We start from the raw sequence: 144179 nt of genomic DNA, 5'->3' as shown, positions 1-144179 counted from the left end.
CCCTTAGTTTGTTCTAATGTATGTGGGCATCTTGAGGATACGTGCCCTGGCTACCCACAAGTCCAACAAACAATAGGGTCCCTAGTAGGGTAAAATTTAGGGGGAAATTTAAGGCCAAATGCTATTTTTTGGAGGCTTTCTTAGTTGGCAGGCTAAATTTTTAGGCTTGAAAACTTAAAAAAAGCCCATATATACAAAAACTTGCATATTTGGCCCAAAATTTGCCCAAAAACAACTTTAAAATAAGGTTTTGTCATAACATTTGTCCAATTTTTTTTAACTCTTTACCATTGATTAGCTAAACATTCGCCCACCTATCTACAAACTAAAAATCATGGGGGTCCCTTAATGGTCCCTAATGGATGGCACTTCTTACCCATAGCCTTGTCCTAACATCGTGATCAGTATAGGTCTCTAATCCATAAAGATTGGGTGCCCTTCATCATAATAGATGAAGGGGTTGTCATCCTTAGCTAGTTCCTCAATGAAGTGGACAAGGGCATTACCAAGTAGATGTGTGATGATGGGGGGGGGGGGGGGGGGGGGTCTAGGTATTCCTGAATAATAAATTTTTTCAAAGACCTCTCTTTGAGAATTAATTAGCTTTTTGAGAGGGTCCTCAACTTGAGAGGTACCTTATCACATATTATTATATACTTTTATATGGATGGTTCTAGAGATCTATACTTTTTCTCTACAAAAATATGGATTTTGATAATTTAAAAAAAAAGCCAAATGTTTCAATTTTAGGTGATCATTATGATTTTGGGACTCAAAAATGACCCTACTTTTTGCTCGACTTGTTTAGGGATCCATATTTTTAACCAAAAAAGAGAAAATTTACCTTAAAAAGTGGGGGTGGACTAGGATAATTGGCACCTTGATTATAGTGCTGATATGTAAAATTAGGACCAGGAAGCCTTTGTGGGGCTTTCTAGCATGCAACTTCATGTCCAAAATGTTTTCAATTTATGTACATCCTGGGTGTTATGGAGCATTTTGAAGGGAGAAGGTCTCCATGATAGCGCATGCACTGCATGTTTTGGTGATATTGTTTTGAGATTTTTAGGGACTTTGCCATCTTAAATAACTCTTGATGTTTCTTTTTGACATCAACAATTAATTCCAACATCTCTTTATTCTCTATCTATGTTTGTCCTATGTGGCTTTCTAGAGGGAAGCCCATTGCTTGTTTATCCCTACTGCACTCTTTGTATAGATCATCCATGCAAATGGCCTTGTCAAGGATATCATTGACGATGGACCAATTTAGCTTAGTATTTTTAGCTAAGGTCTCATAAATCCTTTTATCATAGATACCCTTGGTGAAGGCTTCTGTGACTGCCTTGGGTGTTGGTCTCTGTGCTAAGGGATGTGTTTGAACAAGATCCTAACCTTAAAGATGTAATCTCTCACATTCTCCCATTGTTGTTCTACATTCATCAACGGAACAATAAGGTTATTTAGACCTATGAGCCAAGTGCACCCTTTTTCACCTAGGCAAAGCCCAAATTCTTGAACTTGCTTGGCATCACCCACATGGTTATTTTCCTCATAGACTTTCTCAAATTGTTCTACGAAACTATAAGGGTCGTCACTAGCTTGATATTTTTCTAATTGTTTGGCCACTAAAGGGATTTTAGCTTGGCCTCTATGGGTCAACGTGCTTCCTATCCCAATCAAGATGGTTTGTGCAATATGCATTCCGACCTAGAGCATATTTGATGGGTCAAATAGTCTTTGTTGCACTAGATTAGAGAGAGAGTCTTGTGATGAGCCAATTGCTCGTGTGTTGTATTGATGCTAGTTGAGGGCAAGCGTTCCCTGTCCCTTCAATTCTATTAGCTTTTGTTATTATGCTTTCAGAGTCACACTTGAAACATCAAAGCTTGTAGCTTGTTGGAAGTTTGTGGCATTGGGGTGTTTTTTGTCACGTGGCTTGGTGTGGTCAAGGTTGCGGGGGCAGCATTTGAATAGTGCCCTTGGCCGTCTTGGCTTTAGGTACCCATATCCATGTGTTACCCTCGTAATAACCTTGCGCTTGCAAAAAGATCTTGGGGACCCATCGTTGCTTGACCATTCGTTGATGCCTATAGTTCCTACTCTACCTCCTAGGTTTTGAATACGAGTTCCTAGCCTTGCGAGGTCATGATTGTGATGGTGGCCCTTAATGTTTAGGCATCCATTTGAACTATGGTGCATGGGCCTTGGCTTTAATTTCAGCGGTTTGTTGGGTTTGAGGTTTGGTAGGTTGTGACAAGTTACAACTCCCCTCCTTAAGTTTGGTGGTGGGTTTCTCTACCAGTGGCTTTGCAAGCTTTGATGGAGCCGTGCTACCCTTGCTAAAAGTGGTGACTATTCGTACATTGTAAATAGCAAGGTGAATATGCTATGAGTCATAGTCAACATTGCAAAGTGTCTGCTTTTTAAATGTACGTGTTCTAACAATGATTCCGTACTTACATCCTTCTCATTTGGCAACACATAAGAGATCATTGGTATGCTTTCAGACTCGATAGAGACTGCAACCCTGTTGCACTTTCCCATAAGTGCATATGATCGACCCCCAAATGGGCTGAGTTTGGCATTAGTGGGCTATAACTGTGGTTTGCAATTTGAGTCCAATGATCCTGAATCAAGATATTAAAGTCAACACCCTCTTCAATCAATGCATCAATGGCATCCAAATCAACCATTAACTTCTGTAGCCATACTACCTCACATGCTGCAATAGTAGCACCTCTATACTCAGCCTCTGTACTCGACAAAGCAACTGTAGATTGTTTTTTGCTGCTCCAAGCAATTGCTGCACTACCAAGAGAGAACATGTATCTGCTGGTAGATCTTCTATCAGACATACTACCAACCCAATCTGCATCTATGTATCCAAACACCTGTACATCTGTACCTGCCTCATAGAAAAGTCCATAATGTAATGTGGACTTCACATATCTCAATATGCGTCTGACTGCATCCAAATGTGGCTTTCTAGGTACTTGCATAAACTAACTCACAAGACCAACAACGTAGCTCAAGTATGGTCTTGTAATGGTCATGTAGATCAAACTCCCCATTATCCTCCTGAACATAGTAGGGTCTTCTATCTCATCCCCAATATCAGTACTCAACTTTACATTCTACTCCAATGGGACTGAAAGTGGTTTGCATGCTGTCATACCATACTTGGACAACATATCCAAGCCATACTGTCTTTGGGACAGCCATATACCATCATCACATTTGATCACCTCAATGCCAAGGAAGTACCTTAGATCACCTAAATCCTTCATCTCAAACTTCTTCTTAAAAAAATCCTTGACTTTAGCAATCCCACTATCACTATCACCTGTAATAATCAAGTCATCCACATAGATGACTATGATGGCCAAACCTGCATCTCCCTTTCTCACATAAAGTGAGTGATCAACATCAGAAACATAAAAGCCAATATTGACAAGATACTCTCTAATCTTGTCAGACCATGCTTTAGGTACTTGCTTGAGCCCATAGAGCACCTTCTTCAACTTGCACACATACGTGGGATGCTCTAAATCTTCATAACCTCCTGGTTGATCCATATACACTTCTTCCTACAAATCACCATGCAAGAAAGCATTCTTCACATCCATTTGCTGCAACCTCCAACCTTTGGCTGTTGCCAAAGCAATCACACATCTGACAGTTGCTCCTAGCAACTGGACTGAAGGTTTCATCATAATCTATGCCATATGTTTGGGCATAGCCTTTTGCAACCAGACTAGCTTTGTACCTACTAATAGAACCATCTACATTGTGTTTAATCTTATAAACCCACTTACATCCAATAGCTTTCTTGCCCTTCAGCAATGATACTAGATCCCAAGTCTTATAGGCCTCTAATGTGGCCATCTCCTCATCCATTGCTGCATCCCAATGAGTATGACCAACAGCATCCTAAAAACAAGTGGGCTCAACATCCTCAACTAGTTTCACCATATAAGCATAATGGTGAGATGCATAACCTTCAAAACCAAATCTTTTAACAGGGTATCTAACCCTACTAGATCTGCGTACCACCGGATCACTCAATGGAGCCTTTACATTACTATGAGCTCTCTGTACACCTGGTGTCTTGACAGAAGGAATACCAAGCTCATCATCTAAGATCTCTAAGCCACTGGAGTCTCCATCAGGATTTGCATCAATGCCATCTGACACTTTATTCTTTCCTTTGTCTTTACCTATAGTGCTACTAGATGCACCTGAAGATGTAGAGGTACTCCTTAGTCTCCCAGACCAAGGACTACCAGATGAAGTATCTGGTCCACTAAGAGTCCGCGATTCTTGCTTTTCACCTTGCACATGAGTGTCATGATCATCATCATCATCTAGTGCATCACCACTAAATGCATACCAACTGCTCATTTCATCAAAGATGACATCCCTGCTTACTCTGAACTTACATGTGACAGGGTTATAACAGTGATACCCTTTCTGCTCTAAAGAGTATCCAATAAAGGCACACTTTTCAGCCTTTGGATCCGGTTTCTTCCGCAACTCATCTGGCACATGAACATATGCAATGCAGCCAAACATTTTCAAGTGTGAGACATCAGGCTTCTTACCTGTAAAACATTCTTTGGGGGTCATATCATGAACTCCAGCTATGGGAGTTCTGTTCATAATATAAATAGTAGTATGAATAGCCTCAGACAAAAAATGCTAAGGCATATTCTTTTCAGCAATCAAGGCACGTGTAACTTCTGCAATATGCCTGTTTTTTCTTTCTACAACCCCATTTTGTTGTGGGGTATACCTGCATGTGAACTGTCTCTTTATCCCATGAGACCTCAGAAAATCACTGAACTCATTCGAGAGGTACTCTCCCCCTCCATTTGACCTCAAGCATTTTACTTTCAAGCCTATTTCTCTTTCAACTGCAACCTTGAAAGTTCTAAAGTGCTCAAACGCTTCACTCTTTTCCTTCATAAAATATATCCACAGCTTTCTAGAACAATCATCAATGAATATGACAGAGTATGAACTGCCTCCAAGAGATACATTTTGTGTAGGCCCCCAAATGTCTGTGTACTTGTCATCAAGGATATTTCTGCTTACATCTCTGTCATGTGAAAAGGGTTGTCTTGCCTGCTTACCAAACTAACATGCTTCGCATACCTTATGAAATTTTGCAACTCTAAATGTAGGCAAACCTGTAACTAACCCTTTGGACTGCATTAATTTCAGCCTTTGTACATTTGCATGTCCAATGTGTTTGTGCCAAATTTCAATGTCTGCAACAACACCTTTTCCTTTAGCATACATAGCAGCATTCATAGTAGGAATTCCAGCATCCAGAGTAAACATACGTCCAACTCTACTTCCCTTTGCAACTAACCTGCACTTGTCAATGAAGTCTTCTACAAAGCAGCCCTTTGCATTAGATCTGACTTGCAGCCCTTGCTCTACCATTTGACCGACTAACACCAAGTTCTTTGTAATAGATGACACATGTAATACATCTGAAAGACTCTTTGTCTTACCATCATGCAAGAACAAAGGAACTTTTCCAATGTGTGAAATTGGGTGGCATGAATCATCACCCGTCTGCAATAACCTGCATTTTGCAAATCCTGCATCTCTCCAAACCATTCTGCATGGCTGGTCCTATGATTGGATGCACCTGAATCAACATACCGAACATCATCATGTGTTCCCTTTCCTGTAACAGCATTCAGCATATACTGCATAACAAACAGACGTTCATTTTTTTCTTCATTCTGTCATGAAGATGATGCATAGTTTCCTTGCTGCAACTTACCACTACGAATATCATCGTTCTTAGCATAACATTGGGCTGCAATATGACCTATTTTGCCACAGTAGTGACACACAATACCAGAGTCATCTCAACAAGACTTGCGTATCACTAGATCACTCAAAGGAGTCTTCACATTACTGTGTTCTCTTTGTACATTTGGTATTGTGACTAAAGGAATACTAAGCTCATCATCTAAACTCTCTAAGCCATTATATTCTCCATCAAGAATTGCATGACTACTAGATGCATCATTACCATCTGACACTTCCTTTTCACATTGTCATTACAAGTTGCAACACTAAATGATGCACCTGAAGATGTTGGCTTTCTCCTTAGTCTCCTAGTGACTATTGATCTACTACTAGACAATGTCTTTGGTTCACTAAGATTTTGTGATTTGTACTTTTCTATCTGCACATGGCTATCATGATCATCGATAACATTGCCATGCATCTTTACTAGATGCATACCAACTACTCATCACTGTTAACCTCAATTTGAGATGGCAAAAAAATGAAGGAAAAAGTGGAAAAAGGATGGAAAAATAGCAAAGGCGTAGAGGCGGCCTAAAGCTAAGCTGAGGCAAAAAGTGCAATTTTAAATGAAAGGCGCATCAAAAAACTCTAAAAACTATTGTAAAAGAGCGCCAGGCTCCCTCCAGTGCCATTTGTAAAAGAATAGACCGGGTATAGGCTTAGGGCATGAAGCAAGAAGAGGGATTTAAAAAAAGAGACCTTGCCACAATGGCCGGTCATGTAAAAAGGGATGGGTGCTCATGGGATTTTAGGGTTTTGTATATAAAGTTGAAAAGTGAATGAGAAGCTCATTCTTGGGTGTGTGGCTAACAAGAGTCCTCTCTTCTTCTCTTCTTCTCTTCACCTCGCTTGTGTGTGTGCTCTTGAGAGAGGGAGTGTGAGAGTGTGAGGGAGTGAGTGAGTGCATGGGAGTGAGGGATCAAGAGGGTGAAGCTCGTTACCATCTCCTCGCTTGTTACTACTAGCATGACCCATACCATGACCTCTTGAAGAGGATCTACCACATGTTCTTCCTAAACTTGAGTAAAATACTTGGACCTATTCACTAGTTCTTTTAGATGCTTCACCTTGCATGTTGATCTTTTTAGTGATTCTCAATGATTGGATTTTCACTATTCTTAGCTGTTATGACACAATTGAGTATCAACAGCAAGACTTGTTCAACCTTTCATGAAATGTGTATAACAATAAACCATGTAATATTTTTTAATGAATGATTAATAATACATACAATTTGTAATCTGTTTGGAGATAAACCTTGTATTTACCTCTTGATAAACACCTCATACTTACATATTTGAAATCTATAACATATGTACCAGAGAATGGTTGACATAGATGAAATTATAGTATGCCCCCTAGAATTATTGTCCATGACCTTGTGGAGCTAAAACAAGGCCCAAAATGACCTGAGATGGCTAAAATGGGAAAGCCCTAATGGGATAATCTATAGAATATACATTGTTTTTCTTATACACCAAATGTCATAGCAATGTTAGATTTTTGCTCTACTCTACTTTTGGTGCCTTCAGAGGCACTATCCAAGGAAAAGAGAGAGAATGGGTGAGCTTCTTACCAATTTCTTGCTTGGTTGAATGTTTGCTCATTCTTCTTCAATTTAATCTTCAAAAATAACCTTTGTTAGTGGCATTGCTCTAATAGCACGCCTTGGATTTCATGATAGGAGGACTTTCTTGAGCTACTGCATTGAATGCACACAATACACACAAGAGGTAGCTCACTCAAGAGCACAAGAAGAGAGATGGATGCCAAAAAAATTTCTTGTTGATTTTTCTTTCTTATTTCTCACATAATACAATGTATACAAAGTATAGATAAGATATAATATTTAAAAAAGTGGCCTACCAAGTCAAATAATGCGTAGTTGACTATACTAATCGACTAGTGCTATAATCATGCTAGTTGTAGGTAGGTGTAATAAACCAAATATAATAATTAGTATTAAGTTAGTAGCCATGTGAGGTTCATCATGACTGTCAATGTGCTAAGTGAAGATATGCAGACCCATCTAACTAAATGATCCATCATCAATATCCACATGTGTTTTCCATCGCAACACACTTGTGTTGTGGTACTCACAAAAGAGAGGGATTAATATACTAGTTTAACAAGAAAAAAGAACTCACAAAATGAAACCTACTTTTTGTGCCATCTCAACACAATTGTGTTGTGGTACCTACAAAAGAGGGGGATTATGACTAATTTAACAAGAAAAAAGAACTCATGAAATGCAACCTACTTATTGACACACATGAATCACTTTAAAAGTCAAAGGATAAAATACTTGAAAATCTTCTTGGTCACTCATCACCAAGATTCAGATTAGAGACCCTTAACTCCACACTAGTAGAGACTCTTAACTACACACAACCTAGCCATATCCTCTCTCTCATTAGTGCACTCTCTTCCTATATGGAGTAGGTTGAGAGTCACTATGGAGTGAAAGGGGATGGCTATGGATAGCCAATAGTCTCTCCACTCAATTCTAACTTAATTAGTGTACAAATGTTAAGCATGATGGCATACTTGTGTGGCCATGATGCACCCCAATGGGCATATGCTCTCGTTTGATGAGGGCTCTTTTTCTCTTGCTACTACCCTTTTGTCTTCCTTTATTTTATCAGTTTGTGTGCACCTCTTCCTCACTTTCTGTCCACTCCATAGATGATATTGATGGTGATGGTGATGATACCATTTTGGTCTGAGGAAGAAGAGACAATGAAGATGATGATGGAGATAGTGACAAAGACATTGCGACATGTGATGATAGTGTTGATGGTGCAAGAGAAGGCAATGATGGTAATGGTATGATGAAGATGATGGTAAAAAAAATAGAGAAGATGGCGGTGAGATGATGATGGTGAAATGCCAAACCGAATCAGGCTCGGTGGTCTAAGAGAAGACAACAATGATGTAGGTGATGATGAAGATGATGGTAGGGACGAAGAAGAGGGCGACCATGATGATTAATGATGAAGAAGATGGTGGAGACAAAGAGGAAGACAATGATGACGTTGGCAGTATTGCAGGCATTGCAAGTTGCTGCTTGACCAAAATTACACTATGTGGTGAAGGAGGACACGAGGATGATGAAGATGATGGAGGCAATGATGAAGATGAAGATGATGAAGGTGGCATGGTGCAATATCACATGTTGGCGGCATCACACAGTGGTCATGGGGTCGCAGGTCATAGAGCTGAGACTATAGCAACAAGGTGGTAGCAAGGGCTATAGGTTGCACGGTTGGAGAAGAAGATGATACTAATGATTGTGGTGCTATAGGTTGTAGACTATATGTCATTGCTAGTTTGAGTAACAAGTGAACGTAAAGGTGATGAAGGTGATGATGAAGACAATTGTGGAGATGATGACAAGGATGACGATGAAGATGCAACAATAGGTGACCCTAATGGCGATCAGTAATAGGGCAAATAAGAGCATATAATAAAGATGGAAAAATAAAGCATGCTTTCTAAACATCATTCAAGTTACTTTTTAAAAAAATGCATTTATTATTATTGTTGAATTAATAGAGACACCCCTTTGACACCCCCACTCTCTCTCCTCCATGGTCCCACACACCCAAGTGCGCTTTTCCTCTTTTGTTTGATAAGACACCCATTTTTCATGCTGTAGGCCAACATACACCAAGCCTAATATTCAATACAAATATTTCTCTTCATACAACATCTCATGTAGTTCTCTCTTCAGTTTCTCTCTTTTACCAATCCAGAAAAACTACTCACTCTAAGTCCTAAAAGGGAAAAGTAAAAGAGAAATATGAGTATGCATGTTACACTTGCAACCTTTCCATATCATGTTCACATGCAAACCAAAGTTAAACAAATAAGCCTACCTAGTTTTTGCATGCATTTCGGAGTTGATGCTTACACACCCTCCTATTCTACAATAAAAATAGAAAACTTGTGCAACTCATGTTCAACGTGCCCTTGGTCTCGGAAATGGAACCAAAATGTTGGGTAGTACACATTCAACAATGGGAACCTTGGATACTCTCTTATTCCTTCAAGAGGCTTAAACATGAAGCATGTTGTTAGGCTAGCTCTCACCTAGCCACTCACACAAGCAACAAACTTGTGTTTCGCTTATAGTGAGCTCAAGAGGTGATACACCAAGCATGATGCATATGCATAGCAAGCTCCACTATTCAAGTAGCACTCCCTTCATCTATCAACCCTTTATGGCATCCACATGCATGGGAGAAGAAAATGGCATGTGAGAGCTTGGAGAGGAGAGAAAGAGCTTCACAACCTAGTCCCTCACTCACACTCTCTCTTTCTCACTCCCTCACACACTTTCTCACACAACGAGAACCAAGAAGGTAAAAGTAAAGTTGGGACACACAAGAAAAACCATTTTCATTAGTTTTCAACCTTTTTATACATGATTTTTAGGGTTAGGGATTCCTCTTAACTACCCTTGGGTATCCCACCCATCTTTTGACCATAGATGGTCTTCCTCATGCACCTAACCAATGTTTCCATGCTATTGCTTTGAATAAAATTACAATTTGCATGGATCTTGATATATCAAATTATTTCTTCCAATGAAAACATAAAAAAACTTTCCAAATTTTTTTATGGCTTGCCTATTCTTCTCTTTTTTCAAATTTTGTGGACAAAAAATGGTTAATAAAAATGACTTTTCCATGGTAAAAGGTTGACATAAAGGTTTGACAAGGTTTTGAAATGCTTTCCCCACTACAAGTGTCAAAGGCTATCAAATCTTTGCATTTTTTTCAAAAATTTAATAGAAAGAGAAAAGAGAAAGAGCTAGAGATTGATGATTGGAGCTAGAGAAAGAAAGGGAAACCTTGGCGGCCCTAAAGCTCGAAATTTCAAAGCAAGAGGCTAACCGGCAAAGGGAGGTCAAGGCATTACAAGACCAGCTGGAGGCAAAGAAGAAGGAGGCCCAAGACAATGAGAACCGCCTACGACAGAGGCTGGAGGATGAAGAACAGGACCTGGTGGCCGAGCAACAGAGTTTAAAGTTGTTGGTGCAGCAGTATACCAACCTAGAGCAAAGAACGGCCAGTCTAGAGGGATACGTCCTATTGGCAACTCAAGAAGGTGAACCGAGCGAGCAGGGGGACGCCATGGCAAAGCTTCAGTATGAGCTCGAGGAGAAAAATAGGCTAGAAAGAGAGATAGAATTCCTGGCATAGGACCGGTCCCCAACCCTTGCAACGGAAGTGCAAGACCAACAACAGGAAGTACAAAGGCTACAGGGGGCGTTGGAAGCTACCAATGAAGACACTGAGGTCCTCATGGACATGGCCTTCATGCAACGGAGAATGCACCTTGCAGAAATCTAGAGCCATGAGCAGCTCGCACAGGAGAGGTTAGAACGAATCAATGAGGCAGAGCATAAATTCAGTATCGCAACTCAAGCGAAGGAAATCACCGAAGCGCAGCTGGCTCGAAAGTCTAGGGAGTAGCATCAACTCTGGGCTTTAACAAATGAACAACAACAGATGATGACCACACTGGCGAGTGCGATGGAAGAGAAAAGAAAAAAGATGGATGAAAGGGCCAATGCTTGGGAAGCAAATAACTTTGACAGAATCAGGAAATTAACGGAACGCATGGCGGTGGCAGAGTGCGAGCAAGTGCTTGCCCAATCTAGAGCTAAAGCAGCCAATGTATGCACCCATGCACAAAGGCAAGCCTTCCTCAACACCGTGCTACACGTCACCCAAGCACAAGGCGATGATTCAGTGGAGAGGGTGAGAAGAAAACTGGAATTGACTACCCAGGCGCTCAAGTGTGGTCTTCAGGAACTGGAGCTCCCTGCCAGCACGGGACTCACTAAGGAACAACAATTCAGTTACCTGCGCAGTGCCGACCTCTCCATTGTTGAGCTCAAGGACCTGGGATTCGAAGAGCAGAAGCCGCCCGCACCACCATCGCAAACAATCCCAGCCGTGGCCGAACAAGATGCCGAGGAAGGCCTGGATTCGGACCAAGAGGCCGACGAAGAACTACACAAAGCACCCAGCCCCCCTCTACCAGACCTCCCACCAGACGAGATTGAAAATGCCCACATGTCGAAGCGCATTGTGGTAGCCACCAGAAGGAGATAGGAGTTGGCAGAGGATGCACAACGTAGAGCCCGCCATCACTGCCAAGACAATTCTCTGACGAACCAGTACCACTACGAAGGGACCCCAACCCCATTGATTGGCCACAGGAATTGGTCATCTGGCATGACCAGGAGTTTTACACGAGGCCTTTTGAGATGTCCTTCTCCTACCCATGCTCGCTGGACCGGGCGCTGCCGCTCAGTATCCTATCCAAAATCAAGGAGCTAGCCAATGACCTAGCGAACCGTTGGGTGGAAGAAAGGAGTCTAATTATGACCCAGTGGAGGCAGGAGCCTGCAGACTACTAGAGCAGGACAAGGTGAACCTGATTCCCAAATCTATCCAAGGCTATGAGACACAACCAAAGTGGCGGCGGAGGATTCGGGACACCAATTTTGATGCCTGGACAGCCTTCTGCAGCTCACTCCCCGAGGAGCGAAATGACCCCTCCCACATGCCCTACCATTGCCAGCATGGAGTGGACTATGATCGTGCCATTCACGGGGATTTTGACTTTCCTAAAATATATAATGTAAATGCCCAAACTCACGAGGAATGCTTAGTCTTTAGACAGCAGGATATTCTTCCATCCATCACCTGCTTCCTTGCGGATTTCTCCTCCTGCCCGGATCCTGCCTTCCTAACCACCTGCAACTATCTTAGGTTGCTCAAATTCCTATTACTACAAAAGCCTACCGCTGAAGAAGCTCACCTTCCCCCCCTCTTTTTTGACATCAACCTAGGCATCAATAGTAGAGCCATGACTCAATTAATGATGAGGGCATCCCTCCTCCCCTTCTTTTGCTTGGAGCTCTTAGAAAACAACCTAGGCATCGATAGTAGAGCCATGACTCGATTAATGATGAGGGCATCCCTCCTCCCCTCCTTTTGTTTGGAGCTCTTAGAAAACATGAATGACACCCGCTTCACAAGGTGTAACCACTCATTTTTGTCATCCACCCCTCTGAAGGCCCGAGCTGCAATTAAAGAATATCTCCAAAGCCATGCCTTTCTATCCCAATGCCTGCGACCTCCCCACGCTTCAACTGACGGTGATCGACACTAGCCAAACGCCTTCCCATTAAAAAAAAAAAGCACACACTTTGCTCATGACACCTAGGGATCACCCCTAGCCCCTCTCCCCACTCCACGCTTAGGGCACATCAAGGGCAAGACTTTCAAACCTATCACCCTAAGCTCTGCACTGCACTACAACTCCAACAACGCACGAACTGGGTCCTCAAGTGTGAGACATTACCAAGGTCTTGCCCAAGGTTAGACCCACCTCCCAGTTCCACTGCACATGCACGTACGCCTCACCGTGAGACAGATACCCCCTTAGGGAGTGCACAGCTTTCTCTTGCAGGCTGTTCGTAACTTAGTCGAGCCGCCATTGGCTACATCTAGGCACCATGTGTTCTTCAACTAATAATAGAGCCCCGGTTTTGGCAGTCATCACCAACGACAAATTCCAGCTGTGTAAACAAGGCCAAGCATCTTCATGCAGATCAACACAAGCCGGAACCTCTCCAAATCACTAGGAACCAACACCCCACCATCCCTCATCACAGTGCCGCCTTTTCGACAATGGTCATCTACCCGCCATTTCCACTTAGCACCATCCCAACTACCCTGCTGCTCCCCACCCCAGTGCCATGGGACTGACACTCCGCTAGGAGAGGGGTAATGTTTACCGCATCACAGAGGAACGAAAAATGGAGCAGAAGTGCGGGAGAAATGGAAGAAGGAGACAACCAAGAAGGCATAGGACAAAGAAAGGAAAAGGCGTCTTGGATGGAGGTCAGACTCTGAAAATCTGAACGACGGTGTCGCCTCGAGAAAAGAAGAGAGTAAAAGCGCGCCATTAAATATGAAGGCGCTCCCGAATCCTTGTAAAAAGAGCGTCGGGCTCACTCTCGTTCCAATTGTATGCATTAGTGGGAACGGGATAAGTTAGAATGGTGGGAAATAGGAAAAGAGGGCCTCCGGCCATGTAAAAAGTGGGGATGACCGCCCAAAAAGTAGGCCATGTATATAAAGTTCAAAAGTGAATGAGAAGTTCATTCTTGGGTGTGGCTAAAGCTTCTTCTTCTTCTTCTCTTGCTTCTTACCTTCTTTCTTGTGCTTGAGTGAGGGATTGAGGGAGTGTGAGGGAGTGAGGGAGTGAGGGTGTGTGAGTGAAGGATCGTGGAGAAGAAGCTCCCCATCTTCTCTCTTCATCTTCCCTTCTCTTCTTCTCTCCTCTCATCTCGCGCGGCTATGGAGGATGGAGCTTGACGGAGAGGGATTGAGGTTGCTTGAGCTTGCCACAAGGATCGTGGAGCTATCGGAGTGTGAGAGAGAGGAGGGAACTCAATCGAGCATCAAGGTAAGCTCACTACACCCACAAGGTAGGCATTGCGTGTCAGCTATGTGAGAGGTAGCCATGGCCGCTCGGCTTGAAACGCTTGATCAATAAGCGGTCCGTAGGTCTCGGGGTAGAGCTCCATAGCTCCCCTACATCAAATGCCATAGGAAACTCTCATGAGAGAGATAAGTTAAGGAGCGAGTCTATAGTAAGAGCTTTTGTAAGGAAATATAAGGAAGGATTTCTATAAGTGTAAGAATAAGAAAAGGATCAAAGATTACAATGAAGATGATAGAAAAAAGAAAAAGAAGAGCAATGTAAAGATAGAGGAGATTAATGCATGCAATAGTGATGATGGAGATGTTTTGTATATATCCTCTTTTGGGGATGCATTCTTGGATTCCATCAATAATGAGATGACATAAAATTGGCTTTTGCATTTTGGATCATCATTCCATGCCACATCCACAAAGAGAGTGGTTTAGTACTTATATATTGTCTCAACTTCGATGCTGGGACCTAATGAAATACTAATTGTTTTAAGTGCTTCTTTAAAAATTAAGTTAAAAAATTATCGTGAATTATAGTTAGAAGTATATCTTCTTCATAAAACTATGATTGGTGTTAAATTACTAAACTGCTAGTAGCAAAATATGTTAAATATTATCAAGAACTAATAAGTTATGGTTGAACAAGTAAATTTAACTTACTTAGTCGGTATAAAATTATAGTTAACCAATAATATTCTTTAAAATTGTCATAAATAAAATAATTAATAAGTAAATTAGATTAAAAGTTAAAAATTAATTTCCCTTAATATATTACCTTAATTAGTTTAAAAATATCAAGAAATTTAACTTTTAATCTTATAAATTTATCGATAAATAGCCTATGAAGATCTTGGAAATATATTTAATACCTTTGGGTTTTCATCATCATCAAGAAGGTTCTCATTGTAAAGATTTATTGAGTTGTTTGGGTTCTCCACTGATGGGGCTGCTTCAATGTGTCTTCATACACCATGCCCTCAATGTCAAGCCTCTTTTGCACCTCTAATAACTCTTCTTCTCTGCATGGCGGGTAGCCCCTTCTTCTCATATTCCACAATCTCATTGATACATGTGTGTAGGGCCACGGAGCTATGTTGAAAATTCTCCCCCTCAACATCTAGAGCTACTAGTGGGCATGGTTCATAACTTATAAAATCCTTATCAATCTAGCCCCATGTTGCTAGGATGGTTAAGCAATAATCTTCTCTGAGATAAAAAAGATGTTGAATGTCAATACATATATTTTTTTAATTAATAATGTAAGTAGGAATGTAGTGATACAATCCAAGGGGCCTTCTTCAATCTCTGTACTCAATTCTATCTCATCTTCATCTATCTTTGTAATGTTTTGACTCTTGATCACAACATGATGAAATCCTTACACCAACTAGTTCTCAACATCCTCTTGAAACATCTTTGCCTTCTCTTCAATCTCCTTATTCATATATGCAACATCGTCATCCTTGCTCTCTTGCCCTTTCTTTGAAGTTTCTTTGAAGAGGAATCCTCTATATATTGGAGAAACACAAGAAAACCTATGTCTTTGTGAATCAAAATGCACTATTTCTTATCCCTATGAAAAAAACAGTTTATTTCATGCCTTCTAAGCTCTTTCTCAGTAAGATAATACCTGGTAATCAAAGTCGTCCCCTAGGAGCATTGGTTGCTTGTATCACATAATTAAAATGAATATAATTATCAATTAAGGAAGACCCTACGTGTCTAGAATAGAACTATTTGTACTCCTTAAGCTTCTCATCAAGATCACTTAGTAACTCTTGCAAATCAAAAGGGACATTGAGCATCTCCCTAATGACATAAATTTGGATGTGTTTCATGTCTTCTATAGGAAATCAAAAGGCCACAATTATCCTCAATCTTCTCTTGCTCCATTCCATCTAAGGAAAGCTTTCTCTTTGACATCCTTAAACACTCCAAAAATAAAAATTATGAAAGTATACCCCTTATTAGAAAAAAAATTTGAATAACTAGATTGTATGCCTGAAACCTAACCCCTGACATGTAAAACATGAGTTTAGTAAAAGGCACCAGATAGCAACACAACTTAATTCACATTTCATATGATAGCAACCCAGTAGAACGGCATTTAACGATGGACTGAACCGGCCCAACCATCCACTCCTTTTATCTTGCAAATATTGCAATCAACAATGTGCATAACCATCTAAATGGTTGTTTATATAAATGTCAATAGGTCTTAAGCTTGCCAACTCAATAGAGATGACTCTGCCCACAATAGCAAGGTGCTTACATACTTATGGTGTGGTGACCACCTTGAATGAGGACATAGTAAACAAGGTGATAGATTCCCTAGTAAGTCATTAACATGCTTAGGGTTCATGTTCATTCTACATGCTATGAGATTAAGAAGATATAGCATAGAATAAACACATCTTTTTTGAGTGGTTTATTATTACAATAACAAGGACCATTGAACTTTGTAGAAACTAAGGTTCTAAAGTCCAAGAAGTCCATAATTTTTTACAATAAAGAGGCTCAATAGACCCTACCTCTAAGGTGAACCAATAATTGAAGCCCATACCTATGCAACTAAAAGACAACTAAGATACTAAAACTCTGGTGACCTAGAATTCAACATAAACAAGATTATTAGAATCAAAGAAGAATATGTGCAAAGACATAAAGTTAACCAATCAAGAGATTCAAAACATGGCTGATTGCTAAGCTATTGTCACATGAAACATGGACCAAAATCAAACTTTTTGTTAGAATCCGATAGTCTGACATAAGAAACATGATTTTATAAGCTATAGGAGTTAGAAAAGTTGTTAAGTTAATGTTCCATATGATACATTCATAAGCACTTTGATAGACCTATTGATGGAAGGAAACACAATAATAATTGAAGAAATGGTGTAGAGGTTGAAAATTTTGTATTCTATTTATTCTGAGAGTAAAACCGAGTTGGTTTATCCACTTACAATGTTTGATTTGATTGTATATGGTTGCCTTTGCCTTGGATAACCTATTCCAATTTGATAGAGATAGAAAAGATTACAAATGAAAATGGTTGATGACTATAAGATCCTACAATTAAAAGAATCCTAAAAAATTGTTTAATAATAGAACCATTTTTCTCAAAATTAGAGTCAACAAGGATGTCTCTCATACAAAAAGGGGATGCTTACTTTTATGTAATATCTCCACGTTATTACAAATTAGTTGGTTAGTTCGAAAGTTAGTTAGTCAATTGATAAGTTAGTAAGTTTATTAACTAAAGACTAACTAAGGTAATAACTAACTAACTAATATTAATAATTAAATATTTTTATATATATTTAAAAAAACCAAGAGTCGTAAATCCGATATTTTTCTCATATTGAAAAGGACCATAGCCACCCTTCTCACAAAAGTTACAACGTGAACGAGACTTATGAGCCATATTAATCACTAGTATTAACGTGTATAGTTTGGATGGTCCAAAAATGATTTTGGGCAAAACTAACATATTCTAGATATTTTAGATATTATCCTAAAAAGATATGGAGATTCCTAGAACTAGATGTCCTTTAAAAGAAAAGACAAGTGATGTTTTAGTTAGTTTTGGATATTTTATAAAAAGAAAAAAAATAAAGAGAGGGATTTGCGAAATCGCGCACATTGCAATCGCAGTCTATAGGCAGTAGACAGCATTTCGAATGGGGAGAAAAAGAAGGAAAGATCTGAAAGCTTTCTAATCAAGTGTCTTGGAGTTTTGCCCCCCTTTCGGAGTCAATGGAACCATCAGATTTATGATTTGAGCATCAGATCACTGATTTTTCCAAGATCCCCTCCACAAAGAGCTCCACTTCTCAGTCACAATCCTTCTTCTCTAATTCACTATAAATATGAGGCATGGGAAGGCAAAAAAAAAACACAAGGAGACCCCGAGCAGCTGTGAGAGAGAGGTAGAGAGAAGGATACCCCTCCAAGAGATTATGAGAAGGAGCCTGTGTGTGTGTGTGTGTGTGTGTGTGTGTGTGTGTGTGTGTGTGTGTGTGTGTGTGTGTGTGTGTGAGAGAGGAGAGTTATCTCAAGAGGCAGTGAGGGAGAGATTTAGCTCAATTTTCCCCTATCTCAATCTTCGACTAAGCATCTTCTCCTATGCTCTCCTATCTCGAATCTATTCTACCATCCCTATTTCTCAAACTATTCGTGGTCGATGGCTCCAAAGCGACGAAGTGGAAAGACCATGGGAACCACCACAACTGATCAAGCAACGGGTATTGCCAAAGATACTGGAGTGTCCGAGGTTGTCGGCATTGCCACTACCAATGGAACATCGAGTGTGACTAATGCAAGCCCGAGTAAATACAAAATTCCTAGTGCCATCATGCTGCCAAACCAAGTTATTCGTTACTAGATTATTCTTTTGCTACATAAAATATTAGCTTCCATATTTTTCACTTACATGAATTGATAACTTCATCTAGAAAGCATACTAGTACAAGCATAAATGATTACTCATTATGAATTGCAACTAGATCAATTGAGATTCTAAATCGTAGAATCATGATTGAAATAATTGTCAAAGGTTATTGTACATATGTCTTTATGCGCATTCGATATAGTTATGGTCAAATGCGACAAGGATAAGAGTTGACTAATGCTTGTTATAAAAATTTATTATCTATTTAAGAGTCCTATAAGTCATCTCGTTGAGTTATTGGCTCAATATATTTCTTTAAGGAATTTCACTTACGTTGGGTAAGATAGGCCAAATGGAAAATCCATGCCTTGCTTAACATGTTATAAGAGATGTACTCAACACTTCTTTATGGGAAAGAGAATCCTCATTAGAATGTAAGGTTACCTTAGGATAAGGTATACCTTGGATATGCAAAGCTCTGAATTGCATGATGGTGTGATTGTCATTGCATCATTTGATATACGTTTGAAAGGACTGTTTGTGTTTGCTAAAATTTAGATCTCTGATTGAAATTATGGACAAACAAAATAAAAGGAAGGATTGCACTAGGCTACCCCCAAGCTAGTGGCAAGACCCTACTCCAAGGGGGTCATGGTTATTGCTATGAGAGGCTTCGACCGGCTCCGTAGGCGAATGGTTTGTCAGTAGGGATAGTCTCGACTAATAGGAAATGTGGGTGCCAGAGGGGGCTCTGGCTATAAATCTTGCATTGTTCCTAGAATCTGACAAGCCCCTTCGTGACCCGGGATGGGATCCTGGAACCCTAAATACTAGTTACAAGGGTGGAATCTTGGTGGGCAGAATACCCTCGTGGAATTTTGTGCATCTTCCGCTGGGTCGGAAAGATATGGAATTTGTGATGCCATGTGATTTGGACCAATCACTTCTGTTGGACATAAGGGATATATAATTTCTCTTGTATGGGCGGGAGACAAAGATTAATGTGAAGATAAGTTAAGGAATTTGTTTGAACTTGTTTGGCTTGCTGTGTTTTTGTGTTTGTACTATAAGTTACATGAACGAACCCTGTTTCCTAAAAGGCTTAATTAATGAAGCAGACTTTAAGTGTCACACATAAAATGTGGTAGGACCTAATTAGAAAACTAAAGCTAATGAGGGAAGTGGGTGGGCGGAATCCCCGACGGGTCTGACCTACGGCAGGGTAGTCCTAGAGAACTAGGAGGCTTCTCACAAGGTTTTACCGTCTTTGACCTTAGAAATTGTTAGGATAGAATCCTGATTCATGTAGTTTTAGGGGACCGGAATGGGACTATGCCCTATGGGCAGAGAGTTCGAGTAGCGCATCCCTCTCATTTCCCATTCTCTTTGAACCAAGTGTGGTATGGGTCAGCTTCGACTTGGGTATCTCTGCGTAAAGTAGAATGTCTAGGACCCAACACTAGAATGCTATCAAGAGACCTTGGCCACTAGGAGCCCAGATTTCAGGTCGATCCTAGTGGGTTTAACCGTGAACATTCCATTGCGAGGCGGATTTGGGAAACCCTAGGTGACAAACCGCAGAACATTCCATGGGAGTGCCGGGTAGCAACACTTAGATTCGTTTCCTATTGGACCGCTAAAACATGCTTGGACAGGGCACATTACATTTTATGCTTTTTAAAAAGCTATTTTTAGCACATGAGAATTATTCGTAGGCTTAGAGAAAATGATTAATGAGCCCATGCTCTATCAAATACCATATTAATAAATAATTACAATGCTAACTTATAATTTAAATCTAGCCCCTCCAATAAGGAATCATTTTCCTCTTCTTGTTGCTATTGAAATACAGCAAGAGCAAACTAGCTAGATCAACCACCTCTTTTGGAATAACTTCATACTCCAAAGAAAAATCTTCAACAATCAGGTAGACTTGCATACATTAATCTACATTGTTGTATAAAACATGAGTCAGTTGCCTTTCTTTCAAGCCACTATCTTTGATGGAAAAAAGGTCGCATGGTTTGGGCTCTATTGTGTGGAACACGGATTTAGTGGTTGGGTTCATGGTTTTCACCATATCATTTTGCATCTCATACGTTCTTTTACGGGTCACTATGCTTGATGGAAAAACAATCACAATTTGAGTCATTTGTCCGTAGGGCTTATTTAGTTTCTTGTTGATAACTGGTTTTCTTATCATGTTGTTGCAATTTGTTTTGTTGTACATGTCTTTTTTTGCATATCATGCATTTTCATTTGGGTCATTGTCTTTGATGGAAAAAAAATCATAATGGTGCTTAATTTGGGCTCTATCATGTGAAAACGAATTTAGTGATATGGCTCTTTATTTAACTTGGCTATTTTTGTTTTTTATATGTTTTGTGTTTAGTTTGCTTGTTGATAATTGGTTTTCTTTTCATGTTGTTGTAGTTTGTTTTTGTTGAGGTATGGCTAGAACTAAGGCTACTGCAAGAAAGCAAAAGGTTGATCCTAGGAACATTGCTGAGAAGATCCATTGGTCCTCTAAGCCATCGAAGCCACCAAAGAAGCATAAAATGAGATTTTCACAAGGTATAAGATGTCTTAGGAAAATCAAGAAGGCAATGAAAGCTCTTAATAATACAATTGCATAGTTGCCAACATGCTTGATACGGTGAGGCAGGTTTTAGTGTATATTGCTTCTTGCCTGGTGATATAGGCAAGAAAATGATGTTTTTTTTTGGACTCGGAATGTGTGCAAATCTTTAAGGATAAGAGGAGAGAAGTGAATGATTCCATCCTTCTTGCTAGATTGAGGTATAATATATCTAAATTTGTTTGTTCTTAAGAATGATATTTTTCTATCAATAAAATTTGTTTCATATACTCACTATTTTATTACTTTTACTAGGTGTATGACATATGAACTCCCTTTTGATATACAACAAAGGGCCGAGATCCTTGATCATTCAATCTTTTACTACATGAGGCTAAGTGAGCTTGAAGTAAATGCATTTGACCATTGGTTCAATAGAATTGATTTTGATAGCTTAGAATTTGTTATGATTCCATATCATGAAAAGTAAGATGTTTGGTATTTTTTCTACTTTCAAAAGAATTTATTATACTAAATTATTAACCTATGATTACTTTTAGATCTCATTGGAGCCTAATTGCTATAGGTTATGTAGATAAGTAGTGTTTTTAAAGCAATTCTTTGAAAGGAGTACATGGAAATGTGAAGATGTAAGTTGAAATTTTCCAAGGCCCCCTAATCATTTGAACTTTTATCTATTGGAAGTACTCTAAATTATATTTATTTATTATGTAGAGCTACTAAAAGATTGATTGAAGTTCTATTAAAAAAAGCCTCCTATGCCTTCTGGTCTACTTACACAAATGGAGTATAGAAAAATTGTGATAAGCTTTTTATCAAATACATTAAGATACTTGATTCCATAAACTACCACAAAAGTTATTTAATTTTACTTTGTGTTGTTATTTGTAGAGCCCTCATTAAGATGATAGTCATTCGTGTGGTTGGAGGGTGATTGTAAATGCTAGAAGATTAGTCAAGTTTATTTATCTTAATGATGACAAATTTATCAAGATAATGTAGATATGTTTACTTTTAAGATAGTGTTTCACTCAAAAGAGAGTGCATTGCAAAATAGCGCTAAACTAACATTTACTTCTTTAACATATGTGATAGTTTCTAAATATTATTACAATAGTGAGCATGTTTGGTATGTACGAACAAAGATTTTCAAGTACATACTTGTCAAATGCACCCAATAAAAACAATAGTCAAGGAGGCCACATATAAGGAGGGGATAGAGGAGGAGGTAGAGACTATGAAAGTAGAGAAGGATATACCCTCAACACCTAAGACAACCAAAGTATCAAAGGAGGACAAAATAACTCGTAAAAATGATATTCCTCACAAAAAGAAATAGTCTTTATGTATTGTCTTATACAACCTCATGTATATAGATAATGAAGAAAGCAAATGCAAATTTACTGCAATATTTGAGCTTGTATTTATATTGAAAGTAAAGAGACATTTTCTTCAATATCCTTGCACTATATCTTTCTCTCTCTTCACTTTGATATCTACAAAAAATTTAGCATATATATTTACCATTCAAGAAGTGGAATCATATATATATATATATATGACTTGATGTACAAACTTACTCGTTTGTTGTTAAGCTTGAATGCAAATGAAAATAGCCATTCGATATCTTCATTATGTAAATCTAGCCTCTTGATGTAGTGTACATAATGATCTAACCTTTACTATTGTAATTATATCCTCATTGAGCCAAATATCAATATCCAGTATAGGATCTTTTCTAAAATTATCAAGATTCTAATCCAAAGGAACTAGACTACTACCAACATAATGTCATCTAATGTAATAAAAGCTAAGACTAAAATTTTAAGTAGCAAGTGTGTATTTGCAAGTAATAGAGTCTTGATCTATCTTACGAGATATCTTGCCTTCTATCCTTGTATCCCATCCCTCATCAACAAATTGTAGAACATGATCATATGCTAGTCTTTTAATTGACAGCATGGCCTTTGATCCCTATCTCAACATTGGAAAAGAAATCAATAAATACAACAATAGGCATAAACAAAGTATTAATTCTTAGCTTACTTAAGGTATTAGATTTCAATATTTTTTGTATCTTAGAAAAGATTTTACATCTATAGCTCTCACAAGACCACTCAAGGCTTGAAAATCAAGAAAAGGAAGTGGGGATATTGCTCCCCATTGGCCATTATACATAGGGATAAAATAAGAACATTCATTAAAAAATATTCCATTTTCTACGAGCAATGTTTTTCTCCTGCCTTTGTAAATTTCTTCTCCAATCAAACTATGCATGACATCAAGAATATCAATAATAGACTTGATGGGTTGCCATTCCTCAAGATTAGAATGATAGACATCTATAAATAAAAATAAAATTTGTCACAATAAAACATAATACCAAGTTACATAAAACAAAAACATTAAAAGTAAAATGATTAAAATTTGGTCTAAGAAATGGAAGACTTGAAGCTCTAGGTGTCCCAAATGCAACTCTCTATGCATAAATAAATGTTGTACTAAAATCTCTTTTATGCTTTTGTTGTTTGCTCCAAGTCTAAAATCTTTGATCCTACCCTTCCAAGCAGAGATGAAGGAGCTCTCACATCTCTATCGTTTTCTTCATTTTTTTACTTGTTGTTTGCTCGAAGTCTGAAATCTTTGATCTTACCCTTTCAAGTAGAGATGAAGGAGCTCTCATATCTTTACATTTTCCTTCGTTTTTCTTGTTGCATATGATAATCTAGCTACCTTTGCTAATAATGATAGGAATCCATCTTCTATCTATTTGGAATGAATTAAACATAGATATGGATGTGATTTCAGAGATTAAGTGCCTTGTTTAAGGTCAAATTTCTATATCTATATCAAAGAGAGAGGAGAGAGAGAAACAAGCAACCACCAAGGGAGGAAAGAGACGAGAACAGCAAAACAAGGAAGGGAAAAAAAAGAACACTAATCTTTTTGGTCATTTGAATTTAGTTTCAATTGTCATCATCAAACAATCCCAGATATGTCATTAATACAAACTAGCCAAGACCTTATGGATTAATGTAAAGGTGGTTGTAATCACAATTATGAGATAATTAAAAAATAGATATTCATAATAAAAATTCATAGTAATAATATATCCATGTTATTTATAAAATTAAAAATTTTATTAAAAATAAAACTTCCGTTACGGAGGCTTTACTCTCATTGGTCTAGAGCACTCTCTCTCAACATCCAAAAAGGTATTTTCCAAACCTCAAAACTCCCCTAATGGTAGAAAGGCAAGGCCCATGAGGAGGTCCAAAGGGAGATTAGGAACTCCAGGGACTCAATGAATAAGGAGCCTAGTTTAGCACAAGATTATAATAGCAAGATGTGATAGAGAAGAGCAGATGGAGAGCTTCTCCACCACGGTCCCTCACCTTCACACACTCACTCCCTCACACTCTCACACTCCCTCTCTCAAGCACAAGCACAAGTACAAGCAAGTGGAGAAGAAGAGAGCTACTTTTTCCACACACCAAGAATTAGCTTCTCATTTGCTTTTTGAGTTTATATATAAGCCCTAAATCCCTTGGGCATCCATCCCCTTTTTTACATAACCGGGCATCTTACCAAGGTCCTCCTTTTCTATTCCCTTCCCTTTATCTTATTCCTTCTCCTATGCATGTCTAGATTTTACAATTTGCACAGGATGGAGCCTGGAACTCTTTTACAAAATTTTAGGGGCGTCTTTCATTTAAACTTGCACCTTTTGTCTTTTGCATTTTTCTAAGTTTGCTTTTGTGCCTTTTTCCTTTTCTCCTTCTTGTTGACTTCATTGGGTCTGCATTTCAGAATTTTCTTGGATTTGTTTTTTCTTTCCTTTTTCTCTTGTCTTGCACTAGGGTTAACATTACCCCCTTCCTAGTTGAGTGACAGTTCCATGGCACTTGCGGTTCTTTGTTGATAAGGGGTCGATGAGTTGAAGGGTGATCGCTTGGGTCAATGATGGGGCATTGTGGGGATTGGCCATGGAAGAGGAGCTTATCGAATGATTGAGGTGGTGGAGGTCAACGAGGCCTCTGAGGTCGATGGTGTCAAGATTGTGGGAGAGAAGGAAGGAGTCTCGCTTGAAGCTTTCTTGCTTGCACAATGGGGGAAGACACACAAGGGTGGAGGCTGAAAACAGTTTTCCTCTTCTTAGTTGTGTAAGCCAAAAGAACTCCAGTACAAAGAAATAGAAGAACCCTCTATATGGGTCTCAAACCAAACTCAACTAACTAAGGTGGCATACTAACTGAGCCACGAACTAGAGTAGATAAGGATAGCTATCATGTAGCTATTATTCAGGGGCGATGTACCAACCGCATCTGCAACTGACAAGTCGGTGACATAAATACACAACAGTCACCCTGGCGTATCACGAGTGGAGCTCGATATCTCAACACTCCCCCTCGAGCTCAATCCCAATTCCTGCACACCAAGCAGGTCTCTGAACTTGCGCAGCTTCTCTGCGCCCAATGCCTTCGTGAATATGTCAGCTACCTGATCCTCTGTGCTGACATAAACTAGATCAATAAGACCTAGTAAAACCCTCTCTCGCACATAGTGATAATGCACCTCAATGTGCTTTGTTCTAGCATGATAGACTGGGTTATTTGCCAAGTGTATACTACTCATGTTGTCACAATAAATGACAACTGGCCCATCTGTAGACTGATGCATATCATAAAGTAGCTTATGCAACCAAGCTACCTCACATGCAGCCATTGCTGCACCCCTGTACTCAGCCTCTGTGCTCGACAAGGCAACTGTAGGCTGTTTCTTGCTGCTCCAAGTGACTGCAGCACTCCCAAAAGAGAATACATATCCACTGGTAGATCGTCTATCAGAAATACTACCAGCCCAATCAGCATCAGTGTATCCATGCAACTGTATCTGAACCCCAGTCTCATAAAATAGTCCATACTGCAATGTGGACTTCACATACCTGAGTATGCGTCTAGCCGCATCCAAATGTGGTTTCCTTGGAGCCTGCATAAACTGACTTACCAATCCAACAGCATAGCTCAAATCTGGCCTGGTAATAGTCATATAAATCAAACTTCCTACTATGCGTCTGTACATAGTAGGGTCTTCTAGAAGTTCACCTGCATCTGTGCTCAGCTTCACATTTTGCTCCAAAGGAACTGAAATAGGCTTACAGCCTGTCATCCCATATTTGGACAGCATGTCCAATCCATACTGCCTCTGCAAGAGCTGTATCCCACTTGGTGATCTAATCACCTCAATGCCCAAGAAATAACGCAGCTCTCCCAAGTCCTTCATCTCAAACTTCTGCTTCAATAGCATTTTCACATGAAGGATATCTTCATCACTGTCACCTGTCATAATCAAATCATCAACATAAATGACAAGCAGCATAATACCTTTCTCTGTTTTTCTCACATAAAGTGAGAAATCTGCCTTGGAAATCTGAAAGCCAATAGTGACAAGATACTGTCCTATCTTGTCAGACCATGCTCTAGGTGCTTGCTTCAAGCCATACAAGGCTTTCTTCAACCTGCAAACAAACTCAGGATGAACAGCATGCACATAACCTGGTGGCTGCTCCATATAGACCTCTTCTTGCAAATCACCATGCAAGAAGGCATTCTTTACATCCATCTGATATAAAGACCATCCCTTTGATGCAGCCATAGCAATGACTGCTCTTACGGTTGCCATCCTTGCAACCGGACTAAATGTTTCTTCATAGTCAATGCCATATGTTTGTGCATACCCCTTGACTACTAATCTTGCCTTGTATCTGTTCACAGAACCATCAGCATTGTGCTTCACCTTATAAACCCACTTACAGCCAATTGCATTCTTACCTTTAGGCAAAGGTACTAACTCCCATGTAGCATTTGCTTCCAAGGCATCCATTTCTTCATCCATGGCTTTCTCCCATTTTTCTTTTCCCATGGCTTGCTCAAAAGATGTGGGTTCTGGTTCCTGTATCACTTTGACCATATATGCATAGTGAATGGCTGTAAATCCATCATATTTCAACCTATCCACAGGATACCTAGCTCTTGTAGACCTGCGCAAAGTAGGTTCACTCCCAGGTGCTCTCAAAACATCCCTGGTCTTCCTTACTCCAGGTGTAACAATAGAAGGAATACCCAACTCATCATCAATGCTCTGTTCTGAGCCACTGGATTCACCATCCACATAAGAGTGACCTGCATTCACATCAAACATGGGCTGATCAACCTTCTCTTTTCCTTTTCGTGATACCTGCATACCACTATCTGCATTGCTTTGAGAAGATTCTCCTGATCTCAATCTGCCTGTCCATGGCGAAGAATGTGAACCACTGCTAGAGGACGCTCCAGGTCCACTAATATTTTGTGACTGCTGCTGTGAATTCTGTGTAGCATTACCATTTTGTGCATCTTCATCATCAATCACATTTACTGGTTTATACCAGCTACTCATCTCATCAAAAACAACATCTCTGCTCACTGTAAACTTACGAGTAGAAGGGTTATAGCATCTATACCCTTTTTGCTGCAGAGAGTAACCAATAAAGATGCACTTCTCAGCTTTTGGATCCAACTTGGATCTCAGCTCATCTGGCACATGTACATAGGCAATGCAACCAAAAATTTTCAAATGAGAAATATCTGGTTTCCTACCAGTATACCTCTCCTCTGGAGTCATTCCATGTATTGCTGCAGTGGGAGTCCTGTTCATTATGTAGACTGCTGTAGCAACTGCTTCAGCCCAATAAAAATCTGGCAAGTCTTTTTCATTGAGCATGGCACGAGATACCTCTCCAATATGCATGTTTTTCCTTTCTGCAATTCCATTTTGTTGTGGGGTATAACTGCATGAATATTGCTGCTTTATGCCATGCTCCTGCAAGAACTTTGCAAACTCATTTGAGAGGTACTCTCCCCCTCCATCTGACCTTAGGCATTTTATCTGCAAGCCTGTTTCTTTTTCAACCATAGCTTTAAGAGTTTTGAAATGCCCAAAAACTTCACTTTTCTTTTTCATAAAATACACCCAAACTTTTCTGCTATAGTCATCAATAAAACTGACAAAATAATGACAGCCTCCAAGAGATGCAGCTTTAGTAGTCCACACATCAGAGTGGATTAATTCCAATGGCTTCTTACTCTCTTGAACATGTCTAGGAAATGGTTTCCTTGCCTGTTTTCCAAACTGACAGGCTTCACATACCTTATGCATTTCTGCAACCTTGAATTTGGGCAATCCTGCAACAATATTTTGGGCCTGCATTGATTTAAGTCGCTGTACATTAACATGACCAATGCGTTTATGCCAGATATCAATATCTGCAACTACACCGGTCCCATGTGCAAACATTGCTGCACTCAATTCAGACATGTCTGCATCCAATGTAAACATTCTGCCCTTCTTCTTTCCTTTTGCTATCAAGCGACCTTTATTTTTCATATCCTCAACAAAGCATCCATGAGGATTAAATCTGACCTGCAAGCCCTGTTCAACCATTTGACCAACAGAAACCAGATTCTTGGTGATATTCGGGACATGAAATACATCGGACAGGTATTTCTTTTTCCCATCCTGCATAGACAATGGAATTTTTCCAATCTGCACAATAGGATGTGCAGTATCATCACCAGTCTCCACAAATCCTGGTTTTTTCATTTTCCTTGCATCCTCCATCCATTCTGCATGACCTGTCATGTGGTTTGATGCACCTGAGTCAACATACCATACATCATTGCTTTCTTCTGCACTTGTCATAGAATTGTTCATGTGCTGCACCATGAACAAATGCTCATTTCTGTCATCACCCTGTCTACTAGAAGATGCATAATTCCCTTGTTGCAGTTTTCCATTCATGATGTCATTCTGCTTTTTATAGCAGTCTTTAGCCATATGACCCATTTTACCACAGTAGTAGCATTCAACATTACTGTTTGCATTTTGGCCTCTTTGCCATCCACCACGACCTCTTTGGCTCCCCCTGCCTCTAGAGTTACCACGTCCTCCTCCATAGGACTGGTTTTCTTGAGTTTGCTGCATATTCTGATTTCTGCCACGGCCTCCAAATCGGCCTCCTCTACCTCTGCCTCTACCTCTTCCAGCATTTGAGTAGAAGACAGCTTCTTTTGAAGTTCCTCCTGAAGAAGATGCACCACCATTTCTCTGTTCCTCAGAAATTAGAAGAGCAATCAACTCCTCAAAATCAGGAAATCTTTCACGAACTGAAATGGATGTCCGAAACTGTGCATAATCCTTTCCTAGACCATTCAAGGTCACGGAAACTAAATCATCATCTTCCACTGGCGACCCAATGGAAGCAAGTGCATCTGCAATCTTCTTCACCTTCATGTGGTAGTCGTTGATGCTCATACTTTCTCTTTGCACATTATGCAACTCTTGCTTGAGCTGCATTTTCCTGGCTTGCGTATTTGTGCTATACATTTTTGACAAAGTATCCCATGCCTCCTTTGGCGTACTTGCATCCTGAATGTGCACAATCATAGAGTCTGAAATACTGATAGACAGCCAATACATAACTTTCCTGGCTCTCTCATGCCATGTTTTAAATGCCTGCATTTGTTGTTGATTAGGAACATCAGGAAGAACTGGTTCTTCTTCATTTCCTGCAACAAATTCCCAATATCCTTTTCCCATAAGGAAATTCGTCATTCTAAACTTCCATGCCTGGAAGTTGTTCTTGTCAAGCTTTTCAGTGACAATCTGTGAAAGAGAATCAGACGCCATTACAGAATACTGCAAGAAATTCTGTCACTGCAAAAAACACAGCTTCACCCTCACAAGGGCAAATCTGCAAAACTGGCGAAGGTGGTATTTGACCACACAGTCACTTCCTAGTGACGATTTTGCATAAACAGGAACCAAGGATGATTCTGAAACTCCCAATGTCTCTGCGCACAAGCATACGATGCAATTTCTACAGTAACTTTTCACCGACCTGTAGAACAGTGGTCGCACAGCATAAAACTGAGCCTTTTCTTGAGTGCGTGCAGAAAACTTCCGTCTGCAAAACAGGCCCCGAAATGGCCTCAAATTAAAAAAACAAGGTCGCCAAGGGCTAAAGCCCTTGCCCGCATCATATACTGCCCTCTTGCTTCACCGCGAAGGGCGTCTCAACCTGAGACAATGCACTCCTGCAATTTCCGGCTGTGCTACCTGCAGAGATCTGCTCCCAAAACAGAAAATGAAAGCAACACTGCTCCTCTTACCAGACCACCGCGAGCTTGGCTTGCTTTCTTGAGCTCCTTACCACGAACAAGGCTCTGATACCATGTCAAGATTGTGGGAGAGAAGGAAGGAGTCTCGCTTGAAGCTTTCTTGCTTGCACAATGGGGGAAGACACACAAGGGTGGAGGCTGAAAACAGTTTTCCTCTTCTTAGTTGTGTAAGCCAAAAGAACTCCAGTACAAAGAAATAGAAGAACCCTCTATATGGGTCTCAAACCAAACTCAACTAACTAAGGTGGCATACTAACTGAGCCACGAACTAGAGTAGATAAGGATAGCTATCATGTAGCTATTATTCAGGGGCGGTGTACCAACCGCATCTGCAACTGACAAGTCGGTGACATAAATACACAACGGTCACCCTGGCGTATCACGAGTGGAGCTCGATATCTCAACAGATGGTTGGTCACCTTGGTTCTATATCTGAAAGGAAAAGAAAAGTGTGTTGCCTAGGCGGTGTGTCGACCTTATTGTGTAGTGTAATGTTCTCGTGCTAGTGGAACTAGGAGCTGGGTCGAAACCACATGCAAGCCTAGGTATTGTCCCACTCTTGAGGACCTAGTCCTCATGCATAAGGGTGGTGTTATGGGTGAAGCTTAGGGATACATGCCTAACCATAGGCGAGTGTGACCTCTCTAGGTATGTCCTTCCCTTGATGTGCCCTAAGCGTGAAGTGGGGGATCAAGAAAAATGGGCTAGGGGCCTAGGGACAGAACCGCCCACCGATCGAGGTCACCTGGTGTACCTAACTTGAGGACCCCTAGGTGCAATGATTGTGGTGCTCATGTGGTGAGTTTCCTACTTTCTCTTGTGATTCTTTCCTTTGTTTTCTTACTCTTTTCTTTTCTTTTCTCTTTAAAAAAAAGGGAGCGAAGAACTAATCTTTGTCATCATGGTCATGATAAGAAGTTGGGGGCCTAAGGAACTTTTTAAGGAAGGCTTTTCCGTGCATATATCCCTTTAGGTTCATTCTAACTTGGAGAGGACTTGTGGACAAAAATGGGTGGTTGCATCGAGTGAAGCAGTTAAGAGGGCCATGCAAAAAGATGGTAATAGAGCAGCTCACATCATCAACCTTGGTGGCATTTACATTGTACATCTTCGAGAAATCATATCTATCATGGATTTTAGGGTTGAAGTCCACCCCTATCCTTCTTGGATATGGCATATATGTGGGGTCATTTCTCTCGAAGGGTAGTGTGTTGTAAAACTACATCCATGCATCCACGTTGCCATACCAAATTCTCCTTCTCCATTTGGTTCGGACTTGTAGCCTTTCACTATCCTGGGCACCTCCATGACTTTGTTTTCCTAGTAATCGGGTGCTTTCATTCCCCACTATGTCAAATTCTTCTCCCTCTTCTAGTTCCACCTATTGTCGAGCCTTTCTCCCACTCTTATCACCTCCTCTACCACTTTGGTCGATAGCACTCTACATAGGGTGGAGGGGAAGTTGCTGCATTTTTTTCGTGGAGAGGGAGGTTGAGATACTAGTTCCTCGTCTGGCTATTCCATTTCAAATTCTAGTCTTGCTTTTGGAAGTGGCCTCTACATTTAATCATTGCTCCTGAGCTCTTGTGGTTCTCCTTCCTTGAAGCCTAGTAGGTCCATCTCTTCGATCGTTAGCCCTGCCCTTAGCAAATAATCTCTTTGATCTTGTCAACTTAGGCTGCTCCCTTTTCCTTGTGGTTGAGCACATAGCCCATGCCTTATGGCTTTGTGGGTAGCTTTTTCTTTAGTGATTCAATGACCTCCTTCCTCCTTTGACTATGTGATATCCAATATAGTGCTGAGGAAGGCACATTGTTGGGCTTCTAGTCTCGTATGTGTGACCTCTACCCTACTCTCTGCTAACATTCCATTCCCTTCTGCAAGGGTCAAGCAACTTGCCAGGTCTTTCTCTCTTCATCACCCATTCATCGGCTTTATGTTTCATCTCCTCCATGCTTTTATTCTAGCTTTGTGTGCTAGGGCCACTATGGTCGGTTCTTACTCTTTCCACTTTTTTGTTATTGTCTCTGTCTCCTTCTTCAAGTATTCGATCTCTCTTTCTAATCTTCCTTACTCTTACATTTCCATCATCAATCTACCAGTCATTTCCTCCATTTGTTTTTTATGCTTCTCTCCTTTTAGAACTTTCGCTACTTCTTCTGCTACGAGTCAACCCATGGCTTCTTGGATTTTGTTCATTTTCCCTGTCACTTCTTCATTCTACACTATGAGGAGTTTGTATTGCCTTTGCAGGCTAATTAGCTCTTGATGCTCTTCCTCAAGCCCTTTTCACCACTTATCTAAATCCTCTCCTTTATCCTTGAGCTTTGCTTTTATCTCACTTATTTCTCTATGGTAGCTTGCCACTTGGCGTGTTTTCTCGAGTTGGTAGGCTACTAGTGTCTCCTTTTGGGCCTCCAACTCAACTACTACTATCTGGGTGGTATGTTGTTTGGCCCTTGGGAACTAGTTCTTGGGCGTTCTTCTCTAAGAGGGATCATGGCAACCAAATCCTCCTCCCTGGAGAGCTACTCTACTAACATGTGGATGCCCTTGGCTATGTCCTCATCTTCTTTCCTTCTAAGCTCCTCAGCCTCTTCATTTGTCTTTCTCTTTCTCTCCTCTTCGGCCTTCTTGGACTCCTTTTGCGCCTTGAGGAAGTCCGCTCTTTATTTCTTCCTTGTCTCTGCCTTCTTTTGGAGAGTCATCTCCTTCTTCTTCTTAGCCCCTCCTTGGCTGGATTGTTCATTGTGCTCTTCTTTCTCACTCATAGTTCTCTTGTTGGATTGTTCTTGCTCATGGAAAGGAGACCTGTCGGGTGTCTCCCTAACATGTTCTTCACTTCACACCTCTCCTACTGCCTCCTGGATTATGGCCATCAATGCCCCGCCAAATATTATGGTTGAGGCCTTAGAGGATGACTTCTTCCTTGCCTTGGAGGTCGGAGACTCTCCTCTTGCTAGTCTTCCACTTGTGGCCAGTGATTTGTTTAAATCATCTTTTGCATGAAGCCATTCAAGTTCACTTCGTCCAAGGATTTGGTTGCAATGCTTCCCAGCATAGGTATGTTGATCTGATTCATTAGTGCATTGCACCTATGACTAGAGAACAAGGCATGCACCATCTTTACTTGTAGGTGGACTTCCGAATCTGAGATGTCGGCGAGGCTAATGCCGTTGTTGGTGTGGACTAGAATCTTGTTCATTCCCAACATCTTATGCACATCCCTTTTGGGCCATCTCTCAACCTTATTGTATTGGCCCAACACTCTCTCCACTAATTCAGGGTTCAGCTCGGCAGGTTTCTCTTCTTGTTGCACTATTACAGTGCCGCGGTTCTTGTTGAACATTCGAAGGAATTTTGCGTACTTTTCATAATCCATGACTTGCCCAATGTACTTGTGCAAATTTCATTGCTTCATTATCAGTTTTACATCATGTTCTTCCATGGCTACATCCTCCAAGTTTAGGACATGCTGCCTAAACCTGAACTAGTTAAAGGCCCTTGTCTCTATTGACAAGTCGTACTTAGCTTATTCCTCTTCTGAGAATGGAAGTTTTTTGCTTTTCTCCTAACCTGCCATTGTGTGTCCCTGTCATAAGACCACAGCTCACCATTAGTTTTCTTAAATGATTTCTTGCAGGAAGATGAGTAGAGAATGATTGTGTGCTTATAGGAACATGAAATGCTTAAGTACAGAAAGAGAATTTTTCTTCAAGCAATCTTCACAATCCAATAAAAATCCATAAAATTTTTCTTAAAGTATGTTTTTCCACCTTACCCCCTTCTCCCTTAGAAATGAGAAGAAGCCTTCCTAGGATTAGAGGAGGTGAAGGGTTAAGGGCAATCAATGCACATTCATGATGTTTGACTTGTGCATAAACCAATTATAGAAGTGCAGGTTGTATTCCAAGTGGGTGTGGAAGGTCAAATGTTGATGCATTTTATGTAGGTCAGGACATCCGTTAGAAAGTCACAAGAGGCGATTCGGCTATCAATATGTAATTCCTCCTCATTCAAGACACAATTGAGGTAGGGATGGGAGAGCTCGTGGTTATCTAGAGTCCCGACTACGAGTGATGCCTAAGACTCTGATTAAGGTAGGAGCCGTGTAAGTTGGATCGTACTCTAAGGTTTTGATTGCACATCTTTGCTTGGTGTTGGTCATGATGCGGCAGCCCTTTTGTTCCCATTGGATTCAGAGAGCATACCATTTACACAAGAAGATAGACTCGGTGTTGATTAGGGCCTTTAACACTTCAATTTCCTAGGTTGTGGTAGAGTGCACGTGTCATAATATGTGATGAGTCGTTGTTTGCGTGCTTGCTCGCGAGAGATCTCGTTGTCAATTAATTCTTCAACTACCACGGGAGCCTTAACGAATATGAATTTAGATTCCTCTCAAGAGCAAGGTATTGTACACAGTTCAATTGCTACAGACTCATCTAAGAGACCTAATTCTAATCGGTCATAGCTTTTATCAAGCATGGTGAATGTAGCATTTAAGCATCAAATGCAAATAAATAAGTCAACCCCCGTATTCTTAGCCAAGTCTGAGGCCAAGTTAAGGATAGATCGCCACTCGTAAGAGGGTTTAAGACCGATAGCATGTTGGGATAGAGAGTTCAGTAGAGCTAATGGATGCAACTTCTATGGAGTTGGCAGGGTTAGTTTCAATTCCCGAGCAATGGGCATGGTTTGCAATTTTGTCGTTGTGCTACTAGATGCTTGTGAGGCTCTTGAAACACTACCAGTGCTAGGTTGAGGCAGTTTGGAGGCAGCAAGTTGAGTGTTTGATGGATAGACTTGTCGAGGCTTTGCAAGCATAGTGGGTTTGGGCTCTATGGGCTTCGCTCCTTGAGTCTTTTGTGGCTTCAGCTCCTTAACTATTGTGCTAGCCTATTTAGACAAGTTTGAGGGTTGTGCTTGAGCAGTTCCCTTGCTAGTCTTGGATTTAGGCACCTACATCCAGGTATTGCCCTCATAATAGTCATATGCTTGTAATGGGGTTTTGGGAACCTGTCATGGCTTAACTATGTCTCGATGCCTATATTGCATTTTTTACCTCCTAGGTCTTAAGTATGAGTTTCTAGTATTGTGGGATCGTGCCTGCGAATTCTAGGTGGCGGTCATAGGTGCTCAGGTACTCATTTGAATTTGGGCTCATTGGCTTTGATTTCCCTCTCAATCATGCATTGGCATTGAGGCTTGGTGGGTTGTGACAAGTCATGACCCCCCTCCTTAGACTTGGTTGTAGGTTTCTCTATCGATGGCTTTGTGGGTTTTGGTGTGGCTGTGTTGCCCTTGCTAAAAGCTATCACTATGCATACATTGCCAACAGTAAGGTGAATGCGCTATGATTTGTAATTAACATTGCAATGTGTTTGCTTCCTAAATTCCCGTCCTAACAGCGATTCCTTATCGACATCCTTTGTGTTGGTGGGCAACACATAAAAGACCATGGGTATGCTCTCAGACTTGATAGAGACTACAACTTTGCACTCCCAAAAGCACGTATGATTGACCCCCAAATGGGCTGAGTTTAGTATTCGTGGGTTGTAGTTATGGTTGATCAATTTGAGTCCAATGATAGTGAGTTAGGATATTAAAATCGTCTCCCTCATTGATCAAGGTATCGAAGGTATGCGTTTGTGGGGCAATGATTGTTATGCATAAGTAAGCAAGTGCAACTACATCCTCATCTTCATCCTCAATCTGTGTAATCATTGCAACTCGTACATTCACAAGAGACTCTAACATCACAGGCTCATGTGATGGATGTGCAAGAGGGTAATACTTCTTTATGCAACTACCATTGAAGAAGCCTATGCCCTTGCCATCCAGGGTTTTGAACTTAACATTGCCATTTCAGCTGATGGTGTGAACTTTGAAAGGCCCTAATCCCCTAAACTTCATCTTCTGTTTATGGCCTTTCACTGAGTATAAAAACACTAGGTTGCCCTGGTGGTCGAAGTCTCGCTACTTGACATGCTTGTCAAACCAACTCTTACGTCGTGTCTTTTCACAAATCAACGCGTGGATTGCTAGAAGTCAAGTCTTTGATTGGCGTTCTAGTTGAACTAGGCGTTCCATTTCATCCATACCTCTTTTCCATCCCATCTCCCTTGGATGGCCACTCTCAAGCTAGGGACAAAGAATTGTATTGGTAGAGTGGCTTCAGTTCCATAGGTTAGCTTAATGGGAGTCTATCCCATAGTCGTTTTATAGGCTGTTTGATAGCCTCATAAAGTTGCCATAAGCTTGTTGTCCCAGTCCTCGGGGAAGTTTCTATATGTATGCCCTCTACATCACGTGCGTTCAAGGCCTATTTATAAATATCCTTATCTATGAGTTTTTCATGAATAAAATATAACCCTTTTCTATTCAATCTGTAAATAATCCCTTTATATTACACACTTCTATATGTAAAAAATGTATAAAAGTGGTATTTTAAAGATACCTTATTTTGAACGCACGTGATGCACACATATATTCATAAGTAACTTACCTGAGCAGTCACTGTGAGAAGTAGATACTACCTTGGTCAGGACATTCACTAAGATCTTATTTGTAGACTCAGCCTAGCCATTAGCTTAAGGGTAGTAGGGTGCAGATTTCCTATGGATGATTCGGAAGGTAGACAAGAGGTGGACAATCACTTCGTTGATGAAGTGCGTACCTTGATCACTCAGCCAAATCATGAGATTGATTTCTCCCACAGAAACTTGGCCATGTTCCAAGCATCGTTTTTCCTCATGGCTCATGATTCTACCCACTTTGTGAGGTATTTTATGGCGACTATGATGTACTTTTCCTATGAGAGTATTGTGTTACAAGACTAATCGGCCCAATGAAGTCAATCCCCCATTTTTCGAATGTCTATCTTGCGATGATTGGGGTGAGCTCCATCTTGTCCTTGCAAACTGGGTGCAGCACCTTGAGTGCTATCGTATCTCCGTTGAAGTGTTAGTTTGTAATTCTGTCATGTGCCTCCACAAGTATATAATGCATTTCATGTTCACACACACATCGTCATAGCAAGCCATCTTGTCCTAACCTATAGAGTTGACCACCAGCTATCAACTGATAGGGTTGTATCTTGAGGATAAGTTGCCTAAGTCGAGCCTTCTCGATAGGTCTTTTGAGTAGTCCATACTCTAATACTTGGACTATGTCATCTGCCTAGTATGGCATTAAGTCGGCTCTAAATAGGTCCTTTTTGCTAGACAAGTTGAAGAGATGCGCATTTGGTAGGTCATCTACTATGCATGCCCTATCCACCAGTGGCTTCCCCCGTGGGTATGCGAGACATGTGATCAGCCCCATGTACTACTACTTTCCTTTGCGTACCACCATGAAGAAGTCAAATTCTAAAAACAAAAGTAACCATCGAGTAATGTGTCATATAGCATAAGGTTTATCTACAAGATAAAGCAATGCTTGTTGGTCAACAAAGAAGGTGAAAGGTGTTGCCAGAAGATAATGTCAGAATTTCTTTACAACAAAGACCATAGCCAAACCCTCTCTCTTGGTTTAGGGAATAGTTCATCTCAATATTTTTGAGCTATCTACTCTAGCAAAACTCACAGGATGGTCTAAGTTGTGTTCTACAAGCTAACACAAAACAGCTCCCACGATAAACTTTGAGGCGTCAATATGCACATGGAAGGTGATGGTCCAGTTCGGGGCTTGTAGAATGGGTGCAATTGTCAAAGCCTTTTTCAATTCTTTGTATACGCATTGGCATTCCTTCATCCATTTGAATATTATCAATAGTTTGTAGAGTGGTCTAGCAATTGACACATAGTTTAACACGAAGCGCCGATAGTATCCCTTATGTCCTACTCTTCGCACCTAGCAAGATCACTACTCTATCACCTTTCTTAAATTTTGTGAGCCGCTTTGGTATATCTTGCAGTTTTTTCTGATCCTTAGCATTAGGCTCCCTAGGTTGCCTCTTTCTTTCCTCCTTCACCCGTCTACGCCTTAGGTGTGGACTGGTAGCTCCCCCTTGGTGTATTTGATCTTGGGTGGTCAGGGGATCTAAGGATCGCTATTTGAGCTTACTTTCGACTCAAAGTCGATGACGCGGAGTCAAACTCTCGATCTTCGTTGGAAGAGGAAGTTTCTCCTGGTGGTCATAGCTTTGAGGGTGATTCCATCCTACACGTAGCGGTGCTGCACTTGGTTGGGTGAGCCATGCCCATTCATAGTCGATTGCTCTTGTGTGCTCTAACAGTGTGCGATCACACTCCGTCCACATCATTCCTCTCTCGATTCTAAAAGTACTCTCTTCCTGCAGCTTGGAGACTACTCATATTTTCTCAATCTCATGTCCATCCGTATTGTCATACTCTATCGTATTAATCTGTTTCTTGCTCTCTTCACTAGAGGAACAACAGTCCTCGTGCTCGTCATCCAAACTATTCTCATCTCACTTCTAGTACATTAGGTTCAGATCATGTACTTGGCTCACATTTCTAGTTGGGTTCGTCCATGAGATCCTTGAGGGGTTTCGCATTAGCAGCTAGGTTGCCACCTAGCTTGTCCGTCAAGTACTCTAAGATCTCATGGAGCTCTCGCTTGTCGATTGGGATGTGGAATGTAATAGGGTTGGGTCAGCTACAAAAGCTTCTAGCCATCATTCATAAAGGTGTTGAGGGCTCATTTGTGGGCTTATCGGCTACCTTAGCGGCATGCTTGTATTCCTCCTTGTTGTTTGAGAATGGTAGATTGATTGTGGCTAGTATGTGCTTCCAATCCCAATCATCCTTAGGGCAAGGAATATGCCCATAAGATTTTCTAACTTGAGCACCACCCTTTAGCATAGTGGAGATAGTATCCAGGTCAACTAGTGTGGTCTTCCGGGTATCCATCTCTACCCTTACTGCCTTCGTTCGATTGCCCAAGAAGATCATACCATTGCCCCAATATTCTATGACTTGCGCATTTTGCATCCAGGGTCAACCTAGTAGGATATCGTAGTCTATCCCCTTCATGATGACGAAATCCACTGAAAATTGGATTTTGGCGATCTTCAACAATCAATTCTTCAACTCCTTGAATGGTTTAATTTCATCCCATCGGCTAGTGTGACATTGAACCTAGAGTTCTTGATAGGTGGGTTACCCCAAGCCTGGAGCATTACAAGGCTAAGTACATTGACTCCTACCCCTGTGTCAATGATTCCTTTCCTTGTAGCATCTCCTAGTGCCACGGACAAGACCTCATGCATTTCAGTGCCTTCCCAAAAGGCATTAACAAGTACGAACTTGGGTACTGAGTGCAGCATCAAGCTCGATATCTGAGTCACTACATCAAGGTCATGCAGGTTAGTTGCCCCCTGCTTGATTGGTCCTTCTACCCACTACTTCAACTCTTGCCACAACATTGGGTGTTGCCTAAGTAGGTCTCCTAAGTGCAAAGTCACAGGGGTTGACACTAGTGTCATAAGAAGGTTGCCAATTTCCTACTTCCCTCCTAACTCCATGCTTCTTGGTCAATGGTCTTGGCTAGTTTGTTGGCCCATGGCGTCTAAGCTTTGTCTATGCGGTACTGATTGTGGCACAGATGCGTCTTAACTTCAGGTCGAGTCGATTAGACTAGTGTGCTCACACTAGAGAGCTCATCAATTTCATCTTCTACTATGGGCTATGTGTTCTTTAAGTGCTCTTGGGCTTCCCTCACCCACTCCTTGACCTTATCTATGGCTTCAAGCTGGCGCCTTGGGTTAGGATACTCCCCAACCTTAGCACTCCCTTTTTTTGTAATCTTCGGAGTGGATTTTTTTGCCTCTGTATCTGTGACTCTTTTTCTTGTGGGTAGTGTCATGGCACTCTCCATCTTGAGCATGACCTTTATCTCAGTTCTCTTCTTCCTTCATCTATGGCTCTTTTTTCCTATTGAGGCTACGTCTAGGTTACTAAGGCCTGGCAGTGATATGTCAGCTTGCTTTGGCCTAGGTCATAACATGCAACAAGATGGGCATAGCCTCTCCATTGAGTGTTTCGACTCCGAACAACCCCAATTGCACTAATGGAACGACTGCCTAGAGGATGGTTTCCTTCTAGGGAAATAGATGAATAGATGGGTGATTCCACACTCTGGACGTATCTGAAGTTAGCCTTCTCTCTATTACCTTGCTCCTTCTCAAGGCAACATGAAGAAATGTGTCATGGATGACTGCAAGTCCAAGATTGGATTGGAGCTCTTGGTTTTCCCTCCTAGGCCTTTACCTAACGCCATCACCGACACTAATCGATAGTCCATGAGAATGGGGTTGCCCTCTTCGTGTCGTACGAGATGTAAGGGTTTACATATGCCTCCTCATCATTTGGTTCCTCCACGCAATGGACCGCAACATCACTTTTGCAGGTCCAGGTGGCCTAGGGATGCTTGTGGGATTAATCTCCATTCCAGGGATGACCAACTTCACGTCATTAGGCATTGGGAGAGCCAAGGGGGCTCCCCTTCCAAGGAAGTTTGGTAGCATGTTCCCTAGGTATAGCTAGTTGTATGATTGCAAATATGGAAGCCTCCTTGGTAGCATGCAATGCATAGCGTCATGGCCGAACCTCCTGCAATTAGTGCAAAAGGTCAGGACTTAGGGTCTTGACATTCTGCTGGAAGGTGATTTCTGCCACAATGCACACACTGGACATGTGGGTGTGTGGGTCTCCTCACCATCTTCCTGTAGCCTTGCTAGCTCCATCTTCATCTCTGCTACTAGCTCTTGTCTTGGGTCAACGCTTTTCACTTTATCTTGGATGCCCAAAGAGCTAATCATTCACTAGATATCATGGTTCTCTTTGAGAATATGGAGTTGGTGTCATCTCGGTTCAAGTTCCTAGATCTTCTCTCTTTGAGTTGGTTATCCACTCATATGGCCTCTTCAAAGACCCTAGCTAGTGTATCTCTCGGCAAGCTTGAGTTGCCTGCCAAGGCCTTGTAGAGTTCCTCGCTATGAATTCCATTCACAAAGACTGTGGAGGCCACTCTCTCAGTGGGTGGCTCGTTGGTCAGGATTCTCTTAAAGAGACTCCATACGTGGGTAGCATAATCCTTGATGTCCTCCTTATCCTTGTGCTTGATGTTCATCAGCCTTACTATGAGATTCTCGAAATACCTAGCCTCAAAGAATCTCTTGATGAATAGATTCTTGAGGTTACTAAAATTGTTGTGCTCTGCCGTGTCTAAGCTGGTGTACCATGTCCTACCCTTATCAACTAGGCAAAGGGTGAAAGCTTGTGAGTGTTGGGTAAGGTCTGTGAGGCTGTTAGCCTCGCAGACTTGCTCAAATTGCTCTATGAAAATATATGGTTCATTGCTCGGCTGGTATTTTTCTAGCTCCTTTGTGATTGTAAGGATTTTCAACTAGCTCTTGGAGCCCTAGGTGACTCCTAACCCTACAAGCAATGAGGTTGCTAAGGCTACTGCACTTTGCCTTGCTGACATTGTCTATGAGCCGCTTCTTAAGAAGCTCGTTTAGCATCAAATCTCCTCTAGCACTCTCTCCCTTTCCACATTAGGTCCCATATGATTCATATTGGCTAGAGCTAAAATACGCTAGACTTCTCGCATCTCAATGTCTCGCATCTCAATGTCTTGCTGCAACATTCTAGTTCGCTCCTCATAGTTGTAAGCTGCTATCTTCTATAGTACTAGCCACACTAATCTCCTCCTCCTCAAGGTCTGCTACGATGTCTTCCGATGGCCTACCGTGGTGGTCCATCCTGGTTTGTAAGTCATATTTGTTCACTTTATGTTGGATGTCGACTAGGAAATATCCCAAGTCGAGCTCATCATTCTCGTGGTTGTGGAGCTAGGTGGTAGAAGAGGGAAAGGGCTTACTTCACCCAATCTCCCCCACATTTGTGTCGGTTACCCCGACCACCACCACAACCATCCAAAGAACTATGCCCTAGGTGGATGCCAACAACATCATGGCCTCAATCTAGTTCCTGGTGGACAGGGCACAAGAGACAACCCAAGATGTAAGCACAACAATCCTAGTGGCTAGAATTAAGAGAATGACGGCTACGGATATCAAGTAGTGACAAGACCCCAAGAGATAAAATATAGAGGCCTCCACCCCTTCCATCCCTCAAGGGTTGCAAGACCAGGAACGCACAAGAATGGCACCCAAGAGACGAGTTACAAGGAGCACAAGTGCTGAAGTTGCAAACGGAGCTAGGAACATATCCAATGCAAGCAGAGACATGAATACCACCAACCCTCCAGCAACTATAGCTCATATCCAAGTTGTGCCAAGATTTAGATTCTTCTCACACATCTTAAATTCTTAAATAGAGGTAGAATTGCATGTATTTGCCATTAAAAGGCTTAGGATGGGTTGATCTTCTACCCTTAATAGGTAGCCATGATTAATAAAGGTCAAGCATTTAAAGGATCTAGAAGAAATTTGTTAAATTGACCTTGTGAAGCCCTAACTCAAGGGGAGAGTGAACTTTAGGGTAGTTGATTTATGCTAAGCATGTTTCTTGGAACTGTTGAAATGGTTTTAACGAAGGTTGATCTTGCTAAGGATGGATCATGTCTATGGCTTCTTGCTCCACTAGGCTGTCAATGAGGTTGATTAAGTCGGGCAATGTTGCACCTCCAATGGTGTCAGTCCATTGAGGCCTCTAGCATTCTGCATTGGCTCTCTCTTGGTCCTACTAGTTGGGGTTCTCGATCATTTGTCTAGGTCTAAGGGTCGTCTCTTATTACTGGGTTCGTTCTGCTTGTTATGTTTGAGTGTGTTCCTTCTTATTACAAATAGCCCTCAACTTACATTCACTCAAGGTGTGCATGATGATCCTTTCGTGCACAATGCAAAATCAAGCTTTCAGCTTTCAAGTGCACTTCCAATTATGAACAATGTGGGGTGCAAATGCAGGGTGATGAATGCTGATTGCAGTACTCTCTCTCCCCTCGTTTGCCAAATATGGCTCTAAGCATTATTGTTGGCTGCTCTTATGGGTTCTCTCTAGGGCCTCTACTGCACCCCTTAGCTTAGTTAGGGTGTAATTGGGGTATTGGGGTCAATTTGGGGCTCTAAATGGGCGGATGGCCAGCAGGTTCACTAGCCATCACTTTTAGGTTATTACGTCATACTTTTCATAGTTAGGAGGCGCTATGAGCCATCAGATGCGTCTAGAAGGCTGTCGAAAGGTTTCTCTACTGCGAGACGTGCTCTATCATGCCCACGATGCACTGGATCTGGCAAATTTTCTTATTAGCTTTTGGTCTGATTTGCAAGCATCTGATTATCAGAATCGAACCATCCGATTTCAATTGGTCTCATTATCTGATTCTAACATGTCCGATTTTGAGAGGCCTGAGTGTCTGATTCTTGATTGTCCAATTGCTGATGATCTGATTATCCAATTATCCGATTGTCCAATTGTTGGAATCAAACGAGCTACATCTCTAATCAAAGGGCAAGGTGGTGTTCGAGTGGTCTAATTTTCAAAATCGGACCCATTTGATTATCCGGAATCGGATGTCCAAGCTTGATTCTGGGAATCAGACCCTGTCAAGCGTGATCAATTATGATATTCATGATTCCAAATGAGGTGAAAATCAAATTGCAAGCAATGATTCTAGGCATGCCAAGCCATACAAACTTCTGGAATGTAAGAATAGACAAGGGGCAAGGTTTCTATATACTTGACACAGCTGGAAGGCACCCATACAACGCGACAATCGATCGGTGCTTTGGCCTGGAACTCTCTCTCTCTCTCTCTCTCTCTCTCTCTCTCTCTCTCTCTCTCTCTCTCTCTCTCTCTCTCTCTCTCTCTCTCTCTCTCTCTCTCTCTCTCTCTCTCTCTCTCTCTCTCTCTCTCTCTCTCTCTCTCTCTCTCTCTCTCTCTCTCTCTCTCTCTCTCTCTCTCTCTCTCTCTCTCTCTCTCTCTCTCTCTCTCACCGACTCTATTTGGGCTATACATTAATGAGATAGCAAAGTTTATTCAACAGCGAGCCGGTGGAGGTATAGATCTCAGTGGAGCCACAGTTCATATCTTACTATATGCAGATGACATTGTGTTGGTCTCAGACTCAGCTCAGGGATTACAGCAGCATTTATTAGCATTGGATGATTTTTGCATACAGAGAGGCATGACAGTGAACCTTGGTAAAACCAAGGTTCTTATATTCCATACATCAACTCAGATACGCAGACAGAGTATTTTCATGGCAGCAGGAGGGAGTATTGAGGTCACTGGATCATATGTATATTTGGGAGTCAACTTTACAGCAGCTTCAGAGACTTTCTCGATGACACAGGCAGCTCGTGATCGCCTCACTAGAGGATACTCAGCATTGGCTCTTATGGAGCGACAGTGTCATCAGGCACATTTCCAGGAGCCCCACACCAAGGGGTGGCTCTTTGATACTCTAGTCACTCCAGCACTGATGTATGGAGCAGCTATATGGGGGCCAGGCCTTGCTGATTATGTATGGACATTGATGGAGAGACCTCAGGTGATCATGATATCTAGATTGATTCGTAGCAAGGCCTCAGTCCCACATGACATTGTGCGAGCAGAGCTTGCCACACCGCCCATGCTAGTCGAGGCATTATTTCAGACAGTCTGCTTCCTACACAGATTTCAGGATATGGACAGAGATCGCATTGCATATAGAGCATATATGGCATCTCAGGAGGGATGGCTCGAGGGGGGGATACCACATCATGGTATGCACAGACTAGAGCTTGGTTTGACAAACATGGGCTGGACATTGATAGACTCCCACCTCTTCTATATGATACTCAGGCTCCCACTTACACCCTCTCTCTCTCTGAGAGGAACAAAGTCATCAGACACGAGATATGGCATATTTATATACAGAGGACATGGGTCAGCCCTGCACAGCCACTGCCATCGAAGATGGCACATTATTATACACAGTTCTTGAGTATATCAGCGCAGGGATTCATAGAGATTCCGAGATATATGCAGATCTATATGCCACATCGATTGAGAGTTCTTATTGGACAGCTCACTGTATCATCACATCAGCTTATGATTGAGAGTGGCAGAGCCAGTGGCATCCCACGGGAGGAGAGGATATGCCCCCTTTGCAGATCAGAGGTGGAGAGTGAGGAGCATTTTGTTCTCAGATGCCCGGCATACTCAGAGTTGAGATCTAGATACACATTGAGCAGCTCACTTCAGGGATGTATGACTGATATGGATCAGAGATCATTTGGTCGTTTTCTGGGAGAGGCATGGCACATCAGAGAGCAGAGCACACAGCGGGTCCCAGTCAAAGAGGGGCCCACCCAGTCGACTATTACACAGTTCTTTCAGACAGACAGAGTGAGAGCTATTGTACCAGCCTCCAGCCAGACCTCCGGGCTCATACTACAGCAGGTTGAGGACCAGCGTACCCAACGCCGCACGAGGATCTGTGGGTTTCGGACCCCATACCCACATCGATAGGAGATCCGGAGGATTCTTGATCTACATCGACAGCAGACTGAGATCCGACGACACTCGACACATTGGATCTCAGATCTCCAGTTTGCTCTTTCTCCACTGCCGATGTACCACATCCTGCATCCAGGAGGGATCACCTGCTATTAGCGACTTCGACAACTGCTACTACATCCCAGGATAGTATATCTCCCTGCATCTGTTACATATACACATCGCACCACTTTATCACAGCCGACAGTTGTTCCCTTATCACAGCCGACATTTGTTCCCCTTTTGTAGCCATTATCTAGAGTACCAGAGCTACATACGCACATACACATACACGACACTTATCACACTCACAGCACCGTATTTTCAGTTTCCAGTTTTTAGCTTTTCATTCAGCACTTTTATTTTGGATAGCTGGACCTCATCAGTTGTATCACAGTTTGTCTCATAGGCCAGTTTTGGTCTTTAGAAGACGTTAATATAACTTTCTTTCTTTTCTTTCTTTCTCTCTGTCATTTACACTATTGAGAGTGAAATTGATTCATCACCCCCTCTTCCTTGGATTTTAACCCCTCGTTCTAGTGCCCAAGTGTTGCCTCATTCGTCCTCTTGCCTTGTCAATGGATTTCAACCCCTTTTTTCTTTTGTTTTTTCCTTGTTTTAGGCTTGTTTACAACAGCAACCCTAAAGCAATTCACTTCGATTTCTTGGTCCTATCCTACTCTAAATGCAACAAAAATCAAAGCTTAAGTACTGAAATAATTTATCCTACTTGCCTAATCATTAAAAACTCAAAATACTTACTTGCTTCAAAGATTAAACTCCCAAATCTCCTACCTACATCAAGCACTGCTTCAAGGATGAAACCCTACTTTGATGCTCCATTTTAAGCGCACAAGTGCTCAAGCTTGAATCCATTGGTCCCAGAAATAGAACCAAAATGAAGTGGGAGCTCACGCTTGACTACCAAGACCCATAGACCGCTTATTGTTTCAAGCGTTTCAAGCAAGCTCTAATGGCTACCTCTCACCTAGCTAAAGCGCCTTGACCCTATAAGTGTAGTGTGCTTACCTTGATGCCCAAATGAGTAGCCTCCTCCCTCAAGCACTCTGGTAGCTCCACAATCCATGATGCGGGCTCAAGTAAGCTCACCATCAATCTCCATCCACCATAGCTATGCACGCAAGATAAGAGAAGAGAAGATAAGAGAAGAAGAGAGGAGAAGATAGAGAGCTTCTCCACTAGGGTCCCTCTCCCTCACATACTCACTCCCTCACACTCTCACACTCCCTCTCTCAAGAACAAGCACAAGTACAAGCAAGAGGAGAAGAAGAGAGCTACTTTTGCCACACACCAAGAATTAGCTTCTCATTCACTTTTTGAGTTTATATGCAAGCCCTAAATCCCTTGAACACCCATCCCCTTTTTTACATGATTGGGCATCTTGCCAAGATCCTCCTTTACTATTTCCTTCCCTTTACCTTATCCATTCTCTTGTGCCCGTCTAGATTTTACCATTTGCACAAGAGGGAGCCTGGAGCTCTTTTACAAAATTTTAGAGGTGTCTTTTGCCTTTTCTCCTTCTTGTAGACTTTATTGGGTCCACATTTTGAAATTTTCTTGGATTTTTTTTTCTTTCCTTTTTTTCTTGTCATGCACTGGGGTTAACAAGATGCAAGAGGAAGTGTCCATCAATATGGACCCTTATAGAATGCTCAGCCACACCCTTTGTCAACATTGCCAATCATCATTAGATGCCTTTAAAAATTGATCTTGCGATTGAGAAAATGGCTCAATCCAACTCTCAAACTCAACAGACCTTGGAACACCTCACTACTCTTGTAGCCCAACTAGCCACATGACCTCAACACAAGATAAGGTGAACGAGTGTCCAAGTGCAAATCACGATGATCTCCACCATTGGAATTGCTTCATGGTCCACATGGTATTCTTGGAGATAAGGATATTCCCCCTCCTTCCACATTTGAGATTGGAAAGCCCTCCCACAGTCGGGATGAGCCTCTCTTGAGCTCTCCTATCATCCATGTAGCCAATCTCCCTGTGAGACTCTTGCCCCACACTGATGGCAAAGCCTCACCTACTCTCCCTACTATGAATCCTAATGGGACTTACTTTGCTCAGCTCCATCATGGACAGCATGGTATTAATGGCTAGTATGGAAACAATGGGCAACATGTATTCAATGCACAACATGGCATATATGGATAGCATAGTATGTATGGGCAGCATGGTCTACATGGATAGCAAGGCTATCATTAGCAATAGCAATGCCATAATGAGCTCTGTGTGACAAGATCATTCTAACCAAGTGCAATGGGCAATCACAATCCACATTGGATTTGGAAGAATGGACCTCCGAACTAGAGTCCTACTTCAATATCTATCCACACACTGATGATCAAAAAAATCACTTTGCCTCTCTCCATCTAAGAGGGATTTTCCCAAACATGGTGGCACTACATTAGCTATGAGAATCATCAGTTCATTGATAGGAATATATTAAGATGCATATGGTTCAAGTCTTTGTGTTCCCAGTGAAAAAGTAGCAGTTGGCAAGACAATGGTGTCAACTTTTGACCAACATAATCTCACCGTCTAAGAGTATACAAATCAATTCATGAACTTGACCATGTATGTTGAGAGTGTTAGTGATGATGCAAAATTACACGAGTACATCTGGCTCAAAATCCTTCCACCTTTTTTGATGCAATTTAATTGGCTAGAAGATATGCAAGGAAGTACTATAAAAATGAGAATTTTCAACATGGTTGTGAACAACCCCACATCCCATTGAGGTCAAGCCCCTATGGGGGTGTTTTTAGAGGTAACCCCATTCCTAATAGTAGCCCCAAAATACCTACTTACCTCCCATTCCATGATTAAAGAAAAAGAGGACACTTTTGAGACAACACTTGACTCTAATAGTGAGGGTAAATATGTTGAAAATAGACCATGCACTGCATTAGCCACCACCAAGAATGATTCAAGTGGTCAAAATTCATCTCCTCAAATGTTTTCAAGGAGCGAAAAGAAAAAGGCCTATGTTTGAAATGTGATGATAAGTACGTGACAAACCATGCCTCAAAATGCCCCTACAAGATATCAAAAGGTCAAAGTTCATAGCATGTATGTCATGGAAGATTGGAACAATGATGAGGAGGAACTACATGCCGAAAATGAGAAGTATGCATAGGCCTTAGACTATGAGCTATTCTATGATCCGGAGGATGGATTTCCCTTTGATCCAAGTGGTTGTCTATCCCATGATCTTGGTTTGATTACCCCCATTACACTATAACCAATTACCACTTCCCTTTGCTCCATCTCTATGGATGCATGGACTAACTCTAGGAGCCCATCACTTTGTGCATTCAAGGGGCAGCATTAATAGAAAGCATGTATTTATCATTGTGGATAGTGGTAATACACACAATTCTGTCCATAATCAGCCATTGACCAATTGAAATGTACCCCTATGGAATTACAGTATTCCCTGAAAGTTCAAGTAGCAAAGGGTGAAGAAGAAATACGCACACATGTATGCTCCAAGGTTTCCCTATGCTTGGTTGAAAATAATGTGGCACCAGTTGATCTAATTTCATTAGACATGGTTCCCATTGATGTTGTTCTAGGTTGTGATTCTGAAACACTTGGGTAAAATTGATATGGACTTCTTTGAGCTCTCTACATAGAGTTTATAATGTACAGACAACTCATCCACTTAGAGGGGGTTCATAATAATGTTGAATTTTAGCTAATTACAGCCAACAACTCAAAAGGGAGTCTAAGAAATGCTCACAATCTTTGTCTTGCACTTATAATGATGAATACAATATCATGATGCTTTCCTCTTTCAGTTAGTGTCATCTTTTTCATTGTCACTCTCATACACAAGATTGTCTTTATGAGTCCAAGCTTCTATCTTGGAACCTAATTCACTTGTGTAACAGTTATCTACTCTTTAGTCTATGTCAATATGAATCTAGCCTTCATCTTCTATCCACCATAGCTCCTGCCATGCTCTAGATCTGACATTCTTTATAGTCTTGCTAGTTAAGAAAAGAGATACCTCTTTTCACATGTGCATTGAGTACATGGGTTTGAATAAGATTACTCACAAGAACTAGTATCCTATCCCATGAATTGATGACTTGTTGGATGGGTTGAAAGAGGCATGGTATTTCACTATGATTGATTTGCACTCTAGCTACCATCAGATATGCATGCGGGAGGGTGATGAGATCAAAACATCTTTTAGGACTTATCATGGGCTTTATCCTTTTTCTAGTGATCCCTTTGGATTGACTAATACCCCCACCACATTTCAAAGCCTCATGAATAAAATCTTGCATCCCTTCATGTTCAAGTTTGTGCTTGTATTCTTTGATGGCATTCTCGTTTACAACAAATCACAAGAGAAGCACTTAACATGTTAGAAGGGTGTTTGATGTCTTGAGGGAGCATAGGCTATTTACTAAGGAAAGTAAGTGTATCTTCATGAAAGGTGTAATGTGTTAACACCATCCAACACTACCTCATTACGTGGTTTCCTTGGTCATCCCTTCTCATTTTATAGATGCTTTATCAAATATTATGCCACAATTACAGCCCCTTTAATTGATCAATTAAAGAAGAAACCATTCTTTTGGGATGCTATTACTTATCATAGCTTTAACCGATTGAAGGAAATGCTTACTTCATCCCCCATCTTCCTATGCCTTGACTTCTCAAAAGAGTTTACCACTCAGTGTGATGCTAGTGGCTAAGATATTGGTGCTATCTTGCTACAAGAGCATGGTGTGATTCCTTTTTGAGAGCTTAAGCTTGATGAAAAGGAGATGCAAATGAATGTTTATGACCAAGATATGTTGGCAATCCTTCATGTTGTTAAGAAATGGTGCCATTACCTATATGGTAGCAATTTTGAGTGAAGAGTGGCCATTGATTCCTCTAGTACTTCATGACTCAGTGTACTTTGACTCCTAAGTAGAGGCAATAGATGATAACTTTGCAAAATTATGATTTTGGCATCTTTCACACTAGGAGTAAAGATAATATAGTGGTTGATTCATTATCACAAATGTGGGCATGTAGAGTATCTTCCATTTTAGAGTTGCATAGTGATTGAATTGAGGAGCTTTAGGAGGCCTATTTGCTAAATGATGACTTCAACTACATATTTCAAAATGGGATAATGGATGAAAACTACTAATATCAACTCAAAAATGTACTATTTAATTCCATGCCAAGATTTTCATCCCCCAGATCTCTCCCTTCACACGAAAGATCATGGAAGAGATGCACTATTGCCCCAATGCTGCTCATTTGGTGTTTTCAAGACATATGATCACATTGCCAAGAGCTTTCACTAGAAGGACCTATGGAGGGATTTCAAGGTTTTGTGGCTAGTTGAGTTCTATGCCAACAAAATAAGGATAGCACACTTAGACATGTTGGTATTTTATAGTCCTTGCCTATTCGTGAAGGAAAATGGACACATATCACTATGGATTTCATTACTGGCCTCCCATAACCAAGAAAGGATGGAACAGTATATATGTGGTAGTTGATTGCCTCACTAAGGCTACCCACTTTATCACAACTAAGACCTACTAGTACACTACATCTCAAGTAGCCGCTCAGTTTATTGAGCATATATTTAAGTTGCATGGGTTATCGCAAGTCATAGTGCATGTTTGGGATGCCAACTTTATGAGCAACTTTTGGTAGGTAATTTTCATATTTATGGGCACCAAGCTTGCTCCATCCACTACATACCACCCACAAACGGATGGTCAAACCAAAAGGGTAAATAAATGGCTTGAGTCCTACCTATGGTACTTTTTCCATGATGCATAACACCGTTGGGACTTGTGGATAGCTACACCTTGTAACTCGAGATACCTCCATCAGTATAGAGTTGGTGGGATGGGGTTCTATACCCCATCCTCGAGACTAGTTCAGTGAATTTGCATATAAAAACTCTACCACTTTAGCATTGGGGTTTCTCCTTTTGAGGCACTATGTGGATATAACGTTCCCCTCCCTAGAGTCTTTTTCAATGACAAGATCAACCCCTAGAGTAAAGAGGAGCTAGAGCGTATGCAAGCCTTGCTTCAGAATGCAAAGGAAATATTCAAAAGGCACAAGATCACATGAAGCTTTATGCTTATGAGAAAATAAGACATTTGGAATTCCAAGAGAGAGAGCTGGCTCTCTTGAAAGTGCCTAAGTCCCGTTACTCCCCTCTCAAGAAGGATGGCAGTAACAAGGTTGCCCATCATTTCTATAGCCCCATCTACTAGATCCTCAATTGAGTTGGAAACTTAGCTTACCAATTAGATCTTCCCTCCGTCACCAATATTTAGAATGTGTTTCATGTCAGCCACAACTGAAGCCCTTCATTGGCACCTCATTGGACTATGTGGAAGAGCTACCTCCCATAAATGAAGAAGGCAATCATCCAATATATGACTGAGGCAATCATTGGGCAGCAAGATAAATACTTGAGATCTCAAGCCATCAAGGAATACCTCATCAAATGGCAAGGCCTCCCCCTATAAAAGAAGCCTCTTAGTACCCAGCCACCATCATAGAAGAGTTTCATCACCTCTTCAAGAGGCCCAACAAGCTGAAGACTAGATGGATATACCTATTTTGAACCCACACTACCTACAAATTGCACATTGCTTTAGAATAGTTTTGTACATGTATTAAGTAAAGCCATGTGCTTCTTCCTACATGGGCTGAAAGTGCTCATCATAAGCTTTGCTTTAACATGCGACACATCCCATTTGGAGCATCCCATCAAAAGTTATGACATATTTACCTCAACGGGCCTATGGTGGACAGCATGATGTCCATAGTCTTCACCTAATCTTCTCATTGTAATGCAGATCAAAGTAGTACTCTATATCCCACTCCCTAGCCATTCTAACAAGTCCCTCCAGGTGTCTTCTGTATGACTAGAGAATGAAAGGTGTAAGAGACCCGGTTTAGGAGATCCACCTAAAATCAAGAATTGACTCTTCACCTCCTTCTTTAGCTTCAATAGCTTCCTTCCTCTTTCTCCCCTCTTTCATGTCTTTCTCTCTCCTCTACTAGTATTTTTGTCTCTTTTTCTTCCTCTCTTCTTCTCATTCTCCTCTCTCCTCTGAGTGCCTCATTCATTACACGTGAAGAAATAGATCCTATTTATCATGCTTTACCTTCTTAACCAAGTTTGATAGTTTATGCCATTAATGACCTATTCTTCAAAATAATTTTATTTATTATTGATAATATAATCTCCTTTGACCCTCCAAAAATACAAACATAATTAACACCCCAACCTTATTTGAACTTAGCTAACTTGAATCATGGTCTTCCAAGAAGCATATGGTAAGATTTTCCAAGCTCTATCATTCTTAGAACTACAAACTAACGTTGAACCTTAAACCTAAAATCTTCATTTTGTTGATTCTTCATGATCCCTAACATTTATAATATTCTTTGATTAGCCATCTTGACCCGAAAGCAAGTAGCAATTATCATTTCTTACTAGCCAAATATGTTTAGGAAGCATATTTACCCCTAATCTTCCATCCAAAAAACCATCATTATATTCTTGTCTTGCATATTCCACATGAATAGTGGGGACTTGATAATCCACCACTTCCTTCTAAGTAGCTTGACAATCAAGAACTTCTTTAAAGTGCAGAGATTTCCCTCCAAGAACATCGTATTGCTTTTTGCTAATCTTTAGGAGAAGTTTCTTCTTGAATCTTGGAATCGGGTCTAGTATTTATCAAAGTTAATTGCAAAGAACACCTTGCCAAAGTCTATAATAACTCATCAAAGTCTCATTCTTGCATATTTCCTAAACCTATATATGTAGGCTAATGAATACATTGATCATGATACGAGCCTTCTTGCCATCCCAAATCATCAAAATCTTCAAGTAAGTAGTTGCCTTCTTGCTTCCTTCTACAACTTATTGACTTATTTGGAAGCCATTTTCCTAAATTTTTCTTTTTTTTTCCAATCCATTTTCTTTTGAGCTTTACTTCTAGTTTTACTACTAGTGCTAGGGGCTCATCAGGGCATACTTTCACAATGTAATAAAAACAATCATATTGCACACACTCCAACATGTTCTTATGATCCATATTCTTGATCACTTTCACGGTATCCCCCAGAGTTTAATGTTTCTGAAATCTTCCCAAGACAGTAATATTAAGTGCATCATGTGTATTAAAACTAGCCATGCCATAACTACTAAATCAATGCATAGCCTTAGCCTATAGTATTGCTGCAAATTTTTGTTTATTAACATGATTCACTATACATTTGACCAAATCCAATGGCTATTCATCTTGTTTCAAAAACTGAGCCACATGACAATCAGGATCCTCCTTGCATCATCCTAAAAATTCATGTGCCCCAACTTTGGGCTTTTGCGATGGTGGCTAAGACATCTTCATTGTTTTAGTTTCAATGCCCAAAGTATTAAATACCAATTTTCTTTGAGTAGAGGGCTAAAGTGACTACTTGCTATCACAAGGATGCCATGAATTCTTTTTTCTAAACTCATCGGGAGTCGTCTAAACATCAAGCGAGTTCACAAGCAACATCTTCTCTTGATACACTTGTGGATGGCACATTCTTTGAGAGGGAAGCAATGGTGGGATGCAAGGTAGAATATATATATATATATATACATAGAGAGAGAGAGAGGAACACAAGAGAGTTATGTCAGTGCAAAATGAATGGTACCCTTATTCTTTCTTATAAAATATAGCATGTCCCCTACTTAAGCCTTGTGCTTTTGGCAAGCAAGCTCCTTGCTTCCAAATGATAGGTTGCCCCTCCACTTAATCAAGCCATGTACTTGCATACATCAAAACCATATATCAAGATCTCTTCCCAACCATCCAAATCTAAGCTATTTTTCTTCAATTCGAGCCACTAATAAATGCCCAATCAATGCCAAAATGGGCTATTATAGCCCCAAATCAAGCCTCAATGGCTCAAGCACTTGCTTGGCTTAGATCTAGATCTCCATGATGAGAATAGTACCTCTATCAATGTGTTGGCAACAAGAATCAATGTCAAAGAAAGAAACTTGGATCCTTGACCTTCATGAGACAAAGCTTCACTCCTCACTCCAAACACGAGGTCCCATGAACATTGAATGCCACTCTCATACTAGTTGAGAGGAAAGTAATGGTGGGATAAGAGGTAGAAGATATGGGGAGAGACAGAGACAGAGAGATTTTTGTGGGTACAAAATGAATGGTGCCCTTATTCTTTGTTATCTTCACTTATATATGATTGTACAAGGTGTATGTATACAAGGGATGCCTACTCAACTAGAGACCATTGGCCTTTATCACAATACTACTAGGCCTCCTTCCAACAACCTCCCTTCAACCTCACCTTCAGCATTTCCGCCTGGTAGGAAATGTTGAGTCTCCCTCCTTGAATACTCTCTTTGTTCTCATGATCAAGCCCTTGTAACAATCTAAATCCTCTATTGAGGGTATTTTCCAAATATAAATGCTACCCAACACATGTTCTTAAGACTTCATAATTGCCATCATTGTCTTGCCCTTTTATAGACTCCTCAGCATGTTTTATTTCTTCCAAACCTCATGTCTAAATCATGGGCATATTACACCATGAACTAAGAAAGATTTCCAAAATATATTGGCCTATGCTAACATACAACACAAACAAGAACAACAAGCAACACAAAAACTACCTAAATATACATAAAGATTCATAGTTTAGCCCATAGATTTCCTGAACAAGAAAGCAACAATAAACAACACATAAACTTTAGGAAAATAGTATAGAAATGTAGGTAACATCATGTATAGTAGAGAAAATGCATTGTCCTAATCATTTTTCTTATCTTATAATCTAGAAACCACACATCATGATCAGTTGCATAAGGAAAACCACCTTTTTGCTCAAATATATGGGCTAATTTACACCTAACATGCATTATTAGAAAGATTAAGAACATATAGTGGTAATCAGAGCCCTAAAAATATTCACAATACAAAGTGTAGGTGATATTGTCGAAGATAAATGTTATTTTCCTCAATGAAGTATCTTCATCATGTGGAAATGTAGCTAAAATACCTCAGCATTTATTTCTTATGGCACTCTCAATGATAGCTCTAATCTATCTATGATGTGGGTTTCGAGGGAGGTGCATATTGTGCCACTACTTGCCACTACTCTATCCAAGGAGATAGCCTCTATAGTTGAAGCTTCTCTATGATATATCCCCTAGATGTCTATCAACAATGGTGGCTTATCCCATACAACCCTCTGACTAAAGTGCACCTAAGTATGGAAGCCTCAATAGCTGCTCTATGCCTTTGAAGCTCCAAAATGGAAAAATCTTAGACACATATGGTCCTCAAATGGCTTAGTTGTTTACAAAGGCCTAAACCCTCTAGAAACTAACAATGGTATATGCCTCAAATATCATAATATACCATACCCCAACAAATCTAGTGTTCATATATCTCTCTGTATCTTTATCACAAAGTTGGCATGTGGTTCTATGTTTTCATACCCTCTAATTGGCATGTCTCAATCCAGAGAGAGAGAGAGAAAGAAAGAAAGAAAGTTATATTAATGTCTTCTAAAGACCAAAACTGGCCTATCAGACAAACTGTGATATAACTGATGAGGTCCAGCTATCCAAAATAAAAGTGCTGAATGAAAAGCTAAAAACTGAAAACTGAAAATACCGTGATATGAGTGTGATAAGTGTCGTGTATGTGTATGTGCGTATGTAGCTCTGGTACTCCAGATAATGGCTACAAAAGGGGAACAAATGTCGGCTGTGATAGGGGAACAACTGTCGGCTGTGATAAAGTGGTGTGATGTGTATATGTAACAGATGCAGGGAGATATACTATCCTGGGATGTAGTAGCAGTCGTCGAAGTCGCTAATAGCAGGTGATCCCTCTTGGATGCACGATGTGGTACATCGGCGGTGGAGAAAGAGCAAACTGGAGATCTGAGATCCAATGTGTCGAGTGTCGTCGGATCTCAGTCTGCTGTCGATGTAGATCAAGAATCCTCCGGATCTCCTGTCGGTGTGGTTGTGGGGTTCGAAACCCACGGATCCTCGTGCGGCGTCGGGTACGCTGGTCCTCAGCCTGCTGTAGTGTGAGCCCGGAGGTCTGGCTGGAGGCTGGTACAGTAGCTCTCACTCTGTCTGTCTGAAAGAACTGTGTAATAGTCGTCTGGGTGGGCCCCTCTCTGACTAGGACCCGCTGTGCGCTCTGCTCTCTGATGTGCCATGCCTCTCCCAGAAAACGGCCAAATGAACTCTGATCCATATCAGTCATACATCCTTGAAGTGAGCTGCTCAATGTGTATCTAGATCTCAACTCTGAGTATGCCGGGCATCTGAGAACAAAATGCTCCTCACTCTCCACCTCTGATCTACAAAGGGGGCATATCCTCTCCTCCTGCGGGATGCCACTGGCTCTGCCACTCTCAATCATAAGCTGATGTGATGATACCCTGAGCTGTCCAATAAGAACTCTCAATCGATGTGGCATATAGATCTGCATATATCTCGGAATCTCTATGAATCCCTGCTCTGATATCCTCAAGAACTGTGTATAATAATGTGCCATCTTCGATGGCAGTGGGTGTGCAGGGCTGACCCATGTCCTCTGTATATAAATATGCCATATCTCGTGTCTGATGACTCTGTTCCTCTCAGAGAGAGAGAGGGTGTAAGTGGGAGCCTGAGTATCATATAGAAGAGGTGGGAGTCTATCAATGTCCAGCCCATGTCTGTCAAACCAAGCTCTAGTCTGTGCATACCATGATGTGGTATCCCCCGCTCGAGCCATCTCCTGAGATGCCATATATGCTCTATATGCAATGCGATCTCTGTCCATATCCTGAAATCTGTGTAGGAAGCAGACTGTCTGAAATAATGCCTCGACTAGTATAGGCGGTGTGGCAAGCTCTGCTCGCACAATGTCATGTGGGACTGAGGCCTTGCTGCGAATCAATCTAGATATCATGATCACCTGAGGTCTCTCCATCAATGTCCATACATAATCGGCAAGGCCCGGCCCCCATATAGCTGCTCCATACATTAGTGCTGGAGTGACTAGATTATCAAAGAGCCACCCCTTGGTGCGGGGCTCCTAGAAATGTGCCTGATGACACTCTCGCTCCATAAGAGCCAATGCTGAGTATCCTCTAGTGAGGCGGTCACAAGCTGCCTGTGTCATCGAGAAAGTCCCTGAAGCTGCTATAAAGGTGACTCCCAAATATACATATGATCCAGTGACCTCAATACTCCCTCCTACTGCCATGAAAATACTCTGTCTGCGTATTTGAGCTGATGTATGGAATATAAGAACCTTGGTTTTACCAAGGTTCACTGTCATGCCTCTCTGTATGCAAAAATCATCCAATGCTAATAAATGCTGTTGTAATCCCTGAGCTGAGTCTGAGACCAACACAATGTCATCTGCATATAGTAAGATATGAACTGTGGCTCCACTGAGATCTATACCTCCACCGGCTCGCTGTTGAATAAACTCTGCTATCTCATCAATGTATAGCCCAAATAGAGTCGGTGAGAGTGGGCATCCTTGCTTCACACCAATGGTGCTCACAAGGGGATCTGATATACCTCCCGGACATCTGACTCTGCCAGTAACCCGCTCATATAGTGCATAAATACCCCACATCATGTCATCATCCACCCCCAGATCAAGTAGGCGTCTGAAAAGCCTCTCTCTCGGAACCGTGTCAAAGACTTTGCGGAAATCCACAAAGCAACAGTACAATCTCTGTTTCTTCACTCGTGTCTGGTCGATCAGACAACGGAGAGTGAAGATGTGGTCTATGGTAGAAAATGCCCGTCTGAACCCTGCCTGTCCGGGTGTGCGCATGCACTCTCTCTCTGCCAGCGTGCTGAGCTCCTCTTCCATCACCGTGCCATAAAGTTTGGACAAAACTGGCCCAATCATGATGGTCCTATATGTGTTAGGATCCATAGGATCCCCTGACTTGTGGATAGGTACAATGGTGTGCTCTGTCCACGAGTCAGGGAACCCCTCAGACAATGCACGGTTGAAGAGGTGAGCAATGAGTGGAGCCAATGTGTCTCTGCCATATATAATATGCTCTGCCTGAAGATCAAACTGGTCTCAGGCACGGCCATGCTGTAACCGTGAGATAGCATGTTTCACCATACTAGTGGTGAAAAAGGATGAAATACCTGGTCTCGGTGTACATGGTGTGGGTATCAGCGGACGGCTGTGCGGGTACATGATATAAACTCTGTGCGTATCCATGCCATACTGCAGGGTCATGTATCGGTGTGGGTGAGCGTGGTTCTCTGATCTGCCTCCATGCCTCTGCACAATCTCTGCTCATAAGAAGGTGGTATATATCCTAATATCTCTCCTCCTCCCATTCCCGCTTTTTACGGCGGGTCAAGCGGCGCATGAGTCTCTGCGCCTGTCTGTGTGTGATCTCTCCTCTAGCCTCCAAATCGCGTAGCTGTCGACGTAGATCTCTGCACTCATCATCATACCACCTGTTCTGTGGCATGGTACCGGTCCGAGGGGGGTGCGTGTATGTGTGATGTGGAAAACTGAGTGTAGCAGAATCATGCAGAATGCGTGTGATATCAGTGGTCAGTGTATCAAGGGGTGCGTATGGATCAAGTGACGTGATGTGCTCCTCCAGATGCTGTGAGTAAACATGTGAGAGCTCATGAGTGAAGTGTATGGTAGTATGCATGTGGGGTATGATATCTGCAGGTGGTGATGGTAATGAGGTGAGGAGTGAGAAACTGAGAAAGGTGTGATCGGCACCGAGTGGAAGTCTCCCAAGGCCGAAGGACTCGATAGTATGCATCCCATCGATCGGTCCGAGCAGATAATCTACAGTACTCTCGCCCCCCCCCCCATGTGGGAAGCATGTAAGACCTCCTGAATATGGCCATCGTGCCATCCCGTTATAAATAACGAGATGATGTCTACTACCAAGCTCAAGTAAATGCCCTCCATACCCTGTGGCGTCTGGCCCAGTATCTGCTGACTCCCTATTGATCCCCAACTCCTCAGGGTCTAATGCTCTCATGATCTATGGCTGCTCCATATCAAAACTCTCACACTGTCGGCTCTGTGTGCGCCCGTTGAAGTCCCCCATAAGGAAGACCTCACCCAAACTAGAATACAGAATAATGTCCTCTGAGAGCTGTGAATAAGGGGAGGGGGAATCTCTGGCCTGAATATCACCCTGCGTAGTAGCATATCTAGACCCTCGTGGTGAAAAGTAGCATACTACCATATAGATCCATCTCTCATCTGATATCTGCACTCTGATCCATATGTAACTGGCCTCCTCATCTCGTCTCACTAACTGGATATGTCTCTATATCCCCTGACGAAATAGAACTGCCACCCCTCCTGAGCCCCTAGATGTGCTCTGCCTAGTAGTAGCCCGATATGCATATACCCACTCAAATCCTGTAATGCGTGGGAGCCCTCTCTCTGGGCTCTCATGTGTCTCTGTGAGGCATATGACATCATGGTCGGATAAAATCTCCTCAAGTATGTCCGGTCGTGACCATAGGGAGCCGTTGCAATTCCAAACTGCCACACGTATCAGGGTCTCCTGTACAGTCCTCTGCCCCGTCTCATAGGCCACGCCCCCCTATTTGGTGGGGCGTCCATCTATAAAAATCCGGCCATCTCGATAGAAGGCCTTACGGCCTTCTCTACATGCTTGGAGTATCTGTGGCATGCATGCTCGTCTGTGTGCAATCTGCATCTGAGTCAGGTCCAGAGAGAGAGAGAGAGATGCAATCCTATTTTTCACCAAAGAAAAGGTTCTATGAAGCACAAAATGTTTTACTATATTTAGTAGGTGTATTTTGTGCTTACCTTATGTAAAGGTCTAGTGTCTAATGACTCCACACATATAACCTAAGAGGCCTTTTACACCCATTAGCCTCTAAAGAAGAGATCTTTCATGCTTGAGAGTGGAGTGTTGTTGTGCTCTACAAGCTCAACATAAAAACTAGTCTTGTAGCAAAAAAACCACTTATGTGGCAATTTGGACCCTCTACAAAAAATCCCCTTTCTCGTCAATAAGAAAGACTAAGAAGAAATGGTTTTAGGGAAATGTGACCAATACAATATAATACTTGAAAAAAATAGAAAGGGTTAAAACAAGCTAGGAAGTATATATTTCTATATCCACCTTTGAGACCATTTTTGTAAAAAAATAAAAATTTCAAAATTTCAAATCAAAACTAACTCCAAAATTTTTTTAATCGGGCTAAAACTTTCATGAAAAATACTTTCATATGTATAGTTTGCATTCCCATTAGGAGATTTACAACTAGATCAAAGTTGTCAACTTTTTAAAGAGGTCCAAATAACCTTCCTAAGTGTTGTTTTGACCAATTTTCATGCACTTTTGAAAATCCAATTTTTGTAGAAAATGAGGTTCCAATTAAAACTTGTTCCAAGTCTTTTATTCTTCTATCTTACAATATTGGTAAAGTCATATGCATATGTTATTTCAAATATAGTGAAATAGGACCTAAGCCATTAAAGTGGCTTACATCCACTTTTGTGCAAATTACAAGACTGGTGTTAAGACCATTGAATGCATTCTTATTATTTTAAGGGCTTAATGCATGAAATCTACAACTGTCTCTCACCTTATCTACTCACACACACAAGAATAATGAGCTAGCCTACCAAAGGATAGATCGATTTGAGAAAAATGTATTGAGTGCACTTACCGATTTGTAGTCACAATGTGTTGACAAGCGTCACTCCATGATCCATGCACATGTCCCTTCACTCACAATCTTGCTTCTATCATTGACCACCTAGAGAGGAGTTGTTGTGATGATAAGATTGAGGAATGAAGAGAAGAAGAGAGTTTCAAGTTGTCATGTCTCTCACTCCTTCACACTCTAATTCATATGCTCTCACTCAGACACGAATCACTAAGAAGATGGGATGGATAAAAAGATAAGAGAATGCAAAGAGCTTCACAACCATGTCCCTCACTCCACACAAAATCTCACACTCCTTCACTATCACACATTGACAATAAAGTAGCAAGAAGATAAGGAGAAAAAGTTTGCACACGCATGAATAACATGTTCCATTCTTTTTCATGCTTCATATATAAATTTTCTAGAGTTAGGATTCCACCATCCCTTGGCATCTAGCCCACTTTTGTGGCCATACGACCAATCTTCCCTCAATTGCATGTGCCTAAGCCTTACTCTTAATATAAGGATTACATTGTGCACATTCTAACTTCGTGGTGCTACTTAAAAATTGTGTACTATTTGCATGGGAGGGATCTTGGCTCTTGAATATTAACAAAATATATCAAAGATAAATGGCACAATAGTTCCAAATTTTATTCCCAAAAAATTGTGGAGGCCTTTTGCATTTTGCAATTAAAAGGCGTTCAACTCAGTCTACTAATTCCTTCATGCTCTCTCAATTTCTTAGCCATGTATACTTGTGTGGCATGCAAGATTTGAGGTCTTGGTCTTCTATTTAAGTATGTTTTGGCATCTTACAACTACCACTACCATCTAGTACTACTATCACATCATTTACTTCTCCTTAACAATGACAAGGCCCATGCTATTATGACACACCATTACTCAGAGTACTTATTTGTATGAAGATCCAACAATGATTAGTGATAGTTAGGGATATAAAATCATCGAATTAACATTGTAAATATATTGCAAATAGCTTAGCATTTGAAATATGATGGAACCACCCTAAAATAAGAATTTTTTTTTGTTGTGGATGAATTGTCCTTAGATTAGACAAAACCATTATGGCTAATGCCTACTCAAATTCAAACCCAAAACACACGACATGTCGTTGAAATCTTTAAATAGTTTAAATCCATTCAATCAAAAGAGAAATATGAGATTATATAATTCTAACAAAAATCAAGATCCATTCATAAGAGATTAAAATCAACTTCACCATGCAACTTGGACTATGAATTATGTGATCCCTACCCATGTCATTAGCATCCAAAAGTAGGTCCAAGCTAAACATCTATTCAGTATAGTATGATTACTTTATAGAAGTATGTGGAAATTTGAGCTTTCATCAAGTCCCAAGAGATGAAGGGACACGATAAGTGCGAATGCTGATTATAAGGATTATTAAGCTACAATAATTCACTTCCATAACAATGTGGTTAAAGTAATTGTGTCTCCACATGTGCTTGTAGAGGCATCATTTTTATGAATATGCTTATGTAAATGTATATGATCATTTGCCTTCTGCAATAGAGCTTAATCTTGGTTGTGAAAGTCATTTTGGTGATTTTAGTAGAATTTGAACTTCTATTTAAGATTTTAAGGTTGTACATGTTGCTTAACATTAGTCATGTAGGAGAAAACTATTTTCATGGAAATTTGAACCCTTAACAAAAAATTACCCTTGATATTCAATGTTAAATTTGAAGAAGAAACCATTGCAAGGAAATGTAACCAATACAAGGAACTATTTGAAAGAAAGAAAAATAGAGGGATCAAGATGAGTTGGATAGTTATAATTTCATGACCACCATTAAGACCAATTTCGTAGAAAACAAGCAACTTTTAGTGCTTCTAATCAAACAAACTTTCTATCAAGCTAACAAGTCAATGGAAAATGCTTTTGACACATATACTATACATTCAAATTAAGATAATTGCAAATGGAAAATATTCTCACATTTTTTGTGCCTAGAAGAAGCTATGTTGAGTGTTTTTAATTAATTTTGATGCATTTTTTAAATTCTAAGTCTCAAAATAGTGATTTCTTACTTGAAAATTTTCTCAAATTTTTGCATCATCAAATACAAAATTATATAAATTATAAGGCTAGTGTTAAAAATGTCATCTACCCAAGCAGTTTTCAAACATCAACCTTTTAGCCCTATAGCCAAATTAACTATATTCTTGCAAAGTCTTCAACACTACCATGGTGCCAAGCTTATTATCAAAGAGGAGCTTATTGAATAGTTATTAGTACCAAAAATAATATGTTAGCTTACTATCAAAAAGGTGCCTTGTCGTCAAGCATTTGAGTTTGAAAAGTCATCAGCTTAAGAATAGAGTGTTAAATGGGATATTAAGGGTCCCATGGAAAGGTTTTATATCAAAGAGGACATTCTTGGCCCTAGGGTCAAAGCATCCCATCAAAAAGTCCATGCTTGGCCCTAGGGCCAATGTACAAGGGTCATATTTTTTATGTGTGGCCAAAAATGTGGTTTTAAAAGTTCTCATATTGATCCTATGACCAAACACACTATCAAAGTGAACCAAATATGGAATTGATAGAGGCATTGTGGTGATGTCATGGTATATCAACAAGGGGTATTAAACATAGAAAGGTGAGTGAGTTCCATCCTGCCATACTAATAAGAATGATAAATACAATCTTAAAGTTGTGGTTATCTATATGGAAATCCTTCACACTTTCTTGGATTGAGAACTTGTGCATTATCATCCACTACTTTGCCCATTCTACATCCAATGTTGGCAAAGTAACTAGCCGTTCAGAGATTGGAGTAAAGTAGGGTCACATGCAACCAAGGAAAGGGAACCTAAAGTGTTGGAAGTATCTTTTGTTTTTTAAAGCACAATCATCTTCACTTGATTCAAGGTAATCTAATAAGGCTTTCCTAAATACACCTTGCTTCACACAACTCCTTAAAACTAGCTTATAGTTAAGGTTGTTATACTAGAGAAGGCCCTGGTGATCAAATCTTTGTATATGTGCTAAGGATAGCACTCCTCTATTCTATTATGGGACTTGTAGGGCTATATCAATAGGCATACTATAAGCTAAAGCGATGATGATTTACATAGACTTCGTTAGGGTCACTATGGGATTGAAAATATTAAGAGATGCCTCTAGCAAGTCCATATGTGTAAGGGATTAAAAGCTAAAGTTGTAGCTATACTTGGTGTTTGAACTATGGTTTTAGACATTTTTCTCCCTCTTGGGCCTTCAATGCAAGCATTGCCATAAAAACATATTGGAGATCTTGACTCATCCTAGTGCTTGCATTCACTGCTAGCACATAAGAGCAAGGACCTCTAATGCGTATACCATAGAACAAACCACTAGATTTTAGGCTTGAACTACGCTTTGGCATGGTGTCAAATTTTCTATGGCCTATTGATTTGATGACTCAATTCATTCATTACTCTCTTTTGTCAATATCTCGAGTTATGGTTCTTGCTTAGGGCCCATAATATTATGCAAAATCAAAAGGTTTGAATGGCATTAAGCTAAATATTAATTAGTTTTAGAATCATTAACTATCTTTTTGGGCCAAAAGTGGAATTTCATGCGAACCTTGGAGTTTTGGATTATAAGGGGGAAGCTCAACACACAATTATCATTTTTGGCACTTCGAATCTACCAAATACCTTTTGAACTATTCGATAGCACGAAGGGGCTTTTCAAGTTTAAGGTGGAGAGTAATACCTAGGGGTCTTAGTCACTTGGTTCCAATTGAACTATAAATTGACTTGGTCTACTTAAGTGTACTTTGGCATCCAACTAGACAGCTCAAGCACATCAATTGCAACATCGAAATTTCTTACATAACAATAGATTCTTGGGTCCAAATAAGTCACAAACATCTTCCTTTGGATATTGGTTGGTAATAATACCAATTCATTGCAAGGGATGTGCTTCATGGAAACTAGAATTTGTGGCTCATTAAGAATGGGCTTTAACATTGTTGTCTACACCTAGGAATAGGTCCAAGTCTGTTTAGTTTGGTCTTAGCCCTCAATAACAAGCTCATATCTACCATGCCCAATTTGCACATGCTAATTATTCAATGCATTTGAGTTAGAATTTGATATTCTTGCCAAGTGGATGTCCATTATGGAAATGAGTAAATGTACATACACGTTCCAAATCAAATGGTCACTAGACTCGATCTGCACATCATGCACAAAATATAGACAAGGTTGCTCAATATGTTTTTTTCTTCTTCTTTTTTCTAAGTTAGAACATCTCCATAAGGTCTCACTACTCAACGTGTAATAATTCAGCAAGTGGTCCAAAATTGGGCACTCACAATAGGAGATTGAAAATTTAAAGTGAATATCTAGCAAAGTGTGGAGGTTCTCAACCAATGCAAATAACATGGCACATGCCAAATGGATTCTAGTTGAATCACTGTAAAGGGAGGGCAATGAATGAGAAAGACTACAACAAAAGGAAGTGAGACTGGTCCCTTTCCATCTTTCCCATACTACCCTAGATCACCTACCAATAGAAACTCAGTGCCTGAAGAACCATTAGAACTCTTCAAAAGGAGCATATTGATCAACTATTTAGTGCAACCCTAATCCTTAATAATCTCTAAATTACTACTCTTGTTAGCAAACTTCACAAAAGCAAGCAGACGCTTCCCAATGTGGAAGGCGAAAGGTGGACATACCCAAAGAAACAAGAACTAGAGAGCAAGCTTTCACACAATCAATGTAGACAACTAAATGAGAAATGCACGTGAAACATTGAAAGCATCCAAATGAACCATGAGAATCATACAATCACACTACTTTTGATTACACTGACAAGAGCAGTTGCATGCCCTTTGATCTACCAATCAACCTCAATAAGGTTAACCGAAATCTTGTATACAGTTGCTATTCCTTGACCACCCTGTCATGAACACAGGTATGTATAAGAGAATAACCCCTCGTATATTGTTTTTAGATATGCTTGGATTCACAAGGATGGAAGAATTCTCCCAGATTAGTTCTCAGTTATTTAAGATATTACAGACTTTCAAACTCACATTAATGTTGCTTGAAGCCACGCAATGAAAAAACTTCCATAAAATTTTGCTACTTGCCTACAAAGGCATACCAAACATGGACCAGTTTGTTGCTTTAAAAACTTTGTTATACAATTTGTCTTTAAAAAGCGTGTGAAAAGCTTAAGATGCTCGGTTGATAGGCTATCTCATATTGACTTGTGCTGACCAATATGCTGCTTTACAGCTTGCTACGCACAGACGAGTACCCGGTCGGATACATTGAGACAGTTATAATAGAGTCTAACGAATGGATTGATGTAAGATAGCTGCCCCTGTGGTATTAAATTGGATACAGCTCCTGTTCTTCAGTACTTTTATTACATCAGTCCCTCTATTAAATTGGGTACAGCTTGTGTTCTTCAACCTTCTATTACAGTACAAATTCAGAGTGCTTATGAGTTCATAAGCCAAAAAGTACAAAGCAAGACACCCCATTAGCATGCATCCAGGCCCCATCAGCAAGCATACAAGGGTTCTGGGAACTCTCTCCTTTGCAACCTGTTCGAAAGGCAAACAATTCTGTTAGAAAGATGAGAATGTAGGGCACAAACTTGCTACTCTGTGACACCTGATCAAACATCTCATAAGTTCAGAAGCGACTCAAGTCCATCGACAGAAATTTGCAGTTGGCACTCCAAACAAAGGAGGAAGGAAACAATAGAAAGCCTACAAGGAAAGAGAGCAATATTCTAATGGTCAGACTCCATGAGCTTTATGTTCACATTGGGTATAATCTTCACTTGAGCAGGAAGCATGCATAACTTTTTCCTTATGATTTGACTGTTACACCTTTAAAGGAGTACCTATAGTAGTTTTTAGTCAATGTCATACAGAGTTCAGAGTTTTCATGTCAAGCATCAGGTCACTTCTCATTGTGCAACATTACTCCTGAATTTCAACATATGGTGGAAGCAGTATGCAGTCACTTTGGTGACACCTATGTGAGGCTCTCACGAAAATTGGACAAATGCGTGGAGTACTTTAAATCAGACTTCACATTAAAGTGACTGTTCATCTCTAGCACATTGAGCATTTTTATACACTTGTATGTATCACTTAAAGGCTTCTTACAGCTGCTTTAAACAATGCATGCAAACAATATGCCCAACATTAACAAAGAAGTAGGCAAATGCATTGTTTCTGTTCTGTCATGCTCTTCTCAGTCTCATCATGTGCACCAAGACATCTCATGCTGTATCTGTGCACACACCACATTCTCTCTTACAGTTCACACAAAAATCATCCCTGCAACATGAAGAAAACAAACAAGTCTGTTGTTTGCCTAGTCTTTCTAAGTCCCCTACTAGTGGTGTAGGTTGCGAGGTAGTAACTGGCCAAAGGTTCAGAGGTAGTTATGCATACAATGCAAAGGAAGGATCAAGTGGTTAGGAGGTTGTCACACCTGAGCTTTGGCATCCAATATGACAGAAATAATAACCATTTACACAGCAATCAGCTGGGTATTTTTATGGCTTTCTATAGAAGACGGTCTCACAATTGATATAGAACTGCAGATATGGCAATAATGCTTTACTAGTGTTCCTTGTGCAATTCGCAAGCAAGGAACACTAGACCACCACACGGCAACTTCGTGCTATCGCATGAAGCTGATGCAAAGTGGCTTCATGAGTGAAGAATTTGAGGATCTATTCAAGAATGGAATGAGAACAGAAACTAATATCTCTACTGAATTGGTAAAGGATCCTCAGTTTTTGAATTCTTCCAGGGACAACAAGAGCAAGGAGAGGATGTCCTCTTCTAGAGCTTTGGAACAACACAATGCACCGAAGGAAATGCCTAAGCCACCTCAAGATGGTCCCAATGTTGCAAATAAGAAAATGCAATTAGTGCCAGTGGGGTGGGACATGCAGATGCAAGGCCATCTTGGTAGTGCCAATCCAATGGATTTCAAACAGCAAGGCATGTATGCAAGTACATGGCAGCCAAGATACTTTGGTGGTGGTACTATATTCCATGCTATGGTGGGTCAAGGACTGCATATGAGAATGTATGCCACAACTCCTTATGGTATGCAGCAACCAATGCATGGAATAAAAAATCCAATGTATCCAGGAATGTCTAGCCGTATGCACAACCCCATGTATAGTAGCATTGACGTGATGCCTCGAACACAAGTGATATGTATATGGTAATGCATCTACACCCCCTAGTGCTTATGGGGCTCAAGGGATGAATGTTGGTTATGCAAATGCTTCTTATGGTGTTGGTTATGATGTAAACGCAGCAAGCACACTCTTTTTACAGCAACCTATTTGTGATAACATGACTCCCAAGGGGCTAGCAAAGGACTATGATCAGGGTGGAAAAGGGGTCAACTTGAGGCCTTTATTAGTGGTGCACAAGATAGGCTGAAAGCTTTGACTTTCATTCAATTTCTTGATGCAGCCTCCTTGGGAGGTAACTTCATTGAAAGATTCCATAGGCAACCACTTTCTTGGAGGGAAATGCATTGCAATAGTGGTCCACACTTCTGATGCAAGCTAGAGCATCGTCAACATGGGTACAATTTAAACAAATGTTTGCTACAATTTGGTTAGCAAGTACTTTTGAGATGGACATCACGATAGCTTGGAGTACACTAGATACAACTCGAAGGGAACTCATGGTTGCAAATAAGTGCTTTATTTGTGAACAAGAGGGGCATATGGCAAGGAGCTATCCTAATAAACAGCAAGCAAGACTGAAATGATCCAAAGGATAAGAGGCCTAAAATGTCAGCTAGTTTCGTGCCTGATGTGGTTAGTGATCAGCCCAATGATGATGCTACTCAACTTTTATTGCAGCCCTTGAATGTATCTAACAAGCCTTGGCAAAGCATTGCTATGGTTTTCATTTTTTATCTTTCTACAACACGTCTTGGAGATGATGGGATATAGAGTATTATTTGTAGGTTCAATAAGCAGGCTCATTTCATCCCAGTGAGGAAGAAAATAACGGTTGATCATATGGCATGCTTATTTTTGCAGCACGTGTTCAAGTATCATGGCCTACCAAGGTCAATCATCAATGATCAAGACCCTCAAGATGACTAGTTTGTTTTGGAAGGGGTTGTTTGAAAAAATGGATTACATGCTACGTCCTTCTACAAACTAATGGTCAGTCCAAAAAGGCAAAATCCATAGTGCTAGATCTCTTGAGATGCTATGTATCTAAGCATAAGACATAATGGAAGCAGTAATTCCCTTCGGTAGTGTTTGCATATAGCATACAGTGCATACCCCTCCCTATCTTATGCACAAAGGATAAGATCTTTGAGACTAGTCGTTATGTGGAAAACAAGGATGCAACCTATGCAAATGTTAGCATGCACTTCAATCATACATGCCTTACATACCAACATACATCATAACTTGTGCTTCTAGATTCTTGAGATTCATTACAATGCCAAGCCTAATCCAAGCAACTCGATCAAATATTGAAGGAAACTCTTGGAATAATCTACACAAAGGACTAAACTCCCATCGAGGATCTCTTCTTCCTCTCCCCCGCTCATCACAAGCATAAACAAGATTGAAATAGGAGGAGAGATGGCCTAGTTCACTTTATTAGCCATCATAGTTGCATCTATATGTAATAGGGAGCTAAGTTGTCCGTACTGAACGATTTGTATCGTACAATATGGTATGTATCTGTACGAATTCGTACGGTAAAACAAGCCATTCCTAGACACCACGTTCGGTGCATCTCCCTGCATTCCTGTGCGTTCCACCTGCATGTTTCTAGGTCCGTGTCATCTTGCGTGGCACTGTAGGGGCGTAAGAAACCTTGGATACTTCAGCCCACCCCCTTTTCCAGCTATGCACTCCTCTCCCAACCCCCCTTGGATTCCATCCAACTAGCAGCCCTATTTGACTATTGATCTCTCTTTGACTGTTTAACTCTTCTCTCATCTACCAAAGGTGCTCCTCTCCTCCATGCTTCCACACCAATTCAGCAAGCATTTGTCATTCTCATCTCTCTTGGAACTTGAATTGATTTGTGATTCGTCAAGCTCTAGCCTCTCACTCTCTCCTCTTTCCCACACCCTATCAAGGCTCAAGCCTCAAGCCTCTCCTATCCCCTCTCTCTCACTCTTGCTCTTACAACTTTACCCCAACCCTCTCCCTCTCAACTTTCAAGAGTCAAGGCTCAAGCATCTCACTCTCCCTCTCTCTCTCACTCTCCCCCGGGCCTCTCCATTTGACATCAATACCATGACTCGTGAGAAGAACGAGACCTTCAATTTGCACGACATCCATGTGCAGAGGGACACAAAAAAGTGCAACTACCACCATTGGATGTGCAAGTATTACAAGAAGCGCTATACAAGTGGTGCAACCCGGCTTCTCCAACATCTTTCCAAGTTGCAGTAGGGGGGGTGCAAGTTGCTCCATGCAAGGAAAACCCTCAAAACATCGCGGATGAGATTCTCACCAAGATGAGAGGGGGATCCACAAGTAGAGGAGGAAGTAGTGCATCGGCACCAACTCCTATGCCGACTAATGAGGAAGCATCGAATATGAGCATATCTTCAACCGATGCGGAAGAGGCCTCCACCTTTGGTGGTAAGGGCTTCACATCCGCATCAGGCTTGCAACAAAAGACAGAGTGGAGATTCTTGTGGCACCGAAGAGACAATCCTCTCTCTCTCTCAAGGTCTTGGTCATGTGGGACATTAAAATTGCACGCACGGTGATTGAGTATAGTCTTACATTCAATGTCCTAAAGCAAAAGTGATGGAAGAAGATGGTAAAAGCCATTGCCAATGTGGATCCATGTGAAAGATGGACCGGTGTCACATACAACGACATGAGGACAAAAAAGATTAATGAAAAGAAGGAGAGAATTGATAGAGCCCTTGATCCATTTCGGGCTGCATGGATAAAATATGGTTACTCCATTCTCACCGACAGATGGAGTGATCATAAGAAACGGGGTATCATTGACACACCCATCTCATAGTTATACATAAATTATAATGAAAGAAAGTGAGACCTGTATACCTCAATGATAGCTTGCCGAATTTGGTGGTAGATGAATACACCTGTCGTTTTTCTCCCCCTCTTACCTGTGTTTACGGCTTGCAAAAAGTAAGGTATACATTGCCTTTTAAATTTGTCTCATCTTTCTTTCATTATGCTGTAGCCTCCTGATAGCCCACTCCACCATACTAGTCGTTAAGAAAGTCCAAGATGTGGGATATGGCTCTAGTGGCTGCGGTATAGAAGGCTAGTATGGCACATCATATAGACATTTTGCATAAGATTTCCATGTCCTTGGTGGGCGTCTGCTGTCCGGGTTCTTAATAGCATACCTCCTTGTACTCTCGCCATTTCAGGTGAGTGAAGTGGTGTCTCTCTCTAGGCCTCCCTCTTTGTGATTTGACCAAGTGCAATCTATGCCCTAAGGTGTGGATACTATGCCCAACACTCATCATACCAAGTGTTCTTGGGTGTGACCCTTGGCCGTGTGCTGTGTGTGGACCGTGTGTGGTGAGGGAAGCTCATGGTGGCTACCAAGTGTATGATTGAAGTGAGTTGTGAGGTCAGTGTAGCTAGTGATGCCGATGGGTGCAATTGTAGTAGTCCCTCGTACACATGATGCATGTAGATGTTAGCTGGATCATGTGTGAAGTAAGTGGTGTGGGGTGGCTATGGGAAGGGGTGTGGATCTTGTGGGTGTGGAGATATGTTATTGTTTGGAAAAGAAACTACAACACATAGAACTCAAACAAAAACACAGAAACATGAAATACAAAAGCACAAAATGCAAAACGCAAACACAAACAAAGAAGAAAGATAACTCTGAAGTGAATGAATGAATGTTGTAAATGAAGGAAAGAGTGTACAACATGCTCAAGGGCAGAGTTGTTCAACAGCCGATGGCTCTCCTAGGAGCAGGTTGAGGGAGGTGTCAATGTGTGATGTCCACCCAAAACAGTTCCCAAGTGTTGAAACAACCAGTTAGAGCTGAGATGAGACTGAAAGTGGAAGGGCAATAGGCTGGTCACCAAAATGTAGCAATCTAGAGACTGAAATCTGGTAAACATAGCAGTGCACCACCAATCAGAGGGTGGAAACTGATCACCAAGGATGTAAGCAGTAAGGTGCGGGCCAAAGAAGGTGAAGAAAATGTTGACTAGGCCTACAATGCACTAAACATACTTAGGAAGACGCTGAACAGCAGGGCAGCAGCAATGGACAGGGTGTCAGAGACTGGTGATGATGTGGCAGCAGTTGCAATGGGTTGATCAACCGCTAAAGGGAGAGCTGATGGTTGAAACATGCAAGACAAGGGATGGACTGAATGGTGGGCAGCCTATCTGATTATAGATGTAGAAGGATTCTCCCAAATTAGGGTTTTGCTTATGGGACAAAGAAACTCTCTAAGACCGTACACAGTTTAATGAGACTTTTGGTAGTTTACATGTTTTGGGGCTGTTTTAAAGAGCTAATCAGTTTATAATGCATTTTTAGCCCACCATCCCCTCTCAAGTCTAACATTGGAACCAAGAAGGGACTGGAAGAAAAGCTCAAGCCCATTTTTACCCCAAGGTATTCCACCCAAAGCACCCAGGGCATCAGACGAAGGGTGCATGTTGACTGCCTAGTAGCCGACCAAGACTATAGAGCAATGATTATCTTGCTAAGGGAGCTCAAGTGATCACCTAGAGAGGCCAAGGCATTGGAAAAAGAGTGGTCATCGGCTGGCCAGTGGCCTATCAAGACTTGCAAAGGTGGATGAAACCACATTGAAACCTTTCTTTTTGTTTTGGAAGAAGATGTGGCTTGTGGCCTATTAAGTAACTATGCTTGAGGGGGAGAATGAAAAGAGATGGTTAGATCCACCACATCATAAAATAGACAAGCTATCTTGACCACTTGAGGGTATCGATGAAGAGGGAAAAAAAAAGAGAAAAAGTATGTAGATGTGGTGGTAAGGTGGTAAAAGAACTGTCAGTGGAAATAACTCAGGATCTGCTCAGGGGTCCTCTACACAATGAGATGCAAAGAATAATGCTACATGATAAGAATGTGCACGCAACAAGGTGCCACTTAAATCCCTCATGGGGAATTGTTCACTTGCCCAAGCATCCTTCTATAAAAATGATGATGATCATGCAATGCAAATGGAAGGTAAAATAGAGAAGGAAGACTTATGTCAAAGGTGTCGCACATATCACAAGTGTCGCAGGAGTTACAAACGGGCTCAACGGGTAGCAGTCAGCAGGCCACAGGCGACACGCGACCAAGCTGCAGGAGGCGACACGCTGCAGACTGTCGACACACTGCAGGTGACATGAGACGACGAGACGGCTAGACGCAATGGCGAGACGGGCAGTCGACAGGTACATCGGCAGGCAGCACGCAATCCGGCTAAAGGTCGCAGGCCAAGTGTCACGTCTAATGGGTCCTGGTCAACACCAGGACAAATCCGTCACTTTTTTTTTCTGTTCAAAATTTTTCTATAAATTCTACAATTACTTTACCAAGCATTCGCACACAAAGGCACAAAGTGAAATTTTGCCCAAGAAAATTGGGGCTTTTCCCGGATTTGGAGACTTTAATGCAAAATTGGACAATCTGACTCAGAAATTGCAAAATCGGTGCACATTTGCCCGTGAAATTTTGGGGGTTTTCACATTTTAGTGAAATTTTCTCAATTTCACTGAAATTTGTGCACATCGGACCAGAGAAATTAGGGGCTTTTACAAAATTTCATCAATTTGTGCAAAAATTGCCTCATATATGTACTTGGGTACGTGTGTCGATGCAATCTAAACAGATTATCCTCTAAAATTTTGGGGCTTTTGTTTGAAATTGTCAAATTTGTGCTCAAGAATGACTTTGGAGCAGAAATTGCAGTGACATTTTGGGGATTTCACATGCAATTGGTGGCTTGGTCTCTAAATGTGTTAGAAATTGCTTGAGGAGTGCAGCAAAAGACGCCTTTTAATTCTGAAAATCTATTTGCACATCTGAAATTTTTGCAATCTTGGGATTTTCATTGCTAGTTGGTCCTCTTGTGTATTGTGGTCACTTGTGTCACATTTGGGCTTGCCTTTGGTGATTGGTTAGTCAATTTGGGACTGCAAATTATGGTTGGAAACAATGACAACAGCAGTCTTTTGTAGATTAAGAAGCTTGAGGGTGCACATAATTTTGCAATTTGCCAAAAACAATGCTACAATGTCTTGGTGTAGAAGAAACATGTAAAGCCCATCAAAACAAAGGGCATCAAACCAGCAAACATGGAACAAGACGAGTGGGATAACTTGGACAAGCTTGCTCGCTCTACCACTGAGCTCTCAGTGTCAAACAACTTGCTCTTTAACATTGAGAAGCTGAATTCAGCATATACAATGTGGCAAAGGCTTGAAGAATTGTATGCTTAGAAAAGTGCAACCGGCAAGGCTTATTGGCTGAAAAAACTGATGAGCTTTCGCATAAAAGAAGGTACAACCATGTCTGTACATTTGAATGAGTTTAACTCAGTTTTCGGTCAGCTGATTGCTTTGGATTTCCATATTGATGAAGACTTCAAAGCTACTTTCTTGCTATGTACTCTGCCTGAAAGTTGGGATACTTTCAAGACAGCTTTGAGTAATTCGAATGCTCAGCTATTATACTCTGATGTGGAGAGTTCTTTGCTGATGGAAGAACTCAATAGGCAAAATAACTCAGCAAACAAGTATCCAAATGCATTATACACTAGAGGCAGATTTCAGCATAAGATCAGTTCTGAAAACAGAGCATGCAACAAATCTCGTGGAAAAAATGTGGAGTGCCATCAATGTGGCAAAAAAGGGCACTACAAAAGGGGATTGCTTTCAATTGAAGAAAGAGAAGGGCAAAAACAAAAACAATGAAGCCAACAAGGCTGAAAATAAGGACAACCAGCTTGCCAAAAAGAGCAATGTGAAAATAGAAGAGGTTACTATAGTCACTCATGATAATGACAATGATGGTGTACTTCCTGCTTCTTTCTTGAGTGCACATGTATTGATTGTAGATTCTGAGAATGTACACTTGGATACTTGATTCAGGTGTGTCCTTTCATGTCACACCACATCATGAGTGGTTCTCTGGCTACAATGGTGGTGTACGTGGTGTTGTCCACTTAGGGGATAACTATGCATATAAAATTGCAGGCATTGACAGTGTAAAACTAAAATTTCAGCATGGCTCCGTATGCAACTAGATGATGAAGGCTATCACACCACCTTTGGGGATAGCAAATGTAAAATCTATAAGAGCTCCCGCAATGTTGCCAAGGGGTCCAAAAGTGATACATTGTATTCTTTGCACATATCTAGTGTGCGTGACTATGTTGTCACCATAACTGAGCAACCAAGTGTTTCTTGTGCCATAGCCGGTTGGGATACATGAGTCAATCTGGAAAATGAAAGTGCTTTCTCGTTTGGATTATTTACCGTCTTTAAGGTATGCTGATTTTGAACAATGTGATCATTATATTTATGGTAAACATGCTCAAACGTCACACAAAAAATCTCTCTCTCTAAAGTCTTCACCCTTAGAGCTGGTACATTCACACGTATGTCAAATGCCAGGATTATCTTTAGGGGGGAAGAAGTATTTCATTACCTTTGTCGATGATGCCACACGCAAAGTCTAGGTTTATCCCATCCGTAGAAAAGACGAGGCCTTGGATAAATTTTAAAAATTCCTAGCACTTGCTGAAAATCAAACCAGCAAGACATTAAAATACCTTCACTCTGACAATGGTGGGAAATATGTGTCCAAAGCCTTTCAAGACTTTTGTGACAGCAAAGGGATTAAAAGGGAGCTTACTGCCCCTCATAATCCCCCCCAAAATGGGGTTGCAGAGCGTATGAATAGAACCATTCAAGACAAGGTCCATACAATGCTGTCACATGCTGCTTTACCCCATGGTTTTTGGACAGAGGCTGTTATGACAACCATACACTTGATTAATCAGTCACCAAACAGGTCTTTGGGAGGGGGAGTCCCTCAAGAAGAGTGGTCGGGCAAGCCACCTTTGTATGCTCACTTGAGAGTGTTTGGCTATGAGGCACTTGTGCACATTTGCAAGGAAGAACGCAGCAAACTACTATCGGACTATTATAGTTGGCCACAGTCAGAAACCAGTTCATATATTATGTGTCAAAGTTCCTAGCAAATAAGTTTCATCCTATAAACACTGACATTTTTACATATCACTGAACTAGAGATCTTATAGCATCCATCTCACTAGCAGTACAATAGATCTTTTGTTTTAGCAGAATGAAAACTTCAAACACAGACTAGAATTACCCAAGCAAGCTCAAAATTTTTCAGCAGTCCAGACAGCCAAGATCCTTTGTCAATGCAGTACACAATCATTTTATTCCCTCTTCAGAAACATTTGCTAATTCTAGAGTTTACATGATTCTGGTTATTAAATTTTTGGTTTCCTGAAGAATAACAAAATTTACAAAGGCACAGCTAGGTTTTTTAACCCCCCAAGAAAAGTTACAAAGACACAGCTAGTTAATCAAGTAATGCTCACCAATTGTCAGTAGCCCAGGAACATCCATCAGTTTCAAATGCGTGAATGCTGTACGCATGTCTGGACTTTGGTGATGTATTCTCAAAACTGCACTCACAGTTTGTCAAGACATTTGATCATGGTCCAATCAGAGATAGTGAACACTGAATTTGTACTTACCTTTGATGTACAAGGCTTCCATGGAGTAGCACCAATGAACCAGCTTTCACTTCAAGTGGTACAAACTTTGAGTAGTCATATGTTGGAGCCTCTCCAATATACCTTGAGCCATTTGTTTCTTTTACAAACCTTCTTGGAAGTCCATCTGCAAAATGTTTTATACCTGTAAATAATTCGTTTACTAAAACTTCTTGCAGATCTAGCATGTGAAACACGCAGGAAGTAATCTGAAAAATCTGAATACGATTTCACGAGAGCTAAAAGACCATGAAAAACCTTTGTGAGATTTTGGCAGAGCCCATAAACATCCATTCTCCTTTGTTGCATCCTCTAAAGCAAACCAGAGACCGATCAGAGAAGGAGGCTCTGTATACAAGAATGTACTGTCTTGGTGTGGAACCACCTCTCCCCCAATTCCTGGTTGCTATGACCATAAAACCTTTCACTCTCAGTTTTAGACCAGCATTAAGATTTCTGATACTGCAAAATATAAGAAAATGTGGAATGACCATGACCTTGAATATATACATGGATTGAATGAGTACAGGCTTCTTATAATCAAGTGATCGGAGCAAATTGGAGATCTTTGGGGAATATGAGAACTTGTGAAATGCTTCATCTTTATCGTGCAAAGCTGAAAATCAGAATCATCAATCGTGTCAGACCCTTTCCACCATGATGGTTTATACCTCAGTGTGTAGCATGAATGTGTGCATGTGCGCATGCAATGAGGTGCACCCTAACTTTAGAAGAAAGCATAACAGCAAGAAAATACACCATAGCCAGACATCAGAATCTTGAGAAGGGTAGATGTGAATTAGCTTCACTGTGAGACGGTAGAAGCTTGCTCTTCTACAAGCCTTTAGCTATGGCACCTAAGTTGAGAGTCTAAAGTGATAAGCTCTCTCGAAAAAGATCAAAAATATCCTAGGCAAACCCTCCCCCAAGAAAATGTAGATCTGATCGTCCTTTCTTCGTTATGGTGAGCAGTCCACTCAATAGAAGTTTGAATCATCAACTTTCACCATGGATGACAAGGACTTACTAAGCCATCCCTGCTCATGTTGTCAGGGACCAAGAGTGGGTCCAGGGCCCAGGCCAATACGTGGATGCAACTTATCCAAAAGAAGGTCAAGAAACTGAGTTTTCATCATTTCTCCAAAGGTGAAGGACAAAGTCAGCTGATGAATGCTCGTATAGTAATGTCACACTAATCCATTAATCAGTGAAGGTGAGTATGTGTGAAAATGCTGGTCAAAGGAACTATGTGCTTGTAGAGGACTATTTAAGTGCTAGTATGCATGTTGTGTGAAAATGCTGGTCAAAGTAACTATGTGCATGTAGAGGACTATTTAAGTGATAGTATGCATGTTGTGTGCATTTAACTTCTAAGATTCCCCACCAGTAGGTATAAAGCATTAAACAGAATGAAAGTGAAGTAATCACATTAGAAAGGCAGCATGTAATCAACAGTAAAGGACCAAACTAGCTCCAAGGATATAAAAAGAAACCTACCATGGCCAACCTTGTTAATTGAAAATTCCTTTGGTTGCTTCAGCTCTCCTTTGTCATTGAATGCTTTCTCTGTCATTGAAATACAATAACAACTTGTAAAGATGTAAGCTTCAATCTTTCAGGCACGTTTGCAGCTCAATGCCTTATTGTAAGTAAGAAGTTTAAGACCATCACTTGTAGGACTACATTATCTTAGAAGGGATGTACAATCCTTCAAAACCACAAATAAGAATAGCTGTTTGCTTTCAAAGCAGCATACTTTCACTTTTCAATTTACCTTCTAGTAAGATTTTGTCTGAGTTATCTTTTTCAGGCCTTCTTTCCCAGGGTAGTACTAGGAATATTTTCAATTTGTGTCATGCAAGATGAGCCATTTGGAGGTTGAATTCACAGGTGGTTGACACTACTTATGTAGTTGATTCTATCATTGTGCTCATTTGCATCCAATGCAAGTCAAAATGTCACTATTGCAGGATCAAAGGTGATGTCAAAATTTTCATGATACACCAAGGTTGTGTAAGGCTCATGGGTGAAGGATTACTATGAGGACGGTGCTTGTGATCACAATTCTAATGGGGCTTGCAATAGACCCACCCTGTTTTCTGGATTATAGGACTGCTGCAATTTGCTAGACTCTCAGAAATACAGAGCTATGATAGTACCAGGACAAGCACTTTACCCTATTCCATGGTAAAACCATCCTATGAAAGTGTCAAGAATGAGAAGGTTGCATACTTTCAGCCCAATCCATATTGTCACCATCTAATTGTCGTTTAAACATTTACACTAGCAGGCTCTTGCTTATGGTGATGTGTGGAGATGCAAGCAGCACTAGCTGATTAGTAGTAGTTCCCAAATTGTAATGGATTCCTTCTAATTTTCAATACAGATCAGCATTACCATAATTGTAATGACATCAATCTTCTTTTTCAGCCGACTTCTCAAAAGGATTAGTATGGAACCCATCTTGCCTTTCCCTTTTCTATCCACCTAATCCGTTGCAGTTTAGGGGTTTTGTGAGTAACCTGAAGGCAGGACCAAACAATATCTAAAATATGAGGGAAAATGTCTGCCATATCAGAGGTGCAATATACTCCCCCATACAAGAGAAGATTCTCTTTTTTTCTTTTCATGTCAATAAACACACCAGATGAAACCTTCCAAGGTAAAAATATGAAATAAGCCTTGTGTAGGACTTCAATAAGAGCTGAATGTTCAGCCAATCAGGAGGTCGATAATACCACACAGTATGTGACTCTAAATGGAAGAAGGTGCTAGAATCCCAAGTACCAAGAAAAACATCTCTCCTCTTCGTGCATTCAGAATCACTTGATAATCTCACCTATCTTTCCTAGAGCATATGAACAATCTCTATCCATATCCTAGAGAGAGACTCTACATTATGTACGTTATGCTGATCTCTGGTATGACTATATCTGGCTATACAAATAAGCTCAGCAATTCATGATGTTATGTTGTTTAGTTTTTTAACAGATTATGTAAACATGTATGTGTGCCCTTATTTAGCCCAGATATGTATTGAGTGATTATAAATAACATGAACTCTTAAACTATTGAAAACAAGACTCAAATTTTATATATAGATTGATTGTAAATACCCATAGTTGTCAGGTACGAAAGGTACGATACGGTACGGTACGATAAAATACGGTACTAATTGGTGCCTTATGATTTTATAAGGTACGGTGCGATATTAGTACGAAAAAAATTAAGATGATTTTTTAAATAACAAAACCCATAAATCATTAAATGATAGATCATAGAATACATGTTTAAAGTGGAAATAGCCATTTCATTACAGAATAAGATGAATATTCGTTCACTTCAGAGTTCTCTTTCTTCTTCATTTGTATTTGTGTTTTTGTGTATTGTGTTATTGTCTAATTAGTGTTTTAGTCGTGTTCATACATTCTGTGTTTCTCAATGCAAACCCTAGCATAAATTCACAAATAGTACCAACAAACCAAATGACAAAAGGTTTCTATCAACAAAATTGCACCCATATAAATGGAGCTGGACAAATTGTAATGGAGATAGATAGATCAAGACAAAGATGTACAAACAGTCAAAGCATTGGGTTGGTGGTGGGGAAGCTTCGTGGAAAACTAAGATGATGATGTTGACGTGATGATGACAATAATCATGATAAGAGCATCTCAAATGGCTGATGTGACTTTTTTGATGTGGCCATTTGTTACAGCTAGTCTATCAACTAATGTATTTGACAGCAGATTTTGATGGCAAGAGCTATGTGAGATTGGCAAAGTGATCACACATGTTGAGTGAAGGAAGAAAAGACATGGATGATTGTTGACGAGTACAGGCAGATCTTGCATTGGAAATGCAAATCTTGTCTGATGATGCTTGCGCTTTAACATCTTGTGATGTCTTGGGCATGGCTGGGTGAATCTAAGTAGCAAACATGTACTAAGCTGCAAAGCTCACACAGGCAGAATGACAGAGGCTGGAACTGAATGGTAGATGGTGAGGGAACAACACAAGGAAGAAGCTAGGCCGGAGTGAATGGTAGATGGAGAGGAAAGAACACAAGGAAGAAGCTAGTCTGTAGTGGACTCTAATACCAATAGGAAAAAGAAATAGAGCCACTAAGCACTTTTCAATGCAAGTTACAATCAGTTAGAGGTCCATGTTCATTCAAAAAAATCATGAAGAAAGCTGTAATAAGAGTTATAAGGCCTTTTTGTCATTTTTTGATAGTGCAATCAATATTATGGCATGCATATAGTTATTATCACTTGTAGCATGCATGCAATAAGTTTCCCCATACCAATTTTCCAACTCAAGTTTCTTCACAACATCAAGTCATGTGTAAACTACACACAGATTTGTCAAAACTTCAGGGCTCTTTGCATCATCGATTAAAATGTCCAGATATATGTTAAAGCCAATGCAATCCCCAAACCCAAACAGCCCATAATTCATGAAGAAGAAGTTCTGATTGTTTTTAAGATTGCATCATTAGAAACTCTACAGCTTTGAAGCAACTAAACCAGCATTACCTTCAAAGAAAAATGAAATATTATTGGCACTTTCATGGAAGTAGCTATCCTCAGCATGCTTCTGCAAATCACAATTGAGTACACATCACAATTTTTGCGGTTAAGAAGATAAGTACACGCAATAATATATTGCACTCTACCCGAGTTTTTGTAGAGAATATACTAATGTGTGAGGGATCGAATCCGTGAACAAGCTCCTCCATACGTTGCATAAGTATTGCGCACTCATCTTTGCTTGCAAATCCTTCAATTACCAAGTACCCTGATTTTTGCCAAAGGTTTAGACTCTTCTAAGTGATTGAAAAAGCATAAATCATGGGCTCGTACTAGTTAACCAACTACAGGAAATATAATCAGCCACAAATTCTACAATTTACATAAATCAAAAGATACCAATAATCTAAGCTACTCTTCCAACACATATACTGTCATCATAATTTAGATAGAGTACCACATGCACCCATTGCACTTTGGCAAGAAGTGACGAGATGTAGAATAACTTATTGTACTGAAGTCTTAAAATTAAGTTCATATGTCATGGTACACTTAACATATATTTGCTGCCATTTTCTCTTAGGATCCTTTTTGGGTGTGAGTGGGCAAGTTAAGAAGGGGTGAATTAGGCGAAAAAGAATGCTAATTAATGGCCAAATCAATTTGTTAAACAGCCCCCGAAAGAAGGCCAAGGGGGAGCCATTCATTATAGCAAACTATACCCAGCATTATTGTTCTTCAGCACCAACACTACTATCCTCCTAACCACATAAGCAACCAGCCTGGGAACTACTCCTTGGTGGCCACTCTCACTGCCATGGGTAACCACTTTATTACTACAGCCATCCAGTTTAGGATGCTTTTTCAGTTGTCATTTTACTTCAGGTCAGCCAGACGTTTCAACCTTTGGCTATTTGTATCCTTTGTATTCTGCTCCCCCATCCCAATCAGTTTACTCCTCTCTTCCTGTTCTCATAGTCACTTCTAAGTTCTCCCACCACCATCATTTCTCTCTGTTAGCAGAGCACATATCCTTGGTGACACAGTTTACTATCAAAGTGCATTTCTATTTTGGCTCTGGCACATTTGATGTGCTGATTAGGCCACATTCACTGCTAGCCAACTTGGTCATTATTGTTTTATAGGCAGCCTCTCCTCCGTTACTATGCACGCATCCACACATCCATTCAGCACACACTGTGCTTCCTAGTAGAGAGAGGGAGACTGCAACATTCTGCTGGTTGCCTACAGCCTGTGCCATTGTACACACTCTTGAGCCTTGGTATATGAACTCCATTCCCCAAGTCTATTCTCTTTGAGTTCATCGTGTTCTTGCTATCCTTTTCTGTTGTGTTTACCACAATTCTATCAGCACTATCAATCTGCTTCCATTGCTCCACATTGTTCTGACATGGTCTCAAAGCCCAAGTCTCTTGGTTCTAGTGCTGATTGTGTTTGACTACTGTTTTCAGGTCTGATCGCTACTTTAGATTTTTCTGTTGCTGCTGTCCTGATCCAAGAAGGCCTGGGTGATAGTTTCCTCAACTGGGTGGCAATTTTCACCATGAGTGTGGCCTATTTTGCAGTACTGCACCAATTTTATTGTTGTACCTGCACTTTCATTGTTACAGCTTGTGTTTTTGGCTGATCAGCCCGTTTTTCAGCAGGCTTCAGCATCTTCAGCCTACATTTTCAGTGTGTTTGTTTTTTCAGCCTGATTGAATGCACTCAGAGGAAGGATCACACATGTCGGTTGTCATGCTACTATCACTACTCTCTCCACATTTGTTTCTCTCTTTATTCTGAATTGTCTTCATTTTAATTGAGCGGTTGTAACTCGTGGTATTGGGTTGTTCATCCAAAGTGCCTACTCCTCTCATACCCCTTACTTTATATTCTCTGCATCTCACATAAATGGCTCCTCCATGCTGCAATGGTGATAGCAAGCTTAAAGGACCTGACTACCTCACCTAGAGTGCTGCTATGAAAGCTCAGTTTGTGCAAAAGCGACTCTGGAACATCACTTTAGGATTGGCCTTGTGACCCTAAAAGCCTTCTCCTCTTCCAAATGATTGGGACGAAGACAACTATGAAGAAGTGGTTCTTACTTGGGACAATGACAATGCCAAGGAATATTTCACTCTCCTTTGTTGCATCTTGAAGGAAGTCCTTCTAGTGGTTACCTCCTATGAGACATCTCTAGAGGTCTGGGAGAAACTACAACTTACGTACAAGGTTCCATTGACCATGCAAGTTGTGACCCTCTATGGACAATCATAGATATCTAGCTCAAGGCAACCAATATGATTCAATCATTTCTTCTCACGGTAGCAAATCAAGGATCAACTTCACAACATGAAACATACCCTTCTAAAGCCCATCTTGTGGGGATTGTACTCTTTACAAGCTACCTCCAAAGTTTGATGGTGTGGCTAACGCCTTGCGAGCTTGGACATTGGCAACACATGTCAACTTTGATCATATGACCTCAATGTTGCTTGAGCACGAGGCTACTTTTGCGTTTAGGGGGGAAGTTACCATCTCGATCTAGTGGCAAGGCAGATGCTTCTGCTACTTTAGAGAGGATGACAAGCAAAAGAAGAAAAAAAGTTAGTCCTACCACCGTGCGAAGAAGGGACATCTCCAAAAGGACTGCAAGAAACTAGTGGCATTGTGGAAGAATGAGGAGGAGAAGAAGAAAAAGAATAAGGACTCCTCCAATGAATCATCATCCTCAAACACAGACTTCGACTCTAGCAAGCAACAAGGCCAAACCAGCCTCTACAACTTTCTAGCCCTAGTGATGCTAGCATCCCTCGTGACTCGCCAATGCCAAAGAGGAAGTGTGAGAAGGGAGTGGTGGTGGGGTATTTGAGCCTCATCCATTTGCACATGTGGTGGATCCGGAGTGTAACGCATTGAAAAACTACTAGGAAAAGCATTAGCATTAGGGCAGAAAGTTTACATTTGCATAGTTGGATATCAACACAAATAATGATGCTATATTGATTGGTTCACACCAATGTTGATAACCACACTCTTAATGATGGTGGGGCCAACAAACTTGGGTTATTGCTATGTGTATTACTATCTAAATAAGGGTCTATTTTTCTTCTCTATGTATGGTTCCTTAGTGGAGTACTTTTCCCAACTTCTTTGGTGATTCTCCAACCTTTGCCTCCTATCTATGCGGTTGCTGTGCTTAGGCACTAACACTCCTTAGAGGGTGGGTAATATTTTTTTACATTGATCTTGAATTTATAGTATGACCAACACAAAGTCTAGTAGATTCAAATCCTAGAGCTAGTTTGCCTTTTAGGTTCATGATGGGATCTTTGACAGAGCGATCTTTGCTTCTAGACTGTTCTCTCATGAGGGGACACTTTAATGGTCTAGCACAACGTGGGGTATGTATTTTTGAAACTTGATTTAACATGTGGATTAATATTTAATCACATGGTTAAGTAAATGTTGCACATGTGAGCTGTAATTGGGGTTAGAGTAAATTTTACGAGCCCAGGACCGGAGGAAATCACGAGATGTCAAAGGCAAAAGTTGCTATAAGTTATGCCACACAGGTACTTGGTGGTATCTGGTACCAATTATTGGCCTAGGTCATTCATTTGGCCATAAGTGTCAGTTGGTGACACTAGAGAAGTGACATTTAATGGTACCTAACGCCAATCTGATGGTCAAAGATGGCGCAGAGACACTCGGAGATGGAAGTTGCCTAGCCAATTTAATTATTGACTAGTCAGATTATTTTTTAGGGCAACGAAATAATTATTAGATTAATTTTTAATATTTAAAGACAAAATTAATATTTATTATAGATAATGCTAGAAAACCATTTGGGAAGGCTACCACTTGTCAAAAATACCCATGTAAGACTGCAAAACGTCTTTAGAGACTAGAGAGAGGCATTTTTAGTGCATTCAGCCTACAAGAGAAAGGGAGGAGATGCTGCTGGTCTAATTTGCAGCAATTGGAGGACCTTTTGAGGCAGCCAGGGGCAAGAGAAGACCAATCAACAAATGACAGCATCTACAAGTTATTGAGACAGGGCAGCAGTAGTAAATGACTGATTTTCTTCAGTTGTTTGCATCTACAAGCTGTTGTGGCAGGGCAGCAACTGCATTTGACTGATTTTCAATCATTCTTCGCGACAAAACTCTGAATTTTCTCTCTCTACAACTTTCTCTCTCATCTTCTAGCCGTTTCACAACCTTGCTCCAAAGATCTCAGCATTTGGACCCTTGGAGACTGAGAAATTGCAAATTTCTTTGTTGTAAACCCTAATTTACAATAGAAATTAGGGTTTAGCAGTAGCCTCAAAAAGCGTGCCAAAAATTGGAAGCTCCAAGACTTGGAGGGCATTTCCATCGTCTATGAAGTAGGTGAAGGCCAATTAAGTGCCCGAATCAAGGGGCAAAATAGATTGAAGACTTGCTAATCACTTTGGACAGCAAGGGGAGTTTGGATTGCGAAGGGGATCAGGAAAATCCCATTGTAAATCAACTTCTTCTTCAATAAAGCTAAAGAAATATTGAAAGGGGCGCCAATTTTGGAGCCAATCGAGTGTGCATTGTCCAAGATCAGTAGGTAAATTTGTATTTTCAGATTTGCATTAATTGTTTGCAACTGTAATTAAGTTGTAACCAGGGATTTACCACCCATCCATGAAAGGAAGGCTAGTTATAACATGCATCAAGATTCAGCTATTTGTACTCTCTTTGGTTAAGGACTACTACAATCTATCAAAAATAGGTGCAACAATGGAAGCATGTAAGATTATTGTAAGAGACTACACAACATCAGACAAGAAATAGAGACTACACGAAAAGAGAGAACACAAAAACACTCCAAAGAGAGAACTCAAAGATACGCTTGGGAAATGGAATCCATATATCAAAGATAAGACAATGGCATTCAACAATGAGTCTACCGGCTGTGTGGGCACTCCCACCCTTTTATTTGTGGATATGGCTTGTGTCATGTCTCTGTGTAGGCTAGATCCTAGGGGGACATTTCAACTAATGCCCAAAAATCTAGATCTAGTAGAGAGTCGCTAATCTCGTCCAAACCTTTGTAGCGATACGAATACATCTTACATGCACACACATAGAATCTACACAACTCAAAAAGAGAGAAGAGCGGGCTCGAATCCCATAAAGCTGCCAAGTCCGACATCGCTCCATCATAAGGATCCGTAGTAGATCAAGGTATGGGGATTGCAACAAAATCCCAAAGGTCATAGGTGCACAGGATGCATTCAACTTTGCAAGACCAAAGAGAGCAGTTTGTCCCATCCAATCTCTCAAATGCAAATAGAGAGGGCAGGACAGGCACCTGCTCAAGGGTGCCACCATTGCCAATTAGGGACTAGAAGTTTTGGAAGAATATGAAGGAAGAGAATGAGAGAATAGTGGTCAGTCTGAATGATCCTAATCCACACCATTCTCCAAAGCATACATATCGGGCATAGATGACCTTCAAGAAGTACCTCTGAGAAAACAAAAGATGTTATAAGTGGGATGTACCCCACCTAGTCGGGGTCTGTCGGTGTGCAAGTCAGAAAATATTGATCTTCAATACCACAGACAAGGAGTATCTGGGATAAGAATAGTAACACAATGTCAAGTGGGGAAGTTGAGTAGTAAGCACAAATGAAAGCAGGACTTCACCTTGTAAATGTAGCCAAGCAAGGGCTAGTAAAGAGCTAGGGGTGACCACTTTGTCCATACTTCCACTGCTTTCTACAACCCGCGCACATGTACTAGAACATAATCCTATAAGCTCATAAAGAGGAAAGATCTAGCTCTAGAATTGAGCCGATCCCATAGGGCCACACGATCCATCAATGATCCAACGGTGGAATCCTCCATGGAACGGGGAATAGGGTGGGTAACAAACTCGCAAAGATTGAAGGTATCAAGGATACACTCCACCTTACACAACCAAAGCAAGTAGTTTGAACCATCAAGCCGATCCTCTTTGGATAACGAAGGGGGTACAGGGACCTGCATAGAGGGTGCCAATGAATGGCATATGAAGGCCAACAGAACGGGCCTTCTATGAGACATGGAGAGAACGGGGAGGAGGGGGTTTCTGAACAAATGGGCTAGGTAACCTCCGTTCTTCATGATCCGGGATAATCGCACCGCCGTTCAGAGGAATGGTGAGAAAGCTCCTCATCTATATCATCAAAGAAACGAAACTGGTGGTAAGACATCTTCAAAATCTTGCAAGACACCCACAAGAAATTTGCGTTTTGGTGGTAGACAGCCCGAAACAAGAGGAAACAGCTATAGGATCACAAGGAAGTCGATGTAAAGGGTCTACCTGGGGGAGAAATATTGTAACTGATACAAACAAGCTATTGCCTTCAAAAAGAAAGCTGTATTTTCAGCAAAATGCAGATGTGGATGGCCTCCTTTGCAAGAATCAGTCACTCTGTGCCTCTCTCAAACAATGATACCATGCTCTGATATCATGTGAGTGCGCAATAAAAAGGAATGGAAACACAGAGACAAAGAAACAAACAAAGTCTACAAGGAAAAAAGAATGAAATCTGCATTGAACAAGATAGAATGCTAATACAAACCAGAAAGTGAAAGGAGATTGATTAGTCCCTGCACGCAGCCCATAGTGTCATTGAGGTCACTAGATCGAGATGATGATGAGAGCAACACCGGAGACGAAGGAACGTGACAGAGTCGGAGTGTGCACCTACCAAGGAAGGCGGAAGATGAATGAATGATCTGCTAACTGAGTGGGGGAGGCTATAAATAGCCAAATATCCATAGATCTGGCCAACCTAAAATCTGGGGCCGAAAACATGGCCAACCAGCATTTGGAAAAAATGCTAAAAATGCTCAGATAGAATCCCAGAAAGGATGGACAATGTCCAGCAAGTGCAGGCAGACTATGGAAAGCGGTAATTGGCCGGGAAATACATACAAAATCCCAACTCGAGACACCACACTGAAAGGCAATAAACTGAGTGCTCTAGAATGAGCTACCTCCCCTGTCAAAACAAGTGACAGATAGATCAGAGCTCCTAAAGTCCTCATCTGACTCAAATTGAGGCTCACAGATGAGAGATAACAAGGCATGACAATAAGGGAGCAAGTGTGTGAGGGTGAGGGATCTTGGAGGTGAAGCCCTCCTCCATCTCCTCTCTTCTCTTCTCTGGTCTCGCACGTGGCTATGGAGGATGGAGCTTGGAGATGGAGGTTTGAGGATGCTTGAGCTTGCATCAAGAATCGTGAAGCTATCGGAGTGCTTGAGAGAGGAAGCAACTCAATCGGGTATCAAGGTAAGCTCACTACATTCGTAGAGAGGTATGGCGCGTCGGCTATGTGAGAGGTAACCATTAGTGCTCGCTTGAAATGCTTGAACAATAAGCGGTCTGTGGGTCTTGGCGATTGAGCTTGTGCTCACCTTTACATTTTGGTTCTGTTGCCAGGACAAACAGATTCAAGCTTGAGCGCTTGTGCACTTCAAATCAAACATAAAAGTAAGGGTTTCATCCCCGAACCGGAGTTGAGGTAGATAGGAGATTTTGAGTTTTAATCCGTGCTACAAGTATTTTTGGTTTTTGATGATTGGTTGAGTAGAAGAATTCAATTCAGTACCTTGCTTTTGATTTTCATCGCATTTAGAGTAGGATAGGAAGGAGAAATCAGAGAGGGAGACAGCTTACTATTGTAAAACAGTCCTGCACAGGGCAATAACAAGGCAGATGGGAAAAAGAGAGGGCTCTGATGTCTCAGAGTCGCGGGTGGAGTGATCAAGAGGGCTGATCTGCTGGCCAGCAAAGGTTTAAGGTCCTGAGTGACCAGGGAAAACCTCATTTACAATTTTGGATTTGTGAGAGAGAGAGAGAGGAAGAGAGAGCTTGCACGTCCAAGCCTAAGTCAGATCGATCGGAGCATATCGGGGCCTTCAATGAGATCCAAGTATGGGATGCCCTTGGTCTATACTCCTTGATTCCTTGAAGTCCTTATAGGTGCTAGCAACGTTTAAGTGAGGATTTGTGGCAAAAACGTAATCGACACGCGCTTCGGCCGGCGGAATCGGACGCCTTCCACACTGTCTAATTCCCAGAATCGGACCAACCAATCCGTCCAATTTCCAAAATCGGACCACAGACCTGTCCGATTTCCAAAATCGGACTCGGACAAACCCACCTGGTCCGATTGGACACACCTATCTGATTTTGACAATAGGACCAACTCCGAATCGAATGCTCGACCCGTCCGATCGCGACAATCAGACACACCACTTCCATCCGATTCCAAGAATCAGACAAGAAAAATTTGGACACCACTTCATTCGATCAGACACTTGACCCGTCCAATCGCAACAATCGGACCAACAGACCTATCTGATCGGACATACCTTCGAATCTGACCAAGAACCCTGTCTGATTCCGAGAATTGGACACACCCCAATCGGGACCAACTCGAGCTGTCCGATCGGACATGCCTGTCCAATCGTGACAATCGGATCCGACCCTGTCCCATTCTTAGAATCGGCTCCTGGTAAATCGGACACTGGTAAATCGGACATAACCTGAGAAAGAAAATCTAGGAATTTGACGAACCCCGGCTAATGAGAAGCGTGACCCACGCCGAAAGAACCCATCGAACGTCTCACAAGTAGTTACAAACCTAGAGATTATGGCTGAACAGTCTGAAAGGGTGTTTAGTGTTGTGGACTGGTCTACCTTGAATGAGCCAAATGGGATAACGCGGCAACCTAACCCAAGAAGCCGGCGAGAACAACTAGGAACCGAACACACGACCCTATCAAGCCAACCTATAGACAAGAGCGTCGAAGTTGCACACACTTTGTTTTCTCACTCATTCTGATTTCCAACACTCAAAGCACACTTGAAAAGAGCTAAAAGCCTGATTTCGCACAGTGCACGAAAACGAGCACACACGCACACACTCACAGAGTGAGGGTAAGTTGAGGACTAGTTGTAATTAACAAGGAACTCACCCAGACTTAAGAACTTGAAGGAACCCACCAGTGAGAGAAGACCCAAAGACCATAGAGACAGGGAACGCCCGTTCCGGCACATAGGAACGGATTAACACGTTCCGAGGGGTTCGGGCCAAGGAAACGCTGGCGAAACGTTCCAGCCCGTTTCCTGGCCCGTTCCCTCCCGTTCCAGGTCCGTTCCCTGGCCGTTCCAGGTTCGTTCCCTGTCTGGAACGGCCGTTCCAGCTCAAGAGTTTTTTAGTTTTTTTAATTTTTAACTTTTAACTTTTTTTTTCTGTTGTCGCCCGCACTGCCTCGAACTGCCCGCATGTCGCCCGTTTCGCGCCCATTTGTCTGGACTCTGTCGCCCATTTCGCCTCGCCCACGTCTGTCCTCGCCTACGTCGCTGCACTCCTGTCTGTCCGTCGCCTGCGCCCGTTCGCCTGCGCCCGTTCGCCTGCGCCTGTTTCGCCTACGTCGCCTGCGCCTGTCCGCCCAGTCCACCGAGTACCCAGTCCACCTGCCGACTATCCCATCCCACTCTGTCTGCTCCGCCTGCCCTGCCGACTGTCCCCGCCCACTTCGCCTGCTCCGCCTGCCCTTCCGACTGTCTCGCCGACTATCTCGCTTGCCCCGCCTGCCCCCACTGCCTAGGCCCTACTCCCACCTGCTCTCGGGACTCGTCTACCTCTCCCGACTATCTCGTGACTTCTCCCCGGGATCAGGTGAAGTCTCAAGGTCCGAGGATCATTATCTCGATTCTCAAATTTGTCATTGTCCCAAATTTGGGAGCTGAAAATGCGCCAAATTTTGGGGCATTTTCAGCAAGGAATTGCAGGCTGGAATGCCCCAAAATTGGGGCATTTTGAGTCTGTCATTGCCCCAAGTTTGGGAGCTGAAAATACTCCAAATTTTGGGGCATTTTCAGCAAGGGAATGTTCAATGCAGGCTAGAATGCCCCAAATTTGTGGCATTTTCAGTAAAAGGAATGCAAGCTGGCATTTTTAGCATTGCTAAAAATTTAACACACACATGTTGAAATTTTGGCTGCAAATTTTTGCAATTTTATTGAACTTTACTGATTATTTGTCACTTTTATATAGATGGCAGCATTGACATCTATGGGATCTTCATCATCCTCAGCAGGTACTTCGTCAACAACTGGACGAAGTCGAAGCACTACTTGGTCATGGTGGGATGAGGTAGATGCAGGGGTGCCATTGAGAGGTGGAGGGGCTCGCCCTTGGAAATGCAAACTTTGCCCTTATGCTCGCACTAGTGGGGCTGATAAAGTGAGAGCCCATCTTCTACATGAGGAGGGGAAAGAGGTGCGTTTTTGCACCAATGTATCAATTGAGAAAAGGCAGGAGTTACTTGACCGCATAGCCACATCTATGGGGAATTCACATGCCAGGAGGACGCCAAATATAGCAGTGGATCCAACAACATGGACTCCAAGACCAGCAGGGCATGGTGCTTCATGCAGAAGACCACCAGGATTAGTGGCTACGCAGCCTTCTCGTGGGCCATCAATGGCAACAGGTCGTGGTGCTAAACAGAGTTCATTGCACACTTCATGGGAACCAAAGAAAAAAGAGGAAACAGATGCAGCAGTGGCACGCTTTTTTTACCATGACCATATTGCATTCAAATCAGCCAGGTCACCTTATTTTTTAAATATGGTGACAAAGATTGCAGAGTATGGACCCACATATAAGCCCCCTTCATCAGAAACTATCAGGACTACATTGCTTCAAAAGGAGAAAGTAGCCATAGAGATTGCAACAGCAAATATTCGCAATCAATGGATAAGAAATGGAGTGACATTGATAGCAGATGGATGGAGTGACACACGCCATAGGTCCATACACGGTATTGTTGCATATTCTCGTGGAGATGTATACTTCATTGGTAGTCATGATGCTTCAGAGACTGGAAAGAGTGCAGATGTATTGGCATCCGAGTGGTGCGAGGCAGTGCAGGCTGTTGGGGCAGAAAATGTAGTGCAGTTTGTGGCAGATGGTGAACCTACAAACAGGGCAGCAGGAAACATTTTAATGGCAATGTATCCACATATCACCTTTAGTCCATGCATGGCGCATTGCTTGAATAACTTGTTGAAGGATATTGGGGACTTGCCATGGATTGCATCTCTTGTTGCGAAAGGCAACAAGATTATCACATTTATATGTAATCATCAGTACTTGCATGCTGAGTTTCACAAGAGAAGTGGCAAAGAACTTCTTAAATACTCGGATACACGATTTGCATATAACTTTCTTATGCTTGGTCGATTGCACTATTGCAAAGGTGCAATTAGGGAGCTATTTGCTAGTGATGAGTATGAAAATTGGACTGGGGCTGCCACTGCTACTGCTGTGTTATGTAATGCATATGTTTCTGATAGAGATTTTTGGGATGAGGTTAATCGCACCAACCAAATGGTTGATCCTATTATGCACATGTTGAGGCTTGCAGATGGCATGGATCCATGCATTGGGAAGATCTATGAAGGTATGGATCGCATGATTGAGAGGTTGGAGAGTTTGGAACCAAATGCAGATAGGTATGAGCAAATCAAGGAGTTATGCATCAGCAGATGGAATGAGTATGACTCTCCTATGCATGGTGCAGCATATGAGCTTGATCCTAAGTTTCAAGGAAAGATGCAAGAAAGAGACCTTGAGGTGGTCAAGGCTTGGAACACATTGCTTGCAAGGCTTTATCCTAGCCGTGAAATGCAACGCAAAATTAAAAATCAGCTCTCTGTATAGCGACAAACATTAGGGATGTTTGGTACAGAGGATGCACTAGAGGACGGGACAAATATTGGGGCTGCTTTATGGTGGGAGGACTATGGGGCAGAAGCTCCAGAGTTGCAGAGTTTGGCTATTCGTATTCTTAGCCAAACAATTAGCTCTTCTTGTTTAGAGCAACTATGGAGCTCCTTCAATCACATTCACTCAAAGAAGAGAAATCGTCTTGGTACAATGAAGACGAATGACCTAGTTTATGTGAGCTCCAATCTTCGCTTGCTAGCTCGTACATCAGTTGCAAAGGCTGATTCTTTTATATGTTGGGAAAAAGATGACGATGATGATGATGGTGTTGATGATGGGCAGGATGTTGTTCAGCAGGATGAGCATTCAAGCACAGTGGAGCCATCTTCCATGAATCAGAGCACTTAGTAGCTAGCCTTTTGGAACTTTAGAGTATTGACTTGGAAATTGGAGCTCTTGTAACTTGGATCTTTACTATTTAGGCTTTAAAGTTTACTGTTTAGTGCATATTTTGTGTTTTTGCAATGCACACTTGTTGCCAGTTAGACTTATGCAACATTGTTGATTACAGTGTTGAATTATGAATGCGACAATCCATTGCGGTTACAATGTTTTGAATCTTTATTATTGTTGAAAGTTGAAACTTGATTATTGTGTCTCTAGAGTCTAATTTCATGAATTATAATTCATGGTTGATAATAGATATGATCTCTCTCTAGATTCTAAGACTAGTGTTGACTCTCTCTCTCTAGAGGATATATATATATATATATATATACCATTCCCTCCGTTCCCATTCCCTCGCTTTGGGCGTTCCCCCCGTTCCAGGGGGTCCCGTTCCTGTTCCCGTTCCCCGTTCCTGGTAACTATGCCAAAGACACAGACGCGTGATCGAACCCCCAAAGGTAGGCCAAGCAAAGAACACAGCCAAAAAGCCGGACACAACAAGGACAGGCACTATCGCGGAAGTGGATCTACCCAGCCTTATCAACTTGATCAATAACTTGGCAGAACAGGAAGTCCTAGACATGGAAGAGGGCAGCTCAAGCCGTAGAAGCTACGAGGAGCTTAACCTAGGAGACTTTCCTGAGGGTGTCCAGCAGTTACTGAACAAATACGACGCTCAAATCCGGCTAGAACATTGCGGTAGACCGGTAGAGGACATCATAGCACACCTCGAGGAGGAAAGAAAGCTGGCTCGCAGGGCTCTGCAAGGCCTAGCTGCGTACAACTAGGATCAACAAACTAGGAACTTACGCCAGAGCTTAGAAATGCGAGAGATCCAAAGAGTGGGCCTAACAGGCAAAAATCGGTTAAAGAGCGAGAGCGCGCTAGAAGAAGACCTCACGTTGAGCGAGCTCCTGACGAAGCAACTGCTAGATAACACAGCCGCAGAATAAAGCGTCGCAGCATTGGCAACATCGCTACTAACAGGGTTGGGAGTCAACCAAGGCTCTAAGAGCCAATCGAAAATCCCCATGGTAGCAAAGCAGCTGGACAAATAACACAAGCAATCGACAACCCATACAGCTTCATGGAACAGTTTGAGCAGATCTGCGAGGCCAACGGCCTCACTGATCCTACTCAACGTTCCCAAGCCTTTGGACTATGCTTAGGCGACAAGGGTCAGCCTTGGTACACAAGTCTAGATGCTACGGAGCATGCCAACTTCAATGGGTTGAAAAATCTCTTCCGAACCTAGATACTCTAATAACCTATTAGTGCAACTCATGAATGTCCAGCAGAAAGAGAGAGGATATTCGAGATTATGTGACCCATGTGAGGAGCCTCTTCAAGAGAATTCCCATGGGCGAGAGACCGACCGAAAGGGCAGTATCCATGGTATTCATCAACGGGATACAAAGCGAAAAGCTCTACAAAGCCTTAGCCGGCAACTCAAGCTTGTAGCAAGACGCACTCGCAAGGGTCTTTGAAGAAGCTATTATAGTGGATGACCAGCTCAAGGAGAGAGGCTCCAGAGGCTCGAATCAAGAAGAGTCCAGTGCCAGGAGTTTCGAGAAAGCCTCAACGCTGAGTGAGAGAGCAAACCCAAGCACGCAGGACAAAGGGAAGGGCACTGAGTCGGGAGACAAGAGCTAGCAGAGATTAGGATGGACATAGCCAAATTGCAAGAGATGATGAGACGACCAACGCGCCCACACATCCAATGTGTGCATTGTAGTGGAAACCTCTTGCCAGTTGAGTGTCAGGACCCTAGGTCACAACCTTGTGCTAATTGTGATAGGTTCGGCCATGACACTATGCATTGTCGATTACCTCGGAGGCTTCCAACAGCCCTACAGTCAACCCTACCTTGCAAACAGACCACCGAACTTCTTTGGAAGGGGAGCCCCATTGGCTCTCCCAATACCTAATGACACTAAACCGACCATCCAGAGGATGGAAATAAATCCTACAGGTATCCCTAGACCACCTGGACCCTACGTGACCCATCCACCTAGTGATACTCTAGTCCACTATGTAGATGAGCCAAGCAACGATGAGCCTTATGTAAACCCATACGTGTCATACAATGAAGAAGGCAACGCTATTCTCATGGACTATGGACTAGTATCGATGATGGCATTAGGTAGAGGGAGAGGCAGAGGCAGAGGCAGAGGCCTAGGAGGGCAAACTCAAGAGCCAATTGTATGTTGGACTTGCGATCACCCAGGACATATTTCTTCATGCTCCCTTAAGAGGGAGCAAGCAAATAGAGATAAGACTGACCTGAGATGCGTTGAGTGTGAAATCACTCATCTCTTTGTCAATTGCCCTAGGCGGAGACCATCCTCTAGTTCGGAAAACGAACAATCGGTTCCATTGGGGTTATTCGGTGTCGAGACACTCGATGGGGAGGCCACTCCTATCCCGTTGCATATCATGACCCACGCACAGAAACTAAGCAGGTCGGTATATCCTTGCCAAGGCCTAGCAACCTTAACCGAACCTCAGTTGGAAAGAAGAGTCAGAGACAAAGGAAGAAAAGACCAGACGCTAAGGTCACCCTCAAAACCGAAAGTGCCACAACACTACCTGTTAGAAGGAAAGTCATTGACGCAGAGGAAGAAACATCGGTTTCTCAGACGGCTGAAAAGGAAAGCGCTAAGGTCAAGGAGTACCCCAACCCGAAGCGCCAACTCGAAGCCATCAAGAAAGAATGGGTGAAGGAGACCGAGGAACACCTAAAGGACGCTGAGCCCATACTAGAGGACGAGATCAATGATCTCTCAAGCATAAGCACCCCAATCTCTCTCCCATGACCAAAATCAAGGGAGGCGATGGCACCACAAGCTGGGCCACCTAGACAAAGTCTAAATGCTTCACGCCACCAAACCAATCAAGGCCATTGCCCAAGAACCGCAGAGTTAGAAGAGAGACAAGCGACTAGCAACCTCCTCAATACTCTGGTGACCACCCCTGTAACTCTAAGCTTAGGCAACCTACTTAGGCAACATCCAATGCTATGGCTAGAGCTGAAGCAGTGGGTTGAAGAACCAAATGAGCCAATTACCACACACTTACTTAAGCATGACAAAGAAACTCAAATACAGAGTTTGACGCTACACTCCATACCTAAATCCCTACACGTCAATGCCTTTTGGGAAGGCACATAAATGCATACAGTCCTGCCAGTCCTAGCTCTAGGGGATATCACAAGAAAGAGAATTGCAGACACAGGGGCAAAAGTGAGTGTGCTAAGCCATGCAGTACTTCAAACTTGGAATAACCCACCAGTCGAGACTTCTAGGTTCAACGTCACGTTGGCTAATGGAATGAAGGTGAAACCATTCGGAGTGTTGAAAAATTGGCCAGTGAAGATTACAGGAATCCAATTCTCGGTTGACTTCGTAGGCATGAAGGAAGTGGACTACCATATCCTGCTAGGCTGACCCTGGACGCACAACACGAGAGTCGTAGAAGACTAGGGCAATGGTCTCATCTTCTTAGGCAATCGAACAGAGGCTGTAAGAGTAGAGATGGACACTTGGAAGACTATGCCAATCGACCTAGATGCCATCTCCACCATGCTAAAGGGTGATGGACAGCAGACTAGGGGATTCTATGGGGCCCTTACCAAGTATATCCTGTGTCCTGAGGATAAGCGAGACTGGATGCATGTTCTTGCTACCATTGATTTGCCATTCTCATACACTGAGGAGTACGAACACGCCATCAAGGCAACTGGTAAGCTCAAGGACGCACCTTCAGTGCCAGTCTACATGATGACCGGGAGCCTACATGGAAGACCCAACCATGTTGCATTCTGAGTCCCAAACAATAGACAAGAGCTCCTAGAGATTCTAGGGTACTTGACCGACAAGTCGGATGGCAATCCAGCAACGAATCTTAAGCCGCTCCAAGACCTCTTGGATGAGCCTGAATGGCGATAGTCCAAGATACATGAGTTAAACTTGAGATACAATTGGGCTCTAATCCTCAACCAACAAGAAGAGAATTGTCAGAACCAAGAGAACAAGGAGCAACTAGACAAAGAAAGCTTCGACGACGAATATGAGGACTATCGTTCTTTCAGTGACGAGAGAGAAAGGGAAATCGATACTCTAGAGTACGATACTGGGGGGTGTATAATCAAACAAATATGAGTAGACCCTAGACCACCCAAGCAGAGGACACTTAGAAAAGAGAAAGGAGTCAGACGCACGGATTGCGATCAAACTTGGTTGGAGCACACTGGTACAATCGACTACAAGCAGGCAAGCCTAGCCCAATCAAGTGATGCATCACTTCTGTAAACGGACTCACCTTCTGAGCTGCAACCACCAGAAGAGAGCCCCTCTTCTAGCAAAGACGGAGAGTTCGATTCTAAATCAGAAGTCAGCGGGGACCTACCCGTCCACAACGATTCACGAAGTTCAAAAAGGGAGATAGGGTAGTGATCTTGTTGGGAGCCAAATGACAGAGGCAAGCAAGTGAACCAATCGAAGGACCCACCAAGGTCAAGGAGGTCAATTTAGCCAGGGAGAGGGAGACTCCACGACTTGTCTTTATAGCCGATGACTTGGCTAAGCAAGATGAAGCAAGTCTCGTTACTCTCTTGCGAGAGTACATAGACGTCTTTGCTTGGTCCCTAGAAGAGCTCAAAGGGATAGACCCGAGTGTAGTGACTCACAACATACCCATGACACCTAATGCAACACCGGTCAAGCAGCGACCATATCCCATGAATCCAAAGCACGCCCATACTATCAAGGAAGAAATCGACAACCTAATGAGAGCAGGATTCATCTACGAAATTGAACACACGGACTAGGTTTCCCCCATCGTCATTGTATTAAAGAAGAATGGAAAGATTAGAGTGTGTGTCAATTACAAAAAGGTAAACGCAACTACAAAGAGAGATAATTACCCACTGCCGTACACCAAGCACATGCTCGAGAGAGTGGCTGGCAAAGAGACCTATAGTTTTCTGGATGGCTTCTCTGGATATAATCAGGTGCAAGTACATCCTAAAGATAGGTATAAAACCGCATTCACCACTAAATGGGGAGTCTTTGCCTACATAGTCATGCCTTTTGAATTGACTAACGCACCAGCCACTTTCCAACAACTAATGTGCACAATATTCAAAGATATACTAAGGAAGGAGTTAGAGGTCTTCATGGACAACTTGTGTGTTCACTCTACTTGGAGAGAACACTTAGACAGGCTCCGAGTGGTCTTTGAATGATGTTGGCTATATCGCCTCTTGAAGTGCCATTTCTGGGTGAAGCATGGATATATCCTAGGACACATGGTGTCAAAGAATGACATTGCCACCGATTTCTCAAAGATCAAGGTCATTATCGATCTTCCACCCCCAACTGATTACAAGGGTGTTCAGTGTTTTTCAGGACATACAAGGCATTATCAACGATTTGTATTAAACTATGCATTGATTACCAGACCTCTATACAAGCTGTTGATTATATTCAAATGGACTGAGATGCCAACGCGCGTATGAGGAACTAAAAAATGCTCTAACCACAGCACCGATACTACAAGCGCCAAATTGGACACTCACGTTTCACATGCACATCGATGCTTCAAAATTCGTCGTAGGAGCTATGTTGTGTCAACCTGGTAAACACAACCTGGACTATCCGGTGAGCTTTGCTAGCAGACAACTCACTGAGACTGAAATGAATTACTCGACAACGGAGAGAGAGGGCTTGGCCATGGTGTTTTTCGTAAAGAAATTTCAACATTATCTCGTGTAAAGGGAAATAGCATTATATGACTGACCATCTGTCCCGCGCCCCCACGGAAAAAGCGACTGGACAAGGCATTGTGGATGAGCTGCCAGACGTGCATCTATTTCACTTATCTAGCGAAAAAGATTTGTTTAGAGCTGACATGATGCCATATTGGGCAGATGACATAGTTCAAGTACTTGAACACGGACTACAAGAACGACCGATAGAAAAGACCTCGACTCAGGTGGCTCATCCTGAAAATCCAATCCTATCAGTTGATAGCTGGCCAACTTTACAAGCTAGGACAAGATGGGTTACTGCGCAGATGCGTGTGTGAGCATGAGATGCATGATGTGCTGACAGAGACACACGGCGAAATTTCAAGAGAACATTTTAGTGGAGAACATTTCAGGTGTTGCAGTCCCAACTGTGGTGGCCCACCCTCTTCCGAGATGTGGCACGACTTGTGAAACACTGTGACAAGTGCTAAATGACTAAAGTACCGATTCGTAAGGATCACATGGAGCTAACTCCATTATCGCACAACAACCCTTCGGGAAATGAGGGATAGACTTCATTGTACCCATTAGTCTTGCAACACAGTATTCACAAGCCAAATACATCATTGTGGCTACCGAATCCCGATTATCTGACAAAATGGGCAGAAGCACGAGCTACGAGAAAGAATGACGCTCAAACCACTGCTAAGTTCCTTTAGGAGCAAGTGATCTCACAGTTCGGCTGCCCCATCAAACTAGTAAGCGACCAAGGCACTCACTTCATCAACGAATTGATAGCTCACCTCCTGTCCTCTTTCTTAATCATCCATCGGAAGTCTTCGCCTTATTACCCTCAAGCAAACAGTCAAGCTGAGTCCACAAATAAAATCTTAATAAACATCCTGACCAAAGTCATCTCTGCCTCGCGCAGTGATTGGGATAACAAGTTGATGGTGGCCTTGTGGGCCTATCGCACGGCCTACAAGGCAGCTATAGGACAGACCCCCTTTAGATTGACATATGGTACAAAGGCAATCCTTCCCGTGTAATTCTTCGTACTAAGCCTCAGGATAGCACTTCAAGAGAGATAGGATAGGAAGGAGGCATGGACAAAACGCTTGATTGAACTTGAACGCTTATCGGAAACCCGGCTTCTGGCCACCCATGCACTAATATGCGAGAAGGCAAGACGCAAACGCTTGGTTGATAAGCATGTCAAGCAGCGTAACTTTAAACAAGGTGACTTGGCACTGCTATACTCAATCAAGGGACACAAGCAAAAGTTAAAGTTTCGGGAGCTAGGACCTTTTAAGATTCGAACCATCAGCCAGACTCGTAATGTAGAACTCGAAACCCTAGAAGGTGAGGGCATAGGCTTCTTCAATGGCAGTCGCATGAAAAAGTACTTCCCTCCCACGCACCCATTGTATGAGCCCCCAATGCCAGCAGCCCCTATCCACATACGAGTAGCCACTATCTCTGAGATGGACGGTGAGGATGAGGAAGCAGTACCACCAGCCATAGTTTTCATGTGTTTTAGAAACAGGAGTTTCGAAAACTGGAAGAAACGGAGTTTCGGAGTTTCGGCCATTTGAAATTTTGGTGGAAACGGCATTTCGGAGAAACCAATAAATTATGATTAAATATACATATATATACACATACTAAGTATACTAGAGACTAAAGTCACTGGTGACTAAACAATCTTAACTTTTAGCACAAGAATCTAACTTCCAAGACCCATGATTTAAAATTTCATAAATCACATTGCGCAGCAATTTCACATAGTTATCAATTTCACAAGCTGCAAATCACAAGACTTAAGAACTCTAAAATCACCCAAAATAACTTACAATATTTTGAAACAAAAGTGTAACATACTAACATCATAACATCTGTCATCCAAGAATCATGATCAAAACTTAAAAGTTAAAGTCAAGTTCATCATTCATGAGACTTATCACTCGTCACTCATGATAATACAAGTAGTCACCGGTGACAGATCATAGTACTAAGTAGATACATGATACATCAGATTCATCATTCATCATTCAAATTTCAAAAGAAGGCAACCTAGATTCTAGAATCTAGATACATCTAACATCAACAAAAGCCAATTTAAAGACTCGAGTCAAGACTACAAGCTATAGCAATGATCATATGATGTATCATGTGAGTCGTGATATGTCTCAAGAGTCAAATATCAAAGTAAGATAATAGATCTATGAGATCTCAAAGAACAGATAACTTCAAAGTTTAAACAACGACCACTAGCCAGCCATGGGGAAAAACATAAGCAATTGACAACTATCAACAATACTCGAACATCAACGATAAAATCTACGCTCAAGGCTCAAGCATATGTAGCAACATCATCTAAGCCAATAGAGATGCTATCATCCTGATCCTCCTCTGGCTTATCGCTATCCACATTAGCTGATGAGCCAAAACTATCAGAAGCCCCTGAATCTGCTAGAGCAACTGAAGTGCTAGCTCCATCTATGGCTCTCTGACGTTGTGGAGCAGTCTTGCTGCACGTGGTATAGCTCGGGGCTATCATCTCTTGGTAGAGCATGGTATATATGTCCCGCTCCTCTAAAGTGATGTCTGGAACAAACCTCACCTTCTCTATGTCGATCTTATCAATATTTACCTGTGTTTATTTGACATAGAGATTTAAAAAATGTATCATCTTTAGATTCTAGAATTGGCATTCAAGAGTCAAACTTCAAAGACCATAAGCTATTAACAAAATATAAATATAATCACCTGCGCAAGCTAGGGATGAATATCATTTTTCTCAAGCAATTGAAGGTTGCAATGGCAAAAGACCAACCTCTCTAACTGAGCAGTGGTAAGTTTATTCCTTTTCTTTGTATGGAAAAGGGCCCAAGTACTCCAATTTCTCTCACAAGGGCCTGAGCTACAATCTTGTGAGAGAACCCGTAAAGCAATGCATTTCTATAAATCATCATTCAAATAGAAACACAAACGGAGCCATAAGAATCTAAGATTCAACTTTCAAGAATCAAACTATGCAGTGAATGCCAGTGATAATAAATTACAAATATGTGATTATGTATAATTATTAAAAGAAATTTTAGGATTGCAAATTACCAATGTGGGCGCACAATTTCCATACTTTTCCCACCATGAGACAGGCTGAAGTTGAGTTCCGCTCAACTTCGCAGTCTCTCTACCAAAATGCAAGCTCTCATTGCGGAATGTCAAAACATCATCCTCAATCCTTTGAAGCATTGACACATCGCCACCTGTCACCTTTGTCATATACTCCATGAATCCCTTCTCTAGCTCCTCACACTCACTCTGCTCATCATCTCGCCAAAGAGGATGCAAGACATGGGCCGTTGCATGAATTAATCTATGAAACCAATTCCATCTCCTCTCCCACACAACTATGATTTGAGCAATCCTTAAGATATCAACATTGAAGAAATGTCAATTCAAGTCTCAAGAATAGTTATTCAAATTTCAAAATTCACACATATAATATCAATTTGTAAAATAAAGACTCAAGAGTTACTTACTTGTCTGAGGGCAAAAAGTTTTTTTTTTAGAGTCTCTCCTATCTTATCCATATACTCATAAAGAAGACCCATAGTGCTACTCTCCATATCGGTAATGCGTAGCATTGTATAGATAGGATTGAGAATTCTCACCATAGCCTCCACATCTTTCCACCAAGTATCGTTCATGACATTGCACCGAAATGCCATGGTCTTTGAATAATCATACTCATACCACTACATGAACTCATCAGACCATATAGTGCGCACCAACTCCTTGTGAACACGCACCAATCTCTCAAGCACAATGAAGATGTAGGTAAATCTAGTGGTGGAGGGTTTTAAGAGCTCAAGGTGGCTAAATGAGCGAAATATGGTAAGAACCTTAAGCCTCCTCCTCACAAAATTGACCATACTTATGGCCGTGCTAAATATAGCCTCAACCCGTTGAATTTTGCCTATATCCTCAATCAAAAGATCAATGGAATGAGAAGCGCATGGTGTCCATACAATGCTTGGAAACTCCTCCTCTAACATGCTGCCCATGGAGACACAATTGCTTCCATTATCGATCACAACCTGCACAACATATTCAGGCCTGATTTTCAAGATGACATCCCGCAAATGCTGCCATATAAATGCACCTGTCACTACAAGGCCTGGCAAAGAGACATCAATGGCCTTCACAAACATAGTGCCCTTACAACATGATACCATGACATTATACACATTTCTCCTACGAGCGTTAGACCATCCATCACACAAAAAGGTACACCCATACTTCTGTCAGAGTGCAGCGGTGCGGAAGCGTAGGACTGAGAGTGAGAGAACGCAGAGAGAGAAGGGAGAGAAAGAGACAGTGTACACTGAAGATCTGCTGTATAAAGAATGCTGAATACAAAGATATACACGGGCGCAGTGCGCTGGACTGCGTGTCTCCACCTCGACGATGCGACCTGCTGTCCACCTCGAAGTCTGCTGCAGTCTGCACTGTCTGCTGTCAGAAATCTGCGAACAGAGACAGAGATCTGCACGGCACCGGTCTGAAATCTGCGACAGAGAATGAATGCCAGACTGCTGAAAACGTCAGCAATAAATAGGCGAAAATCTGCCTAGGATGGGGCGCCAAAATAAGGCGCAGCCTGATAAAAATCAGCTGCAGGCAGTCGGACTGCCAAGGCTGATAAAAATCAGCTGCAGGCAGTCGGACTGCCACGTGGCAGTCCGACTGCACAGTCCGACTGTGCAGCTGGACTGTGCAGCTGCTGCCTGCTGCTGCCTGCCTGAAACAGGCTATGATCTCTGACACCCCCTCTCAGAGCCTGGACAGGGCAGAAGCCTGAGGGATCTGGAATGTTGCCGAAGTAGAGCCTGAGGAAGCGCCTTCGTAAACAAATCCGCAAGATTATCCTCCGTCTTGCAATACTCCACAGTGATGGTCTCATCCAAAAGCTTTTCTCGGATGAAGTGGTACTGGATCTCAATGTGCTTCGTCCGGGCATGAAAAACAGGATTCCTCGCCAAGGCAATGCAACTCTCATTGTCACATCGCAGCAATGTAGGACGAGTCTGGGGGCACCTAAGCTCCTCCAACAGTCTCCGAAGCCACACAACCTCGCATGTGGTGGAAGACGCGGCCCGATACTCCGCCTCAATAGACGAAAGGGCTACCGTGGGCTGCTTCTTGCTACTCCAAGAAATAACACCTGCACCCAAAGTAAAGCAGTAACCTGTTGTAGACCGCCTGTGGTCCACGTCACCGGCCCAATCCGAGTCGCTCCAACCTGCAAGTACAAGATCTGACCCATCTATCCCTGCGGGGTAATGAATCCCCAAATCAGACGTCCCCCTCAGATACCGAAGTATCCTCTGAGCAGCCTGCCAATGCACCGTCTCAGGTTCACTCATGAACCCTGCCAAGAGCCCAACAGCAAAACATAGATCAACCCTGGTGTTGAGAAGCCAAATCAAAGACCCTATCAACTGTCGATAGCGGGAAGCATCCGCCAAAGGAAAAGCTGAGTGGGAAGTGGCCTTCCAGTTCGGATCCATGGGAGTAGAGAGGGCCCGACAATCATCCATCTCAAAAGACACCAAGAGCTCCTGTACATATCTCTGTTGGGAGAGAAAGATCCCCCTCTGAGACTGAAAAATCTCATGTCCTAAAAAGAAATGGAGTAGCCCCAAATCCGTCATCTCGAACGTCCGATGTAAAGCTGACTTTGTCTCCTGGACCTGCTGTACATCATCACCTGTGACAATCAAATCATCAACATATAATACAAACAGCACACAACCATCCTCGGAAGTGTGAACATACAGCTGCGGATCGGCCTTGGACCGCCGATATCCCAACTGAGTCTGGAGGAACGAATCAATCTTCTCGTTCCAAGCTCGCGGGGCTTGCTTGAGACCATACAGGGCCTTCTTCAACCTGTAGACTTTCCCATCGGAAGAACCAAAGCCAGGAGGCTGCTCAACGTAGATCTCCTCCTTCAAATCACCATTCAGGAAGGCCGACTTCACATCCAACTGATAAACAGGCCATCTCCTATGGCCAGCCAAAGCAAGAACAGCTCTAATGGTTGCCATACGAGCTGTAGGGGCAAAGGTGTCATGACAGTCAATCCCTGGGCGCTGGGCAAAACCCTTAGCAACAAGGCGAGCCTTGTGCTTATCCAAAGTACCATCACTGAGATATTTGGTCTTGAAGACCCACTTGACTCCAATCACCTTCTTCTTCGGGGGGCGTGGCACAAGTGACCAAGTGCCATTCCTCTCAATAGCCTCCAACTCAGCTTCCATAGCTTTCTTCCATGGGGCGGACTGTAAAGCCTCCTTCACGGAGGTGGGCTCTCGATCCTGCATAACTCGGGACATCAAACAATAATTGGAGCAGACAAGCTCCGAAGAATGCGCCTGGTGCCTCCGTGACCGCCGCAGACCATCCTGCGGTCCCCACTCCTCAGGAACCCCCTCGATCCCTGAATCACGGAGTGTGTCACGGGCCCAGCGAGGAGGAGGCCGAACCTCCCTTCGTCGTTCTCCATCAGTAGAAGACTCTGGAATGTCCACCGGTGGTAACTCCTCAGAAGGATCCGGTGGAACAGTAGACTCTGTGTCAGAAACAGAATCATAATCAAACGGCACAGGCTCCAGTGGAACTGTAGAAGGAGCCAAACTCTCCCCTGGATCTCCAAGAACGGGATGCTCCTCCCCCGTTGAAGAAGCCGGAACCTCCACAAACCGCACATCACGGCTAGTATATACATCCCACTTGACGGGATCAAAGAGTCGGTAGCCTTGGGACTGGGAGCTGTAGCCAACAAATACCTGTTTGCGGGAAGCCGCTTCGAATTTGTCACGGTGACCTTTGGGAATGTGAACATAGGCATCACACCCAAAGACCCGAAAGTAAGAAACATCTGGCTTCGATCCAAAATACGCCTCAAATGGAGTCATCCCTTCCACGGCCGAAGTAGGAGATCGGTTAAGGATGTGGACTGCAGTAGCCACAGCCTCGGCCCACAGAACCTGGGGGGTCTGTCGGTGCTCCATCATGGTGCGCGCCATCTCGATCACACTGCGGTTTTTCCGTTCGAGAATACCATTTTCTTGTGGAGTATTCGTATTGGCAAACTCCTGGTGAACTCCTCTATCTGCACAAAACCGAGCAAATTCATTAGAGACAAATTCACCTCCCTTGTCGGATCGCAAGGTCTTCAACTTCCGGCCTGATCGGTTCTCCTCAAAGAGAAGCCAATCCTTGAAGTGCGAGAAAGCTTCTGATTTTAGTGCCAAAAAATAGGCCCATGTCATCCTGCTATAGTCATCCACGATCAGCATGAAGTACGAGCTCCCACGCAGGGACTCATTCCTCATAGGGCCACATAGATCCGTAGATACTAACTCCATCGGTGAAGTAGACCGCCGCGAAGCGGTGTGGGGAATGGCATCCCTATGCTGCTTCCCCCTTATGCAGGAGACACATGGCTGCTGGCTCACCACTATATCCGGCAACCCTCGAACAAGCTGTCCCCATGACACCTTCCGAAGATAGTCATAGTTCAGGTGACCAAACCTAGCATGCCATAATTCAGACTGTGACTGTGAGGTAAGAAGAAGAGTAGAGAGGGCAGTGGAAGACTTCAGTTTGTAAATGCCGTTCTCCTCATATCCACATGATAGAACCTTCCTCGACTCACGATCAAGGACTCGCACTGTAGAACTGTCAAACTCCACCAGAAGACCAAGGGAACAAATCTTATGGACTGAAAGGAGATGGTACCCCAATCCTGGTACATGCAAAACCTCTGAAGTATGGGTGCCACCTCGTCCATCTGGAATAAGCTGCATCTTACCCCGACCTGCAATAGAAACTGAAGAGCTGTCTCCAATGAGAACCTGCCCACGCGAAGGTCGCAGCTGGGCGACACCATCTGATGAAGGAGTCATGTGCCGTGAGGCACCACTATCAATAATCCACTCTCGAGATTGGGAAGCCGCCATCGCAGCATCAGAAGCATTCGGAGAAGCGTCCTCAATGACAACTAAATGTAGAAATGCAGCTGATGAGGGTGCAGCCACCGCTCCAGAATCCTTGGTGTCCTTCTTCTTGGTGTCCTTCGAGTCTTTGTCAGGGCAATCCTTCTTCCAATGGCCAGTCTTTCCACAAATATGGCATGTGGAGTCTTTGTCCTTGTCCTTCTCCTTGTCCTTCTTGGACTTGTTATCCCCCTTCTTCTTCTTTTGGTCCTTCCCCTTCTTCTGAGAGGCTTGACCTGTCAACGCCTCCGTCTTGGAAGCATTCTGTCCCTTTAACTGTTCCTCTTGGTCCAAGACCATAGGAACCAACTCCTCCCACCGAAGAGTAGACTCTCGCCCTGAAGCAATAAGGGCAGAGTAAAATGTACCGAATCGTGGCGGCAACTGGGACAAGAGTGTAATCGCCATGTCTTCGGAGGAGATCGGCTTCCCCGCATTCTGAACCTGCATCTGTAGCTGCCTTAGCTTGTTAATGTGTTCCCTTAGCGAAGAAGACTTATTGACGGACAAGGTCCGCATCTGAACCTCCAAAGAAACCCTCTTCATCAGGGTCATCCGATTGTACATTTGATCAAGCTCCAGCCATATCTCACGAGCCACCGTCAAGTGCTCGATGTGAGCGATCACGGCTGTAGTGCATGATAGAAAGAGAAAGGATCGAATCCTGGCATTCACTTTGTCCCCATGAGACTGGACCCTGGCCAACTCCGTACGAGCATCGGAAGAGAGTTTGGACTCATCTCTTACCGAGGGCCGGTCAATATCTTCCTGTACCAACTCCGCCAAATCATAGGACTCCAGAATGGCCAACATCATAACGCGCCAAATGCGGTAGTTGTCGCCGTCGAGCTTCTGATCTGTAGGAAGAGCCGGTAGGACAGGCACCTTCCGGTCCATAATCGCCTGGAACTCCAAGTCCATCTCTGTAGACATCTTTACCTGCAATGCCTTCTCAAACGCAAAAGCAGCCCCCTCTGACTGAGTAGACTCAGCCTGCTAAGGCTCTTCAGCGTCCCGAAGCTCCTTCACCCGCCGGAGGCGATGAAAAAGCAAAACCTGCACTTTTAGGTTGAAAACTCAAACTTTCTCCGCGACAAACAGTAGTAAACAGCAGCAAATCCACCACCTGTACTCCTTTCCTGTGCGCCCACACTCGTTTCAGCCTTGTTCCAAGGCGCAGTCCTCCTGTCTGCCCTTAAACGCAAAAAACGCAAATTTGTGTCGCGATGGAAACTCCTCTTCAGGTTGATTCTGCGCTCAATCAGCCCTCAAACACTGCTCTGATACCATGTCAGAGTGCAGCGGTGCGGAAGCGTAGGACTGAGAGTGAGAGAACGCAGAGAGAGAAGGGAGAGAAAGAGACAGTGTACACTGAAGATCTGCTGTATAAAGAATGCTGAATACAAAGATATACACGGGCGCAGTGCGCTGGACTGCGTGTCTCCACCTCGACGATGCGACCTGCTGTCCACCTCGAAGTCTGCTGCAGTCTGCACTGTCTGCTGTCAGAAATCTGCGAACAGAGACAGAGATCTGCACGGCACCGGTCTGAAATCTGCGACAGAGAATGAATGCCAGACTGCTGAAAACGTCAGCAATAAATAGGCGAAAATCTGCCTAGGATGGGGCGCCAAAATAAGGCGCAGCCTGATAAAAATCAGCTGCAGGCAGTCGGACTGCCACGTGGCAGTCCGACTGCACAGTCCGACTGTGCAGCTGGACTGTGCAGCTGCTGCCTGCTGCTGCCTGCCTGAAACAGGCTATGATCTCTGACAACTTCTTCCATGCATCTTTCAATGGCTCTAATTGAACCTCAATGTATGCATTTTCCTTCTTGAGCTCTTGTGTGCGTAGTGCCTCTAAGGATGAGCCCTCCCATTCACATCCAATGCGGCTGATGGCTTTTATGGTTCGCCTCCATTGCTTTGTTTTAGCCACATGGAAGGGAATAGCACATCTAATGAACAATCTCATCAACTCTCGAGTTGCCTTAGCTATGGCTTGCTTTTGCATAGCAGCATGTATGCTAGCCCTCTCTAATGAACCTCTAGGAGCTCCTGAAACATCAGGCTAAGGCAAAGGAGTCCTCGTCACACGTGAATCAGAGACCGAGGCTGAAGCGGATGCACTTGCAACAGGATTTGATGCAGCCCTACTCTTATTTGACGATCCAACCACACTTGTGCTATCCTCTTGTTGCTGAGCTGTGGCTAAGTCTTGGACCTGTTCTGCACCAACTGTCCGAAGACCAAGCCGTTGCCTCCTCTATAAATCAAGAGAAAGCTTCATATCTCTTGGCACATTTGCACATGGAGCTGTGTCTCTTCTTGGCACATGAGCAAGATGGTCTTTGACCCTAGTGACACTCCCTGTTTTCACTATGCCACAATAAATACATTTCCACTTAATAGATCCACCTGACCCCTCATATGAGGTTATGAGAGTAACATGGCGCCAATTAGGATCAAGAGCCATGGTATTTTCTTGGCTGCAAGCTGTCCAAACATCAAACAAATAACATATAAGGCTGAAATAATGTGCACACGGCTGGCAAGACAAAAAATTTCTTATATCTTGGCTGAAAATTGCAAAAATTCAGTTCTGAAATCTACATGTGCCATGAAAACAGGCTGAATGTTCACAAACAAATGACACATAAGGCTGAAATATGTGCACACAACTGGCAGGACAAAAATTGTCATATATCTTGGCTGAAAATTGATTATTGCAGACATTCACACAAGGCTGAAATAGTCTGCACACAACTGACGAGACAAAAAATTTCATATATCTTGCCTAAAAATTGATTATTGCAGACATTCAGGTCTGAAATCTGCATGAAACAGGCTGAATGTTCACAAACAAATGACACACAAGGCTGAAATAGTGCACACACAACTGGCAGGACAAAAAATTTCATATATCTTGGCTGAAAATTGCAGATATTCAGGTCTGAAATATACAAGAAAACAAGCTGAATTTTCATAGCTGAAGGTTACCTTTCGAGAAGAGAGCTTTCAGCATTACTAAGTGACCACGGGCTGATGTGCAGCAGTTCAGGCACTATTGCTTCAGTTCAAGCACGTGCAGCAATAGGAGAGTCCAAAACGAGCAAGGGGAGAGACAAAATATGCAAGCGAGTAAGAAGCACAGCCTGTTTTGGGGGTTTTACCCTGCCCGTCCCCTGTCTGGCAGAAACGCCGTTTCCCAAAAACTAAAATGGCCAGAAACGGCTGTCCCGTTTTTGGGCACCAAAATCGCCGTTTCTGGAAACTATACCACCAACTTACCTAAGCATGACAGTCACTACCAAGCACACATGCACCATTAACGCATTAATTGATGAGGGAGCCGATTTTAATGTCTTAACCCATGACCATTGGACCCAATTGGTAAACCACAGTTGCAGCCCACTAATGCTAAGCTCACTCCTTATGGAGGCCAACCATACACACTTCTGGGAAAGTGCAAGGTTGCGGTTTCTATCGAGTCTGAAAGCATGCCGATAATCTTCTCTGTGTTACCCAATACTAAAGATGCAGGCATAGAGTCGCTATTAGGACAAACCTTTAAGAAGGTTGCAATGTCGACTATGATTCGCAGCACATCCACCTAGCCGTAGGTAATGTCCACATAGTTATAGCTTTTAGCGAGGGCGATGTGACTCTTTCCAAGTCCACAAAGCCACCGGTAGAGAAATCCACTGTCAAGTCTAAGGAGGGGGGTCGTGACTCGTCACAACCTACCAAGCCTTGATGCCAACAACCCATTAGAACCAATGCTGAAGCCCATGAACCCCAGTTCAAATGGGTACCTAAACAAAGAGCGCCACCTAGGAATAGAAACGCACGACCTTGCAAGGCTAATGATCCGCACCCAAAACCTAGAAAGCCAAGACAAAATCATAAACATCGATATACGATCAAGTCGCGATGGGTCCCTGGGGCCTTTTTGCATGTGCAAGGCTACTATAAGGGTAACACATAGATTTGGCTACCTAAAGCCAAAACAACCAAAGGCTCTACTCAATCGCCATCCTCAAGCTTGACCACACAAAACCTCACACCACTAACACTCAAACCATAAGAATTCTAGCCGCTAAGTACATAGAACATCCAACGCCTAGCTCAGCAGGGCCTAAACCAATCTATCGCCCAAAACCACGGCCTGCTGCTGCTGACAAACCGCCCAAATCTAGCCCCAATGATACCCCTCAAATCTCAGAGACATCTAGTCGCACGACAACCGCCACTACAACCCAACACGTCGACCATGAGGCCAAGCCACAACCTAAAGAGCAAACCAAGCTGCAACCATTAGCTGCTCAACTCTCTAGTTCTGTTAGGCCTGAACCACCCACCGGCCTTAGACCCTCTTATGAGCAGCGATCAATTCTAACCTTGGCCGCAGACTTAGCTGAACATACGGGGGATGACTTGGTTGCTTGCCTTCGGCGCTTGGACGTGACTTTCAAGTCCCTTGCTAAAAGCTATAACCGCTTAGACTTGGGGCTTTTGGAGGAACCATTGGCGACGGAGATACGAACACTCCCTTATTCTTGGGAAGAATCGAAATTTGTATTTGTCAAGGCTTCTGAAGCAGCTACCAAGCTGATCGCCACCAAGGTCTCCTGTGAGCAAGCACAGCTACAACGCCTCATCACTACATATGACAAGCGTGTAGCCTGTGCCAATGATCAAGAAATTGACAACTTGAAACAGTTTGCAACCAACAACTCCCCTTTATTGAAAAAATGGTACACTCTTCACCTCCAATGGAAGCTTGAGGAATGTCAGGTCATGACAAATGCCGAGCAACAATGCACAATCAAAACATCGGAGTATGACCCAACTTATGTTACTCCAGCATCTTATAGGGTATTGACGACCAGTCGCGACCGACCCATGGAAAAACATATTCACGGACACCCCTATTTGGATCACATCTTGACCAAGGAAGAACTCCACATCGCTAGCCGCATGGGCTCCGGTCACTTCTTGCTCAATGTCCTTACCTATATCATCCACCTCGACATCCGACCTTTCGATATGGATAGTTATGCTAAGTTAGAATACAATCTGAATTTCTATGCCTGGCTCATGCGAAAGTAAAACACTAAGATTATGCACTGAAGGCCCTTCATCCTCTAACCCTTTAATCCTAGGAAAGATTCTTCTCATTTCCGGAAGGGGAGGGGGTAAGGTGGAGGTAAGGTGAATCAAACCAATTACATAAGGAAAAGCACACATTGCAAGGGTAGAAGGCAACAACTTGTCATTGGGGAAAATATTAATAAAATTTAAAATCAATAAACTACTTGGAGAAAAAAGCTTGCTTTTGTGCTTAAGCATTTCAATTAGCAAGTATGTAATCGTTCCCTTTTGTATATGATTATTTTGAATAACACTAATGATGAACATGATTTCATGACAAGCACCCACCATGGCAGGCCTTTTCTAGGCCAAGAAAAGGCTAGCAAATTGCCCTTTTTAGAAGAGGAACAAGTAAAATATGGACTTTCGGTGGAGACACGAGCCTTCAACCAGTTCAAGTTCCAACATATATTCAACCTAAAAGATGTGGTCATTGAAGAGCGGGCTGTGAGGCAAATCATTGAGCAATGCAATCTGCAAAAATACATGGAAGCAATAAGCCAAGGAGTGGACTACTTTCACTGTGCAGAGTTTCTGACGACTTTCTATAGGAACCGCGGCACCATAACAGTGCATGAGGGAGAGGAAACTCGTCAGGTACAAATTGAATTGACCCCGTAGCTGGTAGAAAAGGCATTGGGCTTGGCAAACAAAGTAGAGAGGAAACTCAAAAGAGATGTATATACCTTGCTAGGAATGGACAAGGTAAAAGTCCACACCAACGACGGCATCAGCCTGGTAGATATCCCTGACCCCGAAATCCAGCTCCAGGCACACCTTGGTTTCTAGTCAAAGATACAACACCATCATGAGCCGCATCAACGTTTCCCTACTAGAGAGTGTCGCAACAAGGTTGTTGGATGAGATGAACCTCAATGGTTTTGTGAGAAAGACCAGTAAGACCTTGGCAAAAGCCTTGGCTACAAGAGGACAGACTACAGAAGGGGAATCTCCCACCACCAAAGCTAAAAGAAAAGCTTCGTCTTCAAAGGCCGCAACCATTGGATTCCGGGGATCCTCACCGCAATCATCAAGGAAGCCTTGGAGCAAGGGCAAGAAGAAGGAACCCCCCTGGTAGGAACCAAAAGGCTTGCTACGACAGACGCCGAGTCGAGGGGAGATCCTAAGAGGCAAAAGGTGGCAGGCTCTACAACCTTCGTCCTCGCAACAAAGGCCACCCGAAGAATACAACGAGTACGTCAAGGAGCTCCTCTCTCAATTAGAGAGAGCCAAGGAGAAAAAGAGAACCGCAGTAGCAGAGCTCGAAGCAGAAAAGGAGGCCATGGTTGCATCCCAATTGGAGAGAACACGCCAAATGGCCATGGCCCAAAGGGAAGTCAATGAGCTGAAAGAGCAGCTACAAGCTAAGGAAGAGACAAAAGTTGAATGGTAGGTGTGCTTGAACGAAGAAATCGAGGCCACACGATGCCTACGACAGCACAATGAAGAGATTGTGGCACGCTACGAATATCTACAAGTTGAAATGGAAAAAATCACTAAAGCCATAGAAGAGCTGGAGGAGCTGAGGGAGAAAAGAGCTCGCAAGTATAAAAGGGAGGTGGAAAAACTAACCCAAGAGGCTACCGCAGCACAAGAAGAGCAGCAAAAGCTAAGGACAGAGATGGAAGACCAAGAACACAGACTGACAGTGCTAGCTCGGAGAGGGGGAAAGCCTCAAGGACATGAACAGGAGGGCAGAAGAATGGGCTAATCAGAACGAAAAAAGAATTAAAGCCTTGGCACGCCGTCTCGCTCAAATAGAAAAAGAAAAAATACTTACTAAAAGCAAAGCAGAGGCTACCCAAGTGAGCTTCTCGACCTAGCAACGCGCCTTCTTGGATATCCTATTGGACGTCACCCAACCAGAAGAGGGAGAGTCCATAGAGGCAATGAAAAGGAAACTGGGAATGGCTCGTAGAGTGCTGAAAGCAAGACTGCAGATGCCGCCACACAACCTAGCGGGATCGGCCCAAGCCTGAAAGAGCAACGCCATTATCTCTTATTGGCAGGCCTAACCTCGCAGGAAGTGGATGCACTCAAGTTCATCAAAGGAGAACAGCAAGAGCCAAGCCGGGAAAGAGAGGTGGATGTGAACTTGGAAATGGGACCACATGAAGAGAAGCTTGTCCCACCACCTCCTTCCCTGTGGCCTGAAGAGCAGCAACACGCAGACACTTCCACATAAAGAAAGGTGGCACTAAGGGAAAAAAGAAAACAAATGGCAGAGGAGACAATGAGAAAATGGAACGCCAAGGGAGTGAGGGCACCCCAAGCATCTATCCCACCATGTGAGAACAATGCCCCAGCAACCTTCCATGCTGACCTTGTAATCTGGGAGAGGCAAGAAACGTCTAGAAGCCCCTTCGATTTTAACTTCAAGTTTCCCACCACCTTGTGTAGGATCTTGCCCATCAAGGTGGTGAAGAAGGTAATTAACATCGGAAGCAGACTCGGGCAGAAATAGTTGGAGGAGAGAGCGCAGACCTCCACATTATGGGCCATGAACATACCAAATTTTGGCAAAATAAAGTTTTTGAAATACCAAGGTTTGTGCCCGGCTACAAATGCCAACCTACATGGAGAAGAAGGGTCTCCGACACCAACTTGAACACCTGGATGGCCTTTTGCAACACTCAACCCTTTGAGCGGAATGACCCAACCTTTATGCCCTACCCTCGAAGGGTAGGAGTGGATTTTGACTCCAGTGTCCACAACCACTACGACTTCCTTGTAATCTATAACCCTCATTGTACTACGTATGAAGATGCCCTCATCTTCACGTCAGAAAACTTGTATGATACCCTAATCCAATTCACTAACGAATTCTCTTCATGCCTTGACCCCGCCTTTATTACTACTTGTAATTACCTTAGATTACTTAGGATACTCCTTAGGCAAGACCCCACCCCGCAGGAGCGCAGCCTCCCAATACTCCATTTTATCCTAACGCTATAGATAGTTGCGCGATGGCTTGACTAATGATGTGAGCTGCTCTATTGCCTTCATTTTGCATAGCTCTTCTAGAGGACATAAATGAAAGCCACTTCACCCGCTGCAATCATCTATTCCTGTCCACCACCACCCTTCAAGTCCGCCTAAACCTCAAGGGGTATCTCCAAAGCTACCGATTCCTTAATAAATCTATTAAGCCCCCTTCACCACCTCACTCCAATGACGTAGATTAAACTTCTGTTGTGACTATGTAACTTTATAATAGTTTTTTTTTTAAGAAAAACGAAAAGATATCACATGTAGCCACCGCAAGTTGCACATCGATCACAATCACTGCACCTAGAGGTCCTCAAGCTAGGTATGTCCGGTGGGTGGTCTCGGTCGACTAGCTCCGTCCCTAACCCCCTAGCCTCATTTTGATCCCCCACTTCACACTTAGGGTACATCAAGGGCAGGACACACCTAAGGACATAACACTCATCTATGGTTAGACCTGTTACCCTAAGCTACACGCACCGCACCTCCCCTATGCACAAACTGAGTCCTCAAGTGTGGGACACACTGAGAACTTGTCCAAGGTTGGACCCATCTCCCAGTCCCACAAGCACCTGCACCATGCACTTCACGGTAAGGCAGACACACCCCCAGATAGTGCACCTTCTTTTCTTTCCAGGTACAAATAAGGGCTCCAACCACCAACTCCAGAGACCCCATCATCCATGCAATGCACTCCCCATCATATGCGACATGTCACCATGCAAGCACAGCAAAGCAAGGAGCGGACGCGACAGCCCCAGTCGAAAAGTGAATGATGAAGCTCATTTGGAGCAACGCAAGAGAAGGCAACCGCAGAATGCTAGGCGACGGATCCATCCAATACAATATTCAATTTCAAAGCCAGATCCGTCCACTACCCTCCCTCCAGCACCAAGGATCATATCCCACGCAAGGGCCTTTCAGTTCCATAAATCCCTTCAACAGGTCCATAAATCCCTCCAACACCAAGGATCATATCCAACACAAGGGCCTTTTAAGTCCACAAATCCCTCCAAGACCAGACATCATATCCAACACAAGGGCCTTTCAGTCCCATAAATCCCTCCAAGACCAGGGCTCATTCCAAACTCCGGGACCTTTTGGTTCCATAAATCCCTACAACACACCCCCCAACACACCTTGTATACAAACTCAAAATGCCACTTGGCTGTCCCAGTAACACCGTCCGACTCACCACCCAGCAAGTGCCATGGGACTGACACTCAACTAGGAGGGGGTAATATTAACCCTCAGATGAATAAGGTGAAAAATCCAAAAAATCTAAAGCAAAAGATAAGGCCAAGGAAAAAGTGAAATGGAAAACAAAGGCGTGTCAAGAAAAAAATAGAGAAACACAATAAGTGTGAAAATTTCCTAAATCAAGGAGAGAGACGCGCGAGAAAAAAAGTACAAGTCAATACTTTTGTAAAAGAACGCAAGGCGTATCATGATTTATTTTAAGAGCACCGGGCTCTCACCTGTGCGAATTGTAAAGGTAAATGGGCGATAGGAAAAAAGCTAGAAAGATAGAATGACAATGGGAAAAAGGGCCTAGAGACCACAACCGGTCATGTAAAAAATGGGATAAAGAAATGACCGCCCCCAAAAGGGATTTAGGGTTTTGTATATAAAGTTCAAAAAGTGAATGAGAGCTCATTCTCTGGTGTGTGGCAAAGTGGACTCTTCTTCTTCTCTTCTCTTCTCCTCTTACTTGCTTGTGAGTGTTTGAGGGAGAGAGTGTGAGTGAGGAAATAAGTGTGTGAGAGTAAGGGATCTTGGAGGTGAAGCCCTCCTCCATCTTCTCTCTTCTTTTCTCTGGTCTCGCGCGTGGCTATGGAGGATGGAGCTTGGAGGTGGAGGTTTAAGAATGCTTAAACTTGCATCAAGAATCTTGGAGCTATCGAAGTGCTTGAGAGAAAAAGCAACTCAATCAGGCATCAAGGTAAGCTCACTACATTCATAAAGAGGTATGGCGCGTGTCGGCTATGTGAGAGGTGGCCATTAGTGCTCGCTTGAAACGCTTGAACAATAAGCGGTCCGTGGGTCTTGGCAATTGAGCTTATGCTCGCCTCTACAACTAAAATAAGGAAAATCTGGTCAAATGCAGCCAACAGAGCCTAGAAAATCAATCACCCAACAAGCAAGCATGAATAAAACTGAAAACACAGATGTTGTACATCAAAATGCAGTTAAAAGAAGCATTAAATGTAGGCCATACAGCAATAAAATAAAGCAAAAAATCAGAACACAAGCAGCTAATATCAAAGCAAAAGCAACAAAGATTGGAAATAGGTTGTTTTATACTAGAATCAAGTCGGTTGCGCAGCATTGTTAGGAATCAAAATCAGCAGTTAGCAAACCTGCAATAGCAAAGAAAAGCACTCTAAGACCTAAAACGGACGTCTGATACCATGTAAGAAGTGGGTGCAGCTATGGAAGCATATAAGACTGTTGTAAGAGACTACAAAACACAAGAGAGAAGAAATAGAGACTACGAGAAAAGAGAGGACACAAAAACACTACAAAGAGAAGTCATAAATATGCTCAGAAATGGAATCCATATACCAAACATGAGACAGAGCCGCATACAACAATGAGCCCCCGGCTATGTGGACATTGGCACTCACTCCCTCTCCAACAAGACCTGCTCTAGAAGACTACAAGTAAATCAATGATTGAGGAGAGGGAGTCACTGAATAAATAGCCAAAAATATGCCAATATCTCGATCAGGTCAGCCAACAAATAAAATAATAGTAAATGCTGGTCAGCCATAAAATAATGGCCAAAAACCATTAAAAGCACCATAAAAATGTATAAAACAATCTCACGTGCCCAACTCACTAAACCACACCCAAACTTACTCATGAGCTAACTAATCTGCTAACACAATCAATTTTGACATCAGTGTTTTTCCAAGGCACCTTGGTAGTAGCTTAATAACCCACTACTTGGGTACCCATGGTCCTATCTAATTGTCATTGTTGTATGTACTATGATGAGTCCTTACTCATTGTATAATTTATTATGCTGATCACCCACAATTTGAGAGAGGGTGTTAGCAAAGTATATGTCCTAGGTGACAGAGTTTACTATTAGAATGCATTTCTATTCTGTGTCTAGCGCATGTAATATAGGCTGAGTGTATTTTTGGGCTGCACTCAATGCCGGCTGAACTGTTCATTATTATTGTTTTATTTTCGCCTAATTATAGACAGCCTCTTGTCCACTATAATGCATGTATCCAAATACTCATCCGTTCAGTTTGCTCTACTTCCTGGTGGAAAGAATGAGTCTGCAACACTCTGCTGGTTATCCACAACCTGTGCCATTGTAAACTCTTGAGCTTTGGTATATGGATTCCATTTTCCGAGTCTATTCTCTTTGAGTTCATTGTGTTCTTGTTGTTCTTTGTGTTTACAGTAGTTCTATCAACATTGTCTCTCCAAACTTTTCTAAATTCTAGCACTCTCAGTCAGATTTCTTCATCTCCTGACTTTCAAGGTTTGACACCCTCATTTACATGCCAAGGCACGTGTGCAGGGGCTGTTGTATCAGCATCGTTTCTTGTTCGCTTCACTCAGATTTTGAGTTTTGTTTCCTTCGTCATCTTCAGCATTTTCTTCTTCCTGTGTCCCTTTCATGGCTTCCAACTGACAGTTCACTGCAGCTATAATTGCTCCAGGCTGCTGCAACCACAGTTTTTACTGTCTACTCTGCTGTCTAACACCCAAAATGCAGCTTATCATGCCAAACTTGCAGCACCTGCTGCATGCACTGCTCCTAAACACCCAGATGCAGCATCTTGCAACCCTAAATGCAGCCCAAAGTACTGCTAGCAGCCAAAAACACAGATTTTCCTTCCTCAGCGACACCTAAACACAAATTTATATCTTAAGTGCTGATTGGTTGCTCTCACGCACCATTCATATGAGTGGACATACACTCTATCCTATCATTCATGAAATCATCTGACTCTACCTTCAACACCTCACGGCCCAGATCACCTCTTTGAGCTTCTTGACTCGGTGCATGTCCAATTAGTGTCCTTCCCTTTTATAAATTAGCGACAACGTTAGAGACATAAGATAGCCAAAACGTTTGGCACATCCAGAGAGTCTCCTTTGAGATGTATTAACAGATGAAGACCTTTGGTGACTAGAAATATCTGTGATCTCTTCATGTGATTCATTATCATTCCGAAGGGTCCCATGAGCTGGATCGAACAACAGGGAAAAAGCACTATTCTCAGCAAAGCAAAAACCTTCAGAGTGGGCTCTGCCTTGCAACTGTCTCAGGGACTGACCTTCTGATGCGTAGAAAGCTATCTGATCCGGCGTGAGCCCACCACCTTCCATAGCCATCCCACAAAATCTCTCACAAAACTTCCCTGCTCTTGTCGACCACGCCAAAATTAATGTCGTTTCCTTGCAAGAGCTCCCTTCTCGGGTGAACGTGACTATGCAGGCAGGCGTTCTCAGTCCCCCGGCGTTGATCGGTCTACAAGGCTGGTTACACAAAGCCAGTTGCGCCTTTGTTACAAAATTAAGGACCAGTCTCCACCAGGCCTGAGTTCGCACCCAGGTTGCCAAATTTGCTAGTTCTCATGGCTTGGGGTTTGCCACCTGACTGCAAACTGGAAACCCTTTTCAGCCATCAGTGAAAGCATTGCCCATGAGGGCTAACTCCCAAGTTCACTCACGTGAGAATTTTTGTTGGCTAGCAAACCTCATTTTGCCTGAAAATTTATTATTTATTCTTTGTTAATCAGCTCGCACATGCCAGATTGGTCTCTATGGGTTCCCACTGAACTAGTTGGGAGCCATTTCCCTGGTGGAAATAGGTTCAACGTTGAAATTTCCATTTCATTGTTCGGAAATGTTCATGTTTACTTGTATTGTCGCATACATCAGGTTTGAGAGAAAACCTTTATTTTGTAGTAATGCATTTTATTCTTTCAATGTACCACTCAAATTTGTTTTGTGAAATCTTAATTTCCACTTATGATTGTGCTAGTATTGTTTTAAGTGCTACCTTTCCGAGTAGACTTTTGTCCACTACTTGTATTAATTTGTGAATAAACTATGCCAAATTTGTGTTTTCCTTATGCAAGTTGTCATCGGTTTTTTTATTAAAATTTTATTTTCATGGCCATATGAATATGATCATTATTACACCTTCATGCATATGGATTTTGGATAAGAACGGTGCATAAGCAAAAATGAGTATTTGTAAAGCGTAATACTTTCATTCACTTGGCATGAGCGATTATCTTGTACAATGGGAGGTAAATTTGCTACTACCATGATTCTCATTTTACATAGGGAGTCTTTCAAATACATATAGATGAAGCATGCATGAACATAATAAGGCCCCCTAATCAAATCAATATGAAATTGGTGTATTTGTATCTGTTCTTTCCATTTTAACACATCATCATGCATAGTCATTACACTTGGATTTGAATTTATTTTTTTGGGTGCTTTTTCATGTGTTAAGAGGCCTTTGTAATAGTATTGGTTCTTTCCTAACAAATGGTGCTTGACCATCCCTATGCCATGGATCAATGGGTACACAATATGTTTTGGATACTTTGTGATTTTATATTGCATATTTATGTAATGTTGTAATTTAAACTTTGGTTTGCAATAGCATTACACTTATAGGGTCACATCTACATAAATTGAATTATGTTTGTATATTCCTTTTGTAGTTGTTATTTTAAAAAGAAGGACTAGTTTTTCATGTACAATATCTAAGTAATTCCAGTTACCTTTTTTGGATTTGATTTCGTTAAAATGATTCTCTTATGTAACAAAACTTGACGATATCATAAAAGCACCTCTATGTTTACTAATGTGTGGTAAATCATTTCTCCTATTGAATGAAATTAAGGCCAAGCAATACCTTTTTGCTTATGGGTATTTTTTTAAAATGTTTATGTGAGGTCACAGTGCATTCCACCTTTATCAATTGCCATGTTAGGCAAACATATCATGTACAAAGTAATTCAACAATAATAATATTAGTAAACTTGCTTCAAAAATTTGTTAGCATATATTTTGATATCCCAAGACTTCTATGCCAATTCTTGAAAATAACATAGAATTGTAAGATAAATGTGCCCATATGTGACTAATTTAAACTCAATCAACTTGGCTTCATCACGTCATTCAGGTGTGGCATAGCGCCAGTAAGTTGTTAATAATTGTTCTCTCAAAATTCACATGAGCTAAAGATGTGTCATAGTGGACAGACAACACAACACAATTAAACTTCACCAAAATCATCAAAGCTAAGTTGTTTTACTCCATGAAACCAATAATTGCATGGGTAATAGAAGTTTTCTCAATTTTATATAGAAGTCCATAGTCACCAACTTATTATTGTACCATTAAAAAGGATATGCTTGGCTAAATTTGAGTTTTGGTTATTTCTCTTGCAATTGGCAGGATCAATGAGTGGTTGGGTTGGTAATGGAGACTCTGCACCCATGGTTGCTGCAACATACCTAGAAGGTGGAGCACCTCTTTTTCATACTAGGGCAAAGGTTCTTGTAGAGGATATAGTAACCATTGTGAAGCGACCTACCATGTGAGTAGTTTTAAATCATAACTTTTCTCAATGTCTACTATTGACATTTTCATGTGGGTTATATGTAGACTAGATGACTTTTTTAAGACTATTGATAGTGCATTATGCCATGGTTGCAAAGCCATGTACAATTGTGGCCTCCATTTTCCTCTCACATCTTCACAAAGGAACCCACGGTGCAAAGGACTCAAACATGCACGTGTCATCTCCCCTCTTAGAAGTAGATTCTACTTCCAATGTTCAACATAATGAGATTGTTGATATTGTCTCATTGAGTCAGGATTTGGATGAGACCTTTCAAGAGTCCAAAGGCCTTACTTAAACCTCCCTACACATAGGTTATCTTTACCATCTTCTACACCTTCACCTTCCATAATTCACCCCGCCTCTTTCTACCCTCCCATTAGTCCTATCTACTATGAAATAGACATATTAGCCCATAGTTATTGCCCTAGGGATGACAACCTACTAAAGTCATGGACTTTTCTGTAACAAGCAGGATACATACAAACTAGGGGTTAGACACCCAGCCACACTGACCGGGGTATATAAGGTGTAAGAGTCCCAGATTAGGACAACCAGTTATTATCAAGAACATACTCTTCACCTTCATCTTGAGCTCCCATGGCTTCCTCCTCCCTTCTCCTCTCTTTCATGCCTTCTCTCTCTTCTTCTAGTCTTCTTTCCTCTTCTTCTTACTCTCTTTCTCTCTCTTCAGCTCCTCTCCTCTCTCCTCTTAGCTTCATTCATTACAAGTGGTATCAAAGCTTCATGCTTTAGTCCTTTTCTTATTTTCCCTTTCTTCCTTTTCGAATCCCAAAAACCCTAGTTACTCAGCTTACAGGTATAGGTATAGCATGAAGGACTATAGTTAACCTCAGCTTTTTGGAGCAAGTAGAAGCTATGGCTGGAGACTCGGACATATCTGGAGGTAAAATGGTTAAAATAACATGTCATCACTTCTTTTCATGCAAAAATTTAGGGGTTCCAAACCAAGTTTAGAGTTCCAAGAGTTGGAAAATGACAAAATCCCAGTTACTTTTTGCTCCAACCTTCCTTCTCTCTCTTCTCTTACAAGCTGCCATGGCTTCCTACCCCAAAAACCTCCAAGATCTGGCTTGAGGTTGCTCCCCAGCATCAACCAGTCTTGGGACATTGTTCTTAACCCCACAAGCTCTTAATCAAGCAGTGGAGTGGGGGGGTTGCTGCCCAGAAGGCCTACATGAGGGCAACCCTCGCAATTTTCAGCGCATTTTGCATTGGTTGCCCTGCCTACTCCACTCCTTCTGCCCTTCCCCTCATGTTGCCCCTTGGCACTCCTGCCACTCCTAGGCACTTGACTGAGCACTCCTCTCTCTTCCTTCTTGACACTATTGGTCTCGGGAATCAACGTCCAAGATGGACAGCAAGCTGGACAGTTCAGGATAGTTTGGGCAACCATGGATTCTTCAACTGAAGCTATCTCAGACCATTGGAACTCATCCCAATCCCTCCCTATCTTGGAGAGCTCAACCACCACAAGCCCTTTAGCCCCTGAATGACCTCTCTTACACCCGGATTGAAGAATAGAGCTCAGCATGTAGAGAGTTCTTGTGGGCAGCCATGAAAGCTTCACTTGAAGCTTTCCTTCTTTGAAGCTCAAACTTAGGAACAAGCACGAGAGCCCTCATCAGTCGATCCCATATTTTGTAAGCCACTCCTCAACCTCTAATACCATGAAGTCTCTTGGATGATAGCTCAGGATGATATTCTTATTGTTGATCAAGTCTCTCAAAATATGCTCCATCCATATAAGGCTTTAGCAATAAGAGACTTGCAGTGTTTTTGGTCATAGTCCTGCGAGACAGTCAAGAAGATCCTACTACAGAAAATTTTATTTTGAATCTGGGAGTGAATCTTATAGCTCCTTGAAGAGGGCTTTGTCCCCTCCGGTTTGGATGAAAAACCTCCCCAATTGGAACTACGGTTTGGAAGTCATGTTCATTTTTATGTGTTAGGGTCACTGTGGACAGGGGGTAGACCGCTCAGGATAGGCACAGTAATTCCATTGCAAAAAATTCTATTCATTTTTTGTCACAAAGGTTAATAGCTCATCTCAAACGGGACTTTGTCCCCTACTACCTGAATCAAAAATCTCATCAATGAGAGTTTCCTACAAAAAGTTATGCTCCATTTACTAACAGCAGCTCCTGTGGAGGACTGCATCTAGATGGCTAGCCAAAAGGCAAAAGCAAGGCCCATGAGGAACTCCAGAGGGAGATTAGAGACTCCCAGACCTCCATGAATGATGAACCGAGCTCGGCATAAGATTATCATGGTGATATGTAGGAGGAAATGCCTGACACGGACCCATACACCCTACTCAATCACACCCTACGTTAGCATGAGCTTCGTCACATGGAATGGCGTAATAGCATGGTCACCAACCACCGCCAAATGATGTCCAAGTTTGATGAAGCGATCGAGCATATGACCCTCTTAAACTCAAGGACTCAACAGACCTTGGAGCAACTCACTACTCTTGTTGCTCAATTAGCTACTGCTTCATCCCAAGAGAAGGTCAATGACTGATCTAGGCATGAATCTAGACATCCTCTACATCAAGAGCCATTGCATGGTCCACAGGGTATACTTGGTGCTAAGGGAATTCCCCCTTCTACCTACAAGATTGGTGAACCCTCTCATGCGCATAATGAGCCCCTATTGAACTCCCCCATCAACTGTGTAGCCAACACCCCACTAAGGCCCTCTCCCACCCTTGGTCGAAATTCCCCCACTCTCCCTAGAAGCCCCCATACACCCTATATGAATCAACCCCATCATAAACAATATGGTACCAATGGCCAGCATGGCAATCATGGGTAGCCTGCCTATAATGTACAGCATGGGATAAATGCACCACATGGAATGTATAGACAGCAAGGTATGTATGGCCACCACGGGATGTATGAGCAACAAGGGTTTCATGGGCAGCATGTCCCCCATGATCTGCGTGGCAAGATCATCCTAACAAAGTACAATGGGCATCCCCCCTCACCATCTGACTTGGAGGAATGGACGTCCAAGTTGGAGTCCTACTTCAATATCTACCATTGCACTGATGATTAGAAAATACTTTTTGCTTCTCTCCACTTGGAAGGATTTGCCCACACATGGTGGCACTATATCAATGAGAGAATCATTAGTTCATTGAGTGGGAAGATTTCAAAATGCATATGGTCCAAGTCTTTGTGTCTCCTGTGGAAAAACAACGGTTGGCAAGACGATGGTACACTCTTCACCAACATAACCTCACTGTACGTGAGTACACAAATCAGGTCATGAACTTGACTATGCATGTGCAGAGCATTAGCAATGATGCTAAATTGCACAAGTATATCTATGGGTTGGAACCGAGCCTATTAGCAGATGTCATGGCCCAAAAACCTACCACACTATTTGATGCAATTGAACTAGCTGAGAGATACACAAGAAAGTACCATAAGAATTAATATTTTTAGCAAGGTTCTCGGGACATCCCTGCGTCCCTTCATGATCAGCCCCATACGACGGTGGTTTCCGAGGTACTTTTATGCTTAATAATAGCCCCAAAGTACCCACTTACCCTGCCTTCCATGGTGAAAGAAAAATGGGTACTATTGGGACAACATTTGGCTCTAATGCTGAGAATAAGTATGCTAAAAATAAACAATCCACTGCATCACCTTCCCATGGATCTAGTAGCCAATGCTTCATTTCTCTGGATGTTGTGAAGGAATGGAAGGAAAAGGGCCTATGCTCTAAATGTGGGGATAAGTACACTACTGATCATGCCTCCAAGTGCCCGTACAAGACAACTAAGGTCAAGGTTCATAGCATATATGTCATGGAAGATTGGCACAATGATGAGGATGACCTACCCACCGACCAGACTGAGCTGCGGAGGATCTTGATCACGAGCAATTCTATGACCCGGAGGATGGGTTTCCTTTTGACCTAGGTGGTGATCCATCATGGATACTTGATCTGACATCCCACCCACCTACCACTTCCCTTTGCTCTATCTCCTTGGACGCTTGGATGGGTTCCCAAAGCCCCAGTACCCTATGCATTCAAGGAAGTATCCTTGGGAAGCATGTCTTCATCCTTGTGGACAATGGTAGCACTCATACTTTTGTCAATAAATCAGCCATTGATCGGTTGAAATGCACCTCTATGGAATTACACCACCCCTTGAAGTTCCAAGTAGAAAATGGAGAAGAAGAAATCAGCACACATGTATGTCTCGCAGTCCCCTTATGCTTGCTTGAAAATTATGTGGCATTGGTTGATCTAACTGCCCTAGATATGGGCCCCATTGATGTTGTCTTGGGTTGTGATTGGCTGAAACATTTGGGAAAAATTGTTATGGACTTCTCTCAGCTCTACATGGAGTTTATGATGCATGGACAACCCATCTTCATAGAGGGAGTTTAAGATCATGTTGATTTTCAGCTCATTATAGCAAAGCAACTCAAATGGGAATTTAAGAAATGCTCAGAAATCTTCGTTTTGCAATTGAATAAGGGCAAGCCCTCTGCAGTGCCTCATGATTCAGCGTTGCATGCCTTACTTGAGGAGTACAATGACCTATTTCAGATTCCTATAGCCCTTTCTCCTAAGAGGCAAGTGGACCACCCACTTGACTTAGAGCCCCATTCCAAGCAGGTAAACAAGCCCCCTTACAAACTCTCCAAGTGTGAGTGTGAAGAGGTTGCAAAGTAAGTCAAGGAGTTGTTGGAGATGGGTTTCATTGAACCGAGTTCTTCCCCCTATGCATCCCCTGTCTTGTTAGTCAAGAAGAAAGATGGCTCATTTTGCATGTGCATTGACTACAGAGACTTGAACAAAATCATGGTGAAGAACCACTACCCCATCCCATGGATTGACGATCTAGTGGATGAGTTGAAAGGGGCATGCTTTTTCACTAAGATTGACTTGCACTCTAACTATCATCAAATTCATATGAGGGAGAGAGATGAGGTCAAAACGACCTTCGCGACTTATCGTGGACTTTATCATTTCCTAGTGATGCCACAAGCTTGATGAGAAGGAGATGCAAATGAATGTATATGACCAAGAGATGTTGGCCATCCTCCATGGCATCAAGAAATGGCACCACTATTTGTATGGCAACTGCTTTCAAGTAAAAAGAAACCACCAAGTCCTCCAGTACTTCTTGACTCAGTCCACTTTAACTCCTAAGCAAAGGCGATGGGTGGCAACCTTACAAAACTATGACTTTGACATTTCACACACTCGGGGGCAAGGATAATATTGTGGCTGATTCACTGTCTTGAATGTGGGCATGCAGAGTATTCTCTATTTCAGAATTGCACAATGATTGGGTTGAAGAGCTTCAAAAGGCTTACTTGCTAGATGATCACTTTAGTTACATATTCCAAAAATTACAGCATGGGGTCATGGCTGAAAACTCCCAATATCAGCTCAAGCATGGCCTTATTCGGTCCCATGGCCAGATTGTCATCCCACACACTTCCCCCTTCATGCAGAAGATCATGGAAGAGATCTATTCTTGCCCCACTGCTAGTCACTTGGGTGTTTTCAAAACATATGACCGGATTGCCAAGAGCTTTCATTGGAAAGGCTTATGGAGGGATGTCAAGGACTTTGTGACCAAATGTGTTCCATGCCAACAGCCCACTGGCCTCTTGTAGCCCCTCCCTTTCCTTGAAGGGAAGCAGACTCATATCACAATGGACTTCATCACTGGCCTTCTTGTGACCAAGAAAGGGTGGAATAGTATCTATGTGGTAGTTGATCGCCTCACCAAAGCTGCCCACTTTATCCCCACTAAGACCCAATACATTGCCTCTCAGGTGGCCACTCAGTTTATGGAAAATGCCTTCAAGTTGCATATCTTACCACAAGTCATAGTACATGATCAGGATGCAAAGTTTACAAGAAACTTTTGGCAGATAGTTTTCACATCCATGGGAACCAAGCTTGCTCCATCCACTGCATACCACCCTCAGACTGATGGCCTGACCGAAAGAGTGAACACATGGCTTGAGACATATTTGAGGCACTTTTGTCATGATGTATAACATAGTTGGGATATGTGGCTCCACTTGGCTGAGTTTGCATATAATAACTCCACACACTCCAACATTGGAGTTTCCCCTTTTGAGGCCGTATATGGATATAAGGTTCCCCTCCCCATAGTCTTATTTAATGATAAGATAAACCCTCAAAGTCAGCAGACTGAGTTGGATTGCATGCAAGCCTTACTTCAGCAATGTAAAGTGAACCTTTAAAAGGCCCAAACACACATGAAACTCTATGCTGATGAGAAAAGAAGGCATTTGTAATTCTAGGAAGGGAAATAGGTCCTTTTGAAAGTGCCTAAATCCCACTACTCTACTCTCAAAGAGGGCAACAGTAACAAGCCGGCCCACTGCTTCTATGGCCCATACCAAATTCTACAAAGAGTTGGTGACTTGGCCTACCACTTAGAACTTCCCCCCCTACCACCAAAATCCACAATGCGTTTCACGTCAGCAAACTAAAACCCTTCATGGGCTCCTCAGTGAACTATGTGGAAGAACTTCCTCCCATAGATGAAGAAGGCATCACTCATTATATCCCTAAGGCGAATTGGGCAGTGAGATAAGCACTTATGGTCTCAATCCATTAAAGAATACCTCATCAAACGGCAAGGCCTACCCTTGGAAGAAGCCTCTTGGCACCCGGCAACCATTGTCAATGGATTCCCCCACCTCCAAGAGGCCCAACACTAGCCAATTATGCCCATTTGACTAACCTCTACTTGCAAACTGCACATTGTTTTAGAACAATTTTGTACTTATCCAAATCTTAGGCATGTGCATCCTACATAAGTTGAAAGTACTCATCATAAGCTCCGTTTTGACATGTGGTATGCCCTATTTGGAGCCGCCTATCAAAAGTTATGACCCATTTACCTCAGTAGACTGGTCTTGGACAACGTGCTATCCCTAGTCTTTATCCACCCATTTTTCATTGTAAAAGGGCTCAGAGTAGTACTCTACAACCCTCCCTTAGCCCACCCATCACTTCCTGCCTAGTTTTCTTTGTTTTTGAGGAAAAAGACATTCAAGGTGGGGATGGATAGTGAACATGTCTAGTGAATATGGTGTAAGTTTGGCAAGATCATGCCTAATCTAGGCTCTATAACTTGATTAGCTTCAAGAAAGCAAGTAATTTTTTGGGATAAGGGTTCCATGGTGTTTGCAAGACAAGAAATGGCATGCTATATGGTGCCCCCTTATTTGACCGTCATGATACTGACGATGCTTTAAGGCTTCCCTATTAGATGTTGAAAGATGTATTTATAAATATGAAAAACTTCAAGCACATATATAAGATAGTTTCTCGAGCCTTTATTAAGTTATGATTTCTCTCTTTTCAAGGATGTACATATTTTTACAATTCTTAATATAGCTCCATTGTGTGGTCACATTAAAAAGGAGTAAGTAAACTACAACAAAACAATCCAACAAAGAAACAACCTGCAAAAATGACAAGTCCAACGGAGGTAAAGTCAAGTTGGTTTTATGAGCTCCATCTTACTAACTTCAATGATGATGTGTTGAAGCTATGAGAATGGAAGGATGGCAAGGCAAGAAAAGCCTAGGAGTGAAGGGGTGAATCCGATGACTTGGACATCTACAAGTATAAATCTCAATTGCAAATCCTCCCTAAGGGAAAGTCGTTACCTTCTTGTGCATAGGTCATATTATTGCACGATTGCAAGATTAGTACACTGCATAGTAAGTTCCTATGCACAAATTGTCCCAATTGCAAATAATATGTGAGACACGTGTTAATATTGATTTGCATAAAATAGAAGAAAAATATTTGTGGTGTTTTTTTTATAAAAGAGTTTTCATTGTTGCAAGAGGGTGAATGTCCTACATGGAGGGTAGAAAGTAATTTATTGAAGATGACATGAAACATAAGATGAGAATTAAGATAGAACAAGCATTTTGAATAGAGCTCTATAGGTTCTCTAAGCAAGTGAAATGTTGATGTACAAGCCTCCATTAAATAGGCAACAATCTCATGGAAGGCATAAGTGGGCCCATACTTATTTATCTCTATTAATACACTTTTGACAAGTTGTCACAATTTCTTGGGTAGAGTGATAGTGCAATTTCATGAAAATTTTGAATGGTTAAAATAATTGCAAATGTAAATGTACATTATTGAATAGTTGATTGTATCATATCATACAATGGGACCTTGTTATTTCAAAGGTGCTACACAATAAAAATGCCTTATTGCCTCAAGAAATTAAGAAGCATTGAACTAACTTTGAAAAATATAATGGATTGTAAAAGATTATTCCTTGTAGTTAATACATTATAGTAGTAACTTCTATGCTATAGTACCTATGGTACAATGAGATGACATATTTTTCCTCATCCTGCTGTACATGTGTACATGTTGTACTGTCTTTTCTTTTTCTCTCTGACTGGGGCAGATTCACCTTTAAGTGGGAGGTTGTTGGGGGTAAGGACATCTCCGCCTAGCCACCTGTGTATTACTACACTAATAATACCCGCCACTACACACTGCAGGTGGTGGGCACCCATCACATTCACTTATTCTTTATTCTTTTAGTGATAGTTTGAATAAAGGAAGGCCCAGCCACACATTGTGATTGTTGGAGTTTCCACTTTTGAGTCTCTCTCTCTCTTGGCTCTTGCTCTCCATCCGCCATAGCTCTCACCGCCAAGTTTCTTCCTCCTAGGTTTTGCTTCCCTTTCAATAGACTCTTATTTAGCTTGCACACTAGGTGTTCCCTGCCAGGGTCTGCAAAGCCCTTAGGCTGCTCCATGTAAACCTCATCATGCAAGTCCTCATGTAAAAAAGCCGCTTTGACATCCATATAGTACAAGTCCAAGTCAAGCTGTGCAACCAAGGCCAAGACTAAGCGTAGGGTGGTCATCTTGACCACAGGAGAAAAGACTTTATCAAAGTCAACACCATGCTCCTACTTAAAACCCTTAGTAACCAATCGAGCCTTGTATGCCGGCTTGGGGTGTCCAGGGGTACTTTTCAGCTTGTACACCCTCTTGCATGGCAAAACCTTCTTACCCCGAGGCAAGGAAACCAAATCCCAAGTCTGATTCTTATGCAATGAGTCAAGCTCAGATCGCATAGCCTTCTCCCAAAAGAGTGACAATCACCCTTATGCATAGCCTCATCATAAGTGAGAGGCTCTTCTCCATCTGTAACTAGTACATAATCCATAGAGGGCGCAAAACGGTCAAGAGGTTGTCTATCTCTAGTAGAATGCCTCAACCCAAGCTTTGCTGCCTGACCGACATCCTGTCTAACATTAGCATGGCTAACATCTGGGCCATGACCATCAGGTGATGTTGTACACTGTCTAGATGGCTATGGATCGAGCTAAATGGGAGTAGTGGCTCCTCTTGAAAGATAACTTTGTGTATCTCAACTACTTTCTCAGACTGCATATGCATTTTTTCCTCATGAAAGATGACATCATGACTGTAGATCACTTTCCGCGCCTGCGGATCCCATAGACAGTAACCCATCTCTCCTACATCTCCATAGCCAATGAAAATGCATTTGACACTTTTAGGATCTAGCTTATTATGTTTGTCCTTGGGCACATAGCAGAATGCCTCACATCCAAAGACACGCAAATGATCATAAGAGGGGGGACTTGCCTGCCCATACCTCCTCTGCAACAACCAAAAAGTCGATGCCACTGCTAGGCGACCTGTTAACGAGATGCACTTTAGTAGTAACTACCTCAGTCCAAAAGTGCTGCAGTAAGCCAACCTGGCTAAGCATGCTACGGACCCTTTCCTAAATGGTCCTATTCATGTGTTCAGCCATACCATTTTGGGGTGGGGTGTAAGGGGTGGTCAACTGACACCTAATACCCTGCTCATCACAAAACCGCTCAAAAGCATGTGATACATACTCACCCCCATTATTTGACCTTAGGCATTTTAGCATTTTCCTAGACTGGTTCTTTGCTAATGCAAGCCGGAGGAGGCGGGAGATCAAAACATACCTGCAAATGAAGGTGCCATGGCTGCCATTGAAGCTCGGGTTGAAGCTCTTCAAATCCAGGCTGAAGAAAATGACGGGCAAGCTCCAATGCCTTTGCTCTGATACCAGTTGAAAGGGAAGTGGAACCCAGGAGGAAGAAGGCTGGCAACGAGAGCTATGGTGGATGGAGAGCAAGAGCAAGAGAGAGAGTGAAACTCAAAGTGGGAACTCCATCAACCACAATGTGTGGCTGAACCTTCCTTTATTCAAACTATCATTAAAAGAATAAAGAATAAGTGATTGTGACAGGCACCCGCCACCTGCAGTGTATAGTGGCGGGTATTGACAGTGTAGTAATACACGGGAGGATAGGCAGAGATGCCTTTACCCCCCAACAATATGTTCTTGAAGGAAGTGGCATAGGGTTCTGCCTTTGAGCCTGATTAGGCACCTGGCTCAAAAAACAAAAACAAAATCTTGTTGTAGGTTAAGTTGACTTCACAAATTGCTTCCATTAAATGCAAAGCATCTCATGTGTTGATTCATAATAGGATGATTAAGCCCTAGTTAGGAGTAACAAGCATATATTGTTTATATTTATTTTACAACAATTTATCTATTTAAAAAAGAGCTCCATGGTTTGTAAAAAGAACTCATAGGAATTATTGATTCCATCATCGATTACATTGCTAGCACCTGCAAGCGAGACCCTTGTAAAGGGGGGCATGGGGAGAGAAAGAGAAGGTTGGGAGAGAGGAGATCGAACACACACACACGCGTGCGCGCGCACGCACGCACACACACACACATTGAGAGCTCATGCTAAGAGCACTTGGCTTGTGCCATTGGTCATGGAGCTACGTTTTGGTTGCTAACATTAGACAAAGGTAGGAAAAGCCAAAAAGAAAGAAAAAAAGCAAGTGTCCTTTGTAATAGTGCCTATGTTGCATGCCTTGTTCCTAAACATCTCCATAGCCATCATCCACACCTCTTCGTCATCCTTTGAGATGCCTAATATCCACATTGCTAATCAGGGCTCATGTTCTTATCTTGGTCATCATTTTCATCACCATTAACATAATCATCAGCATTCTTCACCTACAATCATGGTCATCATTTTCATCAACATCAACATAATCATCAGCATTCTTCACCTAGAATCATGCTACCTATTGGTGCTTGTTGGAGTTTCCATTATTATCTTCAAGGTAGGTGACATCTTTGAGGGATCCTTTGCAGAATCAAGTTATTGGGTGGGTTAAATTAGATTGGTGCCCTGTTGGTCCTCATCACCATCAATAACAACATCATCATCAACATAATTTTCAGTGATTCTTATAGGGAGTTGTGCTGTTGCCCATGCCATTGTGTCCATGTTGATCTTAGGTGCCATCATCATTGAGATAATTATCTTCTTCATTGACATCTCATCGGTTTATTGGTTGCCTTGCTGCTACTATCTTCATGCTGATTAGAAGCAATTGTTTGCTACCCTACATCATCATCATCATCACCACCATCATCAGCATCAAATCATGACATCTTCATTAGCAACCAATCATCCTCTTGTTGCATTGATTTGATGGTACCTGCTAGGATAACATGCACCTCTAATGCTGGCCATCATCATCTTCATCATTTTTCCTAGTATCCATAGGACACCCTTCATCATGTTCTTCTTCATTATCATCCATTGCTTAAGACAGTTGTCTATGAAGGGTGTAAAAACACATATTGTTGTTGATTGCCCTCAACTTCATCATCTTTTGTGGCTCGCCCCTTCATCATCATCATCATCATCATAATCATTGCCCCAATATCTTCTATGACAAACATTCTACTGGCCATGATTGAATTAGGATTGACTTGTAAATACCTATTGTTGCTTATCATCTTCATCATCATCTCTAGCATCTTCATATCTCCCACTAGTAAGAGAGGAGTAGTGACAACCATCACACGAAGAGCCTCCATAGAAGGAAGAAGTTTCCAAGAGGAGATAGTGGAGCTACCACAAAAAGAGGTAAAGAAGAGCTTCAACCGAGGTAAGATTTGATCTCACAGTTTGTGCAAATCATTAGAATCTAATTGGTTGCATCATTTTTTCAAGGGACTAGTGTTGCATTGAATAAAGAGAGAGGGGGGGAGGGGCCACCTAATACCTTAGCTTCTGTAACTCCCACCTTGTTCACAAAGGGGGAGGAGAGAGAATATTTTAATGGGAAGGAAGTAGCCTCAATCAATTGTTTGACACCCTATTGAATATTCTTGGTTGTTAAGATCATTGAAGTTTGTGGTGCATTAAGTTTTGGCTACTTGTGTGAACATATCTTCGTGCATATGTATGTTCCTGGTTGGTAAGGTCATTAAAGTTTGTGGTGCATAAAGTTTTGGCTACTTGGGTGAACATATCTTCGTGCATACTGCATAGCGCATAGTGCACATGTAGACATACACAAGCACACAACATTGTGCACTGAATACTCACAATGCACTAGGCACATGTTAGCTTCATCTTTCCTCTTTCACTTTTCCACTTGATTGTTCATAAGGGGGGACCAAGGGGAAGAAGGAGAAACGAAGGTGGTATTTGGCAGTGCCCACATTAGTGTGCATTAGAGTAGCCACTGTCAATAATGTAGGATTGGAGGATGACATTATAATTCCATCCATTTACCTCTACATAAGGTTGATTGTCACCAAGGATGTAATTTCACTAATGTACTCATTGGTGAAGGTACTGAGTACAATATCCCTCCTTACTATTATTTGTAACAATTGGGTCAATTACCATTGTAGCCCAGTAATGCAAAATTACAGTCTTACAGAGGCCAACCCTATTCATTATTGGGTAAATTCAAAGTACAAGTGACTCTAGAATCAGAAACCATTCCAATTTCCTTCTATGTTCTAAGGGTTGGAATTGAAATCTTGTTGGGACGCTCATTTAAACTCATAATAGACTACTACATCAACTAAGTTGACAAACACATTCACTTAAAGTTCCCTGGTGCAAGGGTCAACATTTAACCTTGGGGGTCTAGCTCTATAGCCCACCCCAATCAGTACTTCCATTCCATTGCCTTAGCAAACCACTCCTATAATTAACATGGCCCTCCTCTTGAAACTTCTAATCATGCAAGCTCAAAACTAGCAATCTATAAAGCACTAATGCTTTGGCCCCCTCACACCCACTGGGAATTCCAATCCATCTCGTAAGCAAGATCTAAACCTTCCAAGCCCATTGCTAGTTTTAGAAAAATGCAATAAGTGCCTTCTTAATTGTCACAGGCTATGAATGACACTCTAATGGGTACCAAAGGCCCAGTTTTGTGCCCAAGGGTATTATCAAGGCCATACATATCTTTGGCTCCTTAAGCATACTACATAAATACACTAGTATCATCATGAGCCATTGCCTTACCCTATGTTTGCTTGCACAAACACTCAAAATTAGGAACCACAACAATAGTAGTCTCACAACATTGCTACATCTCATGAAAGGTTATGGACCATCGACCACACCAAACCTATATTGCCATCCAAGTTGGAGAGTCCATTGTGCAAGATGCTACATAGAGCACCAAGCACTACCTGATACCCAAAAGGACACTATGCCCATCATGATTTGTCAACCTAAGCAAGCCAATGAGACCTCCTTTGTTCTCCCTAAGAGATCTATGCCACTAGAAACTATGAACCTAGATGATGACCCAATGCCTCACAAAAATCTTAGACTAATCCACTACCCCCAATTGCTCTACCCACCACACACAAAATTTATATACCTCCCTTCAAGATCAACAAGCACAAGCCACTTCCACATGGCCATTTAAATAATGCTACCACACTCAATCTATGAAATGGCAAAAGAATTGGCCTAGCAAACCAAGTACACCCCCATAGAATGCTTTTTTTACAGCTAGACTCCACCTTTGGCACCTTTGCAAAGCTTCTAGCCATGATATATTTAGGTCTAATGGACAATGATATGATTGCACTTGCATCTAGTGGTAGCCCACTTGGGAAGAGCATGAGCACATATATTATAAGAGCATTCTTGTCCAAGAGCACCTCTCTTGTGAACTACTTGAACACCAATTGCAAAAATACAGTATTCTTCCCACCCACATATGTGCTACATGGCTTAAAGACCCCTCCAAGGTAGAATAACTCAAATGATAGTGTAACACATCAAAATGGTAACTAAAGGTAGTTGCCTTTTTGCCTTAACGAATAGAGTTGTGTAGTCGTTTTGCTAAGTAATGACCTCACATATTGTGATTTGACATCCTTAAAATATTATGCAGTCAACTCATGTTGTTCATAAATAAGACTGCTCTTGATGTAAATATCAATAAGACTATGATATTTAACTTAAACAAAACTTAAAAATTCCACACACATTGCACTGGGTCCACAAGCTCAAAAGCTTGTATTCTTTTTTTGTCTAGGGGGAGAGCTTCAAGCTATTCTCTTGTGTCCAACTCTTCCTTACAAGGGAATTGACTATCAAGAAGACCCTAACCTATCCACAATCATTTTGTGTCATAAAAAGCTTGATTAGGTAAAAATAAATAAGTAATTTATACTTTACTCTTTCTTGAATAGATAATGCTAGTGAGCATTATTCGTTTTTGTAGACGGTAGCCCAACTATCCATCCAATGTTACCCATTTCTCACCCAACAATGAGTAGAGACCCCCTTAATGAAGACAAATTGGTATTCACCATGTAACAAATATTGTATTTTAGTCTACAATTCCATTTTTGAAAGGCCACATGGAATGACTAGTTAGAGTTTACATAATATCTCTATTTTTTAGGGAACTACTTGAACTCTCTCAAGTCTCCTTTAAATGTGTCACCAAGTTATGGTTTTGTAAAATAACACCCATCTACATGCAATTAAGTACATACCATGTCAACTTGTGTAGCCCTAAAGCTTATGGAGAAGACTTTCAAATTATATGGAATAAAAAGAATACCAAGGTGAAGCTTTGATATTCAAGATTGGAAGACTCACTTAAAAATAATTTTTGCCTTAAAAGACCTACCTTGACTAAATGTCTTACTAACTAAGATTTAATTTTATCTTATATTAGGAATTCTATAGTTGGTAGTCTCATTTTTACTCTCAAGAGTACAAGGCTAGAGCTCAAGGCTCAACCCTCAAGGCTCACACCTATCATTTAAACTTTAAAGGACCTTTGCTAGAACTTGGAAGCTAGCCTCTAGGCTTGGAAAATGTCTTCACCGGTTTAGAGCGAGAACAAAATTATTGAGAGATTATTGATATTCTAAAATCAATGATACATTAAATCTCCAAATCCAAGAAATATATATGCATAAACCATTGTGCTTGAATATCACTCGAGTACTTATAAAGCACAATGTCAAAACTAAAGTAAAGCGAGTGTATAATCTATACTATCTCTTATTTTTGCATCTACCAAGGCCACCAAACCAAACATCAACGTACATTGTGCATGTTAAAAGAACCTTCAAGAAAATCTATCTTCAAATTTAAAACCAGACCTAACAACATCCTACATGCCACATGTTTGGATTAAAAAAACCTTGAGAGGAAAATTCAGATACTTTCAGATTTAAAAAACACACACACATAAAGATGAACAAATAATTGGCAATAGACAATCTTTGAAGAAAGGAAGGGGAAGGAGATTGTTGATAATGCTTGGGGAGAGAAAGAGAGAGTTGTGGGGAAGTGGGGAGTGTGGCTTGCCATGTGGCAAACCATGCATTGAATGGCCTACCACACTTCCTAATCCCTCACACCTTTGGTACACCCAAATCATATTGTGTACCAACACATTATTGGTACACCCAAATCATATTGTTCTCTCTCTCTCTCTCTCTCTCTCTCTCTCTCTCTCTCTCTCTCTCTCTCTCTCTCTCTCTCTCTCTCTCTCTCTCTCTCTCTCTCTCTCTCTCTCTCTCTCTCTCTCTCTCTCTCTCTCTCTCTCTCTCTCTCAAAAATGAAAAAAATACATTGTGTGGATAATGTTTTGGCAACCCTTTTTGAATTTTTTTTAAAATAGAGCATTTGCTCTTTTTTCTTTGCTTTTAGGTCCCAAAATGGGTATATTTTGCATCTAGCGATTAGTGTACTCACATGAAATGTGCCAAGAGGGTGCATATGTAATAAAATATGCCTAACACAAAGGGCATATTATAGGCCACTAGCCTCTTAATGATGCCACATGCGCTTGCTCACATGGATGAGTGTGTAGATGTATGTGTGCATAAAACTACAAAAGACCAAAGATTATTCTAATACACTCCATTCTACAACTTGTACTCCACAAACTTGCATTACTTTGCTCATTTTTCTTTTTCATTTTTTAAGGTGAGTTGCAAATTGGTAAGAGCATTCTTTTTGGATTCATGAAGCTTTAAGTTTATGTTAATCTATTTTGTGTACATGCGCTAGGTAAACTTATCATTTGAGGTGTGGTAAAAGAATAATGATTAGGGTAGCAATTTTGATTATAGAGCACCCAAGTCTTTTGTAAGTTGGCCTTTGGTGATAGCAATAAGATGTTTACCTTTCTCACATTACAAACAAAATACTTTGCATCACCTCAATGATAACCTTCCAACAACTAGTAGGTGTTTCATGGTCTTCATATACCTATACAACATGTGCAAAAAGAAAGAGCACCCTATGACGAAAAGATAAGCACCCTATTTCAAGCTTTTGACATTGTATTTTTAATTCTTCTATTCATTCAAGTAATCCCTAAGGAGCTCCTTTTCACAAACATTCAAAAAGTATTTCAATAAAATTATCATATGTGCTTGAAGTGCTTCTAAAAAATAGTTTGACTTTTATTGATACGATTGACTTTGTACCAAAGATTGACACAACTATCCTATCATATCCTTATAATTTAAGCCTCTTAAGCTTTCGTTGTCTTAATACAATGGTTGCATTATTGAAGGAAAATAAATTTTTGCACATAAAATATAATAATAAAAGTTCCCATGAGAAGAGAGTCAGAAATCTAGAAGCCTAAATGGCTAACAGAAGTAACTTACAAGTTGGATACGTTCTATAAAGGAGAACCCTCTCTTGGTTGTAAAGAAAGAAAACATCTAGAAATAGAAAATGTACATTATTATCACTAAGATTATAATGTCACAATATACTCTTATCATTATGGGATTTTTTTGGCTAAAAATGGGCTAGTATAGGAGATTCCCCTAGGTTGCATGCTATGCCAACCTCGATACCTTGCCTTCTAATCATCCAAGTTATATAATTAATGACAAGGGTGGATAGCATTTGGGAAATATAGGTATCATGAATGAAAAGCATTACATGCTAATAGTAATCTTCTTAAGGGTAAAAGAAATCTTTTGTGTAGCATCCTTGTCCCACGTGCAAATCCAATTTATGGATATGTAGTATGGAGCTCTAGATGAGTAGAATCTAAGTTCACAAACTCAAAAAAATGAGTTTATCTGCAAATTTTTTTACCATACCCTCAAATCTTTGGGGAGATCCCGACATTATCTTTCTTAAAGGGTCCATTTTTTAGCCCAAAAAATTCAAGTGACTTTTTTTCTAAGTTTGCAAACTCAACAAATTGAGTTTCTTTGCAAAGTTTCTACCACACCCTCAAATCTTTGGGGAGATTTTGACATTATCTTTCTTAGAGGGTCCATTTTTAAGCCCAAAAATGAGTTTCTTTGCAAAGTTTTCACCATACCCTAAAATATTTGGGAAATTTTCCACATTATCTTTCTTAGTCGATCCATCTTCAAGCCCAAAAATCCCTTAATTAAAGTGACTTTGTTTGTCACAATGACATGTTAAGTACACAACTTGAGTAGAAATATCTTAGAGTATAACTTTTAAGCTTGAAAAGGTCCCTCAATAGTGGTACTTCATTTTTATTGGTATACCACTTCATTTTTATTGGTACACCTTTAGCAAGGCTATAGAAGATAACTTGGGAGCTAATGTCAAAGTAAGGTTGAAATGTCTTCACCTCAAGAAATATATTTAATCATTGAATAATGATAGTACTTTTGATCCATTGTGATGAGCTATCAATGGATAAGGCTTTTTCTTTGAAATTTGTGATTTGTCATTTATCGGGATGGTCCCTACTCCCCATTCTCCAAATCTACTTTCTTCAAAAATTATTGACAAAAGTAGGGTAAAGCCCCCAAAAGCAAAATGCAGTCCACCCAGTATGGTGACAAATTTTCACAAAAGATGCATCATTTTTAGTCATTAAAAGTTATGACACAAATTATTATGTAAGCAAAATGCAATCCACCAACAATCTTTCACAAAATATGCTTCCTTTTTAGTCACTTGACACAAATTATTACTTATTTTATGTAAATATAAAGGCAATTGAACATTTGAGCCATTTAAATGTTTTCATATTTTGGATTTTGTAAAGCCCTAAAATAATGCATCCTTAAGTGACATTCTATACATCCATCATCGTCATATTCCTTTGTAAATATTTCATTTAAACAAGGTCTAATTGATAAAAATAGCAAAAATGCACCAAATATTCTCATTTGAGCATCATATTATGGATATAATTCAACTACTCAAAAAGTATGACTCCCTTTTTAAAAAAACATTGAATGGGAACTGTATGATAGGGCGCTTAGACTTTGAGAAATTTCCAACAAGCTAGACAAACTTGAGCATTTGGAAAGTTGGACCTTGTCGAGAGTGAAAGCATACCATCGTGGTCAAATTGAATGGGAACAGTGTGACAAGCCACTTAGTCTTTGAGAAACTTCCAACAAGCTAGACAAACTTGAGTATTTGGAAAGTTGGACTTTGAGTGGAGTGAAATTTTACCATCATAAGACCATGATGTGAATAAGTGAATAAAAAGGTTGTTATGGATGAAAAACATGTTCTTTGATTACATTGAGAACAAGGTAATAGTGCAAAGGATTGGATTTAGCTCTTTGCTTGTAGAGAAAGTCTATCATAGGTCCATAAATTTTCCCATGCGTTTATGGATTTTGATAGACCTCAACCATACGTTGCATTACTCCATGAGTACCCTATATCTGGCTACCCAAATAAGTTTGAAAACAAAGGCCCCAATTATGTTTGAGTGCTTGAGAGTCCCCTAATCTATGACATATTTATTACCAAAAAGAGTTGTTCTCATGCAAATAAGGTGATTGAAGCCTCTTAACGTAACCCAATCTCTAACCTTAGCCCATAGACTTCTAGCATGAAAAATCTAAAAAAGGTGCATAATGGACTCTTCTTGTTTGTATCAGAGAGAAAAAGAGTTGGATATATCCTTGAACTTAGAGATCATATGTTTTATAGGTAGATTACACATGCCAACCATGCACAACAAAAAGCTTAATTTGGGTGCAAGAGCGGCTTTCCAAATCAAAATCAATCTATGCTTCCAAGTACAAAGGGGGATCAGAGGGAAGACCCTCTTCCATTTGTCTTAGACCTTCAAAAACAATGCAAAAGTCAAAAATCCTCTTTCATTTTCCACTTAGGCTTTCATTTGTTGGTTTACAATACTCTTCAACAAATTAGCTTGGCCAATAATATAGAAGGGTGGTCAATCATCCTTTTTCACTTCAATCACCACTCAAATTCATGGTCATTGAACTAGATTTTTGAGTAACAACTTTCATAAAGATTAGCTTCTAAGTGGTAAAAGCCCAAATGTCAAGCCATTTTTGCATGCCTTTCACATGTAGCTTGCAGGCCATCCTATTAGAATGCAAGTTTGGAAGGAAATTTTTAAAATTTAGACCCAAAAAGAGTCAAATACTATTAAGTAAAGCACAGTCACCATTTTGGGGAATCAATGCCCAATGAGGATTACTTCCTATTCCCTTGCAAGGCAAGGCCTTGCATGATCTAGCCCATAGCATTCTGAAGATACAAATGTCCATAAGCAAGGTTTATAAAAAGTAAAATGAAACTCCTATGAAACAAAGATAGCTTCAAAATTTGGATGAACATTCAATTGAATTTTTTGGATTTATAATTGTTTTATCTATTTTAAGCATTTGTGTGTGTATGCAAGCTTTCAAAACTCTTGTAAAATTATGAAGAGATCATTACATATGTGCCAATATAGGATGTACATGCTCTTGACTAACTTTTATTCACTATGTAGTTTTAACATTAGAATTGCAAATGTCCATAAGCCTTCTTTTTGAATTCTAAGAAGGGAATTCCATATAAGTTTTGTGTGTGTATGGGTGTGCGCATGTGCATGCATGTCTAAGTACTCGTGTGCATGCAAGCACAGGAGTACGAATACGCACACATAAATGTACATGTACATATATATCCATGTGTATATCCATAAGTTTTGCGTGTATATGTGTGCGCACACATGCACGTATGTCTATGTACTTGTGTGCATGCATGCACATGAGTACAAATAGGCACACATAAATGTACATGTACATATATATCCTCATGTGTGCGTGTGCGTGTGCGTTTGCGTGTGCGTGTGCATGTGCGTGTGCGTGTGCGTGTGTGCATGCGCGCGCGCGCGTGTGTGTGTGTGTGTGTACTTTCTTCAAGGGCCATTAATGACATGCCAACCATATGTAAGAAAGGGTTGACAAGCTTCTCAAAGAAACTTAAGGAAAAGTTAATGATAGCTTCCCTCAATCCAACATGGCCCAACCACCACTAGCACATATTCACAAATGCTGACCAACTATTGGAGTTCTACCAACTGGCATATGCTAAACCATGCCTACGAGCAAAGAAATTTTTAAGAATATATGTCTTTACATTAGCCAAAAGACATCGTTGAGCTTAATAGAAAGAATTCTTGTTTTACCTAAATAATTAAATAGTGTCTTAAGTGCATATTCTCTGCACATGCTCCCCCAACAAATAAGGAGAATGATTTTGAAACTTTCTAGCTACTTTTCCACCCTATTATATACAAACATTTCTAAGTAAGGATACTAGGTTAATGTCTATCATACCATTTAGCCTTAAAAAGGGCATGTATATGCACGATCAAACAAGTACCTTATGCATTTCCTCTTTTTTAATAATCTCCTTGAAAGTTCACTTTTATGCATCCTAAAAAGTATCAATTATTTTACTATTACATGATTAGTCCACATATTAAATTGAATTATAATATGACTACAATGGACCCATTCACATTGAAATTTTAACATGCCCTTAAATTTGGTCAAAATGC

The 144179-nt window shown here is 41.8% G+C and overlaps 2 protein-coding genes and 1 pseudogene across 4 annotated transcripts; 1 reads left to right on the top strand and 2 right to left on the bottom strand.

Annotated features, from left to right (window-relative positions):
• Nucleotides 1-66892: 66892 nt before the first annotated feature.
• PAHX (phytanoyl-CoA dioxygenase (PhyH) family protein) lies at nt 66893-120977 on the bottom strand. 2 transcript variants are annotated; one of them, XM_087688581.1, is made up of 9 exons: nt 120623-120908; nt 82285-82406; nt 82145-82205; nt 79104-79172; nt 78104-78222; nt 77865-78012; nt 77589-77733; nt 77430-77516; nt 66893-67397 (listed from the first exon to the last, which is right to left on the bottom strand). In XM_087688581.1, exons 1-9 carry the CDS (start codon nt 120678-120680, stop codon nt 67355-67357), a joined length of 852 nt encoding a protein of 283 aa, XP_087544707.1. In that variant the 5' UTR covers nt 120681-120908; the 3' UTR covers nt 66893-67354. The 2 variants fall into 2 exon arrangements, with proteins under 2 accessions (XP_087544707.1, XP_087544706.1); XM_087688580.1 differs by having other exon boundaries at nt 66894-67397; nt 82308-82406; nt 120623-120977.
• Nucleotides 92190-95144, top strand: LOC148028633 (uncharacterized). Its single transcript, XM_087688739.1, has 2 exons — nt 92190-93757; nt 94921-95144. Exons 1-2 carry the CDS (start codon nt 92233-92235, stop codon nt 95142-95144), a joined length of 1749 nt encoding a protein of 582 aa, XP_087544865.1. The 5' UTR covers nt 92190-92232.
• Nucleotides 102459-110652, bottom strand: LOC148028632 (uncharacterized; annotated as a pseudogene). Its single transcript, XR_015692488.1, has 7 exons — nt 110533-110652; nt 110353-110442; nt 109960-110247; nt 103655-104418; nt 103223-103541; nt 102875-103066; nt 102459-102758 (listed from the first exon to the last, which is right to left on the bottom strand). The product of XR_015692488.1 is annotated as an uncharacterized LOC148028632 (transcript).
• Nucleotides 120978-144179: the final 23202 nt, after the last annotated feature.

The sequence above is a fragment of the Lygodium microphyllum genome, chromosome 11 (genome assembly GCF_053477565.2).
Source record: "Lygodium microphyllum isolate KBCC chromosome 11, Lygodium_microphyllum_v1.1.10, whole genome shotgun sequence".
NCBI classification, from domain to species: Eukaryota; Viridiplantae; Streptophyta; class Polypodiopsida; order Schizaeales; family Lygodiaceae; genus Lygodium; species Lygodium microphyllum.
The sequence above is the reverse complement of the archived record's forward strand: the minus strand, read 5'-3'. Positions and strand labels throughout refer to the sequence as shown.

What these genes read in the sequence shown, in the direction of transcription:
- PAHX (XM_087688581.1), bottom strand. Translation starts at nt 120,680, where the DNA reads ATGGCTATGGAAGGTGGTGGGCTCACGCCGGATCAGATAGCTTTCTAC. An exon ending in AGCTTTCTACGCATCAGAAG is followed by an intron (nt 82,407 to 120,622) that starts GTCAGTCCCTGA and finishes GGCAAAAATCAG; the next exon opens with GGTACTTGGTAATTGAAGGA. An exon ending in TCTGCCAAAATCTCACAAAG is followed by an intron (nt 77,734 to 77,864) that starts GTTTTTCATGGT and finishes AACATTTTGCAG; the next exon opens with ATGGACTTCCAAGAAGGTTT.
- LOC148028633 (XM_087688739.1), top strand. Translation starts at nt 92,233, where the DNA reads ATGGCAGCATTGACATCTATGGGATCTTCATCATCCTCAGCAGGTACT. An exon ending in GTATGACTCTCCTATGCATG is followed by an intron (nt 93,758 to 94,920) that starts GTGCAGCATATG and finishes ATAACTTGGCAG; the next exon opens with AACAGGAAGTCCTAGACATG.